Source organism: Lontra canadensis, unplaced genomic scaffold (assembly GCF_010015895.1).
Source record: "Lontra canadensis isolate GAN:19392208 unplaced genomic scaffold, GSC_riverotter_1.0 scaffold133, whole genome shotgun sequence".
Lineage (NCBI taxonomy): Eukaryota > Metazoa > Chordata > Mammalia > Carnivora > Mustelidae > Lontra > Lontra canadensis.
Window position 1 is genome coordinate 3,074,049 of NW_022631127.1, and position 142,141 is coordinate 3,216,189.

A 142,141-nucleotide genomic window follows, 5' to 3' on the forward strand; every position below is an offset into this window, starting at 1 on the left:
CCTTCAAAACCCCTGCCTCTCCTGCTACCAAGGGGTCAGGGTTTCCTTTGGCCAGGTTTTTATCAGTCATTATGCCTCCTGTCCACCTTCCATCCACGCATCCAGATATCTTTCCACCTGCTGGCCTGTCTAGCTGTCTGTGATGTACTTTTTACCCCTCAATGCCTCCAGCCATGGGCCCAAAGAAACATGGCCAGGCGCTGGGTTCAAGGGCCCATGAAGGAAGACAGGGCAATAAAGGATTAGGAAAGAAAGAAGCCATGTAAGGTGTCATGAGCAGAATGGCCATGGGCTGGTGGGATGGGGGCAGACAGGGTCCTGCCCTAAATGGAAAGCGATATTTTGTGAGAAAAAGGAGAGAGGAGGGGAGCCCCCGACTGCTGGCACAGCATGGAGTGCAAGAAAATGCAGCCCAGGGACACCTGGGTGGCTCAGTGGGTTAAGCCTCTGCCTTCAGCTCAGGTCATGATGCCAGGGTCCTGGGATCAAGCCCCCCAACCCCCACATCGGGCTCTCAGTGGGGAGCCTGCTTTCCCCTCTCTCTCTGCCTGCCTCTCTGCCTACTTGTGATCTCTCTCCCTCTCTCTGTCAAATAAATGAATAAAATCTTAAAAAAAAAGAAAAAGAAAATGCAGCCCAGTCCCTTTAGAGGGAGGCCCACTCCAGAACCCTTTTTGCAATCAGGTGTCCTGCAGGAGCGCTGCTGGGTCTGAGGCTGTATTCCTGCACCCCCACACCCAGATCTCTGATCCCTACAGCGGCTGGACCCATACATAGCCCAGGCTCGGATTCAAAGCGTCCAGACAAAGGGGGTTATGTGGCCATGCTTTTCCAGGCCTTCCTTTTGAAAAAGGCACCCCCCCTTTTTTTAAGGATTCCCCTACTTTTAGGGCTCCCTTCTGCCTATTGCCTCAACTCCTGGTTGCCTACTGCCCCTGTCCTCTGGGGTGCTGCAGGATTTGGGTGTGAGTGGCTTTCCCCATGTGACCACCTATCTCCTTGAGCTGAGACCAAGGTAGGAGGAGGAAATAAATTAGCAGTGGCATGGGGGGTTGGGAGAGAGTGGGGAGAAAAACTCCCAAAGACAGCACTACCCTCTGATGGCAGTGAGGACATTTGTCTTATTTGGGTCACACTGGGGGACCCAAACCAAACCCTTTGCCTTCTTCAGAACAAGCTCCTTTGGGGAGGGGACTTCTAGCTCCTCCCTCTAATCCAGGGCAGACCACGGCCTCACCCTGCTGTGGGACCAAGCCTGGGAGATGGGGTTGAGGGGGCAGGGGAACTGGCGGACTGCTTCTCTGTCCTTAGCAATCAATGAGACATCCCCTTTCCTTTGTTTAAAATTGAAATATAGTTGACGCACAATGTTTCAGTAGTAGTTGCAAGTGTACAACACAGTGATGGGACAACACTTCCCCTTTCCTTTGTAATTAATTAGGTTTTAGAAATGAAATGCCAAGACTCTGATAAAACTTTAATTTTGTTTATTTACTGGAGAAGGATTATAGAGGCCAAAACTTGCCTTCTGGAGTCCCAACGTATGAGTGTGTTTCTTTTATAAAATAAAAAGTTATTCTAAATTAATAGGTAGATGTGGGGGCCTGGCAGTTCTTCGCTTTCTCCTAACCCTGCCTGCCTGCTAGAACCTTGGGGACCTTGGCCTCTCTGAACCTCAGTTTTCTAAGCTGTATAACAGAGTGTAACACCTGCATCTCAGTCAAGGGGTGACCGTGGTTCTGCTTTATTCTCACCCAGGTTATCAAAAGGAGCCAAATGAAGGGATGAATTTCCTGCCCCTCTTCTTCCATCCTTCTCACCCCACCTACTGATGTTGGGCCCCGCTCCATTCCCTGTAGACATGCAGGGCCATGCAGGGAGTCAGGCTGAGGTGGCCCCACCACACTTGCCAGCTGTTCAGGCCAGGAGAAGCCCCCATGACCTCACCGTGCAAAGCAGAGCACCTTTGACTGTGCACCTCCTTCTCATTATTGCCTAGCCTTAGATCAGCCATTGGAGCTCATTGACATTGACAAATGACCCTACACAGAGAATTTAGAAAGCCACTGGGGGAACCTGACACCCCTCCCCCTCTACACATGCAAAGGGGAGGCCAGTCTAGCTGGGCTCTGTGTCTTTAAACACTAGCTGTTTGTCTCCTCCCTAGTGGCCATTTCCTCCTTTTCCCTTACTTGTGAAGCCCTGGTTTTGTCTAGGCTGTAGTATATACATCACCCCATAGTTGATTTCAGGACTTCTTTATTCTTAGGAGTGACCATTGGCCTAGTTTTGGCCATGAGACGAGGTGGAAGTAGGACTTCTGGGAAAACTGTTGCTTCTTAAATAACAGTGGACAGGTGGGGCTGGATTGCTTTTGGCCCTTGCCCCGTCCCGCTGCCAGAACCTCAGGTGTGATGCCCAGAAGCATAGCAACCCTGCTGTGACCACAATGACTGCAGAAGCAGATGCTCATGGAAAGACAGTGGTGCCTGGGCTCCTGGCAGTGTGTGAAGCTGCTGTGCCAGCCCTGCTGGTCCCACTCCAGCCTCTGCCATCCTCACCTGTTAAAGCCGTGCCAGTCAGCTTCTGCTGTATGCCACAAGCTCAGTTCTAAAACCTCCCATGGTCTGTCCACAAGTCTCCAAGGAAAGCACTCTGGTGCCTGTTATCTGTGTGAATATTCCCTCTTCCTTCAGAGAAACAAAGAGGGTATGTCCAGTGTTAATACCAGGACCGTCCTTTTTCCATTCAGCACCTTCCTTTAAGAGCAGGGAGGCAGGGATCAATGGCCAGCCTCAGGCCATGGCTCAGGGGGCAGCTAACCATGTGCAAGGACCTTGGACCCTCTCTTGGATCCACTCCAGCCATGCCAGTAAGCAGGCTACTTCCCTGGGCCATAGTGTGTCAGCCTATGTCTGCTGCCACCAGGGAGAAGGGACACCAAACATCCAGAGTGGGGCCCGCATGGGGCTCACTTAGGGACCTCAGCCTCCATGGAGTGGATGGAGCAGAATGACTTGTTTGCTGTTATCACAGGCAGACAAGGAATTGGATATTTTTCAAAGGGATTTGGTGTCCAGTTTAATCTTACTTTTAAGAAAACAGAGATGTGTGGTCTACTGAGAAATGTTTTCATCAAAATGATTGAAATAGAAACCAGTTGACCATGATCAGCATAGGCTTCAGTTGCCTTGAAAATTTGAGGTTGTGAATGTGTTAGGGCTTCTCCCTGAGTAGCCTCTGCCCTCCGTGAACCTGGAACTCCCTGGGAATCAGATGCGTTCCTTGCTGGCCAGCCCAGGTCAGTTCAGGAGGGCTCAGCTGCATGATGAGCTCTGTTGCCCTCGGCCTTCAACTAGGTCCCTACAAGGAGGGCAGGGGGCCAGACTTGACCTCCTGCTGCATTATGTTTGCCCTCTTTAAAAATGTTTGACTTTAGAGGAAGAAGCAAGATGGCAGAGGAGTGGGAGACTGAAATATCATCAGGTCCCAGGAGTGCAGCTAGATAGTTATCAAACCATTCTGAACACCTACAAACTCAACAGGAGATAGAAGAGAAGAAGAGCAGCAATTCTAGGAACAGAAAATTGACCACTTTCTGGAAGGTAGGGCGTGTGGAGAAGTGAATCCGAGGAGATATATGGGAAGATAGACCATGGGGGGAGGGGCCGGCTCCCAGCAAGTGAGAGAGCAGTGAAGCACAAAATTAGAACTTTTAGAAGTCGGCTCCACTGAGGGACGTCACTCCAGAGTCTTAAGGAGGGGGTGGAGCTCTCGCTGAGACATGGTGGTCTCAGGACCCATGAGGTCACAGAGAGACCGAGGGTGTCTGAGTGTGGTAGAGCCCCCAGGTATCATAGCTGGGAAGTCAACTACAGAGAGCCAAAGAGTGAGCTCTCAGCTTGGGGTTACCTTAAACTGTGATCCAAGCACAGTCATGCCGCTGCTCTTTGAGTAGGGATCCCACAAGTGGCAGAGTGGTGTGGGAGCACATTGCAGGAATCTGCTGAGTTTGGAGACTCCAAACAGGGCTGTGCACCAGAGATAGAAATGCTTGGTCAAAGGCAGGCTGATCACGGAGCACAGTCTGAGACCAGGGAGACAGGAGGGATTGACTGTTTTTCTATGAGGGTGCATTGAGGAGTGGGAACCCAAGCTCTCAGCTCCTCCAGGCCAGAGACTGGAGATTGGAAGAGATTGGAAGGCCGCCATCCTCATTCCCATCCTCCAAAACTGTATGGAAAGCGTTCAGGGAACAAAAGCTACAGAGAGCAAACCCAAGCAGATTACTTAGCCTGCCCCCTGGCAAGGGCAGTACAATTCTGCCCTGGGCAAAGACATTTGAGAATCACTGCAAGAGGCCCCTCCCCCAGAAGATCAGCGAGAACATCCAGCCAAGACCAAGCTCACTGATCAATGAAAACTGTGGAACTCCAGAACTAGGGGATGCAACACAGACTTCATGGCTTTTCCCCCATGATCTTTTAGTCTTTCAAAGTTAAATTTTTTCTTTTTTTATTTATAATTTTTACTCTTTATTAACATATAATGTATTATTAGCCCTAGGGGTACAGGTCCAAAGTTAAATTAAAAAAAAATTTCCTTATTCTATTCTTTTTAACTTTTCCTCTTTCCTATTTTGACGTTTTTAAACTATTTTATCTTATCAATACCTTTCTTAAAAAATCTTTTTAAAAAAATATTTTATTTATTTATTTGACAGAGATCACAAGCAGGCAGAGAGGGAGGCAGAGAGAGAGGAGGAAGCAAGTTCCCCACAGAGCAGACAGCCTGATGTGGGGCTTAATCCCAGGACCCTGGGATCATGACCTGAACCAAAGGCAGAGGCTTTAAACCACTGAGCCACCCAGGAGCCCCTAAAAAATCTTTTAAATTTTTCATTGTTATAGTCATATTTTATCCCTTCATTGTATTTAACCTTATTTTTTGTATACACATAGGGTTTTTTTCTCATTAAAATTTTGGGATATAATTTCTTTTAGTAGATCAAAATGTATCCTAAATCTAGCACATGGCTGTGTTCTAGTCTCTAGCCTGTTCACATTCTCTCCTCTTTTTTTTTTTCCTAACCAACTTACTCTTACCAATTCCTTTTTTAGAACTGTTTTTAATTTCCATCTTTTCAGTCATATTCCCTCCCTTCATCATGTTTACCCTTATTTTTGTATATATGTAAGTTTTTCTTTCTTTAAAATTTTGGGAGGTAGTTTCTTCTAAGAGATCAGAATATACCCAAAATCAAGTGAGTGGCTCTGTTCTATTCACCAGTCTATCACACACACACACACACACACACACACACACACACACGTATATATATATTTCCTATTTCCTCCCTTTCTTCTCCCCCGCCCCCCGCCAATTTTAGGTCTCTTCTGATTTGGTCAGCATATATTTTGCTGGGGTCGTTGCCAGCCTTTTATTATTTTGTTCTCTCATTCATCTATTCTTATCTGGATAAAATGACAAGGTGGAAAAGCTCACCACAAAAAAAGAACAAGAGGCAGTACCGATGGCTGGGGACCCAATCAATACAGACATGAGTAATATGTCAGAACTAGAATTCAGAATGATGATTATCAAGGTGTCAGCTGGCCTCAAAAAAAGCATGGAAGATATTAGAGAATCCCTTTCTGGAGAAATAAACTAAAATCTAACAAAGTTGAAATCAAAAAAGCTATTAATGAGATGCAATAAAAAATGGAGGCTCTTACTGCTAGGATAAATGAGGCAGAAGAGAGAATTAGTGCCATAGAAGACCAAATGACAGAGAATAAAAAAAGCTGAGGAAAAACAGACAAACAACTCCTGGACCATAAGGGGAGAATTCGAGAGATAAGTGATACCATAAGAAGAAACAATATTAGAATAATTGGGATCGCAGAAAAAGAAGAAAAAAGAGAGGGGCAGAAGGTATATTGGAGCAAATTATAGTAAAGAATTTCCCTAATATGGCAAAGGGAACAAGCATCAACATCCAGAAGGCACAAAGAACCCTTAAAATCAATAAAAATAGGTCCACACCCTGTCACCTAGTAGTAAAACTTACAAGTCTTAATGACAAAGAGAAAATCCTGAAAGCAGCTCAGGACAAGTGGTCTATAACATACAATGGTAGACAGATTGGCAGCAGACCTATCCAAAGAGACCTGGCAGGCCAGAAAGGACTGGTAATGATACATTCAGAGCACTAAACGAGAAAAATATGCAGCCAACAATACTATATCCAGCTAGATAATTATTGAAAATAGAAGTTGAGATAAAAAGCTTCCAGGACAAACAAAAACTGAAAGAATTTGCAAACACCAAACCAGCCCTACAGGAAATATTGAAAGGGGTCCTCTAAGCAAAGAGAGAGCCTAAAAGTAGTAGACCAGAAAGGAACAGAGACAATACAATGGCACTAATTTCATATCTTTCAATAGTTACCCTGAATGTAAATGGGCTAAATGCCCCAATCAAAAGATATAAGGTATCAGAATGGATTAAAAAAAAACAAGACCCATTGATATGCTGTATATAGGGAACTCATTTTAGACCCAAAGACATCCCCGGATTTAAGGTGAGGGGGTAGAAAACAATTTTCCATGCTAATGGACATCAAAAGAAAGCTGGGGTGGCAATCCTTACATCAGATCAATTAGATTTTAAGCCAAAAACTATAATAAGAGATGAGGAAGGACACTATACCATACTCAAAGGGTCTGTCCAACAAGAAGATCTAACAATTTTAAATATCTATGCCCCTAACGTGGGAGCAGCCAACTATATAAACCAATTAATAACAAAATCAAAGTAACACATCGACAATAATAGTAGGGCACTTTAACACCCCCCTCACTGAAATGGACAGATCATCCAAGCAAAAGACCAACAAGAAAATAAAGGCCTTAAATGACACACTGGACCAGGTGGACGTCACAGATATATTCAGAAATTCCAACCCAAAGCAACAGAATACACATTCTTCTCTAGTGCACATGGAACATTCTCCAGAATAGATCCCATCCTGGGTCACAAATCAGGTCTCAACTGGTACCAAAATATTGGGACCCTTCCCTGCATATTTTCAGACCAAAATGCTCTGAAGCTAGAACTCAAATACATGGAGACTAAACAGCATCCTACTAAAGAATGAATGGGTCAACCAGGAAATTAAAGAAGAATTGAAAAAAATCATGGAAACAAAAGATAATGAAAACACAACTGTTCAAAATCTGTGGGACACAGCAAAGGCAGTCCTGAGAGGAAAATATATAGCGGTACAAGCCTTTCTCAAGAAACAAGAAAGGTCTCAAGTACACAACCTAACCCTACACCTAAAGGAGCTGGAGAAAGAACAAGAAAGAAAGCCTAAACCTAGCAGGAGAAGAGAAATAATAATCAGAGCAGAAATCAATGAAATAGAAACCAAAAGAACTGTAGGACAAATCAACGAAACTAGGAGCTGATTCTTTGAAAGAATGAATAAGATTGACAAACCCCTGGCCAGACTTATCAAAAAGAAAAGAGAAAGGACCCAAATAAATAAAATCATGAAGGAAAGAGGAGAGATCACAACCAACACCAAAGAAATACAAACAATTATAAGAACATATTATGGGCAACTATATGCCAGCAACTTTGACAATCTGGAAGAAATGAATGCATTCCTAGAGATATATAAACAACCAAAACTGAACCAGGAAGAAATAGAAAACTTGAAAAGACCTATAACCAGTAAGGAGATTGAAGCAGTCATCATATATCTCCCAACAGACAAAAGCCCAGGGCCAGACGTCTTCCCAGGGGAATTCTACTAAATATCCAAAGAAGAATTCATACCTATTCTCCTGAAACTGTTCCAAAAAATTGAAATAGAAGGAAAACTTCCAAATTCATTTTATGAATCCAGCATTACCTCGATCCCAAAACCAAAGACCCCATCAAAAAGGAGAATTACAGACCAATATCGTCAATGCACACAGATGCAAAAATTCTCACCAAAATACTAGCAACAGTACATTAAAAGGATTATTCATCACAACCAAGTGGGATTTATTCCTGGGCTACAAGGTTGGTTTAACATCTGCAAATCAATGTGATACAAAACATTAATAAAAGAAAGGAAAAGAACCATATGATACTCTCAATAGATTCTGAAAAAGCATTTGACAAAGTACAGCATCCTTTCTTGATCAAAACTCTTCCAAGTGTAGGGATAGTGGGCACATTCCTCAAAGTCATCAAAGCCAGCTATGAAAAACCCACAGCGAATATCATTCTCTATGGGGAAAAACTGAGGGCTTTTCCCCCAAGGTCAGGGACATGGCAGGGATGTCCACTATCATCACTGCTATTCAACATAATACTAGAAGCCTCAGCAATCAGACAACAAAAAGAAATTAAAGGCATCCAAATCAGCAAAGAAGAAGTCAAACTCTCACTCTTTGCAGATGATATGATACTTTATGTGGAAACCCAAAAGGCACACTCAAAAACTGCTAGAATTCATACAGGAATTCAGTAAAGTGTCAGGATATAAAATCAATGCACAGAAATCAGTTGCATTTCTCTACACCAACAGCAAGACAAAAGAAAGAGAAATTAAGGAGTCAATCCCATTTACAAGTGCACCCAAAATCACAAGATACCTAGGAATAAACCTAACCAAAGAGGCAAAGAGTTTGTATTCAGAAAACTAAAAAGTACTCTTAAAAGAAATTGAGGAAGACACAAAGAAATGGAAAAGTGTTCCATGCTCATGGACTGGAAGAACAAATATTGTGAAAATGTCTATGCTATCTAAAGGAATCTACACATTTAACCCAATCCCTATCAAAATACCATCAACTTTTTTCAAAGAAATGGAACAAATAATCCTAAAATTTATATGGAACCAGAGAAGACCCTGAATAGCCAGAGGAATGTTGAAAAAGTTAACCAAAGTTGGTGGCATCACAATTCTGGACTTCAAGCTCTATTACGAAGCTGTAATCATCGAGACGGTATGGTACTAGCACAAAAACAGACACATAGATCCCAGATATAGACCCTCAACTCTATGGTCAACTAACCTTCAATGAAGTAGGAAAGAATTCCAATGGAAAAAAGACAGTCTCTTCAACAAATGATGTTGAAAAAAATTGGACAGCCACATGAAGAGGAATGACACCAGACAATTTACTTATACCACACACAGAAATAGACTCAAAATGGATGAAGGACCTCAATGTGAGACAGGAATCCATCAAAATCCTTGAGGAGAACACAGGTAGCAACCTCTTTGACCTCAACCATGGCAACTTCTTCCTAGAAACATCACCAAAGGCAAGGGAAGCAGGAGCAAAAATGAACTATTGGGACTTCATCAAGATCAAAATTTTTTGCACAACAAAGGAAACAGTCAACAAAACCAAAAGACAACCGACAGAAAGGGAGAAGATATTCGCAAATGACATATCAGATAAAGGGCTAGTATCCAAAATTTATAAAGAAGTTATCAAACTCAACACCCAAAGAACAAATATTCCAATCAAGAAATGGGCAGAAGACATGAACAGACATTTCTGCAAAGAAGACATCCAGATGGCCAACAGACACATGAAAAAGTGCTCCACATCACTCGGCATCAGGGAAATACAAATCAAAAAACCACAGTGAGATACCACCTCACACCAGTCAGAATGGCTAAAATTAAGTCAGGAAACGACAGATGCTGGCGAGGATGAGGAGAATGGGGAACCCTCCTACACTGTTGATGGGACTGTGAGCTGGTGCAGCCACTTTGGAGAACAACATGTAAGTTCCTCAAAAAGTTGAACATAGAGCTACCCTACGAACCAGCAATCACACTACTAGGTATTTACCCTAAAGATACAAACGTAGTTATCCAAAGGGGCACGTGCACCTGAATGTTTATAGCAGCAATGTCCACAATATCCAAACTATGGAAAGGCTAGATGTCCAACAACAGATGAATTGGTAAAGAAGAAGTGTTATATATAATGGAATACTATGCAGGCATCAAGGGAAATGAAATCTTGCCATTTGCAACGACATGGATGAAAGAGAGTATATTATGCTGAGTGAAAAAGTCAGTCAAAGAAAGACAATTATCATATGATCTCTCTGATATGAGGAATTTGAGAGGCAGGGTGAGGGGTTGTGGGGGGTAGGGAGGAAAAAAATGAAAGAAAATGGGATCGGGAGGGAGGCAAATCAAGAGACTCAATCACAAAACAAACTGAGGGTTGCTGGGGGTGGGTCGGGAGAGGGTGGTGGGGTTATGGACATTGGGGATGGTATGTGCTATGGTGAGTGCTCTGAAATGTGTAAGCCTGATGATTCACAGACCTGTACCCCTGGGGCAAATAATACATTATATCTTAATTAAAAAAAAGTTTGACTTTAGGGGTGCCTGGGTGGCTCATTTGGCTGGGCATCAGCTTGGGTCGTGATCCCAGGTGCTGGGATTGAGCCCCATGTCAGGCACCCTGCTTGGCAGGGAGTCTGCTTCTCCCTCTCCCTGCCCCTACTTGTGCCCTCTCTCACTATCCCTATTTCTCAAATAAATAAAATATCAAAAAAATAAAAATGTTCGACTTTGTCACTAACTTTTTTTTAAAAAGATTTTATTTATTTCTTTGGCAGAGAGAGAGAGATCACAAGTAGGTGGAGAGGCAGGCAGAGAGAGAGAGAGAGGAGGAAGCAGGCTCCCTGCTGAGCAGAGAGCCTGATGTGGGGCTCGATCGCAGGACCCTGGGAACATGACCTGAGCCGAAGGCAGAGGCTTTAACCCACTGAGCCACCCAGGCACCCCTTGTCACCAACTTTTACAAGTTGGAAGATTTCACTTAAATGTTGAGATTTTCAGTGTACTTAAAGAAGTCAAGGGATCGGGTGACATTGTGCCCTTACCACCTCTGCGTCAGCAATCAGCTGGAAGCTCCTTGGGGCTACGCTTGTTTTTTCCACTTTGCCACAGTCCCTACCAGTCCTTAATGCCCTCCAATGATAAGGCCAAGTGTTGTTCCTTCTTGGGCTTGAGATCCTTTGCACTGTGTGTCACCTGCAGGGTCTCTGGTGGGATTCAGATCTCTGTGTATTATTGTTCTCTAGATAAACGGAACCAAGAGGAGATGTAGCTGTACATATGTACATATATAATATAGATATCTATAGATGTCTCCATATAGATAGATATCGTTGCTATATATATCATGGCAGTCCTGTGGAACTGTAAACTAGATACCTGGGAAGGCCAGAGGCGTAATTCAGTTCAAGTCTGAATGCCTGTGAACCAGGGAAGCTGTGGTGTAAACCCCTGTCCAAGACCAGGAGATGAAATGAGGTATCCCAGCTCAGTGAGGTATGGAACAGGAAATTCCTCTTCCTCTGCCTTTTGTTCTGTTCAGACCTCAACAGATTGAGACTTCAAGAGATTGCAGATGCCCACATACCTGGATAAGAGCCATCCACTTAAATGCTAATCCTGTCTGGAATCACCCACAGGGACATATCCAGAAACAATGTTAAAATGGCCCACTGAAGTTGATCCGTAAGATTAACCAGCACAGAAATCCCGGACAGAGAAGTTTCCTTTCACTCTACGATATTCTGGTTTATAATAAAAAGTATATATAGATATTTGGTCTTCATTCCTATTTCTCTGTATTCATTCCAAATATATAGACACTTGGTTTTCATTCCTAGAGCTCCTAAAACCCTTGGAATTTCCTAACTGACAAGCGTGATCAAGGTGTTTTGATATTCTGGGGACTTGTGGCTCAGTCGGTTAAGCAGCTGGCTTCAGCTAGTCATGATCTCAGGGTCCTTGGATCAACTCCCACATTGGGCTCCCGGTTCAGTGGGGAGTCTGCTTCGCCCTCTGTCCTTCCCCCTGCTCATTCTCTCTCTCTCTCTCTCTCAGATAAATAAAATCATTTTTAAAAAGGTGTTTTGATATTCATAACAAACTTCTTTCAAGTACACCTGCCTTTATGTTAATGAGGTGACTTTTGGAGAATACCTAAGGATGATGACTGGTTGCAAGGGGAACCAAGGAGTGATGAGAGGGTTGTAACTTTCAGTCCTACCCTCTGACCTCTGGAAAGAGGAGAGGAGCTAGAGATTGAATCCATCGTTAATGGCAATGGTTTAATCAATCATGCCAGAGTATTGAAACATAGAAACCCAAAAGGACAGGGCTAGGAGAGCTTATGGGTTGGGGAACATGGAGATTTGGGGAGAATGGTGTGTTGAGAGGGAATGGAAGCTCTGCGCCCCTTCCTCATACCTTGCCCTATGGATCTCTTCTATCTGGCTTTTCCTGAGCTACATCCTTTACTGGTAAGCTGGTAAGTAAAATGTCCCTCTGAGGGGCTCAGTTGGTTAAACATCTTCCTTCGGCTCAGGTCATGATCCCAGGGTCCTGGAATCGAACTCCGCAACAAGCTCCCTGCTCAGTGGGGATCCTGTTTTCTCCCTCTCCCTCTGCTCCTTCTCCGGGTCCTGCTCATTCACTCTTTTATTCTGTCTCTCACTCAGATCAATAAATTAAAAAAAAAAATGTTCTTCAAAGTTCTGTGAGCCACTCTAGCTCATGAATCAAACCAAAGGAGGGAGTCATGGGAGTCTCCAATCTATTTTTGGCCAATCAGAAGCACAGCTGACAACCGGGGCTTGAAACTGATGTGTGTGTGTGTGTGTGTGTGTGGAGGGAGGCAGTCTTGTAGGACTGAGCCCATAACCTAGGCAATCTGACCCTATCTCCAAGTAGATAGTGTAAGAATTGGGTTAACTGATTAGTGGTGATGCAGGCTGGCCACGTCCGAGGACACAGAGGGCTTCCCACAGGACCAGCCAGGAAGATCCTTGGCTTTGGGTGGGATAGAAATCAAATGCATGGAGAAGAAGTGAGAGCAGAGTTTATCACAGATGTATAGAGAACACACACAGACAGAGCATCTGGGAGACTCAGAAAGGGAAAAAGAGTGAGTCTCATCTTTGCTTGGAGACTGGGGTTTTTGTTGAGGATTGTGGTTCAGCACACGTGTCTTCTTGGGCATCCGGGAACAAAGATGAGTGTTTAGCTGACCTCCGTAAGTCATTTCTGCCCAGGAGTCAGGTGGCTTGGTAAGTCAGTGGTCTTGGAAAACATCCATAATGACACCATCAGCTCCTCCTTAGATGCTACCTATTGTGCTGGAAGCCTCCAAAGAAATGATTCATTCCCCGCTTTACAAAGCAGACTCACGTTATCTGTTCGATGAGGTGTGTGTAAGCCAGGCTTATAGGTCCCAGCAAGAACAGGAGCGGGAAAAGAAGCAAAAAAGCAGGCTTTCATGGGGTTCCTTTAGGTTCCCTGTCTCAGTGGTGTTGGAAGGAGCATGCACATTGGAACTCCCAACCACAGCCCATCCCTGCTCCTGCCAGAACCTGCGATGCTCTGCACATGGACGGTGGCAATTCAAAGACCACAAGGATGTCATCAGAGTTCTCATAGCAGACTTCTGCTCCCTCTGTTTTGACCTCAGTCTGTACTTTCTAATTGATTAAATTCTTCTTTTCATTTTGTCTCTTAATTCAGGCAAAAGACCCTTGCAGCCAAGCAACCCCTAATAGGAATGAAATCACCCCCTAAGCAATAAGGACTGCCCTGAGCCAGCAAAACCCTGCCCAGGATAAAACCTTCACCACCCATCTGCATGTACCCACCCCCCTTTCCCCCACGTTTTCCTTATATCAATGAGGAACAATTTTCGGCACTTCAGAGACCACCTATGAGACACTAGTCAGCGGTCTTCCCAGTGGTGGCCTCAGTAAAGGAATGCCTTCCTTGTTTTATCACTGCTTATTTCTCTGCATTTGGATTTTGCCAGTGGTGAGTGGCCCAACCTGGGACTGTTTGGGACCCCTGGAGGCAGGGATTCTTGCACCCTTGTGCACCCTGGCTATAGTGCTGGGCTCCCAGCAACAACTGGCCTGGTGGGATTTCTCCCCAACTGCAAGCAAATGTGACAAGCCCTTGTGTGTCAACTGCTTCTCCTCCCTGGCTGCCCCAAACCGCTTCCTACACACACATGCTTGGAGATGTCCTCTTGAACTGAGACACCATGGAACAACATCAACTATTCAAGCCTAGCACAGGAGCTAGCACATCTGCTCCTCACTATGAGCCTTATTACTAGCAGTAATGGAGAACCTCAGGCAGGAGGAAGGGTGAGATGAGTCCTTGCCAGATGTTCAATAAAGTTAATTTCACTCATTTTAAAGTGACATTAAAGATACTGGAAATATCTTTTTTAAAAAAAGATTTTATTTATTTGAGAGAGAGAGCATGCGCAGGAGTTGGGGGGAGGGGCAGAGGGAGAGGAAGATGCAGACTCCCCACTGAGCAGGGACCCTGACCAGGGGTCCATCTCAGGACCCTGAGGTCATGACCTAAGCAGAAGGCAGATGCTTAACCCAGTGGGGCACCCAGGCACACCTGGAATTATCTTTTAAAAATGGCAAAATCCAAAAGCTGAAACTCACTGATATTCCCACCAAATATTTTTCATTAAAAATTTCAAAATTTCCTTTTGTTGTAGTAAAATATGCATAGCGCAGAATTTACCACTTTAATCGTTTCTGATAGTTCAGTTCAGCAGCGTGAAGTGCACTCACCCTGCTGTGCACCCGTCCCCACCATTCAGCTGCAGAACTTTTTCATCTTCCCAGACTGGAACTCCATATCTATTAAGCCCTGACTCCCCCTCCCTCCACCCCAGCCCCTGTGACCACCGTTCTACTTTCTGTGTCTATGAATGTGGCAACTTGAGGGACCTCATATAAATAGAATGACACAGGGTTTATCCTTTTTGTGACTGGCTTATTTCATGTAGCACTATGTCCTCAAGTTTCCTCCATGTGCTCACATGCGTCAAAATTTCCTTCCTTTTGAGGACTGAATGATGTTCTGTTACATCCATAAACCACATTTTGTTTAGCTATTTATCTATCTGTGGGCACTTGGATTGCTTCCACCTTTTGGCCACTGTGAATGCTGCTGCTGTGGGAATACCTGTCTGAGTCTCTGCTTTCAGTTCTTTTCAGTATCTACCCAGAGTGAAATTGCTGGATCTTGTGGTAATTCTATGCTCAGTTTTTGAAGAACCACCATACTGTTTTTCATAGTGGAAAAAATTATTTAATTATAAAAGTTACTTTAAAAGTAGTCATGGTCTCGAGAACTCTGTAGTTACCAATATCTCTGATGAACATAGAAAAATCCTCAATAAAATATTAGCAAATTGAATCCAACAATACGCTAAAAAATCATTCACCCCAATCAAGTAGGATTTATTCTTGATATGCAAGGGTAGTTCAATGTTTGCAAATCAATCAAGACAATACATCACATGAATGAGAGAAAGGATAAAAGCCATGTGATCATTTCAATAGATGCAGAAAAAGCACTTGACAAAGTCCATTCATGATAAAAACTTTTAACCTTTCCCTTTAGAGGGAACATACCTCAACTTAATAAAGGCCTTATATGAAAAACATCATACTCAATGGGGAAAAACAAAGAGCTTTTCCCCTATGGTCAGGAACAAGACCAGGAGGTCCACTCTCACCAGTTTTATTTAACATAGTACTGGGAGTTCTGGCATAGCAATCAGATGATAAAAAGAAAAAAAAAGTATCCAAATTATTAAGGAAGAAGTAAAACTGTCACTATTTGCAGATGAAAGGATACTATGTATAGAAAACCCAAAAGACTTCTAGAAAAATATTAAAATCGATAAATGAATTCAGTAAAGTACTCAATATAGAAATCCATTGCATTGCTATACACTCATAACAAAATAGCATAAAGAGAAATTAAGACAACAATTCCATTTACAATTGCACCAAAAATAAAAATACCTAGGAATAAACCTAACCAAGGAGGTGAAAGACCTGTACTCTGAAAACTACAAACACTGATGAAAGAAATTGAAGATGACACAAAAAAATAGAAAGACATCCCATGTTCATGGATTAGGAGGATAAATTTTTTTTTTAAATGTCTATACTACCCAAAGCAACCTACAGCTTTGATACAATCCTTATCAAAATATCAATAGCATTTTTCACAGAAGTAGAACAAATAATCCTATAATTTGTATGGAACCACAAAAAAACCTCAAATAGCCAAAGCAAAATTGGAAAAGAAGAACAAAACTGGAGGTATCACAACCCCAAATTTCAAGATTTACTACAAAGCTGTAGTCATCAAAACAGTATAGTACTGACACAAAAATAGACACATAGATCAACAAATGGCACAAAATAGAGAGCCCAGAAATAAACCCATGATAATATAGTCAATTAACTTCGACAAAGGAGGCAAGAATATCCAATGGGAAAAAGACAGTTTCTTCAACAAATGGTTTGGGGAAATGGGATGGCTACATACAAAAGAATGAAACTGGCCCACTTTCTTACATCATACACAAAATATTATTCAAAATGGATTAAAGATATAAATGTGAGACATGAAACCATAAAAGTCCTCAAAGAGAGCACAGACAGTAATTTCTCTGACATTGACTGTAGCAACATTTTTCTAGATATGCCTCCTGAGGCAAGGGAACACAAGCAAAGTTAAACTTTTGGGACCACATCAAAATAAAAACCTTCTACACAACCAAGGAAACAATCAAAAAACTAAAAGGCAACCTATGGAATGGGAAAAGGTATTTGCAAATGACATATCTGATAAAGGGTCTGTAGCCACAATATATAAAGAACTTATACAACTCAACATCCCAAAACCAAATAATCCAATAAAAGTTCGGAAGAAGATATGAACAGACATTTCTCCTAAGAAGGTATATAGAGGGCTAACAGAGACATAAATAGATGCTCACCATCACTCATTGTCAGGGAGATGTAAATCAAAAGTATAATGAGATATCACATCACACTTGTCAGAATGGATAAAATCAACAACACAAGAAACAACAGGTGTTGGCAAAGATGTGGAGAAAGGGGAACCCTTGTGCACTGTTGGTGGGAATGCAAACTGTTGCAGTCACTGTGGAAAACAGTATAGAGTTTCCTCACAAGGTTAAAAATAGAACTACCCTAGATCCAGCAATCCCTATTGGGTATTTACCCAAAAATACAAAAACATTAAGGAATACAACACCCCTATCTTTATAGCAGCACTATTTACAATGGTCAAGATAAGGAAATAGCCCAAGTGTCCATCAACAGATGAATGGATAAAGAAGTGGTATATATATACAATGAAATATTACTCAGCCATAAAAAAGACTGAAATCTTGCCATTTGCAGTGATCTGGATGGAACTAGAGAGTATAATGCTAAGTGAAATAAGTAAGAGAAAAACAAACACCATATGATTTCACTCATATGTAGAATTTAAGAAACTAATGACAAAGAAAAAAGATGAACAAGAAACCAGACAAATATAGAGAACAAATTGGTGGTAGCAGATGGGAGGTGGGGGGGCGGGAAATAGATGAAATAGTGAAGGGGACTAAGAGTACACCTACTGTCATGAGCACTGAGTAATGTATAGAATTGTTGAATCACTCTCTATGTTGTGCACTGGAAACTAATATAGCACTGTATGTTAATTACACTGGACTTAAAACAACAAAAACAAAAACAGAATCCCACTCATGATCTAAAACAAAAGCAAATAGTGCCAACAGGAGAGAAGTATTAAGTGAAGGTGCCCTTCTCCACCTCCCTTTAGAAGTAGTGGCAAGTACTAGCAGTGTCTTGTGTATCTTTTTACAAACTTTCTAAGGATATGCAAGCATATGAGCATAGGTATCGTTTTCCCTCCTTACACAAACGGAATCCTTCCAAATATAAACAATTGTTCTGCAGTGATTTTTCCCAACAATATATTTTTAACAGAACCAATCAGAACATAAAAGTCACTATTTTAAACTGTTTAAGTCAGTGGTTTTTAGTATGTTCAACTGTGTTGTGTACCCATCACCACCGTCTAATTCCAAAACATTTCCATCACTCCCAAAAGAAATACTGTAGCTACCAGCAGTTATCTCTGATTTCCCCTCACCTTCTGTCCCCTGGCAACCACTAATCTACTTTCTACTAATCTACTTTACCTTTTCTAGACGTATGAGTGGAATCATGTATTATGTGTTTTGCGTCTGGCTTTCCCACCCTTACATGTTTTCAAGGTTCACTCATGTTGTAGCCTGTATCAGTACTTCATTCCTTTCTATGGCCCAGTTATATTCTATTGTGTGGATACACTGCCATTTGTCTATCCATTTGTCTATTGATGGACACTTTGTTGTTTCCACTTTTTATTATGTAGCATGCTACTATGACCGTTCACAAACAAGTTTTTGTGTGAATATGTTTTCATTTCTCTTGGGTATATGCCTACAAGTGGAATTGCTGGGTCATATGGAAATTCTATATTTAACTTTTTGAGGAACTGCCAAGCCTTCTTTTTTTTTTAAATTTTTTAAAATTATTTGACAGAGGGAGAAAGAGAGAGATCACAAGTAGGCAGAGAGGCAGACAGAGAGAGCGGGGGAAGTAGGCTCCCTGCGAAGCAGAGAGCCCCATGCGGGGCTTGATCCCAGGACCCTGAAATCATGATCTGAGCTGAAAACAGAGGCTTAACCCACTGAGCCACCCAGGTGCCCCACTGCCAAGCCTTCTTGCACACTGGCTTCACTGTTTTATATTCCCAGCAGAAATGTATGAGGGTTCCAATTTTTGTCATCCTCACACTCCTTTTTCTTTTTAAAAAAATGATTGTTGTTAGCAGATAAGAAATGTTATCTCCTTATGGTTTGATTTGCATTTCCCTGATGGGTAATGATGTTGGACGTCTCCTCATGTGCTTCTTGCCCACCTGTACATATCTGGGGAGATGTCGATTCAAATCTTTTGTTTTTAAATTTGGTTGTCTTTTTGCTGTTGAGTCATGGGTTTTTAAAAATATATTCCAGGTAGTAGTTGCTTATCAGATATATGATTTGCAAATTTTTCTTCCATTCTGTGGGTTGTCTTTTCATTTTCTTTTTGGTGTTCTTTGACCAGAAGAGGTTTCGGTTTTGGCAAAGCCCAATTTGTTTCTTTCATTGCTTGTGTTTTTAGATTCATATCTAGGACACCATCCCCTAATCCTAGGTCACACAGATATACTGTTTTCCCCTAATACTTTTATAGTTTTCACTCTTACATTTAGGTCCTTGGTCCATTTTGAGTTACTTTTTGTGTCTGGTGGGAAGTAGGGGTCCAAATTCATTCTTTCATGTGTGGACACCCAGTTGTCCCAGAATCATTTGTTGAAAAGATTTTTCTTTCCTGATGAACAATGTATTTGGGGGCATAACTTCACATTTCTTATTTCTTATTTGTTTCAATAATATTTACGTATCTTATTAAGAACTTTTAACAATACAGCATTTATCAATAAATATTTACTGAGAGTCTCTGCTACTAGCCTCTGAGCATACAGCTGTGAAGGAGACCAACACAGTTCCTGTCCTAAATGAGTCTCATTCTAGAGGGGGATTTTATCCAGAAAAGGGCAAATAAAACAATAGCAATTGAGAGCTATAAGAGGTAACAAATTGGGGGGTGGAGAATAAGGGGCTGGGTGAGGGTGTACCTAATCAGAAGGCCAGTCTTCCAAGAGCAGAGACCATGGGTGTAGTCCAGCAGAACTAGCTCGGCTTGCTGGAGGAAATGGAAAGAGATAGTGGAGCCTTGGGACTGTAGATTGAGGGGTGAAGTGGTGAGAAATGTGGGGGAGACTACCTAGGCCATAGGAGCAATGGAGAGTCCCGAAGACGGGGGCACAACTGATTTGCACTTTTGGAAGATCACAAAAGTCGGCCCTATTGAGACTAGATTGGGTGGAAGGTTTGGTGGAGGCTGCGGATCAGCTGCGGTGTTATTTTCCCAAGAAGCTAGGCTTGAAAGAGGGGCTCCCATCCGGAGGGCAGTGACCTGAGGCCCAGCAGAGGGACTGCAGACTGAATCCGGGTTGAGCTGGTGGGGTGGGGAGTTCAGGCAACAATGAGTAAGGGCTGAGGCGGTGTGGGCCAGTACAGAGTCTGGTAGGAAAGGAAGTTGGAAGAGCACAGGCAGGGGTCCCCGTGGAGGGGTTGGGGTGGCGGGGGAGGATCTGGGGGCACTTCGCGCCAAGGTCTGGGAGCCAAAGGCCAGCGGCGGCTGGGCTGTTCGCAGTTCAGTGAGCCCAGCCGGATGCCCTAATCCTGACTCTCCCAGATCCCAGCTGTGTGACCTCGGGCAAGGGACTCAGGCCGTCTGTGCCTCAGTTTCCTCACACTTGAGAGCGTAAAGAAAGTTGGCTGCTGTCATCGATCCGCCACCCAGATGGAAGACACGATCGTGGAGTCCGGCGAGCGTCGTTCCCCATGCAGGGAGTCAGGATGCGGCTTGCACGGTCAGGTCTCGCCAAAACCCCCAGGCTCCGCGGCGAGCGGCACCCGCAGTACCCCGTCGGGGCGGCGCTGACAATCCCCGGCCCGGCAGGCCCCGCGCGGGGTCCCACGGCTCACGCGCACGCGCAGCTCCGGGCCGGAGTCCGGTTGTGCTCCGCGCCGGGCTTTGGTGTCGACCCGTCGCGGCGGCCGCACGGCGTCGCGCACGGCTGGGCGGGGCGGACCGCGCTTCCTCCGAGGCGGCGGCTGGAACGCCGCGGCTGGGCCCAAGATGGACCTTCCGAAGCTGCTCGCAGCCCCTACCGCGCGCGGAGCCCAACATGGCGGCGGCGGCGGCGGCGGCGGCGGCGGCGGCGGCCCCGGCCGACTCCGCCGAGGCCCGGGGCCACCGCCCAGCCCGGGCCCGGCGCGCCGCCGCCTGCTACTGCTGCGGGGTCCCGAAGATGGCGGGCCGGGGCCGCTGCGTGGGGAGGCCCGGGCGGCGTCGGCGGGCCCGGGGCCGAGCCCCCCGCCCCCCGAGGACGGTGGCGACTCTTTCGTGGTGCTGCTGGAAGTGGCGCGCGGCGGTGCGGCCGAGGACCCCGGGCGGCGGGAGGTGGGGCCCGGCGCTGGCGCGAGCCCAATCACCCACTCCGAGCCTGGCCCCAGCGGCGCAGCCGCCGCCCCCGGGTCCGGCGCGGCTCTCGCGGGCACCGTCACCATTAACAGCCAGGACCTGCTGGTGCGCTTCGATCACGGCGTCTTCACGCTGGCCGCCGCGCCGCCGCAGCCGGGCCAGCCTCCCCGAGGCCCGCCCGCGCCGCCGGGCGAGGAGGCCGCGAGCCCGGCCGAGGGCCGCCGGGGTCCCCAGGGTCCGGGCTCTGGTGCCCCGGGCTACCGCTGTCCCGAGCCGCAGTGCGCGCTCTCCTTCGCCAAGAAGCACCAGCTCAAGGTGCACCTGCTGACGCACGGCGGCAGCCAGGGCCGGCGGCCCTTCAAGTGCCCGCTGGACGGCTGCGGCTGGGCCTTCACTACCTCCTACAAGCTCAAGCGGCACCTGCAGTCGCACGACAAGCTGCGGCCCTTCGGCTGCCCGGTGGGCGGCTGCGGCAAGAAGTTTACCACCGTGTACAACCTCAAGGCGCACATGAAGGGCCACGAGCAGGAGAACTTGTTCAAGTGCGAGGTGTGCTCCGAGCGCTTTCCCACGCACGCCAAACTCAGCTCCCACCAGCGCAGCCACTTCGAGCCGGAGAGGCCCTACAAGTGTGACTTTCCCGGTAACCGCGCGCCACGGGCCTGCGGGCGGGCTTCGGGGGGCTCCCGGGGCCCCAGGTGCAAATTCAGCCGCCTGCAATGGGTGCGGCGTCGCCCTGCCTCCGGCTGTTCATCTGGGCAGGATTTAAGTTCCGTGGGCCAAGAGTGAGGGGCGGGAACGGAGCACTCTCGTATTCATGTTCCAGTTCTTTCCAGGTGATTTTGGGTTTGACACCTCAGCCCTGCACTGCTGTGGGGATCTCGACAAAGGAAGCACTAGTAATTACAGCCTTCCTTCCCCACGGTGGGGGCAACAGGTCTCTCTTAAGGTGCTTCAGGTTAATGAAGGTGATAAAGCATCTTACTAGAGATTTGACTTATGAGTCAGGTGTCTGTTTTCTTGGGGGTTTCATCAGTTAGAAATTAAGGTATCAGATACTTAGGTGGCACAGATGAGTCTGGCCAGGTGGAACACTAAGGCCCACTGGGGACAGTCAAAGGTGTGTGGTGCAGTGCAGTTTTCTGGCCTTTTATGCTTTTATCTTCTTTGGACTTCACAGTTTTGGGAAGTCCTAAAAATTATCATTTTACAGAGGAAGAGTCTGAGGCCCAGTAATGTGGATAAAATCCAGCGAAGGGTTCTTTCCCCTCTGTCATTGCCTGCAGTAGGAGGGAATGCAGGGTCCAAAACCGTGAACTCCACGAGGAGAGGCAGATTTACATGCTCCAAGTGGGAGAGTGTGCCTCCCCAGGAGGAAGAGAAGATTCCTACCTGGGAAGGAGTTGGCTTGCGTGGGCTGGGGTGGAAGGCGGTGCTGGTGGGTAGCACTGCAAAGCCAAGGCAGGAAGTGCGGGCTGTGATGGTGCTGCCGGGTGGCCAGTGAAGTTGGGAGAGTGTGGGAGGGCCCAGTAGAGGGGAGGGACCTTCTCCATCCTCTTCCTTAAAATAGAACCTCAACTATGTGCCTAGCATGTGCCTTTCATGTGTATTGATGCATTATATATGTGCAGTGCTCTCACAGTAATGTGTTTGTTAGAAAATATACTTAAATTATAGGGATTTTGAAAGGGTGAAATGAAAAACACATTAATAGGTTCTAGTTTCTTTTTCCCCCCATATGCTTGTGGATGGGCTTGTGCATCCCTCTTTGTGGAGATCGTAGGTTTAGACCGTTTCAGAACCTTTCTAAATTATACACTGTGCATCTGGCTTATAGATTGCTCCTGAGTAAAGTGTACTAAGAGCATCATTTCAAGTGTAATACTAGGAAGATGAGGGATTTAGCTTGCTTTAGGGTATGAAATCCTCCCAAGAGTTTTGGGTTGGATGATCAGAGGTGCTCCACATGGGTGGGTTCAGGGGAAGGAACTGTGAATCCTCACTAAATGTTCTATACCTGAGTTTGCTGAGGCATTGGGAGTGGTGAGGGGCTTCCTGTAAGAAAGATGGCAGAAGCAGGATCAAAGGGCTTGACTGTTGATTGCAGGGAGGGTGGTTCTTGGTAAGGCAGAGAGATTTACCTCTTGGAGTGTGTGAATGCACCAAAGCCCAAAATAGGGAATGAGGGGGGTGGGAGGGGAGAGCAGATATATGCCAAAGAGGAGGAGCAGGATGATTTGGGGGCATTTAGGAAGAGGAGCATTTCCCAGTTGAGTGTTGCTAGGGAAAGTAGGGTTCCTGGGGCTCAGTGCTTTGAGGCGGTGATGTGCAGCATGTATCTGCTTGGTGGTTTATAGGCACGATGGTAGCATGTTACAGGTTCTGGGAAGAGCTGCCACAAAGATAGGAATCTTGCAACCTGGGATTTTCTACTCTATTTAAACACTGAACCTTTTTGTCAAAGGAGAGCTATTGATGTGGAAAGTTTGGGGATTGCTGAGGTAGGTTCCTTTCTGGTGGCTCACGTGGGGTTGAAGATGGGAGTGAAGGAAAAGGCCATGTGAATGATGACTCTGGGAGCCTCCTTTGACAGCAGGGAATCCTGGTGAGATAAGCAGAAGGAAAAGAAGCCAGGTGACAGTGGGGGCTGCTGCCCTTTGCAGAAGATGTCAAAGAGGACATTTGTAATTGCAGAGGACACAGCGTCATGTGCAGGGGCAAATAAGTCTCAGATAGAACAATGGTTTGTGGCCCTTCAGGTTCAACCCTCCCAGACAGAATCCTTGTTCCTTAGTATCTAATATCTCCTGTTGGGTTTTTCATGGCCTCACACAGACAGCATTGACATTTGAGTTCACAAAACGTAAGAAAGATCTGTGCTGTGAAAACGGGAAGCATGTGGCTGTGATTGGAGGACTTTCCCTTGATCACGCCTTCATAGCTAAGTCATAGCACAGCAGGTGGCCTGCCTGTGCTTGCTGGCTGCCCTTAGCCACTGCTACAAAGACAGTTGTGAATGGTTATAACAGTGGTTGTAACTTTCTGGACTTGCTTCTATCTCATTTTCTTGTTTGCTTCAGTGTGAATGGTGTCCTGGAGTGGTGACTAGTTTAGCTGTGGTATGTGATTTTTGTCACACCAGTGAGCAGGGTTTGTGTTTTCTTTGTTCAGGCTGCGAGAAGACGTTCATCACAGTGAGTGCTCTGTTTTCCCATAACCGAGCTCACTTCAGGGAACAAGAACTCTTTTCTTGCTCCTTTCCTGGGTGCAGCAAACAATATGACAAAGCTTGTCGCCTGAAAATTCACCTGAGAAGTCATACAGGTAATGAGCTGGAGAATACAGCATTTGTACTTAAGATTTGCCTTTGTGGTAGCTTGCATTTATGATTACGTGGCATAATTTTTTTGTTTTCTAAGGTGAAAGACCTTTTATTTGTGACTCTGACAGTTGTGGCTGGACCTTTACCAGCATGTCTAAACTCCTGCGACACAAAAGGTAATGTTTACATTTCACTTGAATTACCCGTGTAGAAAATGAGTGAGTTAGTTGTTTGTCAGTAACAGAAGCCTGTGGATTAAATATCTGTCGATTTTTTTAAGTTATAAGGAAAGGAGCCCATTGTAGATAGTTTGGAAAGTTCAGAAAGCTGTAAAAAGAAAACCACGCAGCATCTGATCACCTAATGTCAGTTTTTCTGTGTTATACTTGTTTTTAAATGTAATTTACATACTTTATACAAAATTCAATATTTAAAAAAGGTTAACATTGTGGAAGCAGCTTTCCTGATGTCATTATAAACTTTCCATACTGGTAACGATGTCCTTGGAGGGCTTTGTCTATGTGCAGGTGTTGTTCAGCACTTTACCTTTAACCTCTCTCCTTTAACCGTCACAATGACCATGGCTTTGATGTTCTTACTTCAGACTTTGATGTTCCTACTCTCCCTGGTTTGCATTGGGACAGAGAGGTTGGGTGGTTTGTCTGTGCTTGCACAGCTGGGGATTTGAGGGGTTTAAGTATAACAACATTACTAGAAAAGGACTGTATTTGCGCATGAACTTGAGGGGGTCCTTTTAGCATTGCCATTGATTTTCTGTGCATGCTTTTCTTTGCCCTCTGCAGCTTGGAAACCTTGTTTGTTAGCAGAATCTCTCAACATTGGAGGTAGCTTTGTCAATACATTTGGGACCCAGCCATTTGTTCCTAGATTGAAGCAGTACTAATTGTCATGTCTGACTTTTGAGTCAGCCTTGTCATTAAAGTAGAATTTCTAATTGCAGGACTAGCTAAATTGCAAACCTGTCCACATGGGTTAGAAAGAATTAAGATTTTCTGAAATGTGCTGATCATTTTCTTTAAATGCTAAGACTTTGTAATTTGCAGAATCTTAAACAAAGAATCACTTCTGAGGTTTGGTGTCTCCGGGTTGTGTGAGTGAAAAATCACTGTTTTTCTCTTCTGGCAGGAAACACGATGACGACCGGAGGTTTACTTGCCCCGTTGAAGGCTGTGGGAAGTCATTTACCAGAGCAGAGCACCTGAAAGGCCATAGCATCACCCACCTGGGCACAAAGCCATTCGAGTGTCCCGTGGAAGGTAGATTTTAATAGATTACTTTGAGCTGTAAACTAGTATGTGACTGCGTCGTTGTAAGTTTAAGTTGTTTAAAGGTAAGTTTTATTTGTTTCAAGGCAAGGCGAGTGTAAGTTGCAGCATTAGATTTAATTGGCTGGTTTTTAGTTAATTGTTTTATCTTGGGAGTAGTGTATTGAAAAGAACAGATTTCAGAATCAGACCTGGTTTGACTCTTGGCTCTGAAGTACACTCCCTAGATTCGTGGCTCTAGTTATTACCTGTTTAATTTGGTGGTTGTGAGGAGTAGGTAAAATGACCTGTTGAAAAGTCCTGTTTTGGCGTCTGGCACCTATCACGGATTCAGTAAATGGTAGCTATCTATGCATGCTATGATTGGACAGCAGTCAGGTTAGGCTAGCTTTTTGAAAAGGGCATTCAGATGTTTTTTTTCTCTGCACAGTGAAGGCACGATTCGTGGGCAGAAGTATGCTCCATGGCTTATGTGTGCTGGCCTACTATATTTGCTGCAGGTGTGTGGGAGGGCAGAGCAGGTCAGTGTGTGCTTGTGAGTCTCCTTCCTGGCTTCCCCTTCCCTCGGGTGATGAACTCAGGCCAGCTTCTCTGGGCATTAATTTCCTTATCTGGAAAAGAGATAATAAAGACCAGTCTGAAGCCAAGACCAGTTCCTAGAATGTCATGAAGGTAATATAGGTGGTTTAACCAAGACACAGTTCCTCCTGTCATCAGAGCTCCAGTTGGAGCACACCAGGTAGACCAGTGCCTATAGGGTGCTGTGGGGACACACAGGTTACCCAGCCTGCTTCTAGAGCATGGGGGCATGGGAGTGGTCTCCTAGTTGGCTGAAGAAGGAGGCGGAGCTTGCCAGGATTAGAAAGGAGGCAGAAGAGGCCAGTGTAGGGGCATCTCCCAGAATGGTGAGAGCAGCAGGCTGGGTATTCAGGGCAGGAGTGTGATGGGACCATGACTGAGTTTAGGGCTCAATCTGGTTTCCTGGGGAGATGGCTTGTGCCTGCACTGTGGCTTGGTAGTGGGAAGGGAGAGAATGCACAGGTGAGAGAGATAGGAATTAGACAGTGTGCCAGCAGCATTTGGTGATAGAATTGGGAGTAGGGGTTTTGGGTGAAGCAGTAGTTAGGGCCAGCCTCTCACTTGAGGCGGGCACACAGGGCCGGTGGTTGGAAGAAGAGGATGTGCTGCATTTTAGGTGCCCTCAGGCTTTCCAAGTTCAGATGCTCAGGAGGCAGGGATGTACTGCTTGCTGGGCTCAGTGAGGAGGTGGGCTGGGAGTGAGGCTGGTCCACATGGGGATGAGCTAAGCCATGGAAGTGGATGCAGGGCTCAAGGATTGGTGTATGATGAAGAGGAGAGGTAGAGTGTGGTAACTGAAGGCTTGAGGCTTCCTGGACCCCAGTCCCAACCCTGCCACTTAAGTCACTTTGTAACCTCTGACAAGTGGCTCAAGCACTCTCTGCCTCTTTCCCTCATCTTTGAAGTGGCCATAAAACCACAGAGGAAAAGTGGTCACATTCCTGGCCATCAAAGGATGTACAAGTGAAAATGAAGTATGTTTTGTTCTCTGTCGAGTTAACAAATATTTTTAAAAATGGAAACCACTGCTAACAAGTGTGGCAGACATCCCTGTTGTGGTTGACTCCTGTCCTTGGCAAAGCAGTTTGGTAAGAAGTGTTTTCAGCACCTCTGCTCTGTGCTGTACCTCCTTAAGTGTGTGTGGAGGTGTCCCATCTGGAAAGGGGGCTGAGGGACATTGGAGGTATAGAGAACCCCTGGGCACCATGTGGAGCAAGGGACACATTGTAGACGGTGCATCTAGGGGTGAACCTGGAGGCATCTGTCCTCTTGTGTGTTTTCCAAATGTTCTCTCCTGAGCCTGACCTGGAAACAAGCTGGAAGCTTTGTTTGAAAGTGAAGTAAGTTCAAAACGCCTCTCAGAGGCAGCCAAAACCCTTAGTCATCTGGCCGTATTCTGTCTTCATAGCCTCTTTTCCTAAAATAGGCCTCCCCCAGGCCCTAGACTCCAGCAGCTCCACCTCGCCATCCCAAGAAGCTTCCACAAGTGCAGTGATGCTCATTCTACTTTCTTGGGCACTGCGCGAGCATTCCGTAGGTTGGAATTGTTTACCTATAGTCTTCATAACCCCTGTGAGGCATGTGTCATTCCCACTTCACAGAAAAGGAAAAGGAGACCCAGAAAGAATAAATAAGGCCACATGGCCAGTAGGGTCTGAGGTAGAGTTGCTCCAGAGTGCAAGGTCTGCCCACCCTGCTTGGTGGCCTCCATGCCTTGGGTGGCAGTTGCTCAGCCTGTACACCTTGCTCTGCTGTGTGGCCCCTACCATTTGTCAAGACCCAGTCACCTCAGATGCTACCTACCTCTTGAAACCTTTTTTCTCTCTTCTCAAGAGGTACACTGTTTCTTCTGCTTCTAGAACACTCCATGGCATTAGCACTGGTTTTATTTTGCCCTTTTTTAAGACAGCTGGCTTTCACATCCCTACCAGGTCACAAGCTTGTAGCTGCCTAGACCCCTGCTTCCCTCTTCTTGTCCCTGTGGTACAGAGCTCCAACAGTGGGAGATTAGGCCAAGAGGAAGGTGGTGATACTTTGTAATTTGTCTTGTTTTCCTTCTGACACACATGTGCAGGTCAATGGTCTTACTGATTCTGGCTAAGCTGTTGAGCAAGACTACTCCACCTCCAGACTCCAGTTGTGCTTCTGATTTAGGGTCATTTGCTTGTCCCTTTGGGCCTCAGTTTCTCAGTAGTAAAATGAGAAGAATTGGCTTTGGTGATATTTTGAGATAGTTTCCAACTCTAAATGTCGTAGGGTTCCAGTTTTTTAGTAGTAGCTAAGTACAGGTAATTGGTACAAATTTTTAGTGATTGAACTTTTAAGGAGTTGTTTAACACTGAATTTAACTTACTTTGTCCAGCAGCCTTGTGTAGCGGGTGAAGAAACAGGCCCAGCATTAACTTGTCAAGGTTATGTGTCTTCTGCACAACTGATGGGGAACTTCCTATCTCCTTTTAAATGGAGTTTGCTTTCAAATTTAATTCCTTGTGTTGGGGAGGAAGAATTTTTTTCTACCCTTCAAGATTGTTCTCGCTGGACTAAATTAAATTGATGTGAGACAGATTAACAGAAAATAAGATTTATTTAATCGTTTATTTATTTTAAAGATTTTATTTATTTATTTGACAGTGAGGGAGAGAGGGAATAGAAGCAGGGGAGTGGGAGAGGGAGAAGCAGATTTCCTGCTGAGCAGGGAGTCTGATGCAGGGCTCAATCCCGGGACCCTGGGATCATGACCTGAGCCGAAGGCAGATGCTCAATGACTGAACCACCCAGGCACCCCTGGAAAATAAAATTTAATTTTATATATATGGAAAACCCACACAGACATGATCTTCAGAGACAGGTAAAATGAATTATATATGTCATCCTGAGCTAAAGAGAAGGGTGGATAGGGACCTGGGACTTTCAGAGGAAAGGAAAGCATTTTACAGGAAAATGGAAGTGAGTAAATGTTTGGTGAACAAGTGTTTCCCGGGCTCACTGAAACAATGTGACACAGAGCAGACTTTGCTCAAACAGGCCTTGCTAGGTCCTCCCTGTCCCCCATACCTAGTTCATATCATAACGTAGTTATCTGTGGTGGTAGCTTTTTTCCTGGAGTATGTCCTCCATCTAAATTCTTTTAGGCAGTAGGCAGAGGGATGTCAAAGTTTATTTCCGAGTCTTTTAGGCCTTGGTTGCTTCCAGCTGGCATAACCTGCATGCCAAAGAGGCCTGGCTTGGGGCACCCTGCCTTGGCCCTACATTTGTGATGTTGCCCTAAGGGCTATGTGTCTGTCCCTGGTCAGTGGCTGGAGCATGGCATGCATTGTCTTATGATTCCAATGGGAGGAAATGTCAGCACTGGTTCCTTGGGGATCCTCAGGTTTACCACTCATTTGTTCTTTTTGTTCCAGGGTGCTGTGCCAGGTTCTCTGCCCGTAGCAGCCTCTACATTCACTCCAAGAAACACCTGCAGGACGTGGGTGCTCCGAAAAGCCGTTGCCCAGTGTCCAGCTGTAACAGACTCTTCACCTCCAAGCACAGCATGAAGGCCCATGTGGTCCGGCAGCATAGCCGGCGCCAAGGTCTGCTCATTTACTTCTCTCTTAGGGGACTGCAGAGATGCGTCTGCTTGACATGTGTCAGAGAAGCTAAAGTGTGTCCTTCCTTCCTTCCTCCGCCCCCTTCAGAAGTTGTCTGGTTATGGATTAAATTAATTGAGCACAACAAAGTCTTACTGGCCCATAAACCATGGCTGCCAAGCTTAGTGTCATCTTTTGGACTGTCTTCTGCCACTTTTTGCCTTTGACCCTAATCCCTCACCTCTGAAGTGCTTCTCTCGAGGAGCATTCAGTTATTTATTTATTTGTTTGTTTATTTTCAGTGTTTTTCTTGGTTGGCTTTTCCTAGCATGTGTCTCCTAAGTCTGTCTCTCTCTGTGACTTTTGTCCTGGATTCTGAACCTACCTCTCCCTTGTTTCTGTCTTCACCCCTCTCTGTCTGGTTGTGCAGAGTGGTGGTTCACTTTGTGAGCAGGGGGCGGGGCCTGGGTAGGGGAGAAGGGTGGGAAAACCACAGCAGTAGTCTGGAGCAGGGAGCCTGGTCATCTGGCTGCGTGGTGACATGGGATGACGGTCTGCCTCTCGAGCTGCACGCACAGCCCTATGGGCAGACTGTTGAGGGGTGTGGGCAGCCATGCGCTGCCTCTGCCCTGGAGCTCGCACCATCCTGCTATCTGGGGCACGGTGGGGTTGCTGCTCCTGGCAGGGGAAGCCCTCACTAGCCTTTGAGTCATTTGAGCGGGTTGCCTCCCTGCCACCTATGTGACAGGCAGCAGGAGCGTTGGGGCACAGCTACTTCCCAGCCATGGGATCTAGGCTAGGGCACAGGTCCTTGAGCTTTGGCTTTTCATATTTAAACATGGCAGAGAATTTGTGTAGTGTTCTGAAGGAAACATCCTTCCTCTGGCTTCTTCCCATCCTGTTACAGATGTGGTCATGTCACTCCTTTGGCTCTAACAGTAATTGCCATTTCGCTTGGGATTTAAGAAGCTGCCCTTCTGAACTCTAGGTGTTGATGAGGACTCATATGAGAGGCTGTCACCTCAACTCACAGAGTCTAGTCAGGAGCTGTAGGCTGGTCTTGAGAGGCCCTCAGTGGTCGGGTTGCTACTTCTGTCTCTAGAACTTAGCCCTCGCCCCTCCTGGCTCTGAGCTAGCACGGTGGGACACTGTGCACCCGGACCTCTGTGCTCCTGCTCTTCTTCCTTTCCTGGCTTGGCTCATTCGGAGCTCAGCAACAGCATCAGTCCTTCCACACGAGTTTCCTTAGTCTCTGTCGCCATGTGAGAGCCTCTTAGGGGCTCTGTAGTGCCTGTGTTTCCCAGGCTCTGAATTTATAATGTGCCATTGACTGACTTGCGTGTCATTCTTCTCTGCCGTGGTCAGGGGTGGATAACTAGGTAGTGTCCCAGTGCTATAGCCTTGTGAGAAACGGGTGCTTGGGAACCTGCCTTGTTGTGGATTGACGCTGCCAGGGGCTCTGCTAGACACTGGGCTGGGTGTTGGAGTTCCCTCACAGTGATCCTGGGGCAGGGACATCTTCACTGCTCCATTCCTGATGAAGCCGAGGTGGATAGGAGAGGGACTTGTCTGAGGTCCCATACACTGGGAAGTGCTCGAGCGAGGTCTTGCCTATAACCTTGGTCTAGATGCTGTATTAATTAATGTTTAATGATTTGTGAATATCTGGGCCTTGCAATAGCAGGTGTCCAGAAGATATCTGTGATTTCAAGGCTAAATAGGAAATTTATGAACAAATTGGTGTTTGTTTGCACTGAGATGATTATTACTAATTTTTTTTATCCGTATGAAATTCTCAAGATAGTGAAGGAAATTTTGGGGAGGTTTTGTAAAAGAGACTGTTTTCCATTTTTAATTTCTGAATCTCTGCCACTTTTTAAAGTTGTTTTATTGGTACTGAGATACTTAGTGAAGAAGCAATAATATATCGATACTGTTTTTCAGCTTTGAAGTAGTATGACAACTGAAGAAGATAATAATCGGGATTTGATTATTAATTTAGTTTGGAAGGGTCTGTCGTGGATTTCTTTCATAGGTTTGCATTAAAACTATAGTAGGCACTCTTACATGGTGTCCACCACTAAAAAGTATGAGTTTGGGATTAGCTAACAGTTGGTGCAGGAGGAATAGAACCAAAGAACTGAGAGAGCCTTTCCCTCTGGCCAGGCACTGGCATGTTCTAGAAGCTTCAGCTACAAATTTCTTGGGAAGGATTAACTTCAGGGCCCTGTTTGGCTCCCTTACCCAAATATTTTATACTCTCATCTTCCTGTTTGCTTGCTGCTTGAACAGTCCTAGGATTTGGGATGATTGATTGGGTTCACTGGTGTATAAATTTCTGACTTGAATATTCATTGAAATTTTTTAAGATTTTATTTTTAAGTAATTTCTACACCCAACGTGGACTCGAACCCACAGCCCCAACCAAGATGAAGAGTCACGTGCTCCACTGACTAAGCCAGCCTGGCACCGTTCAGTGAAATTCTGTAAAAGTATGCTAATGCTCACTATTTCTCCAAGGGTAGTCTGACTGTTTAAGTTACTTAATTGAGTGACAAGAGAATCAAATATTTGATGAGTGAAATGACCAACAACAGAGGCTGAATGAACAATCAAGACTAAAGAGGGATTTACTAGAATTATTTTTTCTGTGATCATTAAATACTGCTTAGGGGCGAGGTGCCAGTGCATGGTGCTAAAGGGACATTGTTGGTGAGATAGACTCCCTGCCTTCAGGATGATCAAGGAAAGAGTGCTCGAGTTTAGAAATACAGTGGTGGGGGGAGAAGGAGAGCCCATCAGGAGATGCTCCAGGGAGGGGACACAACTCCAGAGTGCCTGGGGGGCTGATGTCTTAGTTCTCTCTAGTCTGTAGGGTTTGGACCTTGAGCCAGGGCATTTATCCCAGAGCATGCCAGACAGGACAGTTTTTTTACCCACTGATCACCCCCAGATGACTCAAATTTGTTTTGGAATGGCAGCTAGTTGTGGAGTGGGGCATAGATTTTGATGAGACATGAGCTGACACCAGCCGACTCCAAAAATATCCTGGAGCCGGAGTTCAGCTTGTATCTGACTTCTGAAGATTTGTGGTCTGGGTTAGGTTTTACAGGCTTCTGAGGGCACTTCTTGTGTAGCAGAACGAGCATAGCGTTTGAAGCCAGAAAGACATGGATTCAATTCTTCCCTCTTTCTGTTACAAGTTGATGTGACTTTAGGAAGTATTATTTAGACTCTCAGGTCATTTCCTGTCTGGAGGAATCCCTGTGAGCTCAAGGATTTGAGGGAGTGTACTTAGAATGCCTCATAGGTTATCAAGCAATGCCTTTCTTCAGCCTATGGCCACCTTCGATGCACCAGGCGGCAGGGGCAGGAGGAGTAGATGTTACCTTGATGGCTTGCTTACTACGTAACGTCTCAGCATGAACAAAACTTCTGAGTCTGCTCAAAGTTCATAAGACAACTGGAGTGTTCATTTCTCTTTCAGATCTCTTCCCTCAGCTTGGAGCTCCGAGTTCTCTTACGCATAGCAGTGAACTTGGCAGCCCAGGCCAAAGTGAGCTGAACAACCTAGACCTGGCAGCGCTCTTCTCTGATGCACCCGGTGATGGTGGTAGTGCGGCGGGGGCCTCAGACGAGGCACTGAACTCTGGCATCCTGACTATTGATGTTACTTCTGTGAGCGCCTCACTCGGAGGGAACCTTCCTGCTAATAATAGTTCCTTGGGGCCCATGGACCCACTGGTGTTGGTGGCCCATAGTGACATTCCTCCAAGCCTGGATAGCCCTCTCGTTCTTGGGACAGCAGCCACCGTTCTTCAACAAGGCAGCTTCGGTATGGATGACGTACAGACTGTAAACGCAGGAGCTTTAGGTTGTTTGGTAGCTCTGCCTGTGAAGAACTTGAGTCCGGACCCACAGGCTTTGACCTCAGGTGGTCATTTAGCAGACACAACCTCCACACTGACCTCTCCGAGTCCCCCACCTGGAGACACCGGTGGCCCAGAGCTGCTGGCTCCAATCAAAGTGGAACCGGCCTCACCTCCCAGCCCCGACACTGTAAGGCAGCAGGATCGGAGCCGAGGGGCGCCCAGGTCGGTGTTCTGCAGCCCTGCGGAAAAGCACAGTCCTCAGAAAGACACGGGGCTCAGTGCGGGGACCGGCAGCTTCTATTTGGTATGAAGTGCTCTATTCAGTCGCCACCGCATAACTCGCTTCTCTTACACTCAGTTTTGAGGATGTTCTGGATTAATCATTCATGTGCAGACATTTCTTACTGGTTTGCGAAAAGATGGAGCCCTGGACTACAAGTCTGGAAATCTGAATTCTGATCTTGAGTCTGGAACTGACTAGGTTTTACGACCTTAAGGAAATCACTTATCCTGTCTGAGCCTTAAGTTCTCATTTATTTCTAAAATGAGGAGGTTTGGCTAGATGATTTCTAAGGTCCTTTTGAGTTCTGTGATTCTGTGATGATGTGTTTCTTTTCTTGAAAAAAAAATGGGGTATTTCATAATGTTGAAATGTTCTGCCTTTGTGCTTTTCATGGAATAACAGGTCCTTAGACTTACTAATGGCCAGAGGAAGAGGAATCGTGACATCAGGTTTAATGGAAACTTTAAAACCATGCAGAAAAATTAAAAAAAAAAAAATTAGAATTAACAAGGAAAAAAGGGAGTGGTTTGTGAGCTTTTGTTTCTGGAGGGTTTTAAGAGTACTTCTCCAATTTTGAGGCTCGGCAGTTAATATACTTTAATTATATTTATGTCAGTTAATACATTTAATATAATTTAATTTAAAATAATTTAATTAAAGATTCTTGGGGGAGAGTCTGATTATTTCCTCAGTCTCAGATGGGAGTGATCAACTAGGTTTTTTCTTTGTGGCACAGGTTAAATTAGATGGTGATATTTATATTCAAAATGTTAAATCTTATTTTACCACAATTTTTAAAAAAACGTTAAATCCTTCGAATTTGAATTTGAATCAGTTGTGAGGGATGTGGTAACCCATCTACCATGAGCCTTTCAGTCTGAGAGAAGCACAGTCTGTCATAACTTTTCTGATGGCTCTCACTTGTCGGTGGCCTAGCCATACTTGCCAGCCTTTGCTCAGGTGGCCAGAGCAGTTGCTAAGCCACCCAGATGACTGGGCCAGAATGGGGAGGTGGCCGAGGCTCAGAGGTCACTGGGGAGGCAGGGCCTGTGTGGAGGGCCTTGATACCTTGGGAAACCATAGTTCCTTGGTGTCACTGCATCTCCAGAGCTGTGACTGTGGGTGGAGGCAGGAGGAGCCGCCATGACCTTGATCCTGACTCCTTGTTCATTTTCTCGCTAGCTGTGTGACGTTGGGCTGCCTCGATTCTCTGAGCACAGATGGTGTGTGGTGAATGGGTTACAGGTATGCCACAGCTGTTGAGGGATGTTCTTTTTCTTTTTGTAGTGATAAGCATTAAGCTGTTTTTCTTATCAAACTTTGACAAATTTACAGAAGTGAAGTCCCATTTGAATACTGTTTGGATACCTCCGTAAACTTTCTGAATTCAGTAATGTAGTTCTTGTTTTGGTGTATATAACTTTTGAGTCCGGCACCTGCCAGCAGAGCGGCCTCTGTAGTGGGTATATGAAATAGGGTCTCCCTGGGTCTGCCGTACAAGTGTTGTGTGGCATGTTCTGGAAAATGTTGAGAAGTGCTGCAAGTTAATTAATCCTGAACCACCAAGGGAAGGCTGCTTGTTTCAGACAGCAGAGAAGTATGTAACTCCTTTTATAACAGTTACTGTGTAAAGTATTTTAATATGTTTTAGACTTTGGAGGAATAAACTTTGCTTCTCTGGATAATAAAATTATGTATATTGTTCCAACTCTCATTCTGTTTAGTTGTCACTGTAATTGGATGTAACATTTGATTCTCCGTGAACCTTTGCTGGAGATCCTCAAAGATTATTTGACTCAACTCTGTTCAGGAGGCAGACTTAGTACATTTCCGTAGTTCCTTTGCTACCCTTCCTTTACTATTTGGAACGAGTGACTGACACGCTTTTCTTTGGTCTCAGGAAAGTGGGGGCTCAGCAAGAACTGATTCCCGAGCCATTCAACTAGCCAAGAAAAAAAAGCAGAAAGGAACTGGGAGCAACGCAGGTGAGGCTGTGTGTGCTGGGGGATTGAGGGATCTGAGTCGCCCTGGGCCTTAATTAAGGACAGAAGAAACACGCAGAATAGGTGTTTCTATGTTCTTTGTGTTACTTTTATGTTCAAAATGCCCTTTATCAATTCCTTAGTTTTATGTGAACCTAAGAAAAAATTATCCATTAAGAAAAAATTATCAGCAAGATTTCCAGCATCAGTATAGACATGTTTTATTTATCTAAAAAAGGCTGTGCAAAAGTTAGTGGTTGCAGACTCCAGTGTCTGCTGCCTACCAGGCTGCTAGGACAAAGAATAGACTGGCCAGGGGTCAGAAGAGCAGAGGTGTGAACTTGAAATTAACTGGCCACTGGCCCCTTACCTTGGCACTGGGAAGAGCCTGGGGACAAGACTGCAGCTGTCCCAGGAGCAGGGTTCCATGGAGCCAGCCCCTGGGTGGCACGTGGCATTATGGATACCGAGTTCTGAGTTCTGTTGAAATCTTGTCATTTTAAAATGTCAGCAGTTTTTTTTTGGAATTAAAAAAACAAAAAACAAAAAAAAACAGTGGACCAAACCAGACCTGCTGGTTTGTGGCTTCAAGTATCTATCCGGATGCGATGCTTAAAGAAACTGTGGCAATCCTTTTGTAAAGGTAATAGTGATTTCTTCTAATACCATTTTCTGCATATTTCATGTGTCTCTTTACCTAAAATTTGTTTGAAGAATATCAAAGGGTAGGGTGCCTGGTTGACTCAGTTGGCTAGGTGTCTAACTCTTGGTTTTGGCTCAGCTCCTGAACTCATGGGTGGTGGGATAGAGCCCTGAGTCTGTCTCCGAGCTCAGCAGTGAGTCTTTTGGAGATTCTCGCTCTCCCTCTCTGTCCCTCCTTTCCCAAACTCATGTGTTTGCTTGCTTGCACACGCTCTCTCTGAAATAATAAATGTTTTTTTAAAAAAGAATAGTGATTTCTATAATCAGAACAATGAATTATATACAGTGTAGGGTTAGCAATACAGTTTTATGTCTTTCTGTTTGTAATAGCATGGCTTCTTTCACTCCCTATTTTCTGTTAATTAGTTGTCTTAAAGCAGATACTGCCCTATAATGGATGTCATTCATGTCCCTGTTCATGGTGACTGGGGAAGGGTTCAGGGCAGTTCAGGAAGTGTCCAGATGGCGCTTGGAGAGATAATAAAAGAAGGTGTGGGTGGGGGGGAGAGGAGATAGGTAGAGTGAAAGAATTCAGCACAGACTAGGCAAAGTCTGTGAAGGGAGCCAGCTGCCTTTAGCCTGACGGGTAATCTCCATTTGAAGGAAGAAAAACACTGAGCATTCAGGGATACAGTGTGTGTCACATTGATTGCATTGCTTTGGAGTCATCTATAGAGGGGGTTTTATTTTTAATTGTTTTTATAAATATTTCAGCATTATCTTTTAATAAGGTCACTTAAAAAGCATAGTGATATGTTATTATCACTTCTTTAAAAAATAACAGTATTTCCTTTATATCTAGCAGGTGTTCAAATTTTCAGTTGTCTCAAACGCTGTAAATGTTTCTTGTAATTGTCTGCTGAAATCAGAATACAAGTAAGTCTCCTCTTACTCTTGGTTGGTATGTTTCTTAAGTATCTTTAACATGTATAGGTCTCTCCATTTCTCGCCGGGGTATTTGTGGAAGAAACCAGGTGGCTTGTCCTGTCAAGTTGGCCAGTCTAGATTTGGCCGATGGCATCCCTTTTAGTTTAACAGGTTTCCTCTGTCATCTGGGGTTCCTGTAAATCAGCATCTAGAGGCTTCATCTGATGTGTCAGCCGTTGGGGGTTGATGAAAGTCATTTGCCGGTGGTGGGGTGTTCTTCCAGAGGTCCGTGACATCTGGTGGTTGGTCTGTCCTGTGTTGTTAGCAGCCACTGGTGACCATGACTGGATTTATTAATTCCTGAGGATTTGCAAAAGATACTTCTCATTTCATTACTAGCTAGAATTCTGTAAAGAGCAGCTTCTCATCTATTCTTTACCTTGAGGTACAGTCATACTGGAATGTCAGGATAAATGTCTGAGCGATTTTCTTCATCAGTTTTCAAAGTAATGAACTGGTTTCTTTGCATCCTCCAGTGGTGGTCAGAGTACTTTTATACACTCATTGATTTAAACATTTTTTTCAAAAATATTTTATTTATTTGACAGAGAGATCACAAGCAGGCAGAGAGGCAGGCAGAGAGGAGGAAGCAGGCTCCCTGTGGAGCAGAGAGCCTGATGTGGGACTCAATCCAAGGACCCTCAGCTGAAGGCAGAGGCTTTAACCCACTGAGCCACCCAGGTGCCCTGATTTAAACATTTTATAGACTTTTTTAAGGGGAAATAATCTCCAACCTCCAAATGTTTACGTAGTAGAATTTTCTTGTATTTATGAGGGCTTACATATTTGCCTCCCACATATCTTTCTTGAAAAGCCCTCATGAAGTCTTGTCATCAGCCAAGAGATAGAGAAATGATCCCTTTTCCAGAATCTTTGGGGCCAACTCTATTTCCCCTTCACCCCTTGTCATTTTATTGTATTAGAATTTCAGACATGCAGAAAAAATGATTCCCTGGCTGGCCATACTCTATGAATATTGTCACTCATTCATGTTTTCCAGCTGTAGAACCCCTTACCCAGCCTCCCCTCATATTAACATCTCCCATAGTCATAGTGTGTTTACCCAAGCTAAGGAGTGATCACCACCACAGTCCCAGGGAGCAATCTGCAGACTCTATCTGGGTTTGACCGGCACCCTACTGCTGATCCTGTCGGGGTTCCCAGGGTGCACTTGGTTGTCACAACTCCTTAGTGTCCTGCAGTCTGGGTTAGTTCCTCAGCTTTCCTCGCCCTTCATGATACATTTGAAGAGTGCTGGTCCTTTACTCTGGGCCTGATGTTTTTTTCATTAGGTGGAGGTGATGGAGCTAGAAGTGAGGTACCCATTGCACTGTGTCATATTGGGGTCCATGCAATAAACCTATTACAGGTGATACTAACCATTATCACCGGGTTAAGGTGTTGTCTGCCAGGTTTGTCCATCATGAAGTTACTATTTTTTCCTTTTACAGTGAATAAATATTTATTTTGAAGTCGATACTCTGAGATGGTGTGCAAATCTCAGGGATCTGCGAGATGACCCTGAACTTCTACAATTTCCAGGGTCTCTGAGACCACTTTCAGGTTCAGTAATTCTCAAGGAGGGCTCAGAACTCACAGTTAGCGATTACTGGAGTGAAAAGATTTAGAATTAAGTCAGCCAAAGGAAGAGGAGAGGCATAGGGCAGGTTCCAGGTGAGATCCTAGTGTGAAGCTTCCCACCGGCCTCTCCCTGGAGTTGTATTGCCAGCTAGGGGAGCTCACCTCAGCCTTCATGTCCAGACATTTATCAGGTCTCAGTTGCACAGATGGCTGCCTGTCCATGCGGCTGACTTGGTCTCCAGCCCCTCTGAAGCTCGAGCGGACACTGTGACCCAAGACCTACATTCTAAGTCACACTGTTAGACTTAGACAATCTGGAGTAGCTGAGAGCTCCAAGGTAAACAGACACACTTCCCAGGTAGGACCTTCCAAGGATCTTGTGATTTCTTCTCAGGAGCCAGGGGAAAGGCCAGACGTGACCTTGGGCAAGGTTAATCTGCCCATACCTGTGCAAATACCCTTTTTCTCTTTAAACCTTCCATCAATTCAGGGCTTAAGGGTAGATTTTGCTACAGTGATGTTCTAATGGTGATCCCCCCACTTGTGCATTCATTAGACAACTTCTGTAAGGAAAAGCTCTCTCTTGTAACTCATTTATTTATACCCTTCTGTCAGTATGGACTCAAAGGTATTTCTCCTTTAGGCTGTTATAAGGAATATTGGACTATAATCAGTGTTATCAGTATTTATTTTGCTGTTCAGATTGTTCCAGCTTTGGCCACTGGGAGCTCTTTCGGTTGGATTCTTGTGCCATGGTTTTTTAGGGGGCATTTCCCTACCTTCTGGCACCATCTGTGTATTCCCTGCCCCAGCCCAGGATTCAGTCACTTCCCCAAGGAGTGCTATTCCTTTTATTAGAAAAAGGTATTAGAAACCAAGGTCTGGTCACTCTGTGTGGTTGTTGCTCATTGCTATCCAGCTAGCTGTCATTGTGTCTAGGCCCTCACAGCAGACAGTGCTAGGAAATATCTTCATGTACATTAGCATGCTGGCTGTGTTTTGAATTCAGAATATTTTACGTTTTAGAACGGTAATAAGGTTCATATATTCTATATTTCTTAACATGCCCAGTTACTGCATCAGCACTTTTCAGTTAAATATATTCATTTAATAAAAGTTCAGGTCAGTTGTTGGCCAGTGATTATTTTTGGCACCAAATTTAGGAGGGGAAATGTGGGTTTGGGAGCTTTTTGGTTTTCAGGATTAAAGGATTTATTTGTGTAATAAGGCTAAGAACAGAGAAGTTGCAGGGAAACAGGACTTAGTGGAATTGAGACGCTTAAACATGGTTGGGATTTTATTGTCACTGTAGTTAAGTGCAGAGTACACATATTGAGTCTTAGAAAACGTGCAGTCTGAATGATTTGAAAAATAAAGGTAAAATGTCTAAAATTCAAGATTATTCCTGTTGGGTTGCTGTTGCATATAGAAAATAAAATTGTGCTAGTTTCTTTATCTTTAGTATTGTGGCTTTCCCTGCCCCAAATAAACCAAGAATATTTTCTCAACATAAAAAGTAAAGAGAAACTTTCCTTCTTGAATCTGATAGAGAACCAAACTTTTTTTTTTTTTTTTTTTAATGTAACCAGCTTCAGGATTATGAATAGATATATAGCTTTCTTGTCTCTAAGGGCTGGGGAAAGGAAAGAACAGATGGGACTTACAGGAAGACACAGTAAACAGCAAAACCTACTGACTGCCCTTTTTCTTGACGAAGTGAAAAAGGAAAATCCCAGTTCTGCATTGTCTAGAAGAGACACACCCTAGATGGAAATATTTAGGAAGGTTAAAATTTAAGACCAGATATGGGGCGCCTGGGTGGCTCAGTGGGTTAAGCCGCTGCCTTCGGCTTGGGTCATGATCTCAGGGTCCTGGGATCGAGCCGCATCAGGCTCTCTGCTTAGCAGGGAGCCTGCTTCTTCCTTTCTCTCTGCCTGCCTCTCTGCCTGCTTGTAATCTCTCTCTGTCAAATAAATAAATAAAATTTAAAAAAAAATTTAAGACCAGATAAAACAAAAAACAAGGGTCAATAGTAATAGTAGAGATGTGGAATTCAAAGGAAACAATTGGGGCAGAGAAGGTTTTCCCTATTTTTGGATGCTGTTCACATGTAATCAATAGCAAGACTAAGATTTGTAACCAGGCATGTGAGTATTTATATGAAAACTTATAATATCAAATAGGATAAAGTAAAAGCTGGTAGAAATCTATAATTGGATAAATGAAAACCTAGTAATATTGGAAGTGGATAATTAAACTCATTTGCAGATCAAGCACAAAAAAAATACAGATATGAAGGATGTTTACAGTGGGATTAATAAAATTTAGTAAGTTGTACTCCATAACCATGGGATATTTATCAAAATTAAACTGAATAAACTAGGCCATTAGGAAAACTGTAACAAAGTGTTAAGGGGGAAAAACCCAACCTGGCAGTACATGTTTTTACTATAACGTGGTAAAATAGAAAGTAAAAATTCGGGGCACCTGGGTGGCTCAGTTGGTTAAGCAGTTTGCCTTCTGCTCAGGTCATGATCCTAGGGTCCTAGGATGGAGCCCCACATCGGGCTCCCTGCTCAGCAGAGAGCCTGCTTCTCCCTTCCCCGGCTCTTGTGCTCTTGTCCTCCCACTCGCTCTCCCTCCCTCTCAAATAAATAACATCTTAAAAAAAAAAAAAAAAAAAAGTAAAAATTACTTAGAAAACAAAAGAACCTACTAAACTCTGAGTAAAGAAATAAAAGCTGATTACAGATAGTTACAGAAAAACTGGATCACCATCCAGTTACGGAGTGTGAATTGAGCAAGCAGTCTCCTTGCTTTCTCCTTTGTAAAATGGTTAATAAAAGCACCTACTTAGGGTTCTTGGGGGGATTAAATGAGATAATACAGGTGAGATGCCTAAAAGCACTCAGTGTCAGCTTCTCGTTGTTAGGTATGCAGGCAGGGGATGTCACCCAAGCCGGAGGCGCATATATGACCTGAGTGTCTGCCTGTTAAATGCTCAAAAGGAAGCTAAGAGGAATAGCTATTATTTCAGGATGGAAAAAGAACAAACCTGAAGGGAGTCAGATCCAGATTTTGACACTTGAGTGTGCAACCTATTCATGATTTAAGACCGTTCTGTGTGGGCCAAACAAAACATCCTTCAGTGGATACAGTCCCTTCCCTGTTAGTGTCTACCTCCGTCTGAGTGGTTTTACCAAGAGAGAAGAGAAAGCGCAAGTGAATTCCACCCATTCAATGGAGAGTCAGTATCATGCAAACCACATGGTAATACATTGGAGTACTTGCAGTAGAATGCACAATTAAAAAAAAAAATCACCATTGTTCAGAAATTAAAGTATAAACAGTTCAGCAACCCCCGGATGAAGTTAGTATTTCAGAGGCTCATGCTGGTACTTGGGTTATGTTATTTTCTCAGTAGATTATGTATTTATTGAAAAAATTGCTATCCATTATTGATAGAATTAGGAATGCAATAAAGATTCCATAGCCCAAACTAAGAGCCAACATCATAACTCACTGGTGGCGCATGCATGCCAGAATTGCTTTTATTACTATTGTTAACCCTTGCCGTTTAATGTTGCTCTGGATGTTCTTGCCATTGAAATCAAGAAAAATAGGAGCTCGTAGGGAAAAGACAGTAACTTAAGAGATGATTTGACCACTTATTGGAAAACCCTATAGAATCAAGTGAAAACTGGTTAGAACTTAAAAGACATCGAAGTGACCACTTAGAAACGTATAACCACTAGCAGTGTCCTGTGTGGCAGCAGTAGCTAGTTAGGAAATGCAGCAGAGAGAGCAGCTCATGTGCAGTAGCAACAAAAGTTCTAGAACAATTAGGGGGAGATTTCATAAGTGGGCAGGACATAAAGGAAGAGAGGAGACAACAAAACTTGGGACTGAGAGAAGAGACAATGCTTCCAGATGTCCTGACTCCCATTTTGATACATGTCCCCTACGGAATGCCATGCAGGGATACCACTGCTTGCATTCTGATGTGGGAGCTGGGGTGGGGGGTGGGGGAGCTTTGGATAAACAAAAATAGTAAATCAAATGGTAAATGTGAATACAACAAGGAATGGGTATGTGATCCTTTGCGGTTTATAGTAGGGTAGAGAGAGGCCTCAACAGAGGAGGAGACCCTTGACAATGGTGAGAAAGGGAGCCATGAGGATGGATCTGGGCAAAGTCCCTGTGAGCCTGAGGCTGGAAAGTGCTCTCAGCAGAAAGACCTTTGTTGTTGGAGTTTGGAGGCTCAGGGGGTCCTTTTCTGAAGTGGTCAGAGAGCTGGTGGGAGGCTGGGCTGTTGAGGGCCGCTAAGGGTCTCGGAACTGTTTGAACTTTGGCTTTCACTCCGAGTCAGATGGGGAAACATAGGGACGTGATTGGAAAAGTGACACGGTCCTTTGAAAGGATCATCCCAGCTGCTCTTCTGAAAATAAACCTTAAGGGGCAAGGACAGCAGGTGGGGGTTCCTTGTAGTCCCCCGTAGGAAATGACCGTGGCTGTGGGCAGATGGTGGCTGCCAGTGGGAGGAGGTGGGTATATCCTGGATCTGTCTTAAAGATGGGTCCAACAAGATGTGCGGACAGCTCTGGAGTTTGGGAGAGGAAGAAGTCATTATTGCAGACATGCTAACTCTTCCCACAGTATTTCATGCAATTCCATTTGAAATTCCGAGGACACTTGTGTGGGAACCTACGGTCGGGGATTCCTGAGGACGCATGGAAAACGAGCCTGGAGGCGTTGCTCTGTGTTTGGGGGGACATCTCACAGGCGTCAACCACTGAAGCTGTGATGGGGCTGTGATCTGTAGGCCAGGACACAGGGAAGCACATTGATCAATAGGCCTAAGACCAACACTCTTGTGTGTGTCAAGGTGGCTCCTATTATTGGCAAATGAGTAATGGCCTTTTGGGAAAAAGAGATTAAAATTCCATACAGGATAAAGAAAGAAGACAAGAGGTTTCAGGTTTTCTAAAAGCATGGAAAGCTGTCTGGATAGCCAACACTTGCTTTGCCCTCATCTGTGTGCTTTACATGATTTAGCTTACGTGTCTTCACAGTAGCACCCTAAGGTAGAGACTTAACTACCAGCCTGCTCTACAGCTGGACCGCCAGAGCCACTCCCCCAGTACGCTCACTACTCAGAGGGTACGGATGCCCAGAGCAGAGCAGAGCAGAGCAGAGCAGAGGGCCAGGCCTTGGAGATCGGTGGAGGCTGAAAGGTTTTAAATGAGCGTACACAGCATGAAGTAAGAGGAAAGATGGGGACAGGACATGAGTAGGCACTGTGCAGAAGGTGGCCAACAAATGAGGAAGCAGAGGGGATGTGCTTGGTGCTCAGAGGCAAGGAAACCCAGAGCCCACAGGGGTGCGCGTGGAACATGGGGATGCAGTGTGACATTTCTGGATGGTCACTTGATACTGTTTGCAAGAGCCAGAAGATTCACGTAATGTCCAGTCGTGAAATGACTGTGTTGTAACTTATCTCAAGGAAATATCCAGGGATCTACGTCAACGGACATGTGCCAGCTGCTGCCCAGTGCTGAGCTGTGTTTTACTAAATATCGCTCGTGTCTGCCAGGAAAGCGGCACACTTGGTGCATATTTTTGGTAAGTTCGTGTTCATAAGAAAAGCTGGGTGTGTTGTTGGTAGACACATTTGTGTATGTATTTGCACAGAAACGAAAATGGTAGAACACATACCCTTGCAGGGTTAGTTTTTTTCTGAGTGTTAGGATTGAGTTTTTAAATCATTTTTCATCATTTTCATCTTCTGTATTTGAAAACACATGTACTACATAATTAGAAAATAAATATTAACCACTCCCATCTAAGTAGTGGGAACTAGAACAGTGGTCCCCTGTGTCCCACCCTGGGGTGGAATGTACCAGTGGAGGTTTTTGGGTTGCACCCGAGGCACTTGGGTGGGCTCTCCAGCTGCTTCCCCTGTAAACTGAGACAGGAATAGTCTGGAATTGGTTTCCCTGCCCAGAAAGGGATGATGAGAGCAGCAGGGAGCGGGCAGAGGGGCCAGGCAGCATGGGGCAGGGCCCCTCTGTGGCTCCCATAGCCTCTCCAGCTTGTCCAGCACGGGAAGGTGGGCGTGCGGATGGAGGGGGAGCTGATAGACCTGCTTGGTGCCACTGGTCAGTCTATGCCACGTGAATGTTTGAATAATTGGGTTGGATTGAGCCATGAAATTAAGTCAGTGATCTATTTTTTATAGTGTATATACATATACATATACATATATATTTAAAAATTTTTTTTCTCACATTAAAGCAAAAATTTGGGGGCATATATCACCAGGCTCCTCCCAGCTGCCATGCTGAGAGCAGAAGGGCCGCACTGAGGGAGACAGGAGGAAGGCCCCCAGGCAGGCTGTCCATTAACTGGGGAGCGGTGGCAATTGTAACTCTTTTTCTGGAAGAGAATTCTGGGAACGTTCACACGGCACTTCTGAAAGAGTGGATTGTGAACTCGAGTGTCATGAAGCTCCCCCGCTGGTAGATGGGGAGTCTGGACTGCAGCCAGAGAAAGCCTCTTCTGATGGTGTGGAAAGTGTGCGACCAAATCTCTCGGCTTTCTCATACCCTGTGGACTCCGTTTAGGCACCCTGGAGGACAGATGGGGCCTGTGACGGCATGCAAAGTGGCTTGGAGGCTGTGGGGAGGCCGTCTGGTCTGGTCTTTGCTTTTAGGTACCGGATGACTTTGCTCTAGCTGTCCGTGGTGGTTCCCTCTGCACTGCTGGCCTTCACCTGGCCAGGCTTAGACCCTGCAGGCTAGGGTAAGCGCAGCATGTTTGCCTTGAGCAGGTCTTTGTGGAGTGAGTCTCCTGGCTGTGCACTTGTGGCCAGGGCCACAGCCATCTCTGGTCATTGTTCCCATAGGGCTGAGGGTCCGTGTGGTCCCTGGACTGGAGCTGTGGTTTTGAGGGCTGGCATAGCCAGAGATCTCCTGAAGCAGGATACAGGGGCATGGTGGCAGCCATCTTCCTGTTGTGCTGGTGGGGAAATGTGGCCTCCTATCCCTGAATTGGCTGTGAGTTGAGAGGTGTCCTGCACTGGGACAGTGAGCTGGTGATACGTATTTTCTCAGTCCCGGTCCTCTAGGCCTGCCCTTTACTGACGAGCAGCGGTCACTTACTTTGGTTTCTGTTAGCTGTGTGCCTTCCCTGCGCTGTTCCCTGCTGGAGTGCATGTCTCACTTCCTTTCTGTCTCCCTGGTAGATGCCTGTTTCCCTGTAGGTCCTCTCATCTCGCTGCCAGGGGAGTGTGGAAGCCTGCTGAGGGCCCTCCCTGGCAGGTCCCTAACCCCGGTGAGGAGGAGGCCTTTGTTGGCGAAAGATGTGATTGGCTTGGCCACGCATTTGAGAGTTCTGCTGCCACGTGAGGTCATTTGTGGGGACGGTGCCAGGTGGCAGTGTCTGGGGATCAGAGCACCAACTCAGGAGTCCGGAATGCAGTTGAGGTCTGCTCGTGCGGTCTCATGGCCTTGGGCAAGTGTCTGCCCTCTGGCTGCAGCAGCATCCTCTGTTACAGGAGGCGGTACAGGACCCGCCTTCCTAGATGGTCATGTGGATTACACTCAAAGACTCTTGTCAAACAGTCCACTGCTGATTGGAGGACCCAGTGCTTCCTTGAATTCCATGTAGGTACTGCTCATCACAACACATACTTCTGTACCTTCAGTTAGCCTCGTGTTGGAGCAGAATAAGGAAAACAATGGCAGGGCTTTGTGTCTATGTGGTTTCGGGCCCCTGGCTCTTACAGTTCAGCTGACAGAGGTGAGAACCATGCCCTGGGAGCCCCGGCCTGCTGTCCTTGGCCTAATATATGTGCTTTGGTTGTCCTGAACTATGGATGGCACCTGGGGATGTACTCTGCCCCATGGCCTGTCCCCCTGGGAGCTCCTATACAGTCTTTTTCTGTGAAGTCTGAGTCACCCTTCCCGCCTTGCTGGTTTGACCTTCACAGCCTCAGGAGCTGTCTTTCCTAGGCTCCCAGCCAGGGTTGGCCAGTGGGAGCATTGGAAGGAGATTAGGTGGAGGGAGGAAGGGGGAACCAGGACCTTGCTCTCGTCCCACTTTAGTGGGAGTTTGATCACAATGGCTGTATCTCCCTCGTGGTCTCAGTTCTTGCTGGGCAGCCCCTGACATAGTTCTGGTTTATGTGCACGGTCCCTCTTCTGGATTCTGGGGGTGGTGGTGCCTACGGGCCATACTGACGAGGGTGTTTGCTCCTTAGTGCACTGTCACTGGTATACATGTCGGCATGACATCCCTCTGGGTGCAGTACCTTGAGTGTTCCTGGGGCCCTGATGGGACCCTGATGGATCCCCTAACGTGAGCAGTTTCTCCAGGGCCGTGACTGCATTATGGCTGCAGTGTTACCCAAACCTTTTCCAAGGCCTCTTGCCACCACCGGCCCCTTCTGTTTCCAGGATGCTGTTGGGCTTCATCATCGAGTGTGGATTGAAGCCCCATCTCTGTGTCCCTGGGAAACAGCTGTACTTAGGACACAGGTAGCCAGTTGTAGGCTTCATGGTAAGGCTCACCATTCTAGCCCTGTACCAGTGGAGTAAAGAGTCAGTTGATATTTGTTGAAAGAATGATAAAGCATGAAGAGACAGCTAATCACCGGATACATGTCAAGTAGCAGCCATTCAGTAAGCGTACCCCTTGCTGCACCTGACAGAGGGGTGGCATTAATTCAAGCTGACTGTACACCCAGCGTGGTTCTCATGGCAAGCCTGCGAGACGCAGGTGCACATACCCCGTTGTCTGGATGAGGAACCTGAGGCACAGAGAGATGGAGTTGATGGGGGCAGCACAGCTGATGGGTGACTGCGCTGGGGGTAGAAGCCCAGGCTGACCAGCTCCAGAGCCTCAACCAGCCTGTCAGCTGTACAACACACAAGAACAGCATGTTTCCCCTTCAGCGAGTGAAGCGGACATGGAACTCCCGGGTAACATATTAGCACCTGGATTCCGGATGATTAGGGCTGGTCCAGGGTTGCAGGTGGGCCAAGGTTAAGCAGCTGTCAATGTAATTTACCACATCAGGAAGCTGGAGGAGAACGCTGCCATCTTCACTGATTCTGAACAAGGCAGTTGAGAAAATTAATCATCGCTGATTTTTAAAAATCATAAACCTTAACTAGGAAGTAAAAAGTTTTCCGTAATAATAGAGAGTAAGTTAGAATAGCAGTCAACATTATTTTCAGTGAGGCGATGTGTTCCCGTTATAATCGGAAGAGGCAGCGAAGCTGACACTTCAACAGTATTGGACATTTTTTATGGAAGCTTTAGAGAAAAACCGATAAATAGGAAGATGTGATTACCTATTGATGATGATTATTGGGCTTAGAAAACCCAAGGGGATAGATTCAATTATAAATAAGGATAACTAAGTAGCTAATTGTACAGAAAGTGTTCGCATATATCACAGGAGTAGCTTTTCTATTACACTAATTGGGAAAACAGTAATGAAAAATAGATCTCACTCATAGTGGCCATAAAAGTGCTGAAGTATCTCAGTTTCACCAGTGACATATAGGCTGGGCCTGGATAAGGCCCTGTCCACAGCTTATTATATACTTGGATGGAACACTCTGTTCTGTCAATTTACATCTTTTATTCAGTTCCTTTAAAATCCCAAAGGAACTTTTTAAAAGAAAAAAACCACCTGTCCATTTTAAGTTCATCTGGAAGAATAACTTCGTTAAATCTCCATGCAGACTTCAAAAAAGAGAGGACATGGGTCAGGGAGACCACTGTGCTGGTGACGCAGGCCTGCTGAGGAGTGTTGGAGATGAAAGTGGGCCGGTGCTCTGGCGGGGAACAGGCCATCTAGGCAGCTGGGGACAGCCGGAGCAGAGGCATGCGGGCCAGTAAGTAAAGGCTGCGCAGCCTGTCAGTGGTTCTGGTAACGTGGGTTTACTCTTCGGGAAAAGTAATGGTGATTTCGTACACGCCTTCTCCCCCCACCGTAGTTCCACCACCCAGGGAAAACCGCTTCCAGCATTTCGATGTTGAACATTTTCCCATGTGTATAAACTACACCTGTTACTTTTTTTTAAGACATGATATACATATATTTTTATCTGCTTTTTGCTTTTAAACATGACTATTTTTCTGTGTGAATAAATACATGTTTGTGGTTTATTCTTTACTAGCCGTGTAGGACGGACCACTTCAGGAACTATGAAGGGGTTAGGCTCCAGTGCCCTCCACCATCCAGGATACATAATGGGGCCAGCCTCCCACCCCTCGGAGAACTGGGGAATAGTTACTGAGACCGGTCACTGTGCTCTCTGGTTCAGTGAGGATCCCCAGCAGAGCCCAAGGTTATCAGGCCCCTCCTGCACACCTGGTAGGGGGAGCAAGTGAGCCATTGGAGCCCGCAGTATGCAGGATAGAGAGCTGACCATACTCAGCGCAGAGCCCTCCTGGGGTGAGGAGGCCACATGCTTGGGGTGGCACTGGATTCTGTAGCTGTCAGCCTAGGGGCGACTTTGGGAGGTATGCCGGCAGAGCCCTTCACCTGAGCCCTCACCTAATTCTGGTCATGGTCCTGCTGCAGCGTGGTGCACCGGTGAGTTGGGGACTTGGGGCACGCAGTGGTATACGCCAGCTCGCTTGGCTATTTCACGCCCAAATAGGGTTGTCTTTTAGGTCTCCTTAGCCAGAAGCTGACCTGCTGGCCGGCTTTATCCTTCTGTCCTCTCCCTGCTCTTTCAGGTTATCGAGCACAATCCAGTGTTTCAGGTAAATGTTGAGATTACTGAAGCAAAATTCAGTTCATTTGAAGATGACTTGCCCTCTAAGGTTTTCTGGATTTCTACTGTGAGTGAGAAAGAAGTTTTTTATGTTTCTTGACATTGGTCTGTAGGTTAAGTTGGTCACGTTACATGCAGTGCCGTGACATCTTTTACTAGTGAGGACGCCTGCATGGCCATTGTAGGGTCCTGTGTAGAGGCCATGTGTCAGCTTTAAGCCCTCCGGCATCCGTGGCTTGGTGGGCTTATGTAGCCAACTCTGGAAGGGTGTGATTTTCAGACATTGTACGCGGTGATGGCACACTGTCAGATGGTACAATGTTCCGTCTGGGGTTACGTAACCCAACACCCTGCCCTGATGGCAACAGCAGGTCAGCAAGGTGTTTTTTCTCTGGAGCAGGGAGTCTGGAGGCCAGGTGCAGGGCGCTCAGCGCATCAGCTTTCGTTCCCCTCTCCCGGCCCTGCCTTCTTCACTCGCAGCTTTCTCAGGGTGCCAATGGGCAGTGCTCAGCCTGAACTCTGGGACCTTGGGTGCACTAGAAGACTTTGAAGGGGACGCGAGCATGGCTAGTCTGAAGGGAGTCCGCTTTCCCATAGCGGTCTTCCGTTCATAACCTTAGAGACTTAGGGCCCAGGACTTCTGCAGGCTCTCCTGTCCACCTTTCCTTCACGACAGTGAGTCCTTCCCCACCACCAGGCTCTCTGTGGCGCAGCACCCCCTGGGCGCATATAAACGCAATCTTCCAGAGCCCCAGACCCAGGACACTTCAGAGTGATGGCTTCAGGGAGGTGCCTTGTATGGATCCATTCATGCAGGCATCAAGACCGCCTCGGGGCTCTGTGGCCAGCTTGGCCTCCCTCATGCACTGGTTTTCCTAGGCAGGCATGTTGAGATGTTCTGAGGTGAGATACAGCATACCCCTGGGGGCGGGGTCAGCCCTTACCTTTCCCACCCTTCTGCTCTCGTCCTAGCAGCAGCTGCTTTTACGGGGAGTCCCATGAAAGCAGCGGTATATGTAAGCCCGAGCAGTTCCTTTTAGCTCTGGGAACATTTCGTCACCGGGAGGAGTTGTTAACCGCAGAAGGTCCCAGAGCACCTGCGGTTAGGGGCAGTGATTCTCAGTGGAACTGTGGCATCTGCAGGAGTAACCAGAGTGTCAGGTGCCAGATGAAGGGACAGGCTGTAAAGAGAATGTGATGACACGTGTGCTCATACAGTAATTAGCTAATACAGTTTAGCCTATGATGTGTCACCAAGTGTTCTAGGTGCAGTCTGTCTTCCTTCCTCTTACCAAACTACTGCCTCTTAGGTCCCTTTAACAAAAACACAGTTATGTTCCCGTCACTGACTTGTTTTTCAGCAGTGTATACTGTTTGTGATGGAAGCCTGTAACGCTGATGTCCAGCAAAATTAAGTGGAGTCTATTTCTGATGTTGTTGACATGGTTTTTACCTAATTTCCCCATTGTTTGCGTAGCATACATGCTAGCACACAGCTAATAAAGGGACACACGGCTTTGATCATTCTTCTTGCTTCGTAGGTAACGCAGAGTATGAGCTACACAGCTTTCATTGAATCCTTATGACATAGACGAGAAATGGCTCAGAATGACCTGGTTTTTGTCTTACAAAACTCAGTAATAATAAGCATTAATATACATATTTAAATATTGCTTTTAAAATTAGCTTAAAATGAGGCATCACTTGATGCCTTCCTTCATTGATTTCATGGTGGCTTTCATAATATCCCTTGAACCATGTTTCATTACGTTTATTTGAACCGAAAAATGGAATTGGACCTTTTGGGGGGAAGGAGCACCGTCCTGACAGTGCAGACTGCCTGTGCTACGTGGCTCCGAGTCCCTGTGCTCCCTTAGCTGCAACTGCAGAGTGCTGCGATTGTGATGAAATGACATTTAAAGCACACGAGCATTGTATTTAAAATACTTTTTTATTTGGCAAAAGGCGTCTGAGTCTAGCAATGAGTAGTACTGACCCCCAGCCCCATGAGCCTCCTGGAAAACAGGCAGTCACGCTGTTCTCTCTGCGTTCTAAGCTTTCGATACTCCAACACCGTCAAAGTTTCTGCTAGGTTTGGTTATTCCGGCTGGGCTTGTGTTATTAATAATTGCAACGGTAACTTGATTTTTCACATGAAGATTTCAACTCCTGGAATGTATATTTATAAGTTTTTGTTAAAACTAGAATTTTAATTACGTACCTGTTTTTATCACAGGGAAGGTACTAGGGGATAAAAGACTTCAAAGCCCAACAACACATTCAGGGAAAAAGCCAGAGTTGAGGGGAGTAGCGTGCATGTGTAGGGAGACTAGCGAGTGATGAGGAGTTCCTTACTGAGTGGATCCCAGGCCGTAGCCTCTCACCCTTGTCCCAGCCCGTCTGCTGGCTGGAAGCTGCACCGCGGTGGGGAGAAGCATGGACGGCGGCCGGAGCTAAGCCAGCAGGAGAGCACTGGGCTCCCTGAGGTAGAGGAGCTGGTGTTAGTGTCAAGAACTTGCTCTGACAGAGGCGGCTTGTCCTGTGTGTCAGAGTCAGCTGTTCCTGTTTAAAATGGAAACTTCGAGTACAGAAACCTACACAGAGAATGCAGCCTCTCATGTGTTTCCTCTTTTCCCTGTAACATCAGGTCGTTAGACATTATCACGAAGACGTGTTTTCTAGAAGTTCAGCACAGCCTTCAGTTTCACTTGTTCCTTTTCATTTCATTAAATTCAACAAAAATCAGATGCTTTTATCCTTGTTAACGTGTACGATATTCACTGTAAAATGGTCTTTATGAAGTCACTCATGTATGGCTGTCCCGGGCTCTCCGGCCACAGCTGTCACAGCACCTGAAATTCCTTGGCGCTTACCAGGACCCAGGCACTGTTCTCAACTTGCATCAAATCTCTACTTAATCCTCCCAAAACTTTGTGGTAGGGAGTGTTGTTCCCATTTCACAGGTAGGGAACACTGAGGTGAGAGCTTAAGTTGCTTGTCCAAGGTCAGGTAGCAGAGTCCGGGGTGGAGCCAGGATTTGAATCCAGGCCGCTGTCCTTGGGCTTCTGTGCTGCTCACAAAGCACGTGAGTGTTAGAGAATCCCTTTCTGGGTGTCTGGATTGTTCTGATTTTTCTTTGTACTTTATTATTTTTATAAAAGTATGTTTTTATGAGATCAACGGGGCGATGACTTTTGAGGAGGAAGCTGGACAGAAAACAACCCAAGGGATTTGGTGGCTTATTGAGCACACACCCAGGGGCCTGAGGTGGGATGTGGTGGCTGGCTTCCTTCCCTTGTTCCTTTTCTGCGACTGTGTAGCCCTGCCCGCTATCTGAGCTCCACCGAGTCAGGGATCTCCCATGTGCCTGCAGCTCTTGGCGTTGCAGGGTAAGGAGGAGCCTCTGCCCCCGTGAAAGGGGCACTGGGGTTCTGATCGCTGAGCGTCCAGAAGACACATCTGTGAGTTTGCTACGGTATCAAAATCTTGTTTTTTCCCCGCCTCTGAAGCCCGTGACTCTCCCTGTTGACTAGTTTGAAGCCCGCAGGGCTGTGCACAGTGACGATGGGGAGGCCGTGTCCCCAGAGCGTGGCCCCCGTGAGGCACGGTACCCTGCATGTGTCGGTTTGTCTTTTTCATCATAGGAGCCTCAGGGTCCGCTCAGAGGAAAATGAAAGGTGGCAAAGTCAGTCCTACTCACTTGCACACGAGCCAGCCTGGCTGGTTGTGTGGGAACCTTGTGGTGCCCAGTGGAGGTCAGCCAGCACCGGCTCCAGCGGCCGGAGTGCAGTGCGTTCAGCTCCAGCTACTGCAGGTAAGAGCCGGTGAGCCCGGAGGACGCTGGTCACAGGGTGGGAGCAGGGGCCAGGCTTCAGGCCGCGTCTCCCAGAGCCCCCACCCTCCAGTGCTCCATCCCCACAGGAACTGCCCCCCACGCTGCTTCTGACGTCCTAAGTCCTGGATGATGTCTCCATCACCCCAGCTGCCCCCTTCCTTCCGCCCTGTCCTGCTCTGTTGGTCTGAGCTGTCTTTACTAGGATTGACGCTTTTGTGTCCCCATGAGGTGAGCAGTGAGCCACGGGACACCTGGCACAGCCCTGCCCCTCCCTAGACCCCACTGCTCTTTTCAGGGCTGGGGTGAAGGGGCTTTGCTCACGCAGCTTGGCTCTTCTGTGTCTGGGGAGCATCCGCAGTGCGCCGAGGATAGAGTCTTTATGTGCTAAGGATGCTGGCTCCCTACCCCCTCACCTGCTCTTCTTCTCTACAAAATGAAACCCCTCGAGGGCAGGCCAGCCACCTCTTGGGCTGTGCCAGGGCCTAGCAGGTGCCTGCAGCTGGCAGCCACCCCATGAACGCTCACCGGACACATGGACTGCAGCTCTGTGGGCACCTTAGTCTGTAGTGTCCTTTTTGAGGGTCCAGCAGAGGGACAATGAGTTGGGACTGTTTGGGGAGAGAAGAGGCTTAGAAGCTGAGGCTATGTAGCTCTGACCTGGCCTGATCTCAGTGCCACCTCGTCCCTGAGCGTCTCCTGTGTTCATGGTACTCTGGGGCCGTAGAATACCATGGGCCTGGGAAGGCACAGATACCCAAGGACTTCTGAGTGCCAAGCTGACTCCGAAGAGGAGGGTGGCCAGATCCTGGGGGTATGTAGTCCTGGGAGAGGCTTATTGAGGAGATAGGACCAAGCTGGTTATGAAGAGTATAAAAGGGTGGATGGCCTAGGTGGAGCTTGGTGGGGAGGGCCTGGAAATGGAGCCAGTGAGCATCCTTGCTCTTACAGAAAACAAGAAGCTAATGTGAGCTTTTGGTGGGGGTTGGAAGACTGGTCTGCAGAGGTGAGCAGGAAAACAGGTCTCTTCTTTCCAGGTGTGGGGCCAGGGTGTTGGAGCAGTAGAGAGGCCAGGGCTCCCCTGAGATGGGGGCTGTGGAGGTGGGGGGAGGGGCAGCAGAGCCCTTCTGAACATGCTCATGGCTGGAAGGTGAGATGTGGGGAAGGCAGGACTGGAGGTTCTGACGGAAACTTCAAGGAAGCTGATACATTGCAGAAAAGGCGTTCATTGGAAAGGGAGAAGTTGCTCTTTAAGACATCCAGTTGAAGGCGTGAGCCTTGAGGCAGAGAGAACTCACTTTTCAATTCTCTACCTTTCCCTTTACCAGTTAGTGTTGTCTTGTTACTTAAGTACTCCGGGCCTCGGTTTTATTGTCTGTGAAGTGGGGATGATAGTGCTTGGCACAGAAGGTTCTTGAGGCCAGGGAAGGGCTGGGCTGATGGGGGTGGTGACATCGGGAGTTGAGTGGCAGGGCCGTGGGCCGCCGTGGGCTGGGTGTGCAGGTGAAAGCTAAAAGGTTAGATAGTGTCCCTTTTCTTACTTGCATGATTATCAGGAGCCTATGTGCCTCCCTCTCTCCAGAGACCGGTGATCTTTTGTCCCTTTCAGCTTGACTGTGGTTTGGGGCAGAGGTGGGCCTTCTCGTGTGCTGTGAGGTAGCCACTGGAGAGCTGCTGCGAGCCTCCGCCAGAGTTCAGGAGCAGCCTACGGGAGGGAAATTCAGGCCTAGGCTAAGGGGAGGTATTGAATGTGGGGGAGTTCCAGGGAAGGGGCCTGGGAGCGGGGAGCAACCAGATGGCAGGTGGTACGGGCCTCAAGCTGGGAACAAGATGAGAGACTGAGGACCAGGAGGAAAGGTAAATAGCCCCCAGCCCCTGATTCCAGTGACTGCTGGGTCCTCAGGCCTCACCGGGCTCCCTGTGTGGCCTCGCCTGGAATCCAGGGGCTGTGTATCAGAGTGACGGGGACTCCTCAGGCCGGAGTGAGGAATGTCGCTGTGCTGGATAAATGAAACATGCCATTGCCTCCCCAGGACGAGCCCTCAGGCGAAGCAGCCTCATCGTCGGTTCTCAGCCCGCAGCCTTCTACCCTCCACCCCCTGTTCGCTGTCGATTTGCCCGTCTATGTCCTGCAGGTCTGGATGCCTTACAGCTCTTTGGGTGTGTTAGTAAGACTGTCAGGAAGCTTTTGGCTTTCTGAGGCTTGTTGCTGAGGTGGGGCTCTAGTGAACACTCACTGGGTTGGTGGCCGGGACGTTTTGCTGCTTTCTAGAAAAGGTGGGTAAATGACCGAGGAACAAAAGACTAAGAAAAAAGCTCAGGTTTGCTCCCCCTTTTAGCTCCTCTTTGTAAATAAGGTGAAATTTAATACACTTGAAATATTTTCTATTTAGAGACTCTAGTCACGGGACACCTGGGTGGCTCAACCAGTTAAGCAGCTGCCTTTAGCTCAGGTCATGACCCCAGGATGTCCCATGTCAGGCTCCTTGGAGCCTGCTTCTTCCTCTGCCTGCTGCTCCCCCTGCTTGTGCGTTCTTTCTCTCTGACAAATACCTTTAAAAAATAAAATAAAATGCTCTTTGAGTATATAAAAAAAAATTTCTAGTCACTTTCTCCTATGGGAAATAGGCTGGCCAGGGTTTGTTTTTAAAGATTTATTTATTTATTTGGGGCGAGGGGCAGGGGCAGAGGGAGAGGCAGAGAAACCCAAGAAGATTCTGCACTGAACATGGAGTGGACATGGGGCTCGATCTCACAACCCTGACATCAGACCTGAGCCAAAACCAAGAGTCAGACGCTCAACTGTGTGTGTGCCACCCAGGCATCCCTAGTCCAGCCAAGTTTTTGACTTATGGGAAAACAGACACAGGAGAGTTAGTTTGCTTAAGTAAGTGCATAAACCATGTATTGGTGGCAATAGGTAATTCAGATTTGGCTATAAAATAAAGTAGGTAGCTTATCAAATTTTTAACAGTTCAACCTTAAATATGTATTTTTAAAAGACCTACACATATAATTTTAGTTTTCTTGTATTCAAATTGGGCTGTTGAATGTTTTCCTTAAAAGGTCAAAAACAAATATCGAGTAAAGCGCTGGTAGACAGAGGTGTGGGTGGGGGTCCCAGGCAGCTGGAGTGGGGGTTCCTTCCAGTGCAGTTGGGGATCGTGTATTCAGAAAACCTCACGGATGTCGACTCCATTCTGCCTGGTATTCCCACTCAGGAGATCATTCTTAAAGAAATGTGGCAGAGTACACATAATTGGCCAAAAGATGTTTGCCATCGCCTCGAAGCTAATGCTGGGGCCTGGTCTTCCAGCACGAGGAGGTGGGCTGGGTGGGAGGTCGTGCAGCCATCGATGACAACCACAGGCAGTCAGGAACTGAGAGAGGAGCTTCCCCACACAGAACGGGGAAGGGCTATAAATTGAACAAGGACATTTCCGAGGAGACCTAGAACACAGTAGCATTAAGTTCACTTTGCCTTTTTGTTTACACTCAAGTTTCTTTCTTCAAGGAATATATGTGAAAATAAGGGGAAAACAGTTCGTTTTAGGAAAGTGGGAGGTGCCCTCGCTGGCTGGCCCTGTGGATTGTGATGCTGGTCGTGTGTGGCCACCCCGCTGCCTTCTGGGAGGTGGTCCTGCACTGCCCCGGTCCCCGGCTCTGCTCCTCACTACTCTGCTTGGTTTTTCAGGAGGTGCTTCCTGCAACTGGAGGGGCTGTCGGGCCTGAGGACGTGCAGTGTGCGGGGAGCACCATCAACCTTCGGGACCTGCAGTGACCGCGGCCCTTTGCCCCAGGGACCCAAGGGCCACGCCTCCAGCCAGTGGCCCTGAGACTCCGTTAGGTGGTCTTACAGGCCTGGGGGAGATCCCACTAGGTTTCTGCTCAGGAGGCTCGCTGAGCTCCTCGAAGACTTTTGGGCTCGCTTCTCAAAAATGTTTTTTGTACGTTTTATCAGGAACCGGTTTGGGGCAGTATTCATGGAAATCGCCTTATAGGAACATGAGGCAAGGCCTGCCCTCAGGGCCAAGCACATGCCTTTGCACACAGATGTCCCTTGTCCCATTTGAGCGAAGCCATGGAGCCCCTGCTGCATGAGAAGAGACTTAGGCAGGAGGTAGGGTGGAGTACAGATTCCCTAGTCAGATAGGACTTCATCTGTGGTAAAAGCCGATGGGATCTTTCACCTTCCATGCTTCAGCATTTGGCCTGAGAAAGATCTAGAAACTCTTTCCCCTTTCTGAGAGCTAGCAGGCTGGTTCCCATCCCCTGGGGTGGTGGCTGTGCTTGGGCTGATTCTGTCAGCCCGAGGGTTAGAAGTGGTCCCGTTGTCACAGTGAAGCCAAATTCAAATCCCTGTTTTGGCAGAGCAGGCGGGGGAGCTTGTGTGAGGGGGAAGGAGATGGGGGTGAAAAGGGGCACACTGGGGCCCTGTTAGCGACCCCTCTGCATGGAGGCCAAATGTAAAGCTCCTAATTTGGGGATGGATGGTTGAGGTAAACTTTACGTTTTTCTAAATTCTGTATTTGGGTATTCACGTTTAATACTAATTTGTCCATGGTTTCTAAAGTCACGGTCTGAGTCCTGAACATGACGTGTGGGGCAGCGAGAATGGTGTGTCTGCTTGTCCAGGCTGCACACGTGCATGTTCTGTGTGGCCGTGCATTTTTACGGAGTGCGGTCTGTCTTGCACAGGAGGTGAGCCGATAACCTTGCACATATTTATTTGTTTGTTAGTGGGACTGGCCATGGGGTCACTCAGAAATGCTGTTTTTCGCCGTGTACCTTTGAGGCTTATGTTGATCCAGATGCTGTTTTGGTTCTTGAATTTGGAATTGTCCAAACTCTGCCTGTTCTTTGTTTCTTCATTTCTTGAGTTTTTGGCCTTGGGCTTTTGGGAATGACCCCAGCATTTGGTGGTGAGTCCTATCTCTGTCCTCCTCCTCTGAGGTGCTGTCTCTCCAGGTACTTCTCCACCCAGGGAGAACTCAGGCCCTGTCAGAAATGGTTTTTACCCACAGAACTCTGTGCTGTGTCACAGACTAAAGTTTTGTCCTCCTGTCCCCTCAGCCTCCAAGTCACCAGCAGCCCCCTCCCACCATGAGGAGCCAGCCTGCCTGCCAGGGTGGTCTTGGGGGCTAGGTCGCCTAGTGGCTGCACTGCCCTGTCCTTCTGTTGGGAGGAGGGGCCGGGCCATGGGAATGCTCTCTCTGGGCTGGGTGGTTGGAACATTCCCCAGAATGTTCTCCTGGGAATGTCCACCACTGAAATGACTGGTAGTGGCTGTCAGTTTTCTGGGCACTGAGTTCTGTGGTGACCATGGGCCCAACTTCTAGTACAAATGAATAAAAATTTTTGTACAGTCATGTACTGATGGCATTACTTGGCTTTACTTCACGGGAGTGTGTGTATAGTGTGGACGTCATGTTTTGTTTTCAGTCAGTAACGAGAACCCTCTCACCCGCCTAGCTTGCTGCCTCCTTTCTTGTCTCTGCATATCACACCTCAGTGTGGAACTAGCCTTCGTGTCTCAAAGCAGCCACCTTACCTGAGGGCTAGATGAGCTCCTTCCTCAACCATGGGCCTAGGGCTCAGGGATTAGAGGAGGGGGTGCGGATGTCGGAATCAGCTTGCCTCCTTAAACAGGCCATCAGGCCACCAAAGAGGGGAAGTTTATTTCACATGAGTAAGGAAATGTACAGTGGGAGGCCTGGAGCGGCACAGGGACAGGGTGACAGCCGCCGCGGGCCCACCCACCCTGCCCCTGCTTCCTGCTGCTGTCCTTGCTGGGCTGTGGGTGGAGCGGCCAGCTGGTGCCGGGAGGCTAGGTGCAGAACAGCAGCTGCTCATCCTTGTCCTCCTCTGTCTGCACGTGCTCAGGCTCCTTCTTCACCTTGAGAGCTGGGGGCCGGGAGCGACTCACCAGTCTCCTGCCTCTCTGCAGAGCAAGAGGACTCTGTGAGCTATGCCTTGAAGCCTCACTGCACCCAAAGGTGCCGCCCAGGTCCTGAGCGTGCCTGGAAGCCAGGGAGCTGGGGCTGTGGGGTTCCAGGGATGTCCTGGCCTCCCCCATCAGCCCACGGGCTCAGGGCTGGAGCTGTCCTGAAATGACTTGGGAGTGAGCCTCCCCAGCATTTCCAGAGCCTGTTCCCTGGGTTGCAGTCCCCTTGTGTGTGTGTTGGGGCGCACCTGCAAACACACGGGCAAGTACCTGGCTAAACAGAGAGAGCCCGCTTCCTTTGCTCCAGGGATTTAAGGGGAGATCCCACAGTGTCTGCCGACTCCGTGTGACAGCATGGAGAGCGCTAATCTATTCAGAGAGCAGCCCCTGTCCGCTGGAGGCTGTATCTGGGCTCGGGCCTGCTTTAGGGAGCACCCCTCCTGCTCCCACAGCCTGAAAAAAGTGGCTGCTCTAGCCTTGTCTATGGGGCAGTCAGGGGAAACCCTAGTGATGGGGGATGAGCTGGAGTGATGGGTTCTGGCTGGAGTGTTGGTGGAATGGTGGGACCCTATGGGGGCTGAGCTGCACCTGGGTAGGACTGGGAGGGGGCTAGCCAGGCCAGTCACCCCCCCCAAGGAGTGCGTGTGCAGGATGACAGGCAGCCCCAGGAGGACTTGCTGAGGAAGACAGTCCCAAGGGGCAGCAGGACTGGTGGGCCAGGAACGGGACAGCCTGCTCTATCCTGGCCTTACTCGGATGGCCCCGTCTTTCCCCCAGCGCCTCAGCAATTAGCAGCTGCAAAACGGGGAGCCAGGCTTGGCTGTAGTTCCCCAGCTCCTCTCAGCCCCACAGTGCCTGGTCATGGGGCCCTTGCCCAGCAGTGACTCCCCGGGGCCACCCTGCCCACCTTCTTCTTGATCTCAGCCTGGGCCCGGGCCTGGGCCCGCTGCACACGCTCCTCCTGCAGCCGCTTCTGCATCATGACCTTCTCCTCCCGGAGTCTGGATGCAGGGGCAGCACAAGACGATTAAGAACTGGAGGCACTGGGGAAGCTCCCAGATCTGCTTCTCTCCACCCTTCCCTGCCAGGCCAGGTTGGCCTCTGAACCTTGTTCTTGAGGGTTCCTGGCTTAGGTCCATCTGCTCATACCCCTTGGAGGGTGGGTCCATGCTGCCTGCTTCTAGCATTAGGACACTGCCAAGTCTTCCTGCCTTCCCCTGCCACTAAACTGGGCTTCCTTGGCTTCCCCCCCGTCTGCATCTTCCCTCCCCGGGTCTCTGGCAATGCCGATCTCTTCCTCTCCCAATCCAGCAGGAAAGATGGCCATTGCTGTCCCTTGTCCTTGGGGTGAGGCCATGCTGTCCACACCCTCACTTTGTCTCTGGGCTCCCTGAGCCCACCTCCTCTCCCACTGCAGACTAAGTTAGGGGTCCTCTCTGGAAGACCTCTCAGCATGGAGCACCAAGCTCCTGTCTCCCTTGGTGTGGGGGCTCTTTGAGGACGGGTCTGTATCCTACCTCTGTCCCCAGGGCCGGCCTGGGCCTGCCCAGAGCCGAAGCAGGGGTGTGGAGGGCGTTGTGAGGTGGCTGGTCAGACCGCGGCGGGGCGGGGCAGGGGCCTGGCTCTCACCGCACGCGGCGCTCCTTCTCCTTGGCCTTCTCGGCCTGCTCGATCTTGATCTGGGGCACCCGCTCTAGGTTTTCCAGCAGCTCGTCCAGGTGGTGCTCGATGATGGTGAGCATCTGCACGGGGCCCAGGTTGGACTCCTGCTGGCTGCCGAGGCATTGCTGGTACACGTCCAGCACCTTGCGGTTCAGGCTTTCCAGCAGCTTGTCCTGTGAGGGGGGCAGGCCGGCAGAGGGGTGGCGTGGGCCTCTGCCTGCCCCCCACCGCACAGCCCGCCGCGCCCAGTGCCCTTGCTGTGATGCAGCTGCCCTCCCCGAGCCCTGGCAAAGCCTGGGAGAAACAGCTTAGACACTTGGACTTTTCTTGGCCAGAGCTGCCCTTGCCCTCCTGCGGTCAGCCAGACCCAGGGCTCCAGCCACCACTGAGGTTCTACCCCAGCTGCCTCAGTGTGTCCATGGGGCCCAGTCCCCCCTTCTAGGGCCCTCTTCCGCCCCTGCACTGACCTCAGCTCCCCACAGGACCCTGGCCCATGAGAGCGACTTCCTGTGCGGCCTGGGGCAGATGATCTCCCCTCTCAGCCTGATCTTACATTTAGAAAGTAACTCTCTACCACATGGACTGGGCGTGAAGATTGAGGAAGGAATAGCAGACAGGCAGGCTCAGGCCAGGAGTGGGAGTCTGTCTGGCAGGCCGCGGGTACACCAGCCTGCTTGTTGTGGCCTCCTGCGTACCTGCCCTGGGCTGGTACACGGCGGGTGTTCAACAGTAATTTGCGGGAATTAGGAAGCTGGGACTCTGCCTATGCCCCCAGTGCACTGTCAGGAAGAGTGCGCAGCGTGCCCTGGAACATTCTTGGCCCTCTGTGCCCTCAGAATTCTCTCACTCTTTCAGGCTGGCTTGGGGGCATGCCTTCTTCCTCCTGGCAGGGTCACCTTCTGGACACTTTGTGTTAAAGAAACAGATGTATTTGTTGAGTGAAAGAAGGAAGGAATGGAGGAAGTGTGCTGGGCAGCTGAATGGCCAAGGGGCATAAATACACAAGATGACTCCAGTTGGGGGACCAAGGGCCTTCTCAGCCAGTGCCCCTCGATCCAGCGCTACAGAGCCTGGAAGGTGGGGAGGTCAGCACTGGGTGCTCCCAGATGTGCTCGTCAATGGATTGGGCCCCAGGCCTGTGGTCACCCGCACTCCCTCCACACTCGCTGCCCTCCGGCTGCTGATCGGGGGGCCTACCTCCTGAGCACCCTTGTACTTGCCGAAGTGGAAGACTCGGGCTTTGAGCTCCAGCTCGGCGGCAGTCTCCTCCTCCTTGGTGATGGACATCATCAGTGTGGTGACCCACTGCTTCAACTGGTTGACCTCCTTGTCCCTGGATTGGGGACCGGCAGGGCCCTGCCCACTCAGCACAGCTCCGGGCAATCCACCTCTCTGAGCCTCACTGCCCCATCACTGTCCTGAGGGCTAAGGGGCTGTGACCGCAGAGTGCGTGCCCGGGGACCAGAGATGCTGCTGAGATGCAGGACTAAGATTTAAGATCTTTAACAACACTATGAAAAAATAAGTAACAGCTTTATTGAGGCATAATTCACATACCTATAAAATTCTTTTAAAATGCATAATTCAGGGGGTACCTGGGTGGCTCAGTTAAGCATTGGACTCTTGATTTCAGCTCAGGTCATGATCTCAGGGTCATAAGATCGAGCCCTGTGTTGGGCTCCATGCCCAGTGACAAGTCTGCTTGAGATCCTCTCCTCCTCCCTCTGGCTCTCCCCCTGCTTGTGTGCTCTTTTTCTCTCTCTCAAATAAATAAGTAAAATCTTAAAAAAAAAAAAAACCAGTTCATTAATTTTCAGGGTATTTATACAATTGCATAACCATTGCCATCATCTCATTTCAGAGTATTTCTATCACCCAGAGGAACCCATTCCCTATTAGCAGTCACTCCCCATCCTTTCCTCCCCCCCAACTGTGTGTCTGTTCTGGACATTTCATAAATGTGGAGCCATACAGTGGTGGCCTTTGTGTCTGGCTTCTTCATTCAGCAGAATGTTTTCAAGGTCTGTCCATGTTAACGGCATTTGTCAGAACTCCATTCTTTTGGAGGTTTATGTGACAGTTCCCTGTGTTGATGGACCATAATTTGTTGAAATGGATGTATGGTTGATCCTACCTTTTGACTCTTGGGAATTATGCTGCTGTGAACATTCGTAGACAGGTTTCTGTGAGGACATGTTTTTAATTCACTTGGGCATATATTTATATTTTAAAAAGATTTTATTTATTGGGGCACCTGGGTGGCTCAGTGGGTTAAGCCTCTGCCTTCGGCTCAGGTCATGATCTCAGGGTCCTGGGATCGAGCCCCACATCGGGCTCTCTGCTTGGCAGGGAGCCTGCTTCCCCATCCCCCTCTGCCTGCCTCTCTGCCTACTTGTGATCTCTCCCTCTCTCTCTGTCAAATAAATAAATAAATAAATATTTTATTTATTAGAGATAGATAGCACAAGCAGGGGGGAGGGACAGAAGGGGAGAGAGAAACACTCCCCACTGAGCTGGGAGCCCAATGCAGGGCTTGATCCCATGACCCTGGGAACATGACCTGAGCTGAAGGCAGATGCTTAACCAACTGAGCCACCCAGGCACCCTTGGGCATATATTTAGAAATAGAATTCCAAAAATCAATTTTTAAGTGAAATAACGAACTTAAAGAATAATACCAAATAAAAATCTTCCACAATCATGGCATACACTGACCATCATATGTCGGGATTTCCCAAGCAAGAATCCCTGTTCTTAGGGCTGACATGGGTCCACCCAGTGTGGGCAGCTGCATCTGGCCACTCCCCCAGCAGTGCCTGGGAGGCCCAGTGGGACCCTCCCACCCCCCATGGTGATTCTGTGGCTCCTCCCCCATTTGTTGATAGAACTCACCAACGTTTTCCCAACCCTAAGCAAAGGCCCGTGGGCTGCTGCTCCTTTGCCCACTGTGGGTCCCATGGCTTGTCACATGCACCAGCACAGGCATGCAGGCCACCCCCCCTCAGGAGCCCTCCAGGCTACACTCCCCTGACTTTGGGGTGGAGGGCTGAAAAGCTTGTGAGTATGAGGGGGGCTGAGGTAGGTGGCCAGAGGGACCACGAGGAGCTCACACACAGCCCACCCCCCCAGGTGCTGGTGGGGCTCATGCAGGTCACCTGGGATCAGAGAGCATGTCCTGGGTGTCAGGGCCAACTTTTTCCAACCACACATGCCCATTGTAGGGGTAGGTATGTTTAGGGCCAGTGGTACTTGTCCCAAAAGATACATGATTGCATTCAATTATAACCTTTTTTTTTTTTCATACTTCCTTCACTTCCATCCCCTTAACTGGTAAGTGTGATCCTACAGCTGGCACAGGGCTGCTGTGCTTGCCCTCCTTTGCTATATGGATGTGGTGGTGGCGGCGGAGGGCTTTTCGTTGTTCTCTTTCTTCTCAGGGTAACTGGGATAAAAAGATATCCTTTCCCTACTAGTTCTCTTTCAATGTAAAATTGTTGGGTCGCAATATTTTCTCCTCAACTAGATCTCGCCAGTTTACGGGAATGCAAAAGCATGGGGGACATACTGCTGAGCATTGCTCCTCAGGCTAGCACGCATATCACCTGCATGTTTGTCAGAAATGCAGGTTCGGGGGTGGGGGGGTTCCAGTGTACACAGAGTCTAAGAAGCACTTCAGTGCTGGAAAAGTGACCTGGTTTCTTCAATACCTGGACAGGGGGACAAGAAGCTGGAGAGGGAACCTGTAGACCGAAAGGGATTTAATGACACAACGAATATTGCAGAGCATGATCTTATTTAGATTCTCATTCAAACTAAGTTTAAAAACTCCAATCATTTATGGATTATGGATATTTAATATTAAGGATTACTGGTTTTTCTAAATGTGATGATTGTATTGTGATTATGTTAAAGAATCCATATCTTTTTAGAGATACCGGCTGGCATATTCACAGATGAAATGATACATGCCTGGAATTTGCTCTGAAATAATATAGGAGGTGGAGAAGTTGGTGGAATCTAGGTAAAAGGATATTAGCTATGAGTTGATCACTGCTGAAGCTAGCAATGGGACCCTGGGGACTCATGATACTATTCTCTCTATGTTTGTAAATTTATATGTATGAAATTTTCTTAAGGCTGTTGGACTGAATAGCAGAAGTTATAAAAAGTTTTTGAAAGGTAACAAGATGATCTCTTCATAAATGCCTGGGGACATATAGCCAGAAAGTTTAGTATTTAAAAAAAAAAAAAGCAAACACCATCAAATAGGAATAAAGTTCATTCAAAAGACCAAGCAAAAGAGAAAGAGTTACCATACTCCTGCAGAAATAGCAGGAAAAAGAACAAAAATTAAAAATTTTGAAATAGAGAAAGATGGCAGAGTAGGAGCACCATAAATCTGTTTCCCCACCAGACAATGATTGCAGAACCTATCTGATATAGCCATCTTGGAACTCTGGAGTCTATTGAAAACTTACAACTTCCAGGGGAAGGCTTGGACAGTAATTGTGGTTAATTTCCCTCCATTTCAGCTCTAAGCATAGTGACATTTACCCAGCCATCAACTCCCAGCCATGTGGCAGGCAGCTGTTCAGGTTTTCTGGAGCAACTAGCACACAGCCTATTGGAGCTAGGGTGGGCAAAAAAGGACCTTGTCCTCCAAATGTTGGGGATCTGTGCCCTGATCCCTGATTGGTGCTTCTGACCACAGAGGTACAGACAAATAGGCAGGCAGCCCTTGTTTCAAGCAACCCCGTAATCTCCCACTTGACTTTCAAGGGATTTAAAAGGCCAGTGCTTTTTCCTCTCTTCATTTTTTGCTTTTTTCCCCTTAGAGAGCCAGATCTTAAAGACTGAGGACATGCAAAAATAACAGCATATATGGGAAAAATTAGAAAGTGACCCTGTATGCCCAGGGAAAGTCTCAGAAAAAACCTACCTTTACACTGCAGGATGAGTCTCAACATAAAGACAACCTACAAGATTCTTATTAAAAAAACAATACACAATGGAGTAGGGAAATGAAAAATTCACTAGAGGTATTTAAAGGCTTATCTGAGCAGGGAGAAGAAAGAATTAGTGATCTTGAAGATAGGATAATGGAAACTATCAAGGCTGAGGAACAGAAAGAAAAAGATTGAGAAAAGTAAACAGACCCTGACAAACTGGTGGGACACCATCAAGAGGACCAATATATGCACCATAGGAGTCCCAGAAAGGGAAGAGAAAAGGGGTCAGAGAGAAGATTTGAAGAAAAATAGATGAAAAATCTAAAATTGATGAAAGACATGAATATAATCATCCAAGAAGCTCAAGGAACTCCAAGTAAAAGGAAATCGAAGAGCCCCACACTGAGACATTACTATAATCAAACTATTACAAGATAACCAAAAGCCAAAGCCAGAAAACTTTGAAAGCTGCAAAAGAGAAGCAAATCATTTTATACAGAGGATCTTCAATATGATTATCAGCAGATTTCTCATTAGAAACTTTGGTGGTCAGAAGGCTGATATAGTTGAAGTGCTCAGAGGGGGAAAGAAACCCGTTAGCTAAGGATTCTGTATCTGGCAAAACTGTCCTTTAAAAGTGAGGGAGAAGCTAAGAGATTCCCCAATGAACAACAGTGAAGGAGTTCATTCCCATGAGACCTGCCCTGCCAGAAATGCTCAGGGGAGTCCTGCACAGTGAAATGAAATCAAGACAGTAAGTTAAAACCCTATGACAGACTAAAAATCTCAATAAAGGTATAATGTTGGCAATTTTAAAAGCTAGTAGAAATGTAACACTGGTTTGTAACTGGAGCAAGGGAAGGAAAAGAGCAAGGGTAGTAATACTAGATTGTAACTGTTTTCTACATGATTTAAGAGACTAATACATTTAAAAGAATTTTTAGTTTATGTTTTAGAGCACATAATGTATGGAAACATAAGGTTGTGACATCCGCAACCAAAAGGATGATGATGGAACTGTAAGGGAGTAGAGTTTCTGTATGTTAGAAATTAAGGTGGTATAGATTGAAATTTGAGTGGTAACAGCCTTGGATATTAAAGATAATCCTCATAGTAACCACAAAAAAAATAGCTATAGAATATACACAAAAGGGAAAGAGAAAGGAATTTAGATATTTCACTACAATCAGCTAAACACAAAGAAAACAGTATTGCAGGATATGGGGGCAAAAACTATAAGGCATATAACAGACAAAAAGTACAATGACAGAAATCCCACTATATCATTAATTAATTTAAATGTAAGTGGGCTCAATTCTCCAAAAGACTGAGACTGGCAGAATGGATAACAGATGATTCAACTATATGCTGTCTACAAGAGCCTCACTTGAGACCCAAAGACACAAAAGTGTTGAAAATGAAAGGATGGGAAAAGATATTCCATGCAAATAGTAACCAAAAGAGAGAGAGAGCAAGGGTAGCAATACTAGGGTCAGACAGAAAAATTCATCAGAGACAAAGAAGGAACTTATATACTAATAAATGTCTAATTCAATAAGAAAATATAACAATTATAAGCATTTATGCACTGAATGACAGACTACCAAAATATATGAAGCCAAAATTTACAGATAGAAGGGAGAACTCATTCTACAATAATAGAGACTTCAATACCTACCTTGCGATAGTGAACGAGCAAGCAGACAGAGAATTAGGAAAAAGAAGACTTAAGCATTGCAATACACCAACTAGGTTTAACAGACATACACGGAAAACTCTACCCAACAACAGAAGCATATACTCTCAAGGGCAAATGGGGCATTTTTCAGGCTGTCCCAAATATTAGGGCCACAAACTAAGTTTCAATAGATTTTTAAAAAGATAGATATTATACAAACTGCTCTGTCAACAACTAGATGAAGTTAGAAATTGTTAACAAAGCAAAACTAGAAAATTTCACAAATTTCTAGAAATTAAAAAACACATTTTAAAACAACCAATGGACCAAAAAAGAAATCATAAGGGAAATTAGAAAAAAACAGAGATGAAGAAACCTGAGAACACAACAGAGCAAAACTTATGGGATGCACAGCAAAGTTTATGGTGCTAAAGGAAGTATTTACGATGACAAAACTTATATTTAAAAAAGAGATCTCAAACTAACAACCCAACTTTACAACTTAAGGAATTTCTAGTTAAAGAAGAACAAATTCAACCTGAAGCTAGTGGAAGGAAAGAATTTGTAAAAAATTAGAGGAGAAAAACAAAATAGAGAATAGAAAAACAATCAGTTTTTCAAAAAGATCAATAAAAATGACAAACCCTTAGCTTGTTGGACTAAGGAAAATAACTGAAGTTACTAAAATGAGAATGAAGGTGGGAATATCACTACTGATCCTACAGAAATAAGAAGGATTAGGAGAGAGCACTATCAACTGTGTGCCTCCAAACTGGACAACTTGGATAAAACTGACAAATTTCTAGAAACACAAAATCTACCAAGACTTAATCATGTAGGGGTATCTGGGTGGCTCAGTCGGTTAAGTGTCTGTCTTTGGCGCAGGTCATGATTCCGGGGTCCTGGGATCAAGCTTCATATTAGACTCCCTGCTCAGTGGAGAGTCTGTGTTTCTCTCTCCTGCAACTGTCCTTCCCCCAAGTTCGTGCACTCTCTCTCTCACTTGCTTTCCCTCAAATAAATAAATAAAATCTTTTAAAAAAGGATTAAATCATGTAGAAATAGAAAATCTGAATAGGCCTATAACCAGTAAGAAGATTGAATCAGTAATCAAAAATCTAATACTGGGGCACCTGGGTGGCTCAGTGGGTTAAAGCCTCTGCCTTCGGCTCAGGTCATGATCCCAGGATCCTGGGATTGAGCCCCGCATCGGGCTCTCTGCTCAGCGGGGAGCCTACTTCCTCCTCTCTCTCTCTGCCTGCCTCTCTGCCTACTTGTGATCTCTGTCTGTCAAATAAATAAATAAAATCTTTTTAAAAAATCTAATACCAATCCTTTTTAAACTTTTCCAAAATATTGAAGAGGAGGCAACACCTTCTAATTCATCTTAGGAGAGCAGAATAAACATGATACTAAAGCCAGTCAAAGACACTTACAAGAAAAGAAACTATATAGAAACTACATAGACCAAACTCCCTTATGAACATTCATGCAAAAAAGTCAACAAATGCTCTGCTAGACCCTGGCTGGCATTTAGGATTCTGGAGGAAACAGGTGACATACACTTATTAGCATACAGGATTCAGTCAAATATTAAGAGAGATTATATGATGCTTATATTACAAGGATTAGAAGCAGCAAGTGGGACTCATTCCTGGAATGCAAGGCTGTATTATCAATCAGGGTAATACACCACATTAACATAATGAAGGAAAAAGACCACACGATCATCTTAATTGGTGCAGAGAAAGGATTTGACAAACATGAGAAAACACTCAGCAAAATAGGGAGATGGAAACAGCCTCCATATAATAAAAGCTGTATCTGAAAAGCCCACAGCAAACATCATACTGAGAGGTGAAAGACTGGAGGATTTTCTTCTAAGATCAGAGGGTAAGGATGCCTGCATTCTTAGAAGTAGAAGTGTCTACTCAAAATAGTACTGGAAGTTCCATCCAGAGTGATGAAGCAAGAAAAAGAAAGAAAATCATTCAAGTTGGAAAAGAAGAAGTAAAATGAGCTCTTTGCAGACGACATCATCTTCTATGAAGAAAACCCTAAAGACACCACAACAAAGCTGTTAGAATTAAATGAATTCAGCAAAGTAGCAGGAAACAAAGTCAACAAAGTCAATGAAATGCAGTTCTATACACAAATAATGAACACTTTGAAAAGGAAAACAAAAACCGTCCCATTTACAATAGCATCCAAACAATTCCACTTGCAATAGCATCCCAAAGTTAAAAACAGAAATACCGTATGACCCGGCAATTGTGTGTTTGGGAATATACCCAGAGGAATTGAAAACAGAGTCTTGCAGAAGCGTTTGCACACCCATGTTCACAGCAGCATTATTCACAGTTGCTAAAATGTGGAAGCCACCCAAGTGTGCATGATGGATGAATGGAGAAACAGAATGTCTAGACATAAAAGGAATATTATCTAACCTTAAAAAGGAAGGAAACTCTGACACATGCTACCCCATGAATGAAACTTGAAGGCATTAGGTGAAATAAGCCAGTTACAAAAAGTCAAATACTGTATGATCCCACTTCTAGGAGGTACTCGGAGTAGTCAACACCTTTAGGACAGAAAGCACAGTGGCGTTGCCAGGGACCAAGGGCAGGAGAATGGAGAGGTATTAGTAACAGGGATAGAGTTTCAGTTTTACAAGATGAAAAGAGCAGAGAGTTGGACAGTGGGGACGGCTGCACAAAGTAAAGGTACTTCGTACCACTGAACCGGACACTTGCAAGTGGTTAAGATGGTAAATTTTGTGTTATGTGGATTTTATCACATTGAAAAAGGAAAAGAAATAGAGACCCCCTTTGCCTCCACACACTCAAGAGCAGTGCTCTGCTAGACCCTGCCCAGCATTTAGGATCCTGGAGGAAACAGGTGACACATACTTAGTTCCAGTTCCTATATGGGTACCTGGCCTTTTTTTTTTTTTTTTTAAGTGGGGTGGGGCAGAGGAGGAACAAGAGAGAGAGGGAGAGAGAGGATATCTTAAGCAGACTCCATGCCCAGACTTGGGGCTCAATCTCATACCTCTGAGATCATGACCTGACCCCAAATCAAGAGTTGGACACTTACCCGAGCTAGCCACCCAGACACCCCCTGAGTGCCTGGCTTTTTGTTCATTTTCATTGTCTGCTTTGCACTGTGGCTTGTTCTGCTCACTCTTAAACCCTGTGGGAGGTGTGTAGTGTGAGCCCGTCCCCTGCGTGTGGGCCTGGTCTTTGCTTTAGCACCAGGAAATTTTCACCCGTCACTACACTGGCTTTTGCTCCTCCATTCCGTGTGCAGCCATTCCTGGAATTCTTTCCACGTGGGCCCTGCACATGGCCCCCTGGGGTCCTATTGCTTCATCTTGTCCTTTCCCTCAGAGTTCTGCGAGCTGTCCCCAGCTTAACATGGTCCCCCTTGCCCACTCGATGGCGGGCTGCATCCAGTCCTCATTGTGGTCTTGACCTCCTGTGGGCTTGTCGCTCCCAGGTCTGCCTCTCGAGTGGTAGGGGTGCAGCTTCCCAATTCTTTAGGATCTACATTTACTTGGATTTCTCACACACATCCCTTAATGAATGTTTCTTCTCGTGTTTCTGGTGACATGTTCCTGTTTGTGTATCCTTTAAGACGCACATGGGTGCAAGTTCAATACCAGGGACTTCAGAGGAGTTGTGCCATTTTGATCATGCGTCCAGTTGGAGCCTGGGCTGGAGGTGGAGGGGAAGGCTGGATTTCTCTGAGCCATGGAACTCATGTCTGAGGGGCAGTCATGGTTGCAGGTGTCTAGCATGGCTACCAAGACTCAGCCCACACAAGGTCTCACCTTAGCCTGAGGTCAGCATTGGAATGTTCTTTCTGGAGCTCGTGATGCCTTCCGTGTGGCTCACCTTGCTCTCTGGGCTCTGGCTGCTGCAAGACCAATCCTTATCTCCACCCCTGACTCACTGCAGGGACAGGGAGTCTGAGTTGCTTCCTGCTCCTTTTCCGACTAACTGGCTGGGCTGGGTTTTCCCGGAGGAAGTTTTGCATGGTTTCCAGGAAGGGATTCAGGCTTAATTTCTCTTTTCTGTTCTTTTGGTCAATGTGGCAGAATCTGGGAAGGGTTGGGTTGGGCTTCATCTCGCTTGAGCAGCTCTGCTCATTCTTCTCTTGAGTCCCGTCACCTATCTGGCCGCTGGAAGTGCCGAGCTGATGCTGGTGTTCAGGCTCTGCAGCTTACTGCAGGCTGTCCTGAGGTCCTTGTGCTCCCTTCTGTATCCAGGGGTCCATCTTCCTGGGCTGGCTCCCCTTGGCCCTCAACTGGAGGAACTGTGGAGTGAGCATCTCAAACAGATCACAGCAAGGCAGGCAGAAAACGGGGCTAGGGCCCAGTGCAGAAAATTCAAGGAAGTGCTCACCCTTGGGGTCACACACGCACCTCTCTAAATATTGCACCCTGGTTGTCTCACCCACCTCACACCAGTCGTCTTTGGCCAAGAATGAATGATGCTGTTCTCTCAGCCAGGGAGGGAGGACATGGCTCATCCTACAGCCCTTATGCACCCAGTCAATGAGAGGCAAGTGACAAAGTTAGCCTTCAATAATACTGTTATTGAGATTTAATCCGTGTGGCATTTGATGAGATTTGACAAACTTATATACTGGTGTAAGGACTAACATGATGAGGACAATGATCATTTTCATCACCCCAACATTTCTTCATGCCCTTTTGTATGAACTCCCCCCACCTTCCCCAGCCACAGGCACCCAACGGGCTGTGTCTCCATTTTTTTTCCCTTATGAGCAGACCTCTAAGATGACCCTTGGTGACACCTGCCTCCTCAAAGGTATTCACACCCTGGAGTGTGGGCTGAGCCCAGCGGCTTGCTTCTAACCCATGTGGAATGGGATGTCGCTTCTGTGATTAGGTTACATAAGATCATGTCTTCCATCTTGCTAGCAGACTCACTCCGTTGGCTTTTTGGCTTGTACACTTTGAAGCAGCAAGCTGCTGTATCAGAGAGCCCATGTGGCAAGAGACTGAGGGTAGGCTCTGGCCTACAGTCAGCAAGGAATCAGATCCTGCCAGCAGCCCGTGAATGAGCTGGAGCGTGGCTCCTTCCCCAAGTGCAGTCTTGGGATGACCGCAGCCCAGCTTTCACCTGGACAGCAATCCATGAGGCGCTCCGGAGCAGAGGAGCCGGCCCAGCTGAGCCCAGATTCCTGATCCGCAGAAAGGGTGAAATAAATGTGTGTTATATTAAGCCACCAAGTTTTGGGATGATTTGTTATGCAGCAACTGATAACCAATACAGCTGGTTCTAGCACTTCACATGAATAATACAGTCAGTCGTCTTTGGTGCCTGGCTTCTTTCCGTGCAGTGTGTGTGAGGTTTGTCCACATTGTTGCCTGTGTTAACAGCTTGTTCCTTTTTTATTGCTGAGTAGATTTCTATAGTGTGTAATGGCCCCTTTACATGTCCACGCCCTAATCCCAGGACCCTGTGAATATATTATACTACTTGGCAAGGGAGAACAAAGGCGACAGATGCAATTAAGGCTGCCAACCAGCTGACCTGGAGATGGGGAAATGAACCTGGGTTGTCTGGTTGGGCCCAGTGTCATCATACGCATCCTTATAAATGGAGGAGTGAGGCAGGAAAGAGAGTCAAGAGTGAGGGGGTGTGGGAAAGACTCAGCTGGCATTGCTGGTTTGAAAACTTAAGGAGTCATGGTGGCCTCTGGAAACTGGAAGAGGTAACAAAAAGATCTCCCTTTCAGCCTCCAGAGATGAACCAAGTCCTGCTGGTGCCTTGATTCTAGCCTGGGAAGACCCATTTTGGAATTCTGGTCTCGAGGACTGTAGGGGACACATCTGTTGTAAGGCACTCTGTGTGCAGTCATTTGTTACAGCATGCACATGGCTTGTCTGCTCCCCTGCTGTGGGCATGCAGGCTGTTCATTTTCTTTTCTTTTTCAAATTTTATTTACTTTAGAAAGAGTGAGCAAACAAAAAAGCATGACAGGGACAGGGGCAGAGAGAGAGAGAGAATTCTAAGCAGACTCCATAGAGCAGCACAGAGCCTGATGTGGGGCTTCATCTCAACCCTGAGAACATGACCTGAGCTGAAATTAAACGGCTGAGCCACCCAGGTGCCCCCAGCATGTGGGCTGTTTCTTGTTCTTGCCTATTATGAATAATTTTGCCGTGAAGAATCCTGGGAATTTTTTTTTTTTTGGTATGTTGTCTCTAATCTTCCAATGTTGAAACATTCTTCCAATGTTGAAACAGACTTCTCATTCATTGTTGTATAAGTTTGTTAATAGAGACTTCAACTTTAAAAGCAGTTTTAGGTTCATGGCAAAATTGGGCAGAAGGTACAGAGCTTTCCTAAATATTCTCTCCTCCCACCTGCCTTCCCTCACCATCAACATACATTTGTTACAATCAATGAACGTACACTGACACATCATTATCACCCAAAGCCAATAGTTTCCATGAAGGTCTACTCTAAGTGCTGTGCATTCCATGGGTTTGGAGAAATGTATAATGACATGTATCCTTCATTAGGGGTATCATACAGAGTCATTTCATTGCCCTAAAAGTCCTCTGTGTTCCACTTACTTATCCTTTCTTCCCCCCCAAGGCCTGGCAATCACCAGTTCTTTCATCATCTCCATAGTTTTCCTTTTCTAGGATGTCCTACAGCTGGAAACATACAGTTGTAGCCTTTCCAAATAGCCTTCTTTCACTTAGTAATATGCTGTTAAGATTCCTCTCTGTCTTTCCATGGCTCAATAGCTCATTTTTTTTTTTTTTGGCACTGAATGATACACCCTCGTTGGAATGTGCCAAGTTTGTTTATCCATTCACCTACCGAAGGACATCTCTGTTGCTTCCAAGTTTTGGCAGTTATGAACAAAGCTGCCATAAACATCTATGTACAGGTTTTGTGTGGACATAAGTTTTTAACTCTTTTGGGTAAATACCATGGAGTGTGCTTGCTGGATCATATGGTAAGAGTATGTTTAGCTTTGTAAGAAACTGTCTTCCAAAGGGGCTGTCCCATTCTGTATTCCCTTCAGCCATGGATGAGAGTCCTGTTGTTCTGCATCCTCACCAGCATTTGGTGCTGTTAGTCTTTTGGATTTGGGCCATTGTAATAGGTGTAGATAGTAGTATCTTATTGGTTTAAGTTGCAATTCCTTAATGACATTTGATGTTGAATATCTTTTCATATGTTTATTTGCCATCTTTATCTATTCTTTTATGAAGTGTCTGTTCAGGTCTTTGGCCCATTTTTAATCATATTATTTATTTTTTATTGTTAAATTTTAAGACTTCTTTGTATATTTTGGATAACAGTTCTTTATCAGATATGTATTTCACAGATATTTTCTCCCAGCCTGCGACTTGTCTTCTCATTCTCTTATCTTTCATAGAGCAGAATTATTAACGTTCATAGGATCTAGTTTATCACTTTGGGATTGTGTCTAAACATCACCAGACCCAAGGTCACCTAGATTTGCTCCTATGTTATCTTCCAGGAGTTTTATCGTTTTGCATTTTACTCTTAGGTCGATGATCCACTTTGAGCTAGTTTTTTTTTTTATGAAAGATGTAAAGTCTGTGTCTCAATTCATTATTTTGTTTGTGGATGTCCAGTTGTCCCAGCACCACTTTTTTTGAAAAGCCTATCTTTGCTCCACTGTATAGACTTTGCCCCTTTGTCAGAGATTAGTTGACTATATTTATGTGAGTCTGCTTCTGAGCTTTCTATTCTGTTCCACTGATTTATTTGCCAATAACACAGGGCTTGATTACTGTAGCTTCATAGTAAGTCTTGAAGTTGGGTAGTGTCAGTCCTCCAACTTTGTTCTTTTCCTTTAATAATGTGTTGGCTATTCTGGGTCTTTTGTCTCTCTGTATCAGTTTGTCAGTATCCACAAGATAACTAGTTGGGATTTCCATTGGGATTGTGTTAAATCTATAGATCAAGTTGGGATGAACTGATATCTTGACAATACTGAATTTCCTTACCTATAAACATGAACTAGCTCTTTTTAATTCTTTGATCCATCATCATAATTTTGCATTTTTCCTAATATAAATCTTGTACATATTTTGTTAGTTTTATTTTTTATTTTATTTTATTTTATTTTTTAGAGAGAGATATTGAGCAAGTGGGGCAGGGGCAAGGAGGGGCAAAGGGAAAGGGAAAGGGAATCTTAAGCAGGTTCCATGCTCAGAGGGGAGCCCAAATTGGGGCTCGATCTCATGATCCTGAGATCATGACCTGAGCTGAGTTGGATGCCTAATGAACTGAGCCACCCAGGTGCCCCTTGTTAGTTTTATATGTAAGCATTTCTTTTTTGAGGGTGCTAATGAAAATGGTATTATATTTTAAACTTCAAATTCCACTTCTTCATTGCTGGTACATAGGAAATGAAGTTTTGTCTAGTAACTCTGTGTTCTGTGACTTTGCCATAATGGTTTACTAGTCCAGGAGTTTTTAGTTGATTCCTTGAGATTCTCTACATGTCATCTGCCAAAAAGCTTTATTTATTTCTTCCCCATCTGTATAACAGGTATTCCTGCTTTTCTAAACTTTGTATTACGCCACTTCCCTTTTATGAAACATCTTCATTAGTACCTGTTTTTGCTAACTGAAAGAAAACTAAAGAGGAAGACATCCCTGCTTTTGTTCTTGATCTTAGTGGAAAAACTTTAAGTATGATATTAGCTGTAAGCCTTTGTAGATGTTCTTTATCACGTTCAGGAAGCTATTCCTACTTAACTGAGAGCTTTTATTATGAATGGATGTTAGATTTTATCAAATGCTTTTTCTGCATCTATTGATATAATCATGTAATTTTTCTTCTTTAGCTTGTTGATATGATGGATTACATTAATTTATTTTCAAACACTGAGACAGCCTTGCATACCCTGGAAAAATTCCACTTGATCATGATGTATAATTCTGTTTATACATTGTTCCATTCAATTTGCTAATATTTTGTTGAGGATTTTTACATCTGTGTTCCTGAGAAATACTGGTCTGTCATTTCCTTTTCTTGTGATGTCTTTGCCTGGTTTTGGAATTAGGTTAATGCTGGTCTTACAGAATGAGTTAGAAAGTATCCCCTCTGTTTCTATCTTTTGGAAGAGATTGTAGGGAATTGGCAAAATTTCTTCCTTAAATATTTGTTAGAATTTGCCAGTAAACCCATCTGGGTCTGGTGCTTTCTGTTTTGAAGGTTATTAATTATTGGCTCAGGGGAGGGGGATGGGGAGATGAGTTAGCCCTCCTCAGGGGAGGGCACATGGAGCACTGGGTGTTATATGCAAACAATGAATCATGGAACACTACATCAAAAACCAATGACCTACTGTATGGTGACCAACGTAACATAATAAAAAAATTGGCTTGATTTCCTCGATACAGGCCTATTCATATATATATATATATATAAAATCTTCTTTTCTTCAGATAGGTCAGATGAGTTTATGACAGTTAATGCATACAGGCCATGACTCTCCTGGAAATAATAAAGTACTGGTGCTCAGGGACAGCTCAGCTGGCTAAAGACCAGCAACTGGAGCTCATCTCCAGGATTCTGCTCTGAATGTGTGTATGTGTGTGTGTTCTGTTGCCAGGTTCCTAGCATCTAGGAACCTAGGAGGCTTCCTGCATCTCCCCAGCTCATCTCTCTCTCTCTCTCTCTGAGATGGAAGGGAGTCACCCTGAAAAACATCAGTGATGTCTCCCCACCCAGTCAGCCCTGGCAGGAGACCTACATGTGGATCTGGGTGTTTTTCAGGGTGACTCCCAGCTTTCTAGGAGACACAGTCTTGCCTGAGCGTGCTGGTGGTTTTGCATCACCTGCAGGAGACTCTGGGCAGGAAATTCTCCATGGCAGCACGTGAGCCAACAAGACATGGATACTCAAGAACATGACTTCCTAGGGGGCATCAAAGCCTTAGGCTGGCTTCCACCTTAAGTCTTTGCGCCTGCTCTACCTCTGCCTGGAACCCTCTTCCACCAGATGTCTGTGCAGCTTCCCATGCTCAGGAAGTGCCCGGGTCAAATGATGCTTTCCCCTGGAGCCCTGCCCTCTCCCTCCACTTCAGTCTCCTTCTCATATCACTGTCTATTTTCCTCTGGCACATGTCGCATCTACTAGTCACAACTGTGGGCCTGTCTGTCTGTCTCCATCAAATATCAGCTCCATGAGGCAGGCCTTGCTTATCCTTGGAGAACCTTGACCTGGGCCTGACCCAGAATAGGAGCTCACCCCATGTTTGGGTGTGAAGGGATGATTCCTTGCTCCTGATCAGCCTCACCTAGTGCCCCAGCCTGATATGGCCCAGCCCTGTTGGGCCTGGCGTCAGCAGAATGCCCCTGGGTGGGAACTCCTTGATGCCTCCTGCTGGCTGCAGGCTGCTCTGGGTGGAGGTGGGACAAGCCCCATGTGTCTCCACCTACCTGACCTCTTCCCACCCTCCACCCTCCCAGCTCCCCTGCCCAACAGGGCATGACCTCTTCCTAGAGTCAGGCTTCCAGTGGAGCTTTCCAGAAAGTGGAAGCTAGTGCAGGGCCGGAGCCCTGGATGGGCGGATGGGTGGCTGCACAGCTCAGCTCCCAGTGGCTATGGGGTCCCAGGATGACAGCCAGTGATAGAAAGCTCTCCTCCCCCCGACCCAATCAGCCCCAGCAGGAGACCTACATGCGGATCTGGGTGTTTTTCAGGGTGACATTCAGATCATCCAGGGCCTCCTCCATCTCCTGTGTGTTCTGGATGAGCGAGAGGTTCTGCTCTTCCAGCTTCATGAAGATGTCCAGGAGCTGCTGAGGATCTGTGAAGTACAGCTCCAGCTCCTGCAACCAGAGCCATGTGTGCAGGCTGGCTGGGCAGCACAGGGGGACTAGCTTCTGCAGCCCCACCCAGAGCGGGGCCACTGACCTCCCCGTCGCTGCCTGGATCCTCATACATGGTGGAGATAGAGCTTGACCTGCAGAGAGATGTGGGGTCAGGGCACTGCTGCCCAGCCTGGGGGGCAGAGGTCTGGTGGTGGTCTTACTTTACCCCCAAGGGGGAAGCCTCCCCTTCTCCTCCCACCAGCTGACCTGGAGAGGGCACTAGTTTCCCTCTTGGCCCCATACATGTCACACAGCAGTCAGGGGAGGGTTTCAAAATTCAATTAGTTCATGTCATTTCAGTTAGAATAGAACTCAGCCTCCTTCCTGGAGCCTATAGGACCCGTACTGCCCCCTCACCTCCCTCTGCTACCCCTTAAGTTACTCAGCCCCTGTTCCTACCAGCTCTCTTTCTGTTTCTCTGGTTGCTGACCCTACCTCAGGACCTTTGCACCCACAGCTCCCACTGCTAGAGTTGCCTCGCCCCATTTACCATTCTTTTTCTAAGAACAACCTTCAGGGCCTTTTTTGCCCACCTCCCCTATCTAGATTTGCCCTTGGCACTTTCCTTGATGGTCCTACTCAGAGCTCTCCTGTGATACTCGAAGTCACTTCTGCCTGACCCTGAGAACCCCACAGGGGCAGGGACTATCCTGGGTTGACCCTCAGGGTTGCGGGGAAAACTATGAGCTTTGAGCACTCAGCGTGGGGACCTGGGAGGTCCTGCTGGAGGGGACCTAACCTCAACCGACTTCCAAACCTGCTTTCATCACCCCTCCTGGCCTCCTTCTGCCCTTGCCCTGGATGTGCTGGTTCTGGGGGCTGAGAAGCAGGTGGGGCAGGCTCATAGCCAGAGGCATCTGGGCCCCACCCAGAAGAACCCAAGCTGAGGCCTGCCTGACTCCAGGCTCTGACCTACGTGACAGGGAAAGGTGGTAAGTGCAGGACTCTGTGGGATCCCAGAGGGGGAACCCTGAGGACTTCCCAGAGGAAGGGCCACAATAACAACCAAAGCACCCACCAGGCCTGTGGCTCATACTGAACACTTGATGTCTATTTGGCAAATGAAGAACATGCAGCTTAGAGAACTGGCTACCTGCTCAAGGTCACCTGCAGGGCACTGCTGACCCATAAGGTGCCTGAGAGTCTGCCCTCCAGATGGGCATTTTCTGTGGGGTGGGCTGGACTTTAGCCCCCACTTGCCCTCTCTACTGAATGCCTTGTGCAGCCCACAACCTGCCCAACTGTACTCAGTGGCCCTGGTCACATGGCTAAAAGATAGAGGGACCCAGGTAGTGTGATCCTAGACCTCTCTTCTGAGGGACTGCCCCAGCATGGGGCCTTGAGGGTGAGGCTCCTGAGCTGAGGGCAATGCAGGCAGGGGAAGCATGCATAGCTAACCTCTTAGAGCCTCTGTTCAACAAGGAACTGGAAAAGACAATTCCCACTGGCCAGGGTTGCAGGGATCCAAGTTAACCTGAGGCTTGTGCCTGGCCCACCATTGGTGGCTACTCTTCTCCACAAGGCACAACCATGATGCATAACGAGGAAAGTGAGCTCAGAAACTGGTAGCACTCAGGTCCCCTTGCAGCCCAAGAAACATCAGTTTGGGATGTGGGAGGTTGAGTGAGGAGAACATCAAAGGGAGCAGGGTATGCTCACAGGGGCACAGAGATCAGGAGCTGGTGGAGGAGAGAACCATGGGGAAGGGTTGGCAGGCTGTTGTAGAGAAGGAAGGAGAGAGGATGGTGTACTTAAGGGAAGAGCAGAAGATACAGACCTTGCACAGCAGAATGGCGGGGAGGCTCCTGAGCTCCTGGGCCACCCATTCTCTCCAACCCTTGTGCCACCACACTTACCTAAGCTGATAAACTAGAAAGCTTCCAAGAAAACAAAGGAGACTATTTCAGTGGGATTGGCAAAGATTTCTTACATAGGACACAACATTCACCAACCATAAAAGCAAAGATTGGCTAACTGAACTCAAAAGAATAACACTGAGAGACTAATAAGACAAGTCACAGACCGGGCAAATATAGTCATACTACACTTTTACACGAAGGACTGGCATCCAGATATATAAAGAACTAATGGAAAACCAGAAGCGGAAGACCAATAATCCAATAAATATGTACAAAAATTGAACAGACACCTCATAAAGGAGGCTATCTGAGTAGCCATCATATGTGTCATCATGAAAGTGTCATGAAGACCGCAATGAGATACTACCCCCACCCCCATAGGACTCCTGTCTTTTATTCTCCATATTCTGATCTTTTCACCCCTGTGGCTGAGCTGACTCCTGACTGGACAGACTGTCCCTCCCAGGGCTAGCCAATTCCTAGAAAGGGTAAAGGACACACCCTTGAATATGCTTTTCAGGGGCAAACCAACCAATACCGAGCTCTCATAGCTGGGGTCACTATTCCCCTGCCCTGGTGGCCAGATAACTGAGGACACCCCTTGGCCCCAGAGCCCTAAAATTAATCAAGCCCACCAATCCTAAATCCACTTACCCTGCGCACTTGCTCTTTCCTGCAGAAACCACAAGAAAGGCTCCTGCCCATATCTCCCGCACTCCCTCTTCCTCCAGACCCAGCTGGTTGCCTCCCCCTGTGGCCCCAGGCTGTGTGGCGTGCCCCCTCCTCATGAGAACAGAGTAAAAACCACCTTTTCAATGACATCATCTCATGATGTATTGGTCTTACCCACCGACACATTTTCTATTAGGACATGATTTTTGAACAACCCTGCCAGAATACCAAGACAGACGGGAACCTACAATAGCATGATCCCAGGATCTGACCTGATGTGGGGCGGGACGTGGGGGTGCCGGCCGGAGCAGCAAATGTGGAGTCTGTTTGGCAGAAGCTGCTAACGCTCAACGTTGACTCACCTTGTGCCCCAGCAGTCCCACTCTTACTTCCAACCAACATAGTGCTCACGCAAAAGAGAGTGCTTATGCATGGAAGTACAGGAATGTTGGCAGCAGTTTTAAGGAGAAGAGCCAAGAACTGGGAGCAACGCAAAAGGCCACCAGTTGGAGAGAGGACCCAAAGAGTGGGGCTTCTTCATGAGGTGGGACACTAAGCAGCAACTGCCAAGAGCCACCTGCCGCCGCACACAACCGCACAGATGCTCAGTGAAGGGACACCGGCCCCGAGAGCCCACTGCTGCTGTCCTCGGTGCGCCGAGTTTCAGAACAGGGAGAGCGTCCCAGGGCAACAAAGACAAAAAATTGTGAAGGCACCGGTGTGGGGTCTGAATGAGGAGGGCCTGAGGGAGTTCTGGGCTCCGGGAATATTCTATGTCTGGACCTGAGTGTGATTACATGGGTACATATATGTGTAAGAACTCAAGAGTTGTTCAGTTAAGGTTTTTTTTTTTTTTTTTTTTTTTTTTTTTTTTTTGTGATCTGTTGACATAGCATAAGTATGAGAGAAAAAGAATAAAAGACTTAAGTCTGATCACATCACTGGTTTGCTGAAGCTTCCCAGCTCCTGTAGGCTCTGGGCCTGAGGGTGCCAATTACATCTGGCTCCATGTGACCCCATTTTCTCGCCTGTCATGTGGGTGCCCTCCAGGAGGCACTGGAGCTTGGGGGTTGCTGACTGGAGTAGCAAGGAGGCAAGTAGCAGGGAGAGAGGCAGGGGTTGGCTGGGGAAGGGGCAGGGGGGCTGGGGCAGGAGGTCTGTCTTGTGGTCACTGGTCATGGCTGGAGAACACTGGTGGGCATATGTGTGTGGGGGGTCAGGCACTGCAGGAAGAAATCCAGGATGTGTAAGAGGTGCTTGGTGGTCCCAGAGATGGTGCTGGAGAGGCTAAGGGGCAAGAGTCACTGGAGTTGGAACCTGATCCCAGGAGGAGGCAGGACCTTTGGCTAGAGCATCCAGGATGACTAAGAGAACTGTCAGACACTGGAATGACTATGCACAACCAGTAGACCTACCCCTGTGCCCTGGGACGGTGGATTTTGTGTCAACTTGCCTAGGTTCAACATTATTCTAGATGTTTCTGTGAAGATGTTTGTTAGATGAGATGAACAAATAAGTAGATTTTGAGTAAAGTAAATGACCCTTCGTGGTGTGGGTGGGCCTCGTCCAATCAGTTGAAGGTCTGAAGAAACAAAGACTGACCTCCCACAAAGAAGAGGGAATTCTGCCAGCCTACTGCCTTCAGATCATGCTGCAGCAACAGCTCTTCTTCCCTGGGTTTCCACCTGCCAGCCACCTGCTTTGGCTCTCCAGTCTTTTTTTTTTTTTAATATTTTATTTATTTGACAGAGAGAAATCACAACTAGGCAGAGAGGCAGGCAGAGAGAGAGGAGGAAGCAGGCTCCCTGCAGAGCAGAGAGCCCGATGCGGGGCTTGATCCCAGGACCCTGGGATCATGACCTGAGCTGAAGGCAGAGGCCCCAACCCACCGAGCCACCCAGGCGCCCCTTGGCTCTCCAGTCTTGCCAGGCTGGCCCGAGGGGATGGTCCAGATTGCATAGGACAGGTGAGACCCTGGCAGTGGCCCCTGGCCCTGTAAAGGCGAGCACCTGGTAGCCATCCCTCCCCATAATCACATATTAATATCGCTCCAGTAGCGCCAAGAGGCCAGGGCTAGACAGACGAGGGAAGCTGAGAAAGGACTACCTCCAGCGCTCCCCGGCTGTGTCACTTATGGACAGATAGCAAGATACACAGGGTCAGCTCTCCAGTAAAAGGAAGGACGGGCGTAAGAAAATAACCTTTGCTTGTATTTACGTTGAATCAGGAGGACATGCCGGTATTCATTTGAGCTACTGAACAGCAACTTCTTATGGTTCAATGTACTGTTAACATTAAAAGGCTGGAGAGGTGTGCCTGGGTGGCTCCATGGGTTGAGTGTCGGACTTGTGATTTCCGCTCAGGTCATGGTCTCAGGCTCAGTGGGGAGTCTGCTTAGGATTCTCTCTCTCCCTCTCCCTCTGTCCCCCTCCCCGCCCCATTCATGCGCACGTGCTCTCTCTGTCAAATAAATAAATACATCTTAAAAAAACCAAATGGCTGGTAGGATATCCTGTAGATAACCAGTCTCGCTGCAGTGCCATCTGTGGCTTCTTGGCCCAACAGTCTGAGTGGGGAGGGGGCTGGAAGGAGGTGTGCCAAGCCTGGGGCTGGGGGCAGGAGGCTAAGACTTCTCAGCTTATACCTTTCTATACGATTGTGATTTTTCTGAATGTATCACTTAGCAAACTCCTAAAACTAAACAAGTTTTCAGTGAGGGAGGAAGAGTAACTGGGGGGTGACCCAGCAGCAGGGGGAGGTGGGGGGGGTGTATGGCTCTGGCCTTAGAGGCAGAGAGGTTTTTAAGTGGGGTAGGGATAGGTCTGCATTGACTCGCAGATGTGTTTGAGGCTTCTGTTTGTCCAAAGTAAGTGTCACACTTAAATCTGGGTAATTTTAGTAAAAATCCAGACTCTGGCTTTTCGTGAAAGGCTCCGGAGCTCTGACCTCCTTGGCCAGCACTCCCTGGCCACCGAAGGCTGGCAGGGGGCATATGTCTTCCCGTTCACTGTGCCCAATTTGGCTGCCTGCACCGTTTATACCTGACTGTCCCATTAACACCTGAGTGGGCCACCTCAGGCATAAGTTGATCGAACCGGACAGAAATAAAACTTTTCAGAAAACATTTTGATTTTGGTGCTTAAGTCTGACTACACAGCTTCTGTGTTGGGAACAGCCCTTCCTCATGGTCTCGCCCTTCTCAGAGAGACTGGGCTCATCCTGGGCACCCCTAGCCCAGAGCCACTGCAGAGCACTCCCCACCGGGCCCCAGCCACTTCCGTGCCCTACCCGAGGCCCACTCACCCTTTGGGGTCCAGCTCACTGTTCAGGCTGGGCTGTCTGCTGTACTGGAGGCTCATGGAGCTGGATAGAAGCCGCCTCAGCCGGGTCACCGGCAGGGACTTCGAGGGTTTCTTTGGGCCCTGCCCATCTGGAGGAAGCAGAGGAATGGTTTCCACATACCCCAGTCCAGGGCAGGATTCTTCCAGCTTGGGGCAGCCACATACCTCTAGAGCTTGTTTTGCCCTTGTTCCCTGGTCCTACAGGAAGCAAGGGAGGGTTCCAGATGGCTTCGGCTGGAGCCAGAATTTCAGCAACACTGCTTGAGGGCACAGGGCTCCCCAGGATCCTCCCAGCTCTCTTCCCCTCAGTTTCAGAAAGATATGCATGGGAGGAACGTGGCTGGGGTCTGAGTTAGAGCAGGCTCTATCTTACTCGAATGGATGTGTGAGCTGAGCCACCAGGCCCCAAGGGGCACTTACTGACTCTGGCTGGGGCTTTGTGAAGCATGGAAGGAGCCCAGCCTATGGGTCTCCATGCCCTAGATGGGCCCAGGGACTGGCTGTCTCTTTTCTGCTACCTTTGTCCCCTCCTGTGGAGAATGAAATGTTCTCTTTGGGGGGCTCGGGGGCCTCCTTGGTCTTTTTGAGATCCTGGTGCTTCTTCTCCTTTTCTTCCAACCACTCCTTGGGCGACAGCTTGTATAGGAAGTCCTTGTAGATCTTGTAATGCTGCAAAGTGTCTTCAAATTTGGAGATTTCACTAGACCCGGGAAAGGGTGGTGAGGTCAGGCTCTGCCTGCTGGGACACCCCTCCAGAGGGGACTGGCCCTGAAGCCTGGCCATGCCTGGCCAAGCCTGGCATGCTCCTTGTTCTCCTGGGGACAGGCATGGCAGCACTGCTGTACTGGGGACCAATGGGGCTCAGACCTCCACAATGACAGTGGTCTGTGACTTTGGAGTGGCCGTGGACCCTGGCGACCCTGTGTGCCAAGTGAGCCCTGCCTCCTAGTGAGGCTTTGGGAAAGTCACTGAATCTTTTCTTGGCCTCTGTCACCTCATCCGTAAAATGGGCAGCTGCATCAGGCAGGCTTTGAGTCCCTAACTTATGAGTCCCTAAGCTATTTAGTAAGTCTGGGAGGTGAAGTCATGAGGTCTGTGCTGCACGGGGGCTCCTTTTGGCCCTGGGAGGGGCGGAGGGAAAAGCAGCAGACCAGGATGGGCAGGCTCTCTCCTTTAGCTCACCTTTTGATGTTCATGATCTGGGTGGTCAGTTCACGGATCTCAATGATCTTCTCCACTTTTGCTTTGGTCTCCTTTTCAGCCCTGGGGGTGGGGATGGGGGTGGGGGCAGGGAGCCAACCGCAGACAGTTAAAGGGGGCGTGTACACTGCCTTGGGGGAGTGGGGGTGGGGTGAGGAGCCTCCTGGGGCCCCTTGGGCGGCTGGGCGGATGCAGGCAGGTTGGGCGCAGGTGCAGAGTTCCAGGGGACACGGGGTTGGGGCGCGCGGGCTGCCCCTCCGCGGGGGGCTCACGCTCTCAGGGCCTGAACGGAGCTGCGGTCGTTCTCCCGGAGAAACTCGTCGAACAAGGCTGCGTCCTTCTCCAGGGACTTCTCTGCCTGCTCCAGCTCTGCCTCCTCCTTGGCCGCCAGCATCTCCAGCCGCTGGATCTCCTTCCGCTTCATGTCCAGGGCGTACTGAGGGGCACCAGAGCGGGAGTCAGGCTCCTGGTTGGGAGAGCCCCCTCCCTGGGCCCCCTGCGCATTGTAGGTGGGCCAACCTGGATGAGGAATATCTGCCGCTTCTGGTTAATGTAGATGTTCATGTTATCAGATTCCATCTTCCTTTCTGCAAAGATAGGAGGAAAGCCTCTGGGGGCGGGGTGGGCAGTGCGAGAGAGACCCGAGCTGGGCCAATCCCATCTGCTGTGCTAGGAGGCCCAGGTTATTACAGGGACTCTGGGACATTGAGCCCTGCCTCTAGCAAAAGGAAAGAAGGCTCTGTTTATGAATTGCACTCTGCATGGCTGGAGACTGGGCCAGGTGGGGTGTCCTTTCCTATGCTGACTCCAGCCTCTCTTGGTGTAGTACTCTTCTCACCTGGAGTAAGACTCTGGACACCCCCCGCCATGGACATTTCATCCAACAGGATCTAATAACAAAAGTCCTATTAGGTCAGGACCTGCATCGGGGTGGTGAGAGAAAAATGGGGCACGATGATCTCTTTTTGGGGAACTCTAAGCCCCCAGGATCCAATTTCAGTAGATGCTAAGTCAGCACACCAGGGTTTCAGCCAGGTGGGAGGAAATTAAGGTGGGTATCTGGAACACCTTCCGGAGGGCAACCAGAGAGGTAATGTAGCTGGAGCTAAGGGCCATGGGAGCCTCCTTCTCTCGTCTTTCTGGAAAGAAAGGCCTAGAAGTGCCCTTACTTTGGAGAGGCCAGGAACTGAGGAAAGAGCCATGGAACCATGTGGCTCTCTGCATTATCTCTTAAACCCTCTCCTTTCTGGAAGATGCTGTGGTGTGGGAGTCTTAAGTCTAGAAGCCTGGCAGAGACCCAGCTTGGCCTCTATCTCCCTGGCCCACCTTGTGGGAAGACCCTTTCCCTCAAGGAGACCCAGCTCCCCACTGCAAGTCAAATATGGGATAAGGACAAGTCTTGTGCCTAAACATGCTGAGTCCAGTCTTCCCCATCCAGACACAGCCTGCCTCTCCCAGATCTTAGGAACAGAGGGTGGAGACAGAAATGAAAACCTTGCAGTGCTGCTGTTCCTGCTCACACAGAGCTGGGCACGAAAGTGTCAGAGTGAGCTCGGGGCTCTCCACCCCAAAATAAGCCATGGGGCCAGGCGTGGAGGCTGGGTGTCTTTTTAATTAATATTCCCATTCAGTACACCTGCAGTCCAGCTGGGTTCCAGGATTTTATTGTCTGGGCTGGTAGAATATTAATGCATATTCTGCACTCAAGATTTCCTACTGGGTCAGAAAACTAATAAGAGCTCACACACACACACACACGCACATACAGTTCCTTCTAATTATATGTAGCATCTAAAGACGTTGGATCATACAACCCGCAAGGTCGGCAGTGTCACTGGCCAGGAGAGGAAACTGCTGTGCAAAGGAGTTGAAGAGCCCACCCAGGATAGCGAGGTCATTCAATGCTGAAACTGAGATCTGAACTCAGGGAACTTCATGCCACACAGACTCTCTTTACCATCAAGTTAAGGGACTGTTTATATGTGTGCAATCTGCATTCATGTGCACGGTAACGTTCCAAATGCAGGCAATATTGGGATTCAAAGGCTTTTAAATTTGCAGTCCATCTGGAACTGATGTGTGTGGCAGTGGGAGGCAGGGTCAGACATGAAGACCCCCACATTCCCCATTGCACCACAGCCCCGCCTCTTCAAACACTTTAAAAGCATGAAGGGCAAGACCTGACTCCAGAAAAAGGGGGCACCTTTGGTCATGCAGAGCTTCCAAGCCGTGTGGTCGTGGAAGGCACGCAGCCGCTCTGCCTCGGCGCGCGTCTCCTGGTCTTGCATCTCGTCCTCCAGCTGCAGCTCCCGACGAAGGCTGGTGTGCTTGGCCAACACTTTGGACGAGTATGTCATCTTCTCGTGCACCTGCAGGGTCGTCTTCTGCTCCCGCTCCTGGCAGGTGGGGCCAGGTGAAGTTGGGCGGGGCCAGCATCTATTTCTACCCCCTCCCCCACCAAGCCTAGGACAAGCCTCCTCCCCTCAGCATGTTGCCCGGGCCCCCAAGGTCCGAGAGAGGGGTCCTGCATGTGCTGTCGCTGCACAGGAAGGCTGTGGAGCTGTGTGTGCCTGTGGAAGCGCCTGGGATGCCTTGAACACAGCTCTCGGGTTGAGAGGAAAGTGAGCAGGGAGCATTTTCAGAGAGCGGGGTGAAGATGGGGTCCCCGGGGGAAGTACAGTTTGCCCAGTTAGATGGCATTCAGTAGTGCAGGGACATACTCACTACCAGATGATTCCTCTTTCATCTGAAATTCACACTTACTGTGATCTGCTAAATCTGACCCTCCAAGGTTCAGGGAAACTAGATCTGAGCTTCCAAAAGAAACTCAAGATCCCTGGGGTCTGGAGTGGGGCTGGAAAATGTGCATTTCCTGATGTATCTTTGGTCACTGGTTGGGTCTCAGTGGGAGCCACTTGTCCAAGGAATCTCAGATACTGAACCCTGAGTTGGGGCAGACAGAGTCAGCCCAGGAGGGAGCCTGGAACACTGGCCATGCCCATGCCCCTGAGAGTGTGTCCCAGAAACATGGCCCATGCTGACCACTTCTCAGTGGAGATGCCCCAGGTGAGTCCTCCCCGAGACTGGCTGCAGGGCTGCTTGCATGCCGCAGGGGGTGAGAATGGACAAGGGGCTCTTGGATGGGGAGGCAAGACAGACTATGCTGGGGTACAGACAAGGCAGGGGCTGGGGGTTGGGGCCGGCTCCAGGACTCCCAGGTACTGTTAAGGGCATGAGTATCTGTGTGTGTGCGCCTGTGTGCTTGTTTGTGTGTGTATCTGGCTTCCAAGAATTCCAGAGAGGGGGATTGTGCAAGGCTGGAGCAGTTGGGAGGGTGGTGGTCTCCTGGGGGAGGTGTGAGGGTCCTTGAGGTCTGAGATAAGTCTTGCAGGACAGGGAGAGTCTTGGGAGCCAATGACCTCTGGTGCAAGGGAAGCAGAAGTAAAGCCTCATGGTTGAGGCTACGCCCCAGCAGCCTCTAACAGCCCACCTGGTCAAGGCCCAGGAACAGTAGTGATAAAACCATGTGAGAACAGTGGGACAGGTCAGAGACTGGAGAGCTAGTCAGGCTTTTGAAATGATTTTTTTAAAATGGTGAGCCACTGGGGTGCCTGGGCATCTCAGTCGGTTAAGCATCCAACTCTTGATCTCAGCTCAGGTCATGATCTCAGGGTCATCAGGCTTTGCGCTCAACTTGGGGTCTGCTGGAGATTCTCTCCTTCTCCATCTGCCCCCCTGACTTGTGCTTTCTCGAAATAAATAAACAAAATAAAGCATTCCTCTGAGAAGGGCAATCAGTCCTAGATACTCACTGCGCGAGACTTATTCCGCTCCTGTTCTCTAAGCAAGAAGAAATCCACATCTCCAGACATGTGGAAAGGATTTGCGGAACGGTCAGGAGCAATTGTGGACACTGGGGAGAGAGATGCTTCATTGGAGAGATGAGCTGGCTCTTCCAAATGGTGGCCTGTGTCTCGGGAGTCCTGGCGTCCGTCCAGCCCAGCATGAGGAACTTGAAAGCACAAGCTAGTGTCAAATGTTCTCTTGGATCTGGCAGTGCCTGAAGTCCAACCCTGGACCTTCCAACTCCATAAACCCACCTGTCTGGTTTAACCTAGTTGGACATGGACATCTGAAAGAGACCTGGTGAACCCAGCACAATCTGTGTCTCAGACGTCTGGCCCCTCTAAATTAAAGTCTCAGGAACCCCCATTCCATAGAGAGAAGCAAGAGGCAGGAATTGATGGGGCCAGCTGGCAGGAGGTTGGCCAGCTCCAAAACAGAGGCACCTGTCTGCAGAGTGGCAGTGGGACACCAGGTGAACATACCCTGTCTGCAGGGTTCTCCAGGAGCTTCCCAGGGGAAGGCTGTTTGTGGGCGAGTGAGGCAAAGCACCTGAGGCCTAAGGGGTGGAGGGCAAGGCAGGAATTTGGGAGATGGGGGCTGCCAAGGACCCCAGCTCTGCTGCTCTCCTACTCCTGTGGGTGAGGGAGAGGTTCCTGCTGCTCAGCTCAGCAGGGACAGAACCCAAGAGGCACCAAACTAAGGGCTTCAAAATATGGATGCTTTCTCCCCTTATCCTCGATTTAGAGGAAAAAGGGTTCCTTGTAAGACCAAACAAAACAAAACAAAAAATTCTTAGAAGTAAAAGAGTATGAGAACAAAATAACTCCTCCACTTTGAAAAAACTGTGGGTGACATTCTGGGGGTATTGCTTCTAGTAATTTCTAACACCTATTTTTAATAATTTCACATCTTAAAAAAAAAAAACACTTCACCTTCAGCAAATGCCTGGGAAATTACTAATTCAGTGAGAGCCCTGTATGCAATTACAAAGGGGTACAGTAAGGCAGGACTTCACCAGGGCATGTCGGGGGACCAAGAGTGGCAGCCACATGCTGCCTCGGGCACTGGTGTGCCACCACAGGCTGGCTCTTGGCAACTGACTTTCTGAAGGGGGAACAGGGGCCAGGGGCTGTAAGCATTTCCAAGTTTCAGAGCCTCATGCCGACCTGCCTTTCTGGAGGTTTGTCCCATTTTATACTGTCACCAGCAAGAAGAGACTGTGAAGGGGATTTGAAGTTATGCTCTGAGGGTCTCAAAATACCTCCGCACGAGAGCCGAACTTATGAATGAGTGAAAGTGGAGAAGCTGGCCGACTCCATCCTGCTCAGGCCATCCGAGTGGACCAGAGCAGAAGCGAGAGGCGCGGTCTTCTCTGGCCAGTGCGACCCCAGCAGTCACTTAGACGGCTCCCCCAGGGTCTTCGCCTGCACCCGTCGTATGGAGGGGGCAGAAAAGCTCCAAGTCCGCAACATCTTTGTACTATTCTTTCAAATTTTCTCTAAGAATGAAATCCTGTCAAAATAGTTTACAAATCTGAGTGAGAGGAGTAAAGAAAGATGACCAGCTCCTAGGCCCCGCTGAGGGGACGAAGCCCGCAGCAGCCTCTGGTAGGTCTTAGCCTGGCTTCTGGAGACGGGAGAATGCAGGAGGGGGCGGCCCAAGACAGGGAGAGGTTACAGGGGAGGTGCCGGCCCCAGGGCCATCAGGGACCTGCAGAGAGGAGGGACAGAAGTGGGATGGGCTTGTGCGGGTTTGGAGCGTGGACACTTGTCCCACACCTGATCACGACTTTCTTTTACACACGGATTTTGTGGCTGCTAGAGAAGCTCTGGGAGAGACTTCAGGGCCTTTCTGTCCGAATCGGGAGGCTGGGGAGGCAGGTGTGGATGGTGCACCGGGCACATGGCTTGCCTCCCCTACCAAGCCAACCCCAGTCCCCAGAAATGATGTAACACACATTCAGAGAATGCACATAGCTCTGCACAAGAAGGGATGACTCTGGGTGGGGGGGCAGTGGGTGGGAGTTGCCAGGGAGGGTTGGAAGAGGGAATGTGGCGGGGATGGGGTAAAGTGGGGGTGTATGGTCCAAGTAGGCCGGCCTGGAGGGGAGGAAGGTATCAGGGAAGTGACAGCTCTGAGTGCAGCAATGGGGGCACGAGGGACCTGGACAGAACCGCCGCAGCTCGCCCCTCCGCATGTCCCATCCCATTCTCTCTCACTCCCTGTGCTCCTCCAGCAACCCCAGGCAGGGGTCCTAAATTCAGAATAGTGAGGACTAAGCACGGACGACAGAGGCAGGGAAAAGTTAGAGTCTTGCCGTACCCAGATTGTGAGGCAGTTGCATGCATGGGCTGCACGTCCCACAGCCCCATGAAGTCATTAATTATGCTAGTTAGCCAGCACGGAGCACTTAACCATGGCCAGACTTCACCTGACTGAATGTTCGTAACAACCCTGAGGTGGGAAATATCGTTACTCCTGGTGAGGAGGAACAGAGGGACAGAGAGGTAAAGGTGAGCTGCTCAACCTGTAGTAGCACCGTGGAGACTGGCTTCTGAAAACAGGAACTGCTTGTGCAGTCTGGTGAGTGGGAAATGTTTCCAAGTGGAAATATGTTAATGGGAAGATGAGCCTACAACACAGACTGGCAGTCATTTGAAGCAGATCATTCCACAAATGCCAAGTTGGTTTCACATTTAGTGTCACATAATACACCCCATTATGGTTTTTTCCATATGGTTTCACAGAATACACCCCATTATCAGAATGAGGGAGAAAATGATATGATCTTTTCAAGGGATGCAGTGAAAGTGTTTGATACAATTCTAAACTGATTTTAAATCATAGTCATAGCAACCTAGGAAGAGGAAGAAACTTCCCAATCTGATAAGGGAAAGCATGGTGAGCTCAGTAATGGCCCCCAGAGATGTCCACGCCCTAAATCCCAAACCTGTGATTAGATTCCTTTATATGGTAAAGGGGATTTTGCAGATGGGATGAAGGACTTCGAGACGGGAGATGGTCCTGGATTAGACAGAGGGGCCTGATGTAATCACAAGGGTCCTACTAAGATGGAGGCAGGAGGGCCAGAAGCAGGAGGAGTAGGTGTGACGACAGAAGCGGAGGTTGGAGTGACGTCACGGAAACTGGGCAGGTTGTGCTGCTAGCTTGGAGCCAGAGAGGGGCTGGGAGCCAAGGACGCGTGAGCCTCTAAGCTGGAAACTGCAAGGAAGCAGATTCTCCCCTGGAGCTTCTGGAAGGAGTTCTGTAAGATTAATTCCAGACTTTTGAATTCAGAATTGTAAGATAACATATTTGTGTTGCTTTAAGCCACCGAGTTTGTGGTGCAACAGCCACACGAAATGAATACAGGTATCTACAAGAAAGTTCCAGGGGGAAATATTGCATATTTCCCTTCCAGGATCAGGAACAAGGCATGGATACCCATCTTTGCACTTCTAATCAACACTGTAGTTAGGCAAGAAAAAGATATAAAAAGCATAGTATTGGAAAGGAAGGGCAAATAATGTCACCTCAAGGTGATGTGAGTGTCGAGGAGAAAATCTGAAGAATCTACCAACAAAATGGTTACAATTAGATTAGAGATGATTTGTAGGCCTGATTGCAAAGTGAACACAAAACTTGTATAAGATACAGTAGCTTCATGACCTCGGGGGTGGGGTCAGCAAAGAGCTTTGAAACCGGACACAAAAAGTACCAACCATACAAAAATGACTGGTAAGGGCGCCTGGGTGGCTCAGTGGGTTAAAACCTCTGCCTTTGGCTCAGGTCATGATCCCAGGTCCTGGGATTAAGCCCCGAATCGGGTTCTCTGCTCAGCAGGGAGCCTGCTTCCCCCTCTCTCTCTGCCTGCCTCTCTGCCTACTTGTGATCTCTGTCTGACTTGTGATCTCTGTCTGTAAAATAAATAAATAAAATCTTAAAAAAAAATGACTGGTAAAGTGAACTCCATGAAAATTAGGAACGTTTGTTTATTAAGAGGCAACACCAAGAAAGGAAAAAGCAAACTACTAAGCAAGGGAAGGTATTTGCATACTTAGAACTGGTGAATGATTTGTTTCCAGAATATGTAAAGAGCTTCTAGAAATCATTGAAGTAAAAGGACAACCCAGTAGAAAAATGAGCAGAGGCAGGGAGGCACTTTATAACACAGAGTCATCAGTGAACATATGGAGAGGTGATCACCCTCATTGGTCACAGGGAATACGAGATGCTAATACTTATCTAAAGGGCCAGATAATAGTAAAAGCATAGAGGTGCGGGGCATCTGGAATGCTCATACCTGTTGGTGGGGCTGTAAACTGGTATAGTTGTTCTGGAAAACTGCACAGTGGTATCTACTAAGGTTAAACATACTACCAGCAATTCCATCCCTTCATATACACCCAGGAGAAAGGAGTACTTCTTTCCCTAAGTGGCATGTGCAAGAATGTTCATTGCAGTATTATTTGTAATATCGAAGATCCAGAAACAACCCAAATGTCCAGCCACTCCAGAGAGAATAATACACTGTTGACATATGCACACAATAGGATACACACGGCGACAACAAAGAAGGGAGTCCTGTGACTGGCATTCCACAGATGTGATGCTGAGTGAACAGGGTCAGGACCGCAAGAGCACAGAATGTGACCCCATTTATACAAGGTTCGAGAATGGATAAAGTGATTTTCTGGTGATAACAGAACAGTGCTGTCTCTTGGGCAAAGGGAATGTCTGGGCAGATGGAAAGGTTCTAGACCATGGGGTAGAAGTTACAAAATTGTATACGTTTATTGAAACTTATCAAACTGTATACCTAAGATTTGTGCATTTCACCTTAAATGAATTATACCTTAGCAAAGAAGCCAAACCAAACCCAAACCCAGACTGCTCACCCTTACTATAGTGATCAATTTAGGCATCCACAAGCAGAAGAAGCTGTTGGGTGAATGTCTGATGGGAATCTGACTGAGGGCCAGGCAGTCACCACCTGAACCCACTGAGCATGGACTTCTTGTGAAAGGAGGTAGGAAGGATTCTGGTAGTCAAAGTGGAATACCAAGCATGTAGGGTTATGTCTAATTAAAGGAAATATGAGGAACAGAAGAATAGTTTCAATAAAAATGACAATGACCAGGAAGCAAACAGACACATACAGAATGGGGGACATTCTATAGGATACTTAACACCACTTCTCAATAAGTCAAGACTCAGAAAATGGAAGGACATGGGGGATGGAGGGACTCTGCAAGACTTAAAGAGAGGGAAGATGATCAGATCTCATCTGAATCCTAATTAGAATGAATCTTCTATAGGAAGACATTTCTGAGACATTTGGGAGCCTTCATTGTGGCCTTGCAGGGAAACATCCCTATTTTTGAAAAATGAATGTTGCGGGATGTAAGGATGAAATGACATGCCTGGATTTTACTTTAAAATATTCTGGCAAAGTACAGAAGCAACCCAAATGTGCCTTGATAGATGAATGGAAGGAAGATGTGATAAGCACACACACACACACACACACACACACACAGGAATGTTACTTAGCCACTGTATGTTAACTATACTGGAGTTAAAAATTTAAAAAAAATTTCTGGCAAAAAAAATAAAAAGGACAGATGCAACAAATGTGGCCAAATCGAGTCTGGAGATGGGCTTATTCATTCACTGCATTTTGGTCTCTGCTTCTGAGCAGGTTTGGATTGTCATAATTAAAAGCAAGAGGCGACACAGTGGGGTGGGGGCTTGATGGGAGGGGGCTCAGCCTGAGAGAGCCAGGCTCAGGGAACATGCTCACATCTGCACTCCTCTGCAGAAGCATCAAACTGGCTAGTAAGCCTGGGGGCCAGTGCACAGCATAGGAGCTAAAGGGATGAACGGCAGTGCAGGGGCTTGGAGGAAGCAGTATGAGCAGCTGGCTGCCTACCCTACTTCCTCTTTATAGCTGGCAGCCTCATTGAATGTGCCTCATTGAACAGTTATACTTCGCAGCTTCCTTTACAAATACTGATGGCCACATGACAAATTTCTAGACATTGGAATGTAGGCAGAAATTGCTGGGTGGGGCTTTTGGGAATGCTCTTTTTCCAGGGAGGGCTGAGTTGGCTGGTGTGCAGTTTTGCTCTTCCCTTTACCCCTTCTCCTTGTCTGAAATCAGATGTGATGGCTGGAGCTGCAGCAGCCATTTTGTGACTGCACGATAACTTTGCGGTTGAAAACCCTAAGGTTAAAACTGGTGGAGCAGAAAGACTTGGGAAGTGGTCACTTGATTTCTTAGAAGTGCTGTTTGTAGACCCTCATGGAGCTCTGGACTGCCTCCTATATTTCCCATTACTGGAAGAAAAACAAATCCTACTTTGTTTATGTTACTGTTATTTCAGGTCTCAGTCACCCAATTCCTAATGGAAATAGAAGCATTTCCCTTTGCCATTTGCATGGGTGACTATGTTGACGAGGGGAGATGTTTGACTCCCACCAACTTAGACTTCAGCTCCCAGCTTGAGGGCTACGTTTACCTTTTCCCCCATGTTTCTTCTTTTTTTCTTCAATGATTGAAGAAGAACTGTTGTCTGGGGACTCCAGGCTGTTCTCTGGAGAGAGACAAAAGCAAAGCTGTAAACACAGTGTGAGGCTGGGGAGAGGCTTGGGCACCAGCATCCTCACTGGCCCGCTAAGTGGCCCCGGCAAGGTGCTCAGCTTCTCTGAGCTTCCGTTTCCACATCTGAGATAATCACGCTGACTTTGCTGGCAAGTTGTGATAACTGTGCAAGAAAAGGGCCCATGTGTACACATGCCTGGCACACAGAACATATTTTGTGCCTTCCCTTTTGCATCCTTCCACTTGCTCCTTAAGAGGAGTGTAGGACTATTTTATCGGGAGGTCACAGACCCAAGCCCTCTGCCTCATGGCACTGCCCACACTTTTGCTGTGAGCCTCCCAGAATTTCCCTCAGACGCAACAGAAGATTCAGAGACACCCATTTTCTTGTCCTCCCTTCCACGGATACCCACAGGGAAGGGGGCAGTGGGTCTGATACTTCCTCCCCCCCCCAACTCAGGAATCATCTGTAGCTTGGCGATTCCAGTTTATGCCAGCCAGGGAGGGCAGCCAGCCATTGGCAGAAGGGGCAGGGGCTGCTGGAGAGCCTGGGGTGTGGTCTGGTGTGGAGCTCAAGGAGTCAGTCCTTTTGGACCAGCTTCGAGGAGGAAACCTGGGATGATGAGGAGATGACAGGGTTCGCAAGGTAAGGGACGTGATACGGAAGGGCAGACCCTGAGCAGCTGGGCGATGGGATGTGGGGAGAACGAGGAGGAACAGCTGTCTTGTGGCACTGGCAGGAATGTCAAGGGCATGGGGCCCCAAAATCCCAAGGCCTACATGTCAAGCTGTATATTTATAATGGTAAGGAGAGGTCAAGCCATATATATAATGGTAAGGAGAGGGGAGGCGGTAGGCAGTGGTGAGGCCAGCGGAGATTGTTCAGGAGCACAGGCTGTTCAGTGAGTATTTTCTTAGTGACTCAGGTTCAATTACCAGGTAGCAACATTTTACCAACCATATCATAAAAATCAGAACATACCACTATTATTCAAATAGACCAAAACCCAAACAAACAAACCAACCAAACTCTAATAAAATTCAGCTTTTTCTTAATTGAAAAAATGATGTGCAGACATAGCAGACTTTTTTAACAATGTCGTTTGATGTGTTATGATGAACACTGATACAACATGCCGCTATGAAGATCCTGTCAGATGGATCTTTGTTCACCTAACCAGAGGTATTTTATGCATACATATTCTTTTATTTTTTTAAGATTTTATTTATTTGTCAGAGAGAGAGAGAGAGCGAGAGAGCACAAGCAGTGGAAGCAGCAGGCAGGGAGAAGCAGGCTTCCTGCCAAGCAAGGAGCCTGATGCAGGACTCGATCCCAGGACCCTGGGATCATGACCCAAGCTAAAGGCAGACTCCCAATCAGCTGAGCCACCCAGGCACCCCATGCACACACATTCTTAGATGCCCCTTACTTCTTCACTGAACAATGCAGCTTTCATGCTACAATATGGATGAACCCTGAGTACACTGAATCCAGTGAAGAAGCCAGTCACAAAAGGACCACTTCTATGAGGTCCCTAGAGTCATCAAATTACACATAGAAAGTAGGATGGTGGGTGCCAGGGGCTGCGGAAGAGGGGATGGGAGTTAGTGTTCAATGGGGATAGAGTTTCAGTTTTACAAGGTGAAAAAGTTCTGCAGACAGATGTGGGGGATGATTGCACACGAATATGAATGTACTTATAACTGAACGTTCCACTTACAAATGCCCAAAAGAGTAAATTCTGTTATGTATATACAGTTGACCCCAATTTTTAAAATGCTAAAAAAAAAAAAAAAAAAGAACATCTGCTCATGTCCAAGTCTCATTGCTCCTTAGCCAGGTCATGTGGTGGACCCTGAGGCTGTTTCCAGTCTTAACGCAATTTCCAAGCTTGTGCAATGGTTACTCTCTATTACCTAGTTGAGCATGACCGGGTCCTACACACCTGGAATTCTGTCAGTAGGACAGGTGATCAATGCATCTCAGTTTTAATTTGCACTTCTCAATTATGGAAACTATTGTGTGTCTTTTCAGATGTTAATTATCTGCTTGCTTCTCTGTTAGTATCCTTTGCCTATTTTACTATTGGGATGTTGTAGTTTTTAAATGATCTTGAGAACTGTTATCTATTAGAGGACTCTAGCTCATTTGTTTGTCAGAGCTGCTAAAAATATTTTTGCTCCAGCTGATATGACAATTTCCTTTGGATTGTCTCTCATGTGTTTTCCTTACAGGACATTTTCATGTTTGCTTAGTGAAATGCTTCGGCGTTCTGTGTCTTGTTTAGAAAGGAATTCCGCATCTGAAGGTTAAATACATTTTTAAAACTCCTGTTTTCTTCTAGTACTTTAACAGAATTGAATTTTTAAATTAAAAATTTTATAGATTTTATTTATTTATTTGACGACAGAGAGAACAAGCAGGGGGAGAAGCAGAGGGAGAAGCAGGCTCCCCACTGAGTGGGGAGCCCAACCACGGGGGCTCCATCCCAGAACCCTGGGATCATGACCTGAGCCAAAGGCAAATGCTCAACCGACTGAGCTACCGAGGCGCCCCAAGTTAAGAAGTTTTAAAATGTGAGCCTTCTTTTAGAAAAATTCTCCAAGAAAGACAGGGGAGGTGAACCGGGTAAAAAATGTCCTCATAAGAAGTGATAAAATTTTAGTACCCCATCTGCCTTCTGCACTATTGGAGTGCAGGGGCCGGGGCGAGGGGGTTGGGGGAGGGCCTGTGGGAAACAACAGCTCCCCAGGGAAGCCATTGGCTGACCTGCTCCTCTCTAGCAGCCAGGGGTCTCTCCCCCTCTACTCCCCAGAGCCACCTTCTCTGCATTCCAGTTACAAGAGGGCTGGGCCACCATCATGGGCCCCAGTTCCCAGCCATCTCCCTCCTTCATCCTGGGACTCACTCAGCACCTCCCCTGCACACTGGCAAGCCTGTCCTCCCCGCTGCAAGTCCCCGCCGGTCCCCCACAGAAGAGGGCTGGTGGCTTCAATGAGGGTGGGAGGGAGGGGTGGATGCAGGGCTTTTCAGGAGAGCCCAGGGGCTTGGTGCCAGACAGGATGTGGGCAAGGGAGAGAAGGGAGCACAGGGGAAAACTCCATCCCTTGGGTATAAACCCCTGTGTTTCAGGTGCTGTTTGCTGAGATGGCAGAGAAGGGAGGAAGGGGGGGGGGGGGCGGCAAGAGGCCTGGAGCTCAGGCAGAAGTGCTGGGTTCAGGTGCCCGTGGGAGCAGCCAAACAGGGACTCTGAAGAGGCCACTCCTGATGGAGGTCTGGGGACTAGCACAATAGAGAATGAAAATGTGTCGTTGGCGAATAGATGGAAACTGAGGCCGTGCTTGTGGTCAAGACAGAGGATGGCGGGGACACCCCGAGGAACCCTGATGGTCCAGGAGCTTGGCAAGGAGGCCTGCGGAGCAGAGGGACAGGCGGGAGAAGACCAGAGCCCCGGGGGGAGGGTGGAAGAAGGAGCCAGGGTCTGAGGGGAGGTGCCTTTGGAGAGGTCTTAGCCCCAAGAGTGAGATTGGTAGTGTGGATTGAGGGGGCAGAAGCCAAGATCCCACAGGGTTAGGGAGGGGAGGCAAGTGGACATGGTAGGTTTGGCCAGCTCTCAAGGGATGGCTGGAAATGGAGGGGAGGTGCACAGTTAGAAAGGGACCATGCAGCTGGGGAACGGCCACCACTGGAATCCCAGCAAGACATAGAAGTGTGACACAAGTGGAGTGATTGAGGGGTCCAAGAAACAAAGAGGGGCAATTCCGTAGCAGCCTTGCCCATCCCTGGGTATGAGAGGGCAAATGAGAGACACAGACCAAAACCCAAAGATGAAGCTGTATGAAGTGACTTGACCACGCTGAGCAGACTGGCAGACCATTTTTTTTTTTTAGCTGGGGTGGAGAGAGTAAAATAGGGAGAGGGGAGGAGCAGAGGGAGAGAGACTCCCAAGCCGACTCCATGCCTAGCATGGAGCTGAGGCGGGGCTCCATCTCACCACCCTGAGATCAGGACCTGAGCCAAAATTAAGAGTCGGACACATAACCAATAGAGCCACCCAGGTGCCCCAGGGCAGATCACTTTAAAACACAAGTCATAAAACCACTGGTGTGTTTACCTCCTTCGCGGTGGACGGCACCTGAAACAGCCCCCAGTGTCCCCGGGCTCCAGGCACTCACAGCCTTCAGTGTCCCTCCAGCAAGAGACCATGGTTGGTTTGTGTGGTCAGCTGCGGAAGTGATAGCATGGGACTTTAGAAGCAAGGCCAGAGAGGACATTTGGGCCCTGCTTTGCCTCTCTGGGATCACCTGTTCTGAAGGGGGTCAGCCCCAGCTAATGGCCACATGACTAAGCCTGCCCAGAACTGATTCTCCAGCCCTGGTCAAGCCTTCCGGTGACCACGGAGGAGACCCCCTGGGTCCGGATCCCCAAGCCAAGCCCCTCATGAGCTCCTGACCCAAAGAAACTGAGCTAACTCATGTTTGCTGTTTTTTTAAGCCCCTCAGTTTTGAGGTAATTTGTTACACAGTCCACTCTTCAGGGGCATCCCAGGCTTGGGAGGTCCAGGACTGCGATCCACAGGGTTTGGGAGACCCTACGTGATCTCACACAGCGACCTCTGCAGCTTCTCATCTCGCTCCCAGCCTCACCCCTCCCTGCTACCCTCTGGCCACCTGAAGACTCTCACAGACCATCCCACAGGCAACACTACCCTTTGCTTTTTTCACTGCATGGGAGTCCAAGCCCCAGCAGTCAACATCTCCCTCATCTGTTGTTGGCCCTCTGACCTCCCCCCACATCCAGGACAGAGGGGCTTACTGCCTGCCCTCCCAGAGATGGCACTCCCCTCTCTTGCATGTGTCACATCTGGTATTATGTATGGTCACCTTCTTTCCCAAGGTGGGCAACTGCTCCAGGTGCATTAAGGATGTCTTTTACTTTCTGCACCTGATGCTCTAGCACATGGGTCTTATGGACCCCATAGGGACTGTCCCCATCTCTTCACCCTGGGGTTGGTCAACCCCTAGCGAGAGTGAAGGAGGTGTCCAAGAGGGTGATTTACAAATGTAGACCAACTACTCCAGAGACCACATGCCCACCTCCCACCTCCACTGTCAGCCTCTCACACCCAGGGCCCCTGGACCCTGCTCTAGTCACCCAGGACCAGGTCCCAGACAACTCAGGACAGCCCTGTGCCACAGAGTCCTGACATTACTCAAACCAGTCAACCCTAAGCCTACACACCCTGCATCCCCTGCTCCTTCCTAAGGAAATCACGACAAAGGCTCCTGCCCACAGTGCCCCGCTCCCTCTTCCTCTGACCCAGCCTGGTCCTTTCCAGTGTGGCCCTGCCGCCTATTTCTAGGGATCTAAAAAGATCACACACTATCTTTCCAATGGCAGCCATCCCCTTGTCTGTTGATCTTGCTACACCTGAGCAGTAGTGAGACCGACAGTTTACTTATCTTTTATTTGTATGTCAATTTTAATATCTATGTTATGCCTTTACATTTTAATCGTTCTTATTACCTTGATCTATCTACGGGGTGTATTCCTGATTTCTTTTTTCTTTTTTTAGTTAACATACAGTGTTATATTAGTTAACATACAGTGTTATATTAGTTTTAGGTGAGCAATACAGCGACTTAACACTTCCACACCTCACCCCATGCTCATGATGACAAGTGCCCTCCTTAATTCCCATCACCTATTTCACCCATCCCCCCGCTCCCCCGTCTGGTAACCATCAGGGTGTTCTCTATAGTTAAGAGTCCACTTCTTGCTTTGTCTTTTTTTCCCTTTGCTCGTTTGTTTCTTAAATTCCACATATGAATGAAATCGTATGATATTTGTCTTTCTCTGAGACATTTTGCTTCACGTAGTGCATTCTAGCTCCATCCATGTTGTTGCAAATGGCAAGATTTCATTATTTCTGATGGCTGAGTAATATTCCATTGTATACACACCACATCTACTTTTCCATTCATAGCCAATGAACACATGGGCTGCTTCCTTATCTTGGCTATTGGCTGCTATAAACTTCAGGGTGCATGTATCCATTTGAATTAGTACTTTTGTTTTCTTTGGATAAATACTTAATAGTGCAATGGCTGGTTCATAGGGTAGTTCTATTTTAAACTTTCTGAGGAACCTCCACCCTGTTTTCCACATTGGCTGCCCCAGTTTGCATTTCCACCAACAGAGCATGAGTGTTTCTTTTTCTCAACATCTTCACCAGCACTGGTTGTTTCTTGTGTTGCTGATTTTAGCCTTTCTGACACGTGAGAAGTGATATCTACTGTAGTTTTGATTTGCATTTTCCTGATGAGGAGTGATGATGAACATCTTTTCCTGTGTCTGTTGGCCATTTGTACGTCTTTTTTGGAGAAACGTCTTTTCATGTCTTCTGTCCATTTTTAAATTGGATTATTTGGTTTTTGGGTGTTAAGTTTTACAAGTGAAATCTACATTTTAAAACAACAGGAACCATGCTTCTCCATCCCCAGCTCCCAGCACGGGATCCGTGATGATATCGAGAAGGCAGCTGAGTCTCTGAGGGCGGGCTTTAGAGCAGTGTCTGGGCTGGTACTGAGGACTCTCTGGTGGGCTCTGAGAGCTGGCAGGAGTGGGGCGGCGGGGGGCGGGGCGGGGAGGACAGGGTGAGATGGTCATTCACTGTCTGCTGGCCGATGTTTATTGGCATTCTAAGTGTGAGGTCCTGCAGCAGGCGCTGGCAAACCTCCTCAGAGCCTATATTCTAGACAGGGGACAAACACAAATAAGAGAGTGTTGGGCTTCCAATAATTTCATGAATGTACCCAGAAATGGAATTGCCGGGTCATATAATTTTATGCATTCCTTTCTGAGGGACCACCCTCCCATGTTCCACAGCTGTATACCTCCTCACCAGCAGTGCACACGGGTCCCAGTTTCTCTACATCCTTGCTGGCACTTGTTACATTGGATTTTCTTTTTTTAATAGCTATCGTACTAGTGTGATGTGATATCTCACTTTCCTAATGACTGATGCTAATGTGAGCATCATGTCATGTACTTATTGGCTCTTTGGAAGATCTTCTTTGGCGAAATGTCTGTTAACTCCTTTGCTCCCTTTTTAGTGGGTTGTTCATTTTTTGTTGCATTTTAGGAATTCTCTATACATTCTGGATATTAAAGATTTCCTTCAGTGTCTGGGTCTGGAAAGGCTGAGAGGGTGGTCTGGTATCTTTAAATCACTATTGACAGAACTGGCAGGGAGGTCACTCCAGCTCCTGGAGCTGAAAGAATGGCCAGCCTCAGTACTGGCCTGGCTTCTCAGCAACCACACACAGAGCTGGGCTTGGGGAGGAAAAGGTCCTTATGGCCCACCGGGGCACCAGCCAGCCACGCGTGGAACGTGGGCTGCCCTCCCCATTGTTGCTGGGCTAGAGGCTGCTCCACAGAATGTCACCATTCACCAAAATTTCCCAGCCTCCCCCTCCAGTTCTGTCCTGGAACCCGCATGTGTTCATCCAGGCTCCAGAGTTCCGATTTCGGATTCTGAGGGTTGTGACCAGCTCAGTGGTTGTTTGGGTGGAAAGACTGATTCCTGGGAGCTTTCTGCTCTAATTAACATCTCCCAGGTGTCACCTCATACGTGGGTATTTTCTTCTTTTAGATGCCATTGTAAATGGAGCTGCTTTCTTCATTTCCATGTTGGATTGCTTGGTGCTGGTGTGGAGGAACACAGCTAACATCGATGTTTGGATCTTGTACCCTGCAACCTGGCTTAATTCATTTATTAGCGCTAGTAGCTTTCTTGTGGGTTCCTGGGAATTATTTCTATATAGGATTGTGTCATCTGGGAATAAGATAGTTTCACTTCTTCGTCTCCAATTTGTATATCTTTTCATTCTTTTCCTTGTCTAAATGCTCTGGCTAGGGACACCTGGCTGGCTCAGTCAGTAGGGTGTGTGACTCTTGATCTTGGAATTGTAAGTTTGAGCCCCACATTGGATAGAGAGATTACTTAAAATCTTTAACAAATAAATAAATAAATGCTCCAGCTAGAACTGCCAGCACACAGTGTTGAATAGCAGTGAAAACAGACATCTTGGCCTTATTCCTGACCTTCAGGGGAAAGATTTCAGGCTAACAGAATTTTATTGAGGACCTGTTATGTGCCAGGGTCTGGGGAGACAGCAACACGCAAGATAGATGAACACTCCTGACCGGATGGAGCTCATGTTCTACTGGGGAGGGAGAAACAAGTAAGGAATGGTGATGAAGGTGGGAGGCAGAAAGCGGTATCAAGAAAAGTAAAGCAGAGGGTGACATTTGAATAAGAGTCTCAAGGAGGTGGAGGAGGGAGCCACAGGGTGATCTAGGGGGAGAGCATTCTGGGGAGGGAGACAGCAGTGCTAAGACACTGAGGGGAGTGTCCCCAGCCCAAGGAGCATGGGCAGCTGAGTGGCAGGAGTGGGGCAGCCCCAAGAGGGGAGCTGTTTGTGGCTTTTCTCTCCAACTGCACATTCTGTTCCAGCACACCCCACCCCACAAGCCCTGGCTGGGAAGTCTTAGGTCTAGTATGGGCTTTCACTGACTCCTTTGCCTGGCCAAGGTCTCTATCAAGTGTCCTCCACTCGCTGCACCAGGGGTGAGGCCTTGCCTGGGGTCTCCATGGAGGCTCTGGTGAATCAGACCTTCTGTCTGTGTCACAGACATTGGCATCCCTATATAAAAGTCATTAATCCCAGAAACTGCAATCTCCCTGCTTCAACCCCTCTCAGCATCTTTACAGAACTGAATAGTCCTCCCCATGGTCCATAGGCCCTACCCAAGTAGTTCCAGACTGGCCTTCTGTCTCTCCAACACTGAGCTCATACGAGTCTCAGCCTTTGCTGGCCCTTCCCCCCTGCCTAGAATGCCCTTCTCCCTCTTTCATCCTTCAGGATTGTTATGGATAGGCATCAAATGTCACCTCCCCTGAGAGGCCTTCCTTGACTACCTCTCCCAGTTAAGTTATGCCTTGCCCCCGCCCAAAACTTCCGGTAGGTTTCCTTTCTACTGGCTGTTTGCTTTGCAAGGTCTGCCTTCCTTACAATCTAAGTCCCAGGTGGGGGAGGGTATTATTCACCCCTGAATCCCCAGTGCTTAGAACACAAGCCCTCATCCAGCTGGCACTTACTAAGGATTTGGGAATGAAGACCAAATCCAGAGCTTACTTCTCTGATGTCATATTCCAGCTGAGTCTTTGCCCAGACCTCTTAATGGCCCCTCCACCAGCACTCCCCACGCATTATCTTCTGACTCAGACTTCACACAGTGGGAGACAAGCCAAGGCCCTAGAGGTGGGGTGTTGGGTATCGTAATAGTGAGTAGAGACCCTAATAACAGCAGTATCAAGGAGCTGAGCCCTCGACACGCACCCCCCCTTTACAGCTCACAGCAGCCTCAGGGAATTGGGATTGATCCCATTGCACAGATGAGGCAGCTGAGGCTCACAGAAGTGTTGTACTCCACCATGTGTGTCTGACACCATGTGTGTTCTCCCCCTCGGCTGGGCTCCAGAAACACCATCTGTACCTGGCTGAGGCTCAGAGCTCAGTGTCCCTGGGCTCTTCTCCCCCAGGAGACCCCTCTTCCCCAGAGTCTTTCTGGCTCTTACATTCGTCCCCAGCTCCTACAGCTGAACCCAGGATGTCAGGGTCAACTGTCATCCTGGCCTGAGCCCCTGGCTGATGTGCTCCCATCCAGGCTGACTTCACTTGCGTACCTGGCTAGGTGCCCCTGCCTGGCCTGGCCTGCAAATGCCATTGGTCTGTCCACTTGGCTGTGCCTGCCTGGCTTGGTTTCCTCCCAAATGCACAGATCCTCAACCCAGACCATGGAGATCAGCTTGGGGGACGGGGACCTCCTATTTGCATATCACTGCCAAGGGAAGTGATAAACCCAATCTCTAGGGTCACAGGGTACTCCCCCCCCCTCACCCCACCATGTAACTACTCTCTTGGTACCATAGGATGAAATCAGTCTAGTTCATAAAGCCTTCAACTGTCTTGTGCCAGTTGCATTATATTGTGTGTGTGTCTAAAGTTAATTTGTTGTTATCTGCAAACATTTCAAAGCTATCTGTTTTTTTGGTAACTCCCTTTCAGACTTCCTTCATTTTTCAATTTTCCCTGGAGCAGAGTGAGTGCGTGCACAATGGCAGTGGTGGGGACGCTTGTAGAGAGCAGCACACGTTTGACACAAGCTAAGTGCCCGTTCACATTTGGCTCAGTAAATTATGATACATTCACGCTACGTGATCGCTGTTCTGCTCACAACACAGAAAGTCGAAGGGAACTCCCGATGTATTGACAAGGAAGTCTTTTCACTGTGTCGGGGTTAATGGAAAAAGCAAGGCACAGGAAGCCTGTTTCTTGTGTGGCCGTTTGCGTGAAAAAAAGACAAACGGTATAAACCATGTCTGTATGTATTTGCCTGTGTGCACAGAGCATGTGCGTGGAGCACTGGGAGCAGGAGAGGAGAGGCTCGTGCCACTCCCCTCTGAGGAGGGGAGACTGGGTATCTGGGGACAGGAGGGGGAGGGGCTTTCACGAGAGGGGGCTTTGAACACTTTTGAATTTTGAACCATGGGAATCTTTTACCTATTCAAAACCAAATTAAATTAAAACCACAAAGTTGACAGCAGGCAGCATTGACCATTCTGCCCACCTCAGGGCCCACCGCCCCCAGAGGTGCGCCCGCAGCACTTGGCGGGAGCACCTGGCAGCGGACCTGGGACTTCCGTGGAGCCAGGACATCTCCCACAAGGGCCTGGGGCTGGTACTTCCTCTGGGCTCAGCCTAGTGACCTTAGCTGCAGAGAGGCTGAGAGAGACCCACATCCATTCTGGTACCTGCCACAAAGCCTGTTATGTGGTGAACTGTGCCCCCGCCCGCAAAATTAATGGTTTTGAAGACTTGAAATCCTACCTTCCAGCACCTCACAAGGTGACTCTGGGTCATGGCAGCCCTAACTTAGATGAGGTCATGCTGGAGTAGTGTGGGCACCTGATCCTATATGATTCCTGACCTTAATAAAAAGGTGAAATTTGCAACAGGCATGCAAACAGGCAGAATGCCACGTGATGATGAAGGCAGACATAGCGATGACACGTTCCCTGTCCCAGGAACACCGAAGATTGCCAGCAAACCACCAGAAGCTTCCTAGGAGAGAGCTTGGAACAGACGCTTCCTTTGACCGCTCAGAAGGAACCAGCCCTGTCAGTGACACCTGCATCTTGGACTTCAGCCTCCAGAACCATAAGACAATAAATCTCTGGTGTTAAAGCCACCACTGGGTGGTGGCACTTTGCTTATAGCGGCCCAAGGAAATAAAACGTGAAGTTTCCCCAGAATCTGGCACACCTATGTTTCTGCCTCACGGTCTGATTTGGAATCCCCTTAACCCTCAGTTAAGTCTGGGTGGCACTGTCCCAGGTTCCCGAGGCTATCTTCGACTCTGAACCCATACCAGCCCCATTGTGAGTCATACCTTTGGAGACCACAGCAGATATGATCTTGGACATCTGGACAGAGGAACAAAGGCTTGTTGCAAAGCTTGATTTTGGCTAAAGGCGATTCCAACCTGAGGAGTGATACAGTGCTTGAGCCAGGTGATCCCCAGGCCCTCAGCTCCCGTTGCCCCAGGGGTGACTGAGAAAACTTGGCATTTCCTTAGGGCCTACCATGTGACCAACACCTATAGTTCCCTGCCTTCCCCCTCCTTCATCCTCTCTCCCCTCCTTGACTTAGTTCTAGCTGCCCGGCCTAATCTTTCAGTGTCTAGAACATGCCAACCTTGGTCTGCCTCAGTGGCCAAAAAATGTTCATGGACAACCAGCTGCGGAGAATGGGTCTCTCCCTTCAGCTCTGAGCTCATGTCGCCCACTTCAGAGACACTACTCTCACCACTCCATTCAAAACAGTTTCTTTCTTCCCACCTCCATAAGACCTCACTTTACTTTCTCCTCTGCAATTACCACTCTCTGATTTGTCGCACACACACACACACACACACACACACACACACATCGATGCATTGCCTATTACCCCTTGAACGGAAGGTCCAAGAGAACAGGGGTATTTTCTCATTTGGAGCCAACGCGCTCATCAAAGCGCCTGGCATAGCCTTGGGTCTTCGTAACTATTCATTGGATGAATTTTTCATTTTGCAGAGGAGGAAGTAAAGGAGAGATTCAGCTAGGTGTCCAAAGTCACACAGTAAGGAAGGACCTTAGCTGGGATTCCACCCCAAGATTCCTTGACTCCAAAGCCTGCGCCCTTCCAGCAACATTCTGCTACAATCCAGGAGGAAAGAAATCCTGGTCCTGGAGAGGCACTAGTTAGCAGTGCCCCGTCTCCCAGCACCCCAACTTGGCGGGGATGCGTGGATCATACAGCAGAGGTGCACAAGGCAAGGAAGGATAGAGGGATGGCTAGGTAGCTAGGTATGTGATAAAGCAAATCCAGTAATAAATAAGGAAGGGCGGGCAAACTTGCAAAGAGGCCTTGCAAGGGGCACCCGAGGAGCCAGCCCCAAGCCCCGCGCACCCCCGACCCGACGCCGCGCACACCCACCGGCCCAGCGCGCCCGGGCTAGCCCGGAAGCCTCCGCACCGCAGTTCCCCGCTCCCAGCGCGGGGAGTTCGGTTTACGTTGCCAAGGCAACCATTCTCCCCGCCCGCTGGGACGGTGACGTCACAAAGCCGAGGAGCTCTGGCTACGTGGGGGTGGGGCCTGCGGGCGTCCGGGTCCAGCAGTAGAGGAGAGGCTTGGAGTCCCACCGCCCGAACTCCGGGCGCCTCCTGCGCAGTGTCTGGGATTGGGCCTGGGGCACAGGCGGTTCCTTCCTCCGTCATTCCTTATTCCGCACTCCTCCCGCTCTTTGCCTTTTGTTCTCCGATTCATTTATTCAGTGTGCACTTCGGGTTGCATGTGGTGCAAACACAGACCTGTCCTTTCTGCCGAGTGGACCTCACTCTCTAGAGGGTCGGTTCTTAAAAGTGTGGTTCCGGGGCCAGCGGCAGCAGCAGATAATGCCGGGAACTCATTAGAAAAGCAAAAGTTGTGCCCGCCCTGGCAGCCGAAAGTCTGGGGGGCGGAGCCGTGCAATCTGGGCGGTAACCAGGCCTCCCCGTGAATAAGATGCGGGCTAAGGCTTGAGAATCACTATTCCCGAGGGTGAATGAGACTTTTTACAATAAAGACACAGCATGGCAAGGGCTATCAGTAGACAGGGTAGGGACGGGGTGATAAAGAGCAGGGATCCAGTTTAGATAGCTCAGATTCATCAGCTGATGTGGCCATGGGCTGAAGTGTGCCCTCTGCTTCCCCCGCTCAGGTCCCTGGTTCCTCCGAAACAGGAGAACCCCTCCCACAGTTCTCACCATGGTCACCACATTGTCCCACGCATCTAGGGAATTTGCAGATTGACAAGGCTGCTTGGAGCTGGGGCACAGTCAGGGCTCTGTCTTTCTAGCTGTACTCTGTGCTCTGGAGCAGTCTGCAAGCAAGTAGGGTGCCAGTGAGAATCCCAGCAGCTCTCAGCTCTGCTCAAGGCAGGTGTAGTAGATAGGAAGACCAGTGCCACGCTCCTTGGATTGGAAGAAGTGGGGATCCCTGAATCACCACTGGAGGACAGCATTCTACTGGCATTATATACAGGAGGCTTTGTACAAGGGAGGAAGGAAATTTTTATTATGTCAAGCCATATACATGATTTGTGCATGAATGTGTGGGGGTGCCCACATGTACGCGGAGAGGAGAGGACTATTTGTTACAGCAGCTAGCTCGAACAGACCCCTTGAACAACCCCTTGAACAAACAAGTGGTTTCCATGTAGCCCCAGGGCAGAGGGTCCTTCTGCTGTCATTTAAAGTCCTAAACGCTTTAGCCTCTGCTGGTCTCTGGTCTCTGCCACAGCAGAACAAGGAGCTGGACAGTGGAGTCAGCTATCAGCAAGGGCCAGAGGCACTTTATTAATTGGTGACTCAGGGAGGAAAGCAAAGAGTTTCAAAATAGTTTATCACAAATACTTGGAGTTCTAATGAGACTTTTAGGACTCTCGAAAATAAGTGACCCAAAGAGGGAAAAGCTACTGAGCATACTATCAATTCATTGCTATTAGCAGGTACATTTATGAACGATTGTAAATTATCTGTGAACCTTCAGAGTCTGTCTGGGTGGCTGATACTGTTCTCTGTGCCCATTTAATGCAGCCTGCCTGTGAAGTTGGCCCCTCTTATTACCCTGCCGTCAAGGGGGAGATTGCACCACTGTGAGGTTAAGAAACCTGCCCGCAGAGCCGGCAAATAAGTGTGTTTTTCAGAAAGTCCACGGAACAGAGAGCTTAAAGAGTGGGTGCCAGGAAAATCCAATGAGGGGAAAAATGGCTTTTCAACAAGTGGTGCTAGAACAATTGGATTTCCACATGCAGAAGAATGAGGCTGGGCTCCACCTCATCCCATACCAAAATTAACTCAAATAGAACCAGAGACCTAAATGTAAGTACTAAAACTCTCAGAAAAAAACCAACACAGGAGTAAATCTTTTGTGACCTTGACTTAGGCAGCTATTCTTTGGCTCTGACACCAAAAACACAAATGACAAAAGATAAAAAGAGAGACTGGGCTTCATCCCAGTTAAAACTTTTGTGTTGTAAAAGATACCATCAAGAAAGTGGAAAGAGGGGCACCTGGGTGGCTCAATGGGTTAAGCCACTGCCTTTGGCTCAGGTCATGATCCCAGGGTCCTGGGATCGAGTCCCACATTGGGCTCTCTGCTCAGCAGGGAGCCTACTTCTCCCCCCTCGCTGCCTGCCTCTCTGCCTATGTGATCTCTGTCTGTGAAATAAGTAAATAAAATCTTAAAAAAAGGAAAGAGGAAAGAATGGGAGAAAATATTTGCAAAGCATATATCTGATAAAGGACTTGTATCTCAAATATATAATGACCTCCTACAACTCATTAAGAAAAATGCAAATAATCCCATTTAAAAATGGTCAAAGGATCTCAGTAGATAGTTCTCCAAAGAAGTTGTACAGATGGCCAACAAGCACATGAAAAGATGCTCAGCACACCTAGTCAGGGAAATGCAGATCAAAACCACAATGAGATATGATTTCATACCCACTGGGATAGCTTTACTCAAAAAGATGGTTAATAACAAGTGCTGGTGAGAATGTGGAGAAATTGGAGCTCTCCTACATTGCTGGTGGGAATGCAAAATGGTGCAGCTGCTTTGGAACACAGTCTGGCAGCTCCTCAAAGAATTACACCAGAGTTATCACATGACCCAGCAATTCCGCTCCTAGATACTGACCCAAGCAAAATGAAAACATGTCCACACAAAAACTTGTATATGAATATTCATGGCAGCATTCTTCATGATGGCTAAGAAACAACATGGATTTTCATTAACTGATGAATGGTTCAACAAAATATAGTACTCTCACACATGGAATATTATTAGGCAATAAAAAGAAATGCAGTACTGATAAATACTATAACATAGATGAACCTTGAAAACATTACACTAAGTGCTAAGAGACAGTCCCAAAAGACCATGTATTGTTTGATTCTGTTTTCCAGGAATAGGCAAATCCACAGAGACAGAAAGTCCGTGAGTTGTTGCCAGGTGCTCAGGGAGGGATGGTGTTGGGGGAAACTGGCAGGACCACTAAATGGAGATGTAGGTTTTTTCTTATGGGAGATGAAAATGTCTACAGTAGATTATGGTGGTGACTGCACAACTCTGTGAATATGCTAAATGCATTTTAAATGGGTGATTATTTGGTACATAATATCTTGAGAAATACGTTAAAAAGAAGAAGAAATGCTCTTGACTGACTAACAGATTGAAAAGTGTTCATTGAGTTTGTCAAATAGGAGACTGTCAGTGGCCTGGGTGAGAGTAGTTTCAGGAAATTCTGGGGGTGATCTGATGGGTGAGGAAGGAGGAGACACAAGGGTCTTGGCTGAGGCCCTATCTTGCTTTTTGAGGGCAGGCTGGCACTGATCCACAGTGGGACTGGGAGATCTGACCAAGTTCTTTCCCTGCAGTTCTGCTGAAGCCTTGGTCATCAGAGGCAGACCCAGTGCCACAGCTGAGAAACCAGATGGCTAAGGCTTGGGAGATTCTGTGTGCTGGCTGGTAAAGTTGCAATACCATCGTTCTGGATCAAAGACGGTGCTCCAGTGCCTGGTCTTCATAGGCTTTGTGGGGATGGGCAGGGTGGGGTGCAGGTCCCAAGTGGTCATGGGGATTGTGCTCATCCAGGAAGAGGGGCTGAGACTAGACCAGGCTTGAGGGTGTGGAGGAAGCAAGACTGAGAGAGAGAGAGGGGAGGAGAAAGAGGACAAGATGGAGGAACCATGGTGCTGAATTGGTGGGGGTGGTTGCAGCTAAGGTGGGGTAGGACATTCTTGCTTTTGGACCAGGAGATTTGAGACAGTAGTCTGTCACTTCCTGGACTGTGCCCCACAGGAGTGTGTCATTGAGCTTTAGGAGCCCAGGATAAGGAGATTCTCAATAATAGTTCCTGACATCATTTAGGTTGCATTTGGTTTCAAGAAACTGAAAGCTCCATGAGAAAATGACTTAAATAAGAAGGCAGTATCATCTCACACAATGAGAAATCCCTCAGAACACTTGTCATATCTCCTAAGCAAAAACAATTTTCCCACACATGCCTAAACCAGTGCTAGCATGGAAAATGGGACTCTGTGGGGGATCTCAGCATCAGGGCATATAGCCCTGGGGAAGAGTGGAAGAGGGAGCAGAATTTGAATGGACAATATGTTGACCCCAACCATCTCACACTGAGGAGCCCAGTGCAGGCTCTCCCATGGATGCACATATGTCAAAATATCTTCCACCCCCTCTGTTCAGAGCCCACTTGGATTCCAGGCCTTTGCCTCTGTGGCATCCTGTGCCAGACCACTAGCTGCTGTCCTCCTACTCCTCTTTGCTTGGCTTATCCCTGGCTATTCTTTAAACCTCAGCGTAGAAGTCATTTGTCAGCCCAGCCATCCCTAGTCCCCAAGTCTGAGCTAATACATTCTTATAGTGCCCTATAATCCCTTCAAAGCAATGGCCATTTCACAAGGGCCTCTATGAGTGTGTCTCTTCTGCTGTCGTGTAGGTCCCATGAGGATAAGAACTATGCCCTCTGACCCCTTGACCCTAATGTTTTGCACAGTACCTAGCACACAGAAGGTGTTCCATAAATATTTTGTCATATGTCAATGGATAGTGGATGGTGAGTGGATATGAATGGAAAAATAAATATTTACCTGAAAGAATGAAAATTCTTGGAGATGAATAAGTGAATGTGTGGCTGGCTGGATGGAGAGAGAATGTATGTATAGCTGAGCTATACTTATGTAGGCGGATGGGTGGCTGGTGTGTTGATGGGTGGACATGCATTGATTGGCTGGGTGGCGGGGTAGAGAGGTGGATGAATGGGTGGTGGATGGGTGGTATGGATAGATGATGCAGGTATGGTGGGTAGATTGTAGAGGAGTATAGATGGGCAAAAGGAGGAACGAGCTGATGGGTGTGGGCGCGGTGTCTGAATCTACCACGGGGTGGCGCCCTGCACCAGTTTGAGCCCCGGGCCCGTGCGAATGCCCTTTCTGTCCAAAGGAGACTTACAAAAGAGGAACCTTTTGTCCTAGGTAGCGGTGAAAAGTTCCCCGGTGACGCAGGTTTGTAAACAAGTTGAAAAGACGCTGCCCTGCGGGCTCACGTCAAGCGGGACGGCGCAAACAGTGCCACCTCGACCTTGGCTCCCTTGCCCCGGAGGCCGGTGTCCGGTTGCTCCTAGCACAAGTATGAGCTGAGCGTGGGGACGGGAGTCCTGCTAGCTGATATGAGCGCAGCCTCCCCTTCCTCGGCCACAGCGTCCCGGTTGGGGACCCGAAGACGCCTGCTTTGAATTGCTGCAGAAAGTCGCAGGGAGGTGTTGAGGGCAGGCGGGATGTCTCAAAGCCTACGCAGTTCCTTTTGCCCACTTGGGAACACACATTATCCTAAGCTGCCTGACTTCGAACCTAATGGGAAATCTACATCCTGGCAAACTCCAACCCAAGACCATTCATCCCAGCCTTGGCTCCATCAGAATCTTAATTTATTCCAGACCCTGATTCAGGCTCACATTTTGAAACTGATCCTCCCCAGGCACTAACCCAAGGAGTCTTTACCCCAACTTTGCTGGGCCTAATCAGAGCACCCCTTAAACCAATAGTAATATAACTTAATAGGAACCACCTCCAAAACCAACCATGGATTCATAAATGCTTCAAAACACTGAAAAAATAGACAAATGCACAATATGTTGTGGGTGCCAATTCACATCCACCCATGTGGGAGTGTAGGAAAGTGCTAGCTACCTCAACAGTTACCAGTGCTGAGTATTATCACCCTTTCTATTCTCTGCCAATTTGATGGGGAGAAAAATCCCAAGTATCACTTTAATTTGCGTTTCTGAAGGACTTAAAGGCAAATTCCCCCAGCAACTATTTATTAAATATTAAATATTAAACAAGGTTTATTGAAGCCATGTGATAAAAACCAGCACTTCCTTGGCCCCTGACACCCTGACACCCCTCCCCTCTTCTCAACTCTTCTGGCTGTTTCTTCTGATATATGTCTTCATTTTTGTAAATAATAGGTTTAGATTTCAATCTCTTGATTGAATTGTGAATAAATATCAGTCGACTTCCTGTCATGGGCTGAAGATCAAACATCCCATGCAACCCTGGGTTCTGTTCATCAGCTACCCAGTGTGGCTGACTCAGGGTTTGAGTACCCATGTTTCTTTGTCCTATTATGACTACATTAGTGTTGCTCCCTTCTGACACTTCCCCAATGTTTGCAATTCTCCCTGAAATTAAATATTTTGTTTTCCACCTTCTTAGTTTTATCCATTTTAAAATTATGAAATACAGAAATCATATGGAAGAATGTATCATTCTATTTCATTTGTTTATTTTTTAAAGATTTGTATATTTTGAGGGAGAGTCGGGGAAAGGGCTGAGGGAGAGGGAGAGAATCTTAAGCAGACTCCTCGCTGAGCGTGGAGCCAGATGTGGGCTGACCCCAGGACCCTAAGATCTTGATCTGAGCCGAACCTGAGAATCTGATGTCCAACTGACTGAGCCACCTAGCACCCCAAGAATAATTTTATTTAAAAAAGAAGAAGAAGAAGAAAAAATATGCAGACTATGAACTGAAACTTTTCCAGTCTCTTAGAAATCCCTGGGGTCCTCACCCTGACTTCCGTGATGTGCTTTGCCTGGTTCGTTTAGTTTTATCACCCACGTGTGTGTCCTTAGCAGCTTGTTTAGTCTCACCTGGTGGTGAACACAGAAAGGTGAGCATTTGCCCTTCTTCTTTGGGGACTTGCTTTTTTGCTCAGCATCAGGAGAGCCATCCACCTCGGCTCACGTGTGTGTGGCCCATTCATTTTCATGGGTACCTGGTAAACTTTCATTGTAAGAATATAAGGCAGTTGATCTATTTTACTGTTGTGGAACATTGTGCTGTGTCCAGTTTTTTTCTTTTACAAACAATGGTTCTAGAACCAATTTTCTCTATGTTTCCTGATGCACAGGTATGAGAGTTTTTCTTGGGTGGACACTGGGGAGTGGAATTGCTGGGTTAGAAGATGTGCATTTGTTCCGTTTTCCTGGATAATAACAAATTGTTTTCCAAAGTGGTTGCACCAATTTACACCCTGTGAACAGGGAATTTAAGTTGCCTTTGATCTGTTTCCTTGCCAACACTCTGTACTATCAGGCTTTTAAATTTTGCCAGTCTAATCTGCACTGTTACCATGGCCAGATAGTATCTGCTTGTTTACACATAGGCCTGTGTCCAGGTTCTATTTTATTCAACTGATCTTTCTGTTATCTGTTCCAGTCTATATGTCATGATCACAAACCCTTGCAACCACCCTAAATTAAATATCACTTCCTAGTGCCCAAACACTCTCTGAGAGAAAGTCACAGGATGTAGACTTTTGAGAATTTCCAGACATTCACCTGATTGATAGTTTTGCTGGGTACAGAAGTTTAGGTGGGAATGATTTTTTTTTTTTTTCTGCTGGGATGCTGAAGGCATTTTGTAGCCCTTTGCGACAGATAGTATTTCCCCAAAAGAGCCAGAGCAATATGTCTAGTCCCACATGCATTTCTAGAACCACTGTCTATCAGGATATAGACACCATTTCTTACCCCCTGAGCCTGGGAGACTGTGCAGCTGCCTTGACAAATGTGGCAGGAGTGAGCTTGTATGGTTTTCCAGGTTCCATCATACAAAGTGATAGGGTTTATTCTTGGCTGTCTGTCAGGACACTCAGCCCTGGAAACCAGTGTCCGTGTGCTGAGGAAGTCCCAGACACATGGAAAGGCCATGTGTGTGTGTCCTGGCTGGTAACCCCAGCTAAGACTTCAGCCAAGGATTTGCTTCCACTCCCAGCAATACGATGAGCAGTCTTTTGGATCATTTCAGCTCTCAGGCTTTGAATCACCCCAGCTGCGGCCAAGTGGAGCAGAAATATACCATCCCCACCAAGGCCTATTCAAATTGAAGATTTGCAAATAAGTGTGGTCATTGTTTCAAGCCACTAAGTTTTGGGGTACTTGTTACATAGCCAGTGCAACAGAATTTCTTTCTGTATGCCAGCTCCTAGCTAAGTAGGCCTTGAGGATGTGAGAGGTGAGTAGGCTATTCCTTGCACCTAAGGAGATCATAATATATTCAATTCAATTCAATTTGAAAAATGTGAGTAACCCACATATCCCCCAGTGCCTTGACATTTGTTCCTGTTTACAGCAATGTACCCAGACTCAACAGCCCATTGCCCTACTGAAGAGTGGAAGGAATAGTTGTAGGTCTGCTTCTCTGAGAAAGTTTGACCAGATTTTGCTGGTGACAAATAGGTGACAAGAAGTTGGAGAGTGATGAGTGGCAACAATCTTGCCCGTGCTGGTCCCCTTTGCAGTGCAGTGGTCCCTGGTAGGCACCTCAGCCCCGCCCACTCCAAGTTTGACATCCATGGGGGACCGTGAGCAAGCACAGCTAATCCCTCTTAAGTGTGGGCCGGAGCTGGAATTTAGGAAAGGTCTATTGAACCCGGTTAGGTTCCAACCTAGGTGGCTGGGCTCTGGAACACAGTGCAGCTTAGTGATAGCCAGAAAGGCAGTCATTGCCCCGCAGTCACTCCTGACCCAGATGAAGCAGAAGGAGGAGGTCACCTTAGGGAGGAGTGTGGCTGCTGTGAAGGGAGCCCTGGTGAGGCAGAGGGGCACAGGAAAGACCCGTCCCGGAGCACGCAAGGCATGAGCTGCTCACAGCCGGGTCATTTTCTGCCCTGGTTGTAGGTGGTGGGTTGGAGCCAGGCAGGGGCTGGTGCTTGGGCTGAGATTTGAGATGAGGCCTTGGAATGACCCCTGGGTGAGGAGGGGACTGCCTGAGCAGTGTGACATTATTCCTTCAATCATTCAAGAAAGACTTATTGAGCATTCATCACCAGCCAGGCATGATGGGAATGCAGCTAAGGACAATAGAAGCAAAAATCCCTCCTGTCAAAGAACGAACTTCCTCATGGAGCATGAGAGACAATGCATAAACGGCCCAACAGGCAGCAGGCCTGATGCAGAAGATGCAATGGCAAGGAAAAAAGCCTGGTGAGGGGACTGGGGAGGATTTGGTGGGGGTGGAGAGTTGTTACTTTGTACAGTGTGGTCAGCGGGGGACTTACGGGAAAGGGAGCTTTGGCACAATGACCTGAAGATGGTGATGGCAGGAGTTAACCTCTTCCTGGGAGACCTGAATCCAGGAGAGGGCCAGCTGGGTGAACCACTGGAGGGGGAGCGGGATGGAGGAGGGGAGGGAGGATGGGGAGTTCTCAGGGTGCAGAGCAAGCGAGGGCGAGGATGGTGGCAGGGATTCCCAGCTCATTGCCTGGGCTTTCACCTCCATGGGTGAAGTGGGAAGCTGTTGGTGGGTTCCGAACAGAGGAAGATGTGGGCTGACTCATGTTTTTGGAGGGTCCTTGTCGCTGCTGCATTGGGAAAAGACTGAGGGGTAGAGTCCTGGATACATCGTGAGCGTGTTGCTGGGTGCTGGTCATGAGACAGAGGAGCCAGGGAGGACTGCAGAGATGATTTTGGCCTGAGTGACCCGTGGGCGATGGAGGAGTTCTTGCTCTCCGCCTGGGCTTGCCGGGCACTCAGCCGGATGCAGCTTGCCCCTGCATTCCCACCCTGAGCTCGCATTTACAGCCGTTTGCAGTGCTGGAGTGAAAGTTGACTCAGATGGAAATCATTTGTTCAGCCATTTATTCGCTTAGCAAACATTTATTGAGCTCCTGCTCTGTGCCGGACACGTGGTAGGAGCTGAAGATCTGTGGTGGTCTCTGTCCCCATGGAGCTCACAGCCCCTCAGAGTAGAGAGACATGGATCAGGTGAACGGGCATAGGGAGAAGGGCTTTGTGGACAGGAGGAGCACCAGAGGGAGACCCCTTGGTTCACAGTGAGGCAGGCCAGTCCTAGCTGAAGAGAGCGAGGCAGGGAGGAGCAGGGGCAGAGACTCGACAGGGATGACAGACTAGGAGGATCAGAGGAAGGGGGACAGGGACAGCCAGGAGTTACACAGAGGACAGGACGGTGAGAGCAGCCTTCTTACAGAGCAATTGTTTAAGACCAAGTTGAAAGGCTGAGACGGAGCTCAGCCGGCAGGTCAGGGTGAAGCAGGACCCGGAGGGGCAGTGGCCCCTTTGAGAGACCAGAGGTCAGGAAGGCCCGGGGGAGCTCCAGGAACTATCCTGAAGCGTCAGTCAGCTTTTGCTCTGTAATAAACCACCCTAAAATGTGCTTAAAACCACTGTGAGGAGGGGTGTGGTATGGCTGCAGGGGGCGGAGTCTGTGTTGGGCAAGTGGAAACCGCTTAGCTAGGGTCTTAGTCTCAGGAATAGCTGGGAATGGATTGGAGCGACAAGTGGAGACGTGGGAAAAACTGTTGCTCTGCCTTCTGGATGAGAGGGAGGCGGTGTGGACAAAGCCCCAGGGACTGGTGAGGGAGAGACAGAAACAAAATCTACAGGACTAAGTGATGGTCAGCCATGAGCCCAGGAAGAGGGCTGACATTTGACCTTTCAGGAACTGGACCCCAGAGTTCCCTGCCCAGATGACTCGGAGCCTGCTCCCAGTCCTGACCCTTCCAAAGGGACGCTGCAGCACAGGCATATGCCTTGTTAGGCCTGGGAGGGGAAGAGTGCTTTTTGTGGAGGCAGGCATGGGTGTGGACAGAGCACAAGCTCTGTCTGCATGAGGGCTCTAGACCCTGACACTCTGGATGGAGCCGGGAAGGGAGGAGAAGCAGGGGGATGGGACCTCCATTTCCCTCTCACCCCGGGTCCCACAAATATTAGGGGTGAGCAACAGCCTAAAGGCTGCTGGTGTCTCAGAAACCCTCACGTGGAGATGCAGACAGGTGACTGGATTCAAAAGACCGGACGGAATTCAGGGGAGAGATCCTAGCAGGAGATAGAAATTTGAAAGTTACTGGCAAAAAATAGACTACAAGCTGCCCAGACCAATGGAATCTCTGGGAAAAGGCCACTCTCAGGGCATAGTATCACTCTGAAGCTTTGTTGAACTTTGATGAGGGCAGAAAAAAAGGTTGTCCTCTCAGAATAAATAGAGTGCTTGACACAGAAGTGTCAGAAAATGGCTGATTTTATTGCTGATGAGATAAAGAAGGCCTCAGATCCATGGCACGTGGGCAAGGAAGATAAAAAGAAAAGAAAAATGTACACAGTCAAGCCGTAATACCTAAACAGCGATGGGATCTGTGAACAAGGGAGATGTACTTGACAAGCCTCCAGAAGCCAGGAGTCAGAAGGTTGGTGGCCTGTGGACGACCAGCAGAGCTCTTCTTCAGGGCAAGACACACAAGCCAAGGGCGGGGAGCAGAGCAAGAAGCAAGGCAGAATGGAACCCCAGGTGGTTTAGAGTCTACCCACGAACAAACCAAACAAGGCACACTTGAAAGCTCAGCGGCCACATACAGCTGGGACATGGGTACGGATTTTGCATAACCATGCCAAGCCCCCAAAAGCTTCCCAGCCGAAAATAGAAATTACTTTTGAATGTACTCCTCAGAAACAGTCCCGAGTGACCCCAACCCTCCAGGGGCAAGAAGAAGACAAAAGGATCGTATGACCACCTTGAGCCAAGTTCCTCATCCCAACAGGGAGCTTCTGCGACCTGCAGCCCTCTCTCTGTCTCAGCCAGCTGCCTTTGACATTCTCCTTCTCTGTTTCACAGATGAGGAAACTGAGGCCAAGATGGGTCCAGACATGTGAAGGCCACACAGCTGGCAGGTCTGTGTGTCTGGGGTCTCGTTCCCTACATCGTTCTATCTTCTCCAGTGGTCAGTTTTTCCTAGAAGCCCTTAATGCAGGTCCTTCTCTGTGACTCAGCCTCCTTCTGGTGACCATTACTCTTGGCTGCTGGCTGTCAATGGCTCCTCCCAGGTCCTGGGACCCAGGCTCCCCTTACCTCTGGTCCCTTGTCCAGCCCGGCCTGCCCACTCTTGTGGGCAGCCTGTGTCACCCCAGGTGGATGACAACACTTCGACCCCCTCACCGAGCCATGCCCTGTGCCAGGCAGCTATCGTCACGGCTCCCATTCCTCACAGTGTGGGATGGAGATGTGGGGAAGTCGAGGGGTATGCTTGAGTTCCCACCTCTGGTGAGTGTGCAGGTAGGACTTCCTGGTGTTAGACCTGAGCCGGACCTCTTGTCTGTCTGCTGGCTCACCTCTCTGAGAAGAACTCTGTGTTCTATTTTCTTTACAAACACCGTTCCTCAGGGTGAGGGTTGTGACTTTTTTGTCCAAAACATGTGGCTCTTCGAGAACCTGGGCTTCAGATGACTTGGGTTCAAATCTGACCTCAGCCATCTTTGAGCTGTGTGACCTGGGGTGAGTTCCTTTACTTCTCTGTGCGTCAGTATCCTTATCTATACAGGACCATGAGTACACCAGGTCTTTAAGTTTATGTGAGCATTAAATGGATTAATACTGGCAAAGCACTTGGAGCAGAGCCTGGCCTGGGCTAAGTTCTTGGTCCCACTTAGGGTCCTGCTGGCTTCACACTGTGGCTGCTGCTCAGCCTCAGACATCCTCATCCAGTTTACAGAAAGAGTCTCCAAGTGGGTGCCTGTCTCACCCAACGTCACCCCTCTCCTTTGACTCTTTCCATGTTGCTGAGGCCACACTGGCTTCTTTGATTTCTCAATGACACCAGCCCAGCTGCCTCAGGACATTTGCACTGTTTCCTCTTCCCTTTACCTTCATGACTGCTGTCACCTTCTCAATAAGCCCTGTCCTCCTGGCCTGTTCCACATTACAGCCTGCATCTCCGGCCTGAACACATCACTTGGCTCCACTTCTTACTTCTCCATAGTATAGCTCTCTTCTGACCTTCCTTATCATTTTCTGTCTGAGTCTTCCTGCTGCCTGTTTTTGATCTTCCTGCGATAGACTACACACTCCTTGAGGGCAGAAGTCTTTGCCTGTGTGTTCACTGATGTGGCTTGAATGCTCAGAGAGTAGCTGACACCTAGCAGTGATGTTCTCAAGTGTCCTTGCACGGAAGGGGGAGGCCTGTACTCCAGACGCCCATGTTGCCTGAGGGCCCTGTGCTCCTGGTGCCCAGACCACAATCCAAATCAGACTTCTGCAACCCTAGCTGGAGACCCTTTACTGCTTAACATATCCATGGAAATGTCCACAGGGTGGCCTCTGGGAAGGGGCACTGTGGGAGCAGGTGGCAATAGGAGGGACCCAGACTCTTCACTGAACACCCTTGTCTATCTCTTGGCTTATTTGCTGGGTGCATGAGTTACACAGAATAATCTGCTACACTGAAAACAGACATATGTGGCTAAGGTCCCAGCAGTGGGCACGCTGGGCACGCAGTATCAGACTTCCATTCCTTTAGTGCCCTACTTGGGCCTCAGCTCTGGGCAGGCATGTGGTGTGTTCTGTTTTGAACCAGGGAGAGTCCACTCCTAAGTCACTGGGGAGCAGGCTGAGAGAATGTGGCAGTCCTGGGCCATGGTGAGCCTGGGACCTTGGACCCAGGGCTGATAGCAGGATAGTGAAGGGCCCCGCACGACTTTTCACTGCTCTTAGCTGGAAACAAGCCTTTCCATCTGGCCTGACTTCTGCTTCACTACATGTGCTCACCATGCTACAGACACACTGGTCTTCTCTCAGTCTTTCTCACCTCAGTGCCTTAGCATGTGCTGAGCTCTTGGCTAGGAATGCTTTTTTGTGACTCTGAGTCTGGCTGGGCCCTTCCATGTAAATACCCTGATAGAAGCCTTGTCTTGACATTGCTATATAACTATGCCTCCTGCTACCTCCCCCCCCACACACCCCGGTCTCATTCTAGGGATGATTTTCTTCATCTATGTTACAGAGAAACTCCCTCCCTGAGAGGTATTTATGTAAGTGCCTGGAACATGGGCTCCATGGAGCTTGTCTGCTACCTTCTCCTCAGGACCCAGCACATATTCTGTGCTGGATAGCTACCACACACACGTTTTCTTTCTTTTCCCTTTTGATAGTATCCTTTTCTTTGCTGTTTGTTCTTAACAATGCTGATTACACTTTAGTGAAGGGATCCCATAACCCATGACTGGGTTCTAACTTGTTTAGTTGGACAGAGGGATAAAGACTTCTGCAAATGACCATGGAGGGAAGGAGTGCCATCCAAGGCTGCCCTTGCTCATGCCCCTTCCCTGAGCATGTCGGGGGTCTCATAGATAAGGGAATGTCACATATCTTTCTTCATCCTGCTGAGTTGGGCTGGGCCTCCCACCCCAAATGCCATCTCAGGTTGAGCTCTGCTTCTTTCGTTTGCTTTTGCCTTCAGAATATTCCAGCATGATCCCCCTTAACTGAAATGACACACCTGGGTGGTGATGCACCCAGGATGCCCCACAATGGGAGGACCAACAAGGAAAATATTTAACAAGGGGTGAACTGGCCTGTCCCGACCCCCAGGGGTCCCCTGCTCCCAGCCACACCTCTGCCTTGGGCTGCCTGTGGCCCAGTAACAGAGGGGGGTGCCTCCCACAGCCAGCTCTGCTGGTATTCTGACCAGTGGAGGCCTGCAACCTGCAGCAGGTACTCTGAGTATCCTCCCTGCCCTCACTCAATGCCTGCGCTGAATCCGGGGCTTGCCTCCAGCCTGTGGGCCTTGACGTCTGCTCTTTCCACTCCAACCCCCGCCCTGTTCCCTCCACCAGTTTTGCATCTTGTGTTTTTCCAAGGCTTCAAAGAGGAAATCTTTTCTCTACCAGAGCCCAATCCAATCCTTGGCTAGTCCTGAGGTTCGCCTGCCCTTATTCCCAAAGCCATTTGCATTTCCTTTGCCACTACCTGGTCCAAGCCAGCACAGGCGCTCACCTGGCTCTGCCAATCCCATCTGTCTTCTCCTCCTGTCTCCTCCTGGGTGTCCAGTGTCTGCTAGCCACCCCTCTCTCTACCCTCTGCCTTTTCCTGGAAGCTGACCTTGAACCTCACTGAAGCCTGTGTGGTTTGGCCAATAGGAGGCGCTGCAGGCAATGGGAGGTGGGAGCAGAAAGGGGTAAGGCACCGTCCCATGCCAGGGCTCTGGCCTGCTGCTGACCGCCCCCCGCCCCCCGCCGCCCCTGCCTTCCCATTCCAGTCCTCCAGATATTTCTGGCCTCAGTGGGAGTCCTGGGTTGCCACACTGCCCCTCACCTGCCCCACCTCTGTCGAGAGCCCTGTCGTTGATTCAGTATCACCCGTTTGAGGGCATTGTCTTGTCCCTCAGGGACACTGGTGGACTGATACGCCCCAGACACTCCCTTTTGCATACAACAGCACAACAATCTTTTTAAAACCTAAATCTGGTCCAGTCTCTCCCACTCCTGAACACTTCAGTGGACTCCCATTGTTCTGAGAATACAAACACAAATCTTTATGACCATTGACAATAGTGTTCATTTAATTGCCAGTTGTGGTCCCTTTGCAGGTCAGGAGGTTAATTGCATGGGTTGCATTTCTTTCTTTTCTCTCCCTTTGTGTAATGAATGACAGGACCGCAAGCAGACCGAGTACAAGGCACCAGCACTCACCACAGGGAGCCTGGGTTAGGGGATAGTGTGAGAATCTGCTTTGGTAACATGCAAGCTGGGTGGGCCAGAAGGTGATGTCTCCCTGTGGGCTGCCTTCCCGCACCTCCTCTCCATGCTTCTGCCGCATGCCCACAACTCCCGGTTCCTAGCCTCAGCTTCTTTTCAGTGCCTCAAACCCACAGGCTCTTTCCCACCAATAGGCCTTGGGATTTGTTGTTCCTTTGGCCTGGATTGCCCTTCCCTTCGTTCTTCCCAAGAATTTCCTCTCGTGCCATATCACCTCTTCAGAGAGGCCCTCTTGGGTTGGCCCACCTGAAGCAGCTTCCCTCTGTCCATCACCCTCACAGGACATTGGTGCATTAGAACCTCCATGAGGACATAAACAGCTGTTGGGTGAGTACTCTTAACTGTTTGCAGCACTTATTCTCATGTAGTTATAAGGTTTTCCCTTGCCTCCTTGCTTATCCCCACTAGAATAGAAGCTCCCAGAAGATAGGCCCTTTCCTCTTGCTAACTGCTGTATCCCCAGACCAGTGCGTGGCATTCAGTAAGTGCTCAATACACGCCTGGCAAGAGAATGAGTGGATGAACTGTTTCTGAGAACAGGGAGGTTTCAGGGAAGCGCATCCCAGGATGCCTCGCATGTTTGACGACACTGGGTTGACTCTGGCTCAGGGGAGCGGGTGCAGGTGAGAATGGCTAGTGGCCCTCAAGCCTGGAACCTCTGACCCCTTGCCTGCCCTGGGCCATGCTCCTGTCAGCGCTGACAGCTTGGAGAGTCTAACACCGCCTGACCTGACAGCTGGAACACCCTTGAGGTTCCTGCTCCAGGGGACAGGTCCCTTCACGTGGCAGAAAGCTTGTGGACGTGCACCAGGAGAGCCTCCGTCCTGCCTCTGCCACTGGCAGCCGGGGTCCCGAGACAGGTTCCTCTTTGTGGCCCAGCCCCTCAGCTGGGAAATCAAGATGGGAAGCAACACTTATTGTGAGGCCTGGGGGAGGCCATGTACACTGCAGCCAGCCCGCTGAAAGGCTGGTGTGTGGTTTGACCCTGATAATAAATCACTCCAAATTGTGGGCAGAGCGGGTGCCTGCCAGTCTGGCCAGTTGGAGAAGGAGCTCCTTGTCCCACGATGGCTACCCATTACATGTCCCCGGTGGTTCCTGAAAGGCCGTGGTCTGGGCCCCCTGGCCTGGGATCTTCTCCCTGATCAGGTCCTCTTCTGAATAAGCTGAGCAAAGGGGTGTGGCCTCACAGGAGAGCGTTTTTCTCTTCTTGAGGGTGGGGGTTGTGTGAAAAGCCAGCACAGGACGGGAGAAAGTGCTGAACCAGGGAGAGCGTGCGGGGAAGGACAGGCCTCCGGGATGGCTGGCCTCGACTTTTAGACCGGTCTAATCTCAGCACACGCCCATCCTAATAAGTTCCACCTGGCCTGACGAAGCTCATGAGGGCTCGGAACCGTGGCAGGGCTGGAAGGTGACGGGTCACTATGCAGCAGGAGGAAAATGTACCTAAGCCATAGGGAACCCTGAAAGAGAGGAATTTGCTAAATATGATACCAGAGGCTTCTAGAATCCCTGACTGCCTGTGGTTACAGAAATCTAAACAAATCCTGCAACTCCAAGAACGTGGTTGGCCACATCTACCCTGCACAGAATTCAAGGAAGAGAAAGCTCAGTATCACTCTGCGAAGTAGAGGATAGTTTCCGTAGTGCAGTGGTTATCACATTCGCCTGACACTCTACGAAGTACAGGATAGACACAGGCACTCTACAAAGACACCGAAGCAACCAGGAAGATATATACATAGGAAAAAATTAACTTCACCAATAATCCAAGAGATATAGATTCAAACAGTGGTGCTTTTTTTAAACCCGCCATGCCGGCAAAAACTGCCCCAAATTTTGTCACTTTTGATAAAGTGCTAATACTCAGTACTAAAGAAGATATGGAAAATGGGGATTGGGATTCATTGATTGCGGGGATCTAGATTCATGTCATTTTTGGGAGACAAGTCGGTCAAAATATACCAAATCTAAAAATACCCTTTCATTTAGAAATCTCACTTTTCAAATTTATCTTTAAGAAATAGTAGGATAGGGGGCACCTTCGTGGCTCAGTTGATTAGGCGACTGCCTTCGGCTCAGGTCAGGATCTTGGAGTCCCCGAATTGAGTCCCGCATCGGGCTCCCAGCTCCATGGGGAGTCTGCTTCTCCCTCTGACCTTCTCAGCTCTCACGCTCTCTCACTATCTCTCTTTTAAATAAACAAAGCTTAAAAAAAAAAAAAAAAGAAATAGTAGGATGGGAGCAGGCGCTAGCATTTGCCTTTAGCTCAGGACCCTGGGCTCGAGCCGCATATCCTTCTCTCTCTCCCTGCTGCTTGTGCTCTCTCTTCTATCTCTCTCTCTCTTTCTCAAATAAGTAAATAAAAAAAAAAATAGTAGCATAAGTACACAAAGATGTACTGCAGTTTTGTATATGATAAGGAACAATTGGAGGGTTGCTATGTTGCACACCTGAAACTAATATAACATATGTCAGTTACACTTCGATAAAAAAAAAATAAAGACGCATTATTAGTAAAAAAAATTTGTTTTGCTAAATAAGTATAGAATACTAGGTAACTTGTAAAGGTAATTGCTATTAATCTATCCTTATTGGCACGGAAAGATGTATACAATCCATGGTTCTGTTTGAAAAGGCTCCAGCAGCAACCCAATGCCCATGGATGGATGAATGGATAAGCAAAATTGATGGAATATGGTTCAACCCTTAAAAGGAAGGAAAATCTGTCACAAGCTACCGTACGGATCAACTTTAAGGACATTACAGTTCCTGAAAGAAGCCAGTCACAAGAGAACAAATCCTGCATGATTCCACTCACATGAGGTCCCTAGAGTTGCCAGACTCCCAGGGACAGAAAGCAGGGTGGTGGCTGTCTGGGGGAGGAGACTGGGGAGTTCACATTTAGTGGGGATGGGGTTTCAGTTTGGGGAGATGAAAAATTCTGGAAAGAGACAGTGGAGATGGCTGAACAGCAGTGTGACTGTATTTAATGCCACTGAACTAAATACTTATAGGGTTAGGAGGAACGATTTTATGTTATATGTTCGTGGCCACAATTTTTAAAAAAGTCTGTAAAATAGTATGTATGATGTGTTTCCATTTTTGTAATAAGCAAGAAAATGTTAATAATGATGGGATTATGAATGACTTCTTTTCTTCTTTTTTATATCTGTCTGTATTTTTGGATTTGGGGGCAGTAAGAACATTTACTACTATACAAATACCAAAAAAATTATGAAAAAATAACACTTGAAGATGCACAATCAGATCATATTTTTTCTGGTTATAGAAGTATTATATGCTTATTTTAGAAAATCTGGAAAAGTAAAAAATAGAATGCTCATAAAAGATCACTGAACTTAGAGCCTGATGTGGTCTCGATCTCACGATGGAGATCATGATGCTGAGGTCATGACCTGAGCCAGAAGCTTAATGGTTGGAGCCACCCATGCGCCCCTAAAAAGAGGTCCATTATAATCCCATTACTCAATGTAAATGCTTTTAAAAATCATGGACGTAAATACTTCTCTATGTATTTTTAACGTTTTCTATAAGCCTGTTTTTCTTTTTATAATCGTATATAGAATACACGATTTTGTATCCATATAAATTTTGTATCCTGCTTTTCTTCACTTTAACTTTTATTAATAGTCTTCTGAAAACCCAGTTTAAATTGATAAATGATATTCCACCGCACAGATGGGTTATCGTTCATTATCACGTTCCTATGGTTGCATATTCAGTGGTTTCTAAGTTTTCTTAGTTGTAAGCAATGCCGGGAAGAACAAGCCTGTCTACAAATCGGCCTACAGATCTGATCATTCTTTGTGATCAGTTTCTACAAGTAGACTTACAGACTGAAAAGTGATATGTATATTGCACCGTTGCTTTCTGCAAATGTACCTCTTTACACCAGGGTTATAACTTCAAATGTCCTTGTAAGTTGGATGAAAAGGGTATCTTGTTTTAATTTGTGTTTCTTTGATCAGTCATGAAATCAGTGGTTAGAAATTTCCCTGTGCGTGCACTGGCTATTTTTATGTTTTGTTTATGTCTTTTTCCCACTTGGGTCACCGCTTTCCTTATTGTATTTTGAAATGACGAATTTCCCCTAGAATCTGACAAGTAGCTAGTGTCAGGCTGGTGTGGTACCTTCCACTGCACTCGGTGTCTTCATGTTAAGTCCAGGGCCCTTGCACAGACCCTCCCCCCGCCCCGTCCCGCACACCCCCGCCACCCCGTGCACCTGTGAAGCCGGCCCTGTGGCTGCTGATTAGTGATCACTTCCCAGCCCCACTGCTGGCTCCTTATGGTTGCTCAGAGCCAGTGATAACTAGTGACTCCCTGGACTAATAGGACAGGCACCCTGGAGAAAGAGGATGGGAAACTCAGGCTGGATGTTGGCCTGAAAAACATGTTAAACCTTGAGGACTTTAACCAGGCAGGAATGACTCAGTAACTCCCTGTTAGCCATCAACATCAACATCAGCCAGCAGAGCGAGGACGGGCCCGATTTCACTGGGAAGGTGATCTTGATTGGTCTTCACTTCCAAATGTGAATTCAATTCCTTCCTTGAAACCTTGGCTATGGAATTTTTCTCTTAGAATTTCTGTCTGTCCCGTTGGTTTGGTTCTCAGGATGTTCTGCTATCCTGTCTTGATTGGGTTTTCATGAATACTATTAAGTATTACATTTTCAAATGTTCTTTTTTATTTTTTTCAAAGAATTTATTTATTTATTTGACAGAGCGAGAGAGCACAAGCAGGCAGAGCAATAGAAGGAGAGGGAGAGGCAGGGAGCAGGGAGCCCCAGTGTGGTGTTCAATATCAGGACCCTGGGATGATGACCTGAGCCAGAGGCAGATGTTTAACCGTCTAAGCCACCTAGGAGCCCCATTTTCAAACATTCCTTCTTGTCCTCTGAGTGTTCCTTTTTCCCGATGGCTGGTTCTTGGTTTCAGTGTCTTCTGTCCACTCAGCCCTTCTGTCCTTACACCTACAACTCTGGAAGATCCCGCTGCACGTAGGCCTAGGGGACCAAGGAACAAAGGTCATGGCCCTGGAGGTCCAAGTTGTGACCAGCAGCCAAGTGGGCACAGGCCTGGGGTGGAGCCAAGCATGCCAGCCCACTGTGGTGGGGGGGTTGGTCAGGACAAAGAGGTGACACTGGCTCAGAGACTCAAAGTGGCAGTGTTGTAAGTAAGAGAGGAATCCGTCTTGTGTCGACCCACCATCTGAGCTGCTGACTGTCAGGGCTGGGACAGCAGGCATCTTGGCACCAGGGCCCCAGACTCCTCTACTGCCGGTCACTGCCTTCTCTCACATGACCACTCACAGCCACATATAAGCTTTAGATATTGAGAAGGGGAAAGAAGAAGCGGGGGGCATGCCCCTGCCCTTTAAGGCCTCCATACAGAGGGGACCACTGTCCACTGGAGAAACCAAGGCTGGGGTGTCAGCTATGCAGTCAGGTCTGGGTAGTTCTGAGAATGGGGCTGGGAACCCAGGCACCTGGAGTCCCAGCCTGTCTCTAACCAGCTGCAGAGATCAGAGCAAGTTACTATGCTCTGTGGGTCCGTTTTCTCCTCTGCACCAAAAGTTTGGCCAACATAAACTTGGAGGGGTCCTGAGAGGAGGCCTCTGAACCCATAGTCTTCTGAGGCAGTTGAGGAAGCCTCAGCCTTGGGGAAGGAAAGGTGAAATCAGGCGGTGGGTAGTTCTCTCAACTGTGCTGTGGGACAAGGGGCAAGCAATGCACCCCAGGCCATTCACGCAGTCCCCAAACTTCCCAAGCTTTCTTGGAAAAGCTTCTCTGGACTGGTGCTAGTACATTAGGTAACTCTAATTAAATGCCTGTTGTGTACCAGGCCTGGAGCTAAGGCCTAGTGTTTATGAGTGTTTTCTATATGCCAGGCACTACTTTAAGCGCCTTTTAACTTCTCTGTGAGGTAAGCCCTGCTGTTATCACCGTGGGAATAATGAGCTTACCATGATCTTTGTTCCTTGCCCCAGGAATTCCTGGGCGCTTCTGTGCCTCAACTTATCCATGACACCTTGTTAGGGGGTCCTCCCACCTCACACCTTGTTAGGGGGTCCTCTCTCCAGACCCTTCTCCTACCTCCCTTTCCCAAGGTCTCAAAGCCTTCTCCAGGAATCAGAGGATACCTCCCCAATTCCCACTACCTTTTTCTCTTTCAGGTTGGAACCTGCGCACCATCTCCTGCTGGCTGTGTGATCTCTAGGAAGCAACATCTCCATGCCTTTATCTCTCCACCTGTAAAATGGACCTGGTAGGAGGGGAGTGATGGGGACTCAATAAAGTCACTGCTTAAAGAGATTAGCACAGTGCCAGACACAATTCCCTGCCCTCCCCTTGCCCAGTTGTCTTTGGCCCAGGGGGCTCCTGTTCTTTCCAGCTGATGGGCCTGCTAAGTTGTATCCTGGGCAGAGTTGCAGGGTGTCCCCAAGAGGAAGCCTTCCTTTTCTACTGACTTGCTGGGCCAGCAGCCAGCTACTTCCCTTTTCTGGTGTACAGGCAGCACCAAGAGCTTCGGCGGTCTGTTTAGTATTGCTGATCGCAGGGGCTGCAGGCTGGTAGGAGGTGTGAGATGGGGTTCCACCGCTGGGCATCCAGCTGTTCTGGTTCCATTCCGATTCCTTATGGGGAGATCATCACAGAGAGGAAAGGCTGGCCGCTAGGAGCCACGGGATGAAGCAGAAATGCATATGGTGTCTTGGAGCCAGGCTTAGCCACCTGGGAGAGAGAAAAACGTTGAGATTGGTCCCAGTTCTAGTTTTGTCTTTGCCACTGCATTTGCTGTGTGACCTCGAGTGAATTGTTCCATCTTCCTGGCCTCGACTTTCTTTTCTGTAAAATGGGTAGAGTCAAGATATGCCAGCTGTCGTCTGTCACAGCACTGTGAGAGGCACACAGCAGACCATCTGTCTCTGAGTGCATAGCCGTGAAGTGTCCAGCAAGGGCCTGGTACACAGTCAGTCCAAGCTCTTTCTCTGCCGACCTTGTTAGCAGCCTGGGTCTGGCCAGGCTGACTGGGAACCCTTGCTATGAGGCAGATACGGGACTTTCTCCCCTCGGGTACAGTGGTGGGGGCCAGCAGGAATTGGATGACAAGAGAGTCATCCGCTGTTATCGGCCCTGCTACCACCGTGACATGAGTCACGTGACATGCGACTCCCACTAAGGGGGCCAGGAGCAGGGATTTGAAGGCCTCTTCCACCTGCTGTCCTGGCTCGTGTGTCAGGGCTGTGACAAATGTCTACCTGATTTCAGCAGACTGCCAGCTACTCCACTGGAGGAGGGGACATTGCACGACATCCTCTCTATACTCCCTTCCAGCTCTGGTGTGCTGCCCAGGGCGGTGGCTGCCAGCCACATGTGGTACCTTATGGGACATCAGGGATATGGGGAACATTTCCTCCATCACAGAAACTTCTAGTGGATAGTGCTGCTCTAGATTTCTTTCCAACTTCACTCCATGAGCTGGGTGCTGCAAAGGGTCACTGAGGAGATGAAGAAAGGGTCCAGCCCCCAAAGAATTCACTCACTTGCTCAGCATCCATTAATCAAGGACCTTCTAGGTGGCAGGAGGACGTTGTGATAGCCAAGACAGACCTGTTCCCTGCCTTCACAGAGCTTCTTGTTCTGCAGGTAGAGAAATGTCTGCTGTAACAGAGACCCAAAGTAATATTGGCTTAAACAAGCTAGACTAACTTTAGTTTTCTGTCCTTCAACGCCCAGGCTGGCAAGGCAGAGTGAGGCTGTTGGGGTCTGTATTCCTCCACCTTGTCCTTGCTCGTTGCCCTTGTCTGCCTACCAGCCTTCCAGCTATCAGGGAGGAGGGAAGGGAACAAGGAAGAAGGCACGCTCCTTCCCTTCACAGGGGAACTCAGAATGGACAACCATCACTTCTGCACACATCCCATTGACCAGCTGCAAGGGAAGCTGCAGAATACAAGCTTTCTTTAGGGGCAATTCTGTGCTCTGCTGAAAACTGGGAGTTCTGGGAAGGGATGGTTGAATATCTGAGGACTGGCAATCTTTGCCCCAGGGAGATAAGCATGAAATAAATGAACACACCCATAAGAGAATAACCCTTGAAAATGCTTTGAAGGAGAGGTACCTGGTGTAGGGAAAACATATAAAGGAGGTCAGGAATGTTTTCCTGGGGAAGTTATATCTGAGCTAACAGGAAAGAGGGGTAAGAGTGTTCACAACAAAGGGAGCAGTGCGTGCAAAGGCCCTGTGGTCAGAGGAAGTATAGCACACTCCAGAAACTTAAGAAGGCCTGATCTATAAAAGAATACACAGAAATCTTCTATGGATAGGGTGAATCAAGTCCCTGGGAATGGCCTTCATAAGGGAGCTACATGGAGGCTGGGAGTCAGGTTTATCTACTCTGTTCCAGGCACTTTTCTAAGGTCTCTGTGCATATCTCTTAACCCTCAAACAACCTATGAGATAGCTACCTGTGCCAGTTCTTATCTTTAGAGAGCAGATGCCAAGAAGGGGTTAGATGTGCAAGAGGCTTGTGGGGGTGCCTGTAGAGGATGAGGGGAAGGAGGGAGAAGTGGGATCCAGTGAGGAGAGCCTTAGATCTAGGTACGGGGCTGGCATCCAGGAAAGGAGAAGGATAAGGAGGGAGGACAGGGGAGAGAGAGCCTCAGACTGCAGGGCAGGTTGGAGACAACTTGGCCACATTCGGTAGAGGGCCCCAGAGCTCAAACTGCCTTTGGGGATGCTGGGCGTCAGGGGGTCAGGTAGGAGCACCTGGCTCCAGCCCTTAACATCCTTACTCTTGCACTAAGCTGCACCAGATCCGGAGGGTGCTGCTGAGGCTGTGAGTCAGCAAAGCTCCCCACGGCAGCCCTTTAAGAAGGGGATCGAGTAGGACACCTTCATGGCTGAGGCACTGCTGCTGTGGTCCCCATATTATAGGTATGCTGGCAAAGGAGAAACCACTTTCATAAAGTTACACAGCTCAGGGGTGACACAAGCAGGATTTGATCCCAGACAGGTCTGTCCAGAGTCCTTGCTCTGACCAAGGTAGGGCTGTCCAAGAGAAAGTGTTGCCTTCGGGTGGGACAAGTGGGAGCAAGCAGACACTTGGCTAGAGTTCTGTCACTCAGAGCATTGAATGACAGGGTAAGTTAGGGCATGGGCCTTTTGCTGTGGTCATGGGGAGCTAACGTGGGCTCTCAGACAGGAGACCGCCCTGGCTGGCCGCTTGTATCCCACCACAGGAGAGCAAAGGAGGTGGAGTGGGGACAGTTGCAGAGATGACTAGGTGGGAGGTTCTGGACATGGCCCTGGGTGAGGCAAGAGTGAGATGGGGGCACACCAAGGGGTTAGGATGTTATTATGCTCCCCAAATTCATACATTGAAATCCTAACCCCCCAGTACCTCAGCATATGTACTATATTTGGAGATAGGGTCTTTAAGAAATAATTAGGGTAAAATGAGGTCATTGGGGTGCATGCGAGCCCAATCTGACAGGTGTTCTTAATAAGAAGAAGACATTAGACCCCAGACACGCAAAGGGGGACAAACATGTGAGGGCTCAGGGAGAAGACCACCATTCTTAGAAGGAAACCCTGCCAACACCTTGATCTCTGACTTCCGGGCTCCAGAGCTGTGAGGAAATCACGTCTGTTATTTAAGCCTGGTCTGTGCTGGGCTTCTTAGTATACTGGGGCTGAGGGGCAGGCTTGGCAGGTTTTCCTTAGGATGCATTTGCTTTGTGATGTCTGTGAGGGGCTCAGGGGGAGATATCTGGGGAAGATTTGGAGTTGGGGTAGGTGTGGGAGGCCAGACCTGCAGATGCTCTGTGGTTCAGGGATGTGGCTTCCGTGACAACACACAGTGCCCTGCCCGTGTGGTAGAATGACAGAATTGGTGAGGCCCACAAGCACGCTCAGGACAGGCCCTGCCATCTGGCTGTGGGTGTCTGGGGCCCTACTGTGGGCTCAGCTGTGTGCCCAAGCTCCCTCAGCTGGGCCTCTGGAGCCCATAAGGGGCCAGACAGACCGTGGGTGGGGGTGAGTGTGTGCGGGCCCCACTGTAACTGTGTCACTGGACATTGCATAGTCTTCCTTGGTGACACGCTCCCCTCTGAGCAGCCTTTCCTCATCCGTAATGCTGGCCTCTGGGGTGTTGTGAAGACTAAAGAAATTGAACACCTGTGAGGTGCACTGTGAGTGCTGCTGTATTGTTGACCTAAAAGCTGGAGCTCACCAGCAAGGAGGGTTGCCCCCAAACAAGCTGAGGAGGAGTGATTTTGGGTGAGGATGGGGGCAGCAGGAGGCAGAGGTGTCCTGGGCAAGGTTAGGAGAGGAGGGGCTTTGGGAAGCTCTGCCGGGCTGCCCAGGAGGAGCTGCACCCATTGGAAGGACAAAGCCACCTGCCAGTGACCCATAGGGGACAAATCCAACTGCATGCCCCCCACATCCTCATCTGTTACCAGTGCCTGTCACCTGCTAAACCCTCTTGGAAACTACAGGGCCCTTGTTCATGGCCTGTGCAGATGAGCCTCTGGGGGCTTGGAGCAGGGGCAGAAGGTCAGAGACAGACCTGGAGGGGCAGACACAGAATGTCTAGCACACAGGGAGGGGGCATCCATTGCTTCCATTATGAACACAAAAGAGACAAGCATGTTATTTACAGTTACATCATATGAAAACCAAAACAGAAATGCTGAGTGAGACTGAGGCCAGGTGGAATTGTACTTTTTATTTCATGCCTTTCTGCGGTGCTGGAACACTGACACAGCGTGCAGGTATTTTTTTTTTTTTTAAGATTATTTATTTATTTATTTGACAGAGAGAGAAAGATCACAAGTAGGCAGAGAGGCAGGCAGAGAGACAGAGAGGAGGAAGCAGGTTCCCCGCCGAGCAGAGAGCCCGATGCGATGCAGGGCTCAATCCCAGGACCCTGAGATCATGACCTAAGCCGAAGGCAGACGCTTAACCCACTGAGTCACTCAGGTGCCCCTCGCAGGTATTATTATTATTATTATTATTATTATTTAATTTTTTATTTTTTAAATTTCTTTTCAGTGTACCAGAATTCATTGTTTATGCACCACACCCAGTGCTCCATGCAATCCACGTCCTCCATAATACCCACCACTGGGCTCATCCAACCTCCCACCCCCACCCCTTTAAAGCCCCCAGATTGTTTTTCAGAGTCCATAGTCTCTCATGGTTCACCTCCCCTTCCAATTTCCCCCAACTCCCTTCTCCTCTCCATCTCCCCATGTCCTCCCTGTTATTTCTTCTGGTCCACAAATAAGCGAAACCATATAATTGACTCTCTCTGCCTGACTTGTTTCACTCAGCATAATCTCTTCCAGTCCCGTCCACGTTGCTACAAAAGTTGCATCCTTTCTGATGGAGGCATAATACTCCATAGTGTATATGGACCACATCTTCCTTATCCATTCGTCTGTTGAAGGGCATCTTGGTTCTTTCCACAGTTTGGCAACCATGGCCATTGCCGCTATGAACATTGGGGTAGAGATGGCCCTTCTTTTCACAACATCTCTATCTTTGGGGTAAATACCCAGTGGTGCAATTGCAGGGTCATAGGGAAGCTCTATTTTTAATTTCTTAAGGAATCTCCACACTGTTTTCCAAAGTGGCTGCACCAATTTGCTTTTCCACCAACAGTGTAAGAGGGCTCCCATTTCTCCACATCCTCTCCAACACACATTGTTTACTGTCTTGTTAGCAGGTATTATTTTTTTAAAGAATTACTCAAATGAATGGCCTGGATGTCAGTCCAAGAGGCTTGGGCTTAAATCTCTAAGATGACCGAGAATCCATATCCTTGTTCCCATCAACAATGTGGCCACTTGCTTTCTTGCATTTTCTGGCTGAGCAGGCCCTGGAATCCTCCTCTCCAAGGGGTCCTGGACACATGCTTCTCAGCAACGCCGCTCCCTCTTCCCCAGGTGGAGCTCCTTGCTGCCCTGGTAGAGCTTATTGACCTTCTTCTTCTTCTTCTTCTTCTTTTTTTTAAGATTTTATTTATTTATTTGACACAGAGAAAGAGAGTGAGAGAAGGCACGCACACAAAGTGAGCACAAGCAGGGGAAGTAGCAGGAAGAAGAGGGAGAAGCAGGCTCCCTGCAGAGCAGAAGCCTGATGCGGGACTCAATTCCAGGACTCCGGGATCATGACCAGAGCCAAAGGCTTAACCAACAGAACCACCCATGTGCCTGAGCTTACTGACCTTCTGCACTGCTGTCTTCCTGCTGCCTGGGGGACTGTGTGCCAGGCTTCCCATTTCCCAGCATTGCCCAGTGCTGAGAACTGCCTCTTCCCAGTCTCTCAAATTTCTCTTAACACCTTTTCCCATCTAGTACTGTATTTGCTCCTCCAACAGCCCTGTGAGGCAATTAGGACAGGGGTCTTGCCACCCATTTTGTAGATGAGCAAACTGAGGTTCGGACAGGCAAACTAACTTGCCCAAAGTTTGCCCTAGAGGTAAGCCCCACTTCTGTTGCTGGGGTCTTTGTGACTAGTCAGAGCTGGACAGGCGCTGGGGACTCACGTCCTTTTCGGTACGAGATGATGTAGAAATAGGGTAGGAATTAATTCATAGGGCAAGTATATTAGGGGTTTTCATTGGTGAATAGAAATGTTTCTTTTTCTTTGTCATCTCTGTTTGGAAGGGCACTACCTGGCTTCCTTTTCTTCCTGGAAGGGAATTCTGGTGACAGATTCCCCCTGCTGCATTGGAAGAGTTTCTCTCCCTCAGTATGGACTGGGGTAGATGCTATAGCTAGCCACTCAGGTGGACATTCAGTTACGTAGGTTGCCAGTGTCCCCATCCACTCATTCATTTGTTTATTTATTTATTTACCCAACACAAATTTACTGAGCCCCTGCTACATTCTGAACACTGTGCCATGAAAATGTGTGAAACCTGGTGTAGCCTGGAGGTGGGAAATAAGGCTTTTATGGTTTTATGGGAAATAGGGTTTTTGTGCCCTACAAAGTTAAGTCTGAGCTGATATCCCCAGGATGAATGGAGTTAACCAGGTGCTGGAGGGAGGCAGAGAATGAATCAGAGGGGAGGGACTCTGTGCAAAGGCAGTCCTTGGAAACTAGCTTGGGGCTGTCCTGGGTCTCTTTGGGGAGAAAACTGGTCTCCTAATTTCTCCAGGAACCAACTTCTTAACTCATTCGGGGTAGGTTCCTCAGCCCTGTGTAAGTCTCCTCGGGCTGACCCTGTTTGCTTTAAGTCTTTCAGACAACCATTAATTCAGCGGTTGAGCACTTAACTGTGTGCTTGGTGCTAGAGCTATGAAGGGAACAAATGGACAGAAATCACTGCTTTGGTGGGACTTGCATTCTATTGGAGGAGAACAAAAACAAACAAAATAAAATGTAAAATGTATAATACATTAGCAGGGAATAGATGCCAATAAAAAAGTTAAACAAGATATGGGAATAGGAAATATTAAGGAGTGTGTTAGATTGAATGGTTAAGGCACCGTTCCCTGAGAAGATAACATCTGAATAAAACCCCAAAGGAGGTGAGGGAACAATGCAATTTGTGGGGAAAGAATTTGTATAGGCAGTGGGAATAACACATTCAAGGGCCCTGAGGTAGGACTGTGCCTGGTATGTTTGAGAAACTGCAAGGAGGCCAGTGTGGCTGGAGTGATATAAGCAAGGGGAAAGGAGTAGAAAGTATGATCAGGGATATAATGGGGGCTGGGGTACAGATCCTGTAGGGCTTTGCAGGCTGTGATAGCTGGGCTCCACTGGAATGTTCTGAGTCAAGGAGAGACATGATCTTACTCAGGTTGTAACAGGAGCATCTTGGCTTTCCTTCAGGTTTTTTCCCCCTGTTTTGTTGAGACACAACTGACATGCAGCAATGTATGAGTTTAGCATGCACAACATAATGGTTTGATTCACATATAGTGTGAAATAATTACCACAGTAAGTTTACTTAGTAGCCATCATCTCATATAGATATAATAAAAAGGAAAAGCAAAAAAAGGAAAAGAAAAATCCTTCTGGTGAGAACTCTTGGGATCTACTCTCTTAATAACTTTCCTGTACATCACACAACAGTGTTGAATGTCAAGTTGTACCAGACAGCCCCCAGGGCTTGTTTAATCTTACACCTAGAAGTTTGTCCCTTTCCACCAACTTTTTCAATTCCCTCTCCCCCATCCTCTGGTGACCACAAGTCTGATCTCTTTTTCTAGGAATGTTTTGTTTTTAGTTTTTAAGATTCCGCACGAAGTGAAGCCACAGAGTATTTATTGTTCTCTGCTTGTCAGTTTCTGACCACCTAAGTGCCCGAGCTGCTAGGAGGTATTTCATCTTCTACACCAGCGTCCTCCAAACCTGCCCACCAGGCCGCGGTTTGGCTCTGGGTGGCAGCAGGCGCTGCATCCCTGGCCCCAACTGGGTGCACAGGGAGGACCACATGATCCAGGGGCGAGCCCTGGCATGGACGCAGGAGCCCAGACCCACAGCATTCCAGAGAGCCCAGACAGCTCCTGGCCATGCATTCCTGCTCTGGCAGTGTACTGGGAGAGGAGCAGAGAAAACGCTCTTCACCTCCCAGGCCAGGAAGGGAAAAGATGTTAACTCCTTAGAAAGACCTCTGCTCACGTGTCCCTGGGGTGCCTGGAAGATGCCCTCCCTGGGACAGACAGGCTCTGCTTCACCCCCTCCTCTCTCCTTACTGGCTAAGAGACCCAGGGAGGACCGCAGCCCTCAGAGTCCGTTTCTTCATCTGTAAATACTTGGTTGAGGATCCCACAGGGGTAAAGGGCATAGCAGGGTGCATGGCACCTTGGGCTCACTCGTACTTCTTGGGCAAGTCACTCTGAGCCTCCCTCTTTCCACCCGAGTGGAATGCCAACGCGTCCCGGGACTGCTGCGGACTACAGCAGCCTGAGCACGGCCTTTGCAGCCTGTGGAGCACCGCTGTGTCTTCGGGAGGGTGGCCCAAACACCAAGTGTCAGTGACTGGAGGCAGGGGTCAAACGCCGTCAGACCTTCTGAGAGGCCTGGGAGGCAGCGCCTTGAGCGCTCACTTTCCCTGGGGGTAAGAACCGTGATTGCTCAGCAGAAAGACCGTGCCGGATTGCCTAAGGCAAGTCCCCGACTTCCCCGGCTCTCAGCGGGAGACACAGCGGCGGGTGCCGGGCTGGAAGTGGGAGTGGAGGCAGACCTGGCCCGCGCGGCCCACGGCCCCCACCTGGACCTCCACTTTGGAACAATCTCAGGGCTCTGGGCGGGGCCGGAGGCCCGTCTCACGTTCTCACCTGGGGACCAACCTTCAGAGGCGGGTCCCACGGACACCGCGAGCCCACGGCCGTGGTGGGGGGAGGGAAAGCGGCTGGAGACCGCGGGCCGCGCGGGGCCGGTGGCTCCTGTACCGGGTGCGCGCGGGCGGCGGCGGAGCCCCGCGAGCCGCGCAGCTGGGGAGGGGCTGGGGGCGGGGCCGGGCGCGTGACGCGCGGTGCAGGCCAATGGGGCGCACGCCCGGGGCCGAGCCTCCTGCGAGCCTTCGCGGCGCCCGCGGCGTCACGTGAGCCGCGGGGAGTGAGCGCGGAGCCAGCCGCGGCGGGCCAGTGCTCCGCCGCAGCGACCCGCGGTCCAGCGGGCGAGCAAACCAAAGCAGGACCCGCGGCTGGGCCTGCGGCCGCCGCCGGACCGGGAGCCAGGCCGCCGCCCCCAGCCCAGCCCCCGGGGCCTCAGGACCGCCGGGGCCTGGCCGCTAGCCGGGCGTGCGCCAAGTTCAGGTGGGAAAACCTTGGGGAGGCCGGTCGGCTGCGTGGACGCGGCTCCGGGCGCCCAGGGGGCTGGTTGGGGCACGCGTGGGGCAGTGGGAGCGCTGACTGGCCTCTGGTCGTGTGTCCGGGTGCCCCCGCCGCTGTCCTAAGCTCCGCCCGAGTGTCCGAGGAAATGTCGGAGGAGCGGGGTGAGCCCCTGTGCTGGCCCGGGGATCGGACAAGCCCGTGGGAGAGTGACCCCAGTTGCCCATAGACACTTTCCCCGTGCAGGTCCGGGACGCCGCCTCAGCGCCTGGTCCCGCGAGTCCTGCGCGCCTTGCGGGCCGGCCCTCCCATATGGCGGGCACCCGGCCGGGCCTGGCGAGAGGAGCGGACAGGCGGACGCGCCGGCCGGTCGGGGGCCGGGAATGGGGGACGGAGTGGTCTGTGGCGGTGGGGTTACTGTCGGTCACCGCAGCCGTGGCCTCCGGGGGAGGGGGGTGCGGGCCGAGGGCATGGTGCCCGGCGGGCAGAGCTCCAGGGCTCACCGAGGGGTCTGAGCTGGTCCCCCACGTCTTCCTTTCCCACGCCCCTTCCCACACCCGCGCGGGCACCCACGTCAGCTCCACGCACGAGTATGTCGGGGACACCCTCTGGCACAGCCACACTGCTGCCGCGCACCACGCCCCGCACACGCACAATCACACGACACGAACTCACACCCCTTCGCGCACACCCGCACTCTTCACACGTCTTGTACTCCTACTACCCACTTGGAGTCCCTTGGTTCTTTCTACTGACCATGAGCAGATCGGTGGCCGGGGGTGGCGGGGGACGGAGGAGAGGCCGCCCCCACCCACCATGGCCGTCTGTTTCGGGTTCCCTCTTTCCTCCCCACGGTGGTATTCCCAAAGGACCACCCCCCAACCCCCCTCCAGGACACAGAGGGGATGTTTTCTTACCCAGTCCCTGGGGAGCTGACAAAAATCCCCAAATGCTTTAGTCCCTCAAATCACCTTTCCCCCAAGAACTAGGTGGCTCCCGGGAGCCCCCGCCGTCCTACAAGTGGGAGGACGCCTGGCCTCTGCGACTTTGGGGCCTGCGGATGGCGCAGGGAGCGAGACTCTTATTTTGAAGGGCGGCCCCCACCAGCCACCCCCGTGATTTGCACGCTGACCCAATGGCAAGCCCTTGGCGGGCGCTGGGCTTGTTATCAATTACATGTTGTTCCTGCAGCCGCTGTGTCCCCGGGAGGATAAACAGCAGGCCTGGCCGGGCTGGGGGGGGGGGGGGGGGGGCGGAGTCCGGCTGTAGGCCGGGGACGGTGCCCGGAACAGTTTGTCCCCTCCCCCTGCATGCAGGCAGTGTTTCTGGCCCTGCCATGTGCTGCTGTATTTTAGCGCCCCAGCCGGCTCCCTCCAGCCCTGGCGGGACCTTTTTCTACCGCCAGCACCCAGGGTAGCCCCAGAGCCCCTTCTCTGCTCTCAGTGCCTGAGTGTCCACCCAGGCTGCTCAGCCCTGCATTAAATCTTTTCTGCCTGACTCTGGCCATTCTATTCCTGGTGGAATCCCCACACCCCTACTGCCTGTCTGACTTCCTGAAGAACGTCTCATTCACTCAGCAA

General features: G+C 48.3%; 3 protein-coding genes and 1 long non-coding RNA gene across 8 annotated transcripts in view; 3 read left to right on the forward strand and 1 right to left on the reverse strand.

Moving 5' to 3' along the window:
* Nucleotides 1-20,721: 20,721 nt before the first annotated feature.
* On the forward strand, nucleotides 20,722-59,182 carry ZXDC (ZXD family zinc finger C). 4 transcript variants are annotated; one of them, XM_032842837.1, is made up of 11 exons: nucleotides 20,722-21,724; nucleotides 24,253-24,405; nucleotides 24,501-24,579; nucleotides 25,550-25,680; nucleotides 29,670-29,840; nucleotides 33,325-34,013; nucleotides 35,175-35,237; nucleotides 35,893-35,977; nucleotides 53,622-53,791; nucleotides 55,843-55,944; nucleotides 57,504-59,182. In XM_032842837.1, exons 1-11 carry the CDS (start codon nucleotides 20,737-20,739, stop codon nucleotides 57,588-57,590), a joined length of 2,718 nt encoding a protein of 905 aa, XP_032698728.1. In that variant the 5' UTR covers nucleotides 20,722-20,736; the 3' UTR covers nucleotides 57,591-59,182. The 4 variants fall into 4 exon arrangements, with proteins under 4 accessions (XP_032698728.1, XP_032698729.1, XP_032698730.1 ...); XM_032842838.1 differs by lacking the exon at nucleotides 35,175-35,237; XM_032842839.1 differs by lacking the exons at nucleotides 55,843-55,944; nucleotides 57,504-59,182 and adding an exon at nucleotides 44,688-44,806 and having other exon boundaries at nucleotides 53,622-53,768.
* A 454-nt stretch (nucleotides 59,183-59,636) lies between these two features.
* On the reverse strand, nucleotides 59,637-89,919 carry CFAP100 (cilia and flagella associated protein 100). Its single transcript, XM_032842841.1, has 13 exons — nucleotides 89,837-89,919; nucleotides 88,228-88,420; nucleotides 86,544-86,611; nucleotides 86,297-86,460; nucleotides 86,007-86,087; nucleotides 85,343-85,524; nucleotides 84,787-84,913; nucleotides 78,996-79,044; nucleotides 78,759-78,910; nucleotides 62,613-62,748; nucleotides 61,383-61,588; nucleotides 60,661-60,754; nucleotides 59,637-59,750 (listed from the first exon to the last, which is right to left on the reverse strand). Exons 1-13 carry the CDS (start codon nucleotides 89,894-89,896, stop codon nucleotides 59,637-59,639), a joined length of 1,626 nt encoding a protein of 541 aa, XP_032698732.1. The 5' UTR covers nucleotides 89,897-89,919.
* Nucleotides 89,920-117,784: 27,865 nt separating this feature from the next.
* LOC116858158 lies at nucleotides 117,785-138,023 on the forward strand. Its single transcript, XR_004380869.1, has 3 exons — nucleotides 117,785-117,795; nucleotides 121,113-121,115; nucleotides 137,939-138,023. It is a non-coding gene; the product is annotated as an uncharacterized LOC116858158 (long non-coding RNA).
* Nucleotides 138,024-139,419: 1,396 nt separating this feature from the next.
* Nucleotides 139,420-142,141, forward strand: part of KLF15 (Kruppel like factor 15) — a 14,697-nt gene continuing 11,975 nt past the window's right edge. The window contains exon 1 of one of the 2 annotated variants that reach the window (XM_032842784.1): nucleotides 139,420-139,533. In XM_032842784.1, the coding sequence (XP_032698675.1) occupies nucleotides 139,430-139,533 (104 nt within the window). In that variant the 5' untranslated portion in view covers nucleotides 139,420-139,429. Of the gene's footprint in view, nucleotides 139,534-140,343; nucleotides 140,547-142,141 lie in introns of those variants that run through there. The other variant, XM_032842785.1, reaches the window with a different exon arrangement.

What these genes read in the sequence shown, in the direction of transcription:
- ZXDC (XM_032842837.1), top strand. Translation starts at nt 20,737, where the DNA reads ATGGACCTTCCGAAGCTGCTCGCAGCCCCTACCGCGCGCGGAGCCCAA. An exon ending in AAACTCCTGCGACACAAAAG is followed by an intron (nt 24,580 to 25,549) that starts GTAATGTTTACA and finishes CTCTTCTGGCAG; the next exon opens with GAAACACGATGACGACCGGA. An exon ending in ATTCGAGTGTCCCGTGGAAG is followed by an intron (nt 25,681 to 29,669) that starts GTAGATTTTAAT and finishes TTTTTGTTCCAG; the next exon opens with GGTGCTGTGCCAGGTTCTCT.
- CFAP100 (XM_032842841.1), bottom strand. Translation starts at nt 89,896, where the DNA reads ATGTCTGGAGATGTGGATTTCTTCTTGCTTAGAGAACAGGAGCGGAAT. An exon ending in AGCGGAATAAGTCTCGCGCA is followed by an intron (nt 88,421 to 89,836) that starts GTGAGTATCTAG and finishes CCCACCTGCCAG; the next exon opens with GAGCGGGAGCAGAAGACGAC. An exon ending in GGCAGATATTCCTCATCCAG is followed by an intron (nt 86,461 to 86,543) that starts GTTGGCCCACCT and finishes GGTGCCCCTCAG; the next exon opens with TACGCCCTGGACATGAAGCG.